Source organism: Gavia stellata, chromosome 2, assembly GCF_030936135.1.
Source record: "Gavia stellata isolate bGavSte3 chromosome 2, bGavSte3.hap2, whole genome shotgun sequence".
In the NCBI taxonomy this organism is placed as follows: domain Eukaryota; kingdom Metazoa; phylum Chordata; class Aves; order Gaviiformes; family Gaviidae; genus Gavia; species Gavia stellata.
The window spans coordinates 32067597-32176989 of NC_082595.1; the positions used below are offsets into that span (position 1 = coordinate 32067597).

Here is a 109393-nt window from a genome sequence, read left to right on the forward strand (position 1 = left end):
TGCAAATCAGGTTTTTAATAAGTGCAACATAATTACTTTCTTTCTAAATCATCACTGGGATTAGATCACTTCTGTAGCAATACAATTAGGGAATTCAGACAGGGAGGCAGCAACCAGATTATTGAAGTGATTGCAGCTTGACACTTTCTCTTTTTGCTTTTTTTTAGTTTGTTTGTTTTTAAACACACTATGAAGGCCCCTCTTTTCAACAAATATCTGAGGGCCTGTTGAAAGCAGAAGAAAGCTGAAGGAAGAAAAAGCCAGGAGTTAAAAAGAAAAAAGTACAAAAAAGACTCTAACGCTACCATCGCAACTATTCCACCTGTATCAAGACCAACAAATTTTTAGATGTGCATGCGTCAATTTTAAGCATCAGCAATAACACTTATTTTAGTTAATAACATGAATTAGAAATAGATTCCAACTTATTCCCATGCTGCTCTGTGCATTCAATGTGTTAGCTGAGGTGGCAGACTGAAATTGTATTTTCTGCCCACTATCAAATTCATTTAAAAATCCCCAAAAAACAAAAAAACCCACACCAAAACCAGAAAGTTCTGAGTTCAGGAAGAGTTGCAGAGAAATCTTCTTTCCAAACCCAGGCATGATGCTTGTTTTCCATTTATATCTTGGAGTCTGGGCTGAGTTTCACTGAATTTTTACTTCAAACAAACCAAGAAACCTCAAAGGCTAAACTCAGCCAAAATGTCAGCTTTCATCTCACTTAAACCTGAAGCCATAAATAGAATGCCCTAAATTCATAAACCTGGCCTTAGCTCCAGTTAAAAATGTAACCCACATTTCAAGACGTGTTATGTTCATGAGGGCTCCACCCATGAACCAAATCACTCCCTCCAATTCAGTCTCTAGTTTTAAAATGTCAGCTTATTTGCAGTGCCATGAGAACTCGTTGCCTCCCAAGTAGTTTGCCTTATGACAAGTGCTACAGTTTTCTACTAAAAATATTAGTATTTTAAACGCTAAGAGCTAACTCATCAATTTACATTGTATTTCTGCTTTGTTTGCCTTGAGGGTTTAAAAAACAGAGGTAAGACAAGAACTTCAAATACACATCAAACAGCTAAAAATGGTGGAGATATTCATGCAACTGTTTACTGTGATACAAACGACTTAAGCCATATCTCACATTTGTGTTTAAAATGAGAACACAGAAAGTTTACTTTTGACAGAAGTGAAGTTATCAAGCCCTTCCACAATGTTCTGCCCAAAATGACAGCAATTTTACACTGTTCTCTGGGTAAGTTTGACAGCCATGGAATTAGGAAATCCATTGCACTAGCTACTGTGACAGAAATTTGTCCATACCTAATCAACTGGAATCATCATTGGAATCACTATAACAGCTGAAAGAGGCTCCAACTTGCCCTCCCCTCTTCTCTACTCTTCTCACTACCCTCTCTTTTCCTATAGTTACAGACAAATACTGATTTTGCAGCTTTATTTTTCTTAGTCTCAATGTTAAAAAAAAAAAAAAGCCTATTGATTTTACTGATTTACATATCTACTTTCTCCTTCTCTGCAAAAGCAGAAAGTGAACACCACATTCCCTTCCCTGGGTAAGCCAGAGCATTCATGCAAAGCTGCAGAAGAGCGAAGGAATTTTGTCATCATGGCAATAACATGCAAAGAAACAAACCAAACCAAAACCTCTGCATTAAAGGGAGATCAGTGAAAAGAATATTATGGAAAGAATAACCCATCATGGGGTAGAGCTCATGGAATGGAAAGAGCCTGACAGCCTGCAGGAACAGTGGGAACAGATCTGGCTCACGAGACGCCGAACGTGCATTACAACATGTCAACCTTATTAAACAGCTCATTCAAGTTTCTTCGCTGTTTCCCCATGCTGGACCAACTGGGAAAGGATACTTTTTCCTCATCTGGTACCTCATGGAGAAATTGCCTTCCAATATTATCTTATTAAAGTCCTGGTTAGGGAAGAGATCAAAGAGTAAGCATGAAGCAAGATCTCCACCTTTAGAAATGGAAGACTCAGCAGTTGAAGGATTTTGCTGAAAGACTGACGCAATATGAGGCACTGGGGAAAAACCAAAAGGAAGAACCCACACAAACCAACCAACACACACCCTGTAAAGCAGGACAAAATGGATTCTGTAGAGTTTTCCTAAAGGAAAAGGTCATCCAACTTTTCCAACCTACAGCTGAGGCACAGCTTTTATCTCTGGTCAGCAAGGAGGGGGGGGGAAAGAGAGAAGCAGAGCTTGCCTAGCTGAGACAATTATTTCTAAAGCAACCTCCTCCCCACCTCACTTTTCTACAGCAGTCACACGAGTGTTCCCATATCATTCTGCAATCCTCCATCCATTACAGAAAAGCATGAAACTAGAGCATCTACCCATTGCGGTCCCTCATTTTGAGACACCAGGAGGATAGTAAAAATAATCTTAATCAGCAAGGGATAAACCACAGGCTGGGTTGAAAAACACTTTTAGATATACAAGCATTTAAAAGAAAAGACAACTATCAATTAAAGAGAAAATCCATTTGAGTGCAGATGCACCTCATCATGGATCACTAGTCAGTGCATTACACGAAGCACTATCTCCAGGAAGTTCAAGTATTCAGAACTTACAAAATCCTATCAAGACAAAGCTTAGAAATACGATTACAGCTGCCACATTCCCAAAACTGAGTTTTAGGGTTTGCACCAAAAAGTAGGGGAGAGACAACACCACTGTCTCCAACGTACGATTTATTTCACCTTATTGTCAATGAGGTCCACACTCTCCTCACTACTTTTCTTTTCTTGACAGCTTCACCCAAGTACACCCATGCTAAAAGCCTCTTTAGTATTATACTAAAAGCCAGTGGCTGCTTCTTCTAAGGGTCCTGAAAGACAGAAGGGCTTGCCTGAGCTACCAGGCTTCCACTGCAGGAAATCCTCCCCTGGCTCCTGAACCACCACAGCTCATAAGGAAGTTTTAAGAAAAGTGAAGACTGGCAATGGTTTCTCTTAAACTGCAGCACTGTAGGCTGCAGGGACCCAGGAATCACATCAAGTTATAGGTTAATCAGCATCTGCAAAGCACAGATGGAGTGCTAGCTACAGGCAGTGACCTTGAGCAGGGAAGGCTGACAACAAGTCTAGGGTCAAGCGGCTTAATTTAGTATTCACTGGCACTTCCAAATAATTACTCTGCATTAGGCTAAGATTATATTCATAAGCTCATACATGATTATCTACATAGTCCAAGGGCAAAAAATGGAAGAAACAGGGGAGAAGCAGCTTTCTCTGGCAGATAAAGCCAGAAAACACAAATTCTGAAACGTGTGATTAAATTAACATGCCCACCATACCCAGCTGAGAAATGCAATGAGCTGTGTTTTGCTCCCAGATTTTCTTCGACAAGAAGAATTAAAGTTGCTTTCCCACCACAAATATGGTGCAACTATATTTCCTCACACTGCAGGTTGCAGAAAGATGGAGAACTCTGGCTCTGTGTTAGCCTTATAAGAATCCCATAGTAAATAACACTTTAACAAAATACCAGAGGTAAAGCGAGGAAAAAAAACCCCAAACCCAAACCCAACCCACCACAGAAAAATAACATTATTTTTTGAAGGAGCTGCCTTTTGGAGAGGAAATAACACAATGCCTCTAGCATAGCCCCAGGTTAACAAGTTTCATTACATTCTAGTACATAACAAAAAGATGAAGCGTAATACAGGCTTTAAGAAAGAATCCAATGAAATTACTGTACCTTTCTCACACCATTTCCTAGCTACTTTACTCCTGACTTCAAAAGTGAAACGCTGTTACGTTTATACAATATCTGAGACACTGATCTTGCTAAACATGGAAAGTTGTTTCAGAAGTTTGCTAAACACAGACAGTTGTTTAAAAAGTTTACAATGAAAAAAATCAAATAATTTCTAATGAATCAGTTTTACACCTGCATTTGGAGCCAGAACATTAGTTCATGAAGTACATTTTGTGTTTCTGCTGATGTAAATCAAAGCACACCAGTCCCATTTCATTTGCAGGATGATCACTTTACACAGCTCTCATAGAATAAAGGTGACATTAGTCTATCAAGTCGCAAAATGAAGACAATATAAATGCACAAGGAACAGTATAAATGACAAACCAACATTAAAAATAAAATTGCTGCATATTTACCTTCGTTTCCCAGGAGAACGGAGCCGAGTGTTCATCTTGCCAAGTTATATCCTGAAATAAAATTCAAGAATGACTGAAAATCAGAAGAGCAGCTTTACCTGCTCAGGAGCATTATACAGATAACATTACATTGTACTGCTGAAGCATAACTACCACTAGCACAGAACTTGCTAAAAAGCTAGAGCACTGCTTAGAGATGGCACTGATTACACTTTAAGACTGACTGAAAGCAAGTTCTCTGAGGGGAAGACTATCAACTAGTATGCCAATTTAACCTACAAAATACATGAAGGTTTAACCTGGTCTAAACGTCTTGAAATGGTTTCTCTACATACAGCTTTAGAACATATCATATTTCCAGTTTTCTACTAGGCATTTTCTTTGGTAGCCACTAGCAACACACAGGGACAGAAATGACAAGAGGACCAGGGGCTTTAGGGAAATAAAGTCCCATTTCCTCCCCTCCACGGACCAAAGAGCATGTGTGCAACCAAGCAGTCACGTGGCAGTGAAACAGCTGCGCATTTATCAGGCCAAGCCACAGCTGGATCCAGCCCTGACAAGACACATCATTACACCACTTCAGTGATGATCTGTCTGAAATAAATATTCAGTGCTGTTGAAAGAACCACACAATGTCCAGAGTAAAATCCCAATCTAAAATAGCTTCTTTTGAGAAGCTATTTTTCTGAAAATAATCCCAATTTGAGAAATGTAAATAATCTCTTCATACATGGCATGCCCTCCAGCAATACATGCAACCCACATAGAAAAAAGAAGGGGTGGAAAATAAATAAATAAATAAATGTTGTTCACATTTGTTCAAGACTTGCAACAAAATGATCACACTTCTATTCCTAGTCGTGGATGAGACCCATTTGTACGCTGGATGTTCACGCTGGTAGAGGTAATGAGTTGCACCCTCTGTACTGAGTATACCACTGCCTGGCCACCCCAGCACATTATGGGGGGAACCGGAGTCGGAACAGCGGATGGAAGGAGAAAGGCCAGGAGTAGCCATGCAGAGGGAAGGAGAGGACAGGACAAGACCAGACCTGGAGTGCTTGTTTCACACTCCTGCTGTTCAAAGAATAACAGAACTAGACCATGTTTTAAGCTAACACAGGAACCCCACATCTTACCATGACTTCCCTTTTCTTCTTATTTCTGACCTCTGCCTTTACAGAAATACATTTCTCAGACATCTGATAGCATTCTCCTGATCTGCCATCTCTTATCTCACCCTAGGCAGATTTTGCTGGCCAAGGGCTATGAAATCACAATTAGAAGTGTCTGAAACCATCTCCTACACACAAAAACGTCTCATTCTCCAATTATTACCCATCTGTAAAACACAGGCTTTCTGGCAGCAAAGTATTTGTGGTATATATGAGGGTGATCCCATGCTCTTAAAAAGAACGGGGCTGATAGAGACCATCTAAAAGGAAAGGCCTGGGCTCTGCTGTACCACACATTCTGGCCAAAAAGGAAATTCGGTACAGGAAATTTTTGCCAAGAACACAAGTGTAATACCAGGTTCTCTCATTCCAGGAAATGGATACTCGTATTTATTAACATTTAAGGGAAATAAAGGGAGTAAAAGTCTGCTTTTTAGTATCTGTTCTAACTTCTATCAGTATTTGTACTGTGGAGTGCTGCTGACCACATGGGAACGCCACACCACTTAGGTGCGATGCCTCGCATAATGTCAAATTATTTCAAAATCATTTTAGGACTGTATCCTTTGCGTCTGAAACTGGTGGAGCTGGCATTTCATTTCTGAAGCACGCACGAGAGGAAGCATGGTCCAGGAGGGAAGAGAGATGGAAGAGCCCAGCCACTGGATTGAGTCTCACACACAAGTTAGGATTGTAACCCTTCTGTCCCCATGGGGTCTGGACAAAGCAGTACTCGACTTCAACCACAGCAGTAAAGGACAGAAATTAAGTCCAGAAAAGAGTGTAACACTCCTACAGGCTGCCACAGCACCTTAAAGCTCCAGACATGTAGGCATAGCTGTCAGTGAGTTTTACCTAAGGAGTTTAAAGGAAGCTCTGACTTCTTGACAGTTACAAGACATGCAAACCAGCCGTGGACCACTTTTAAATTTGGGAGCAAGCTGAGGCCATCCTCATCCTGGATCTGAGACAGCCAGTTCTTTATTTTCCTGTATTTGAGGCAAGTATAGACAGCACTGGGAGGGACACCTCTTCACCAAATGCCCCCTGCACATCCTCAACTCAGCAATGACACCGCTGCTATGAGCGAACCCTGCTGACAAAAGGCTGGCCACAGACGGATAGAAAAGCAGCACAGGGAAGGCAGAGTGAAGGCATAAGGCTGTCGTGCACCAGGATACACAATTCCCTATGGGACGGAGCAAGTCAGTGTCCCACTTCATAGAATCATAGAATCATTTAGGGTGGAAAAGACCTTTAAGATCATCAAGTCCAACCATTAACTTAACCCTGCTAAGTCCACCTCTAAACCACGTCCCTAGCGCCTCATCCACACGTCTTTTAAAGACCTCCAGGGATGGTGACTCAACCACCTCCCTGGGCAGCCTGTTCCAATGCCTGACAACCCTTTCAGTGAAGAAATTTTTCCTAATATCCAGCCTAAACCTCCTCTGACGCAACTTGAGGCCATTTTCTCTCGTCCTATCACTCATCTTTTGGGAGAAGAGACCAGCACCCACCTCACCACAACCCCCTTTCAGGTAGTTGTAGAGAGCGATAAGGTCTCCCCTCAGCCTCCTCTTCTCCAGACTGAACAACCCCAGCTCCCTCAGCCGCTCCTCATAAGACTTGTGCTCCAGACCCCTCACCAGCTTTGTTGCCCTTCTCTGGACGCGCTCCAGCACCTCAACATCTTTCTTTTAGCGAAGAGCCCCAAACTGAACACAGTATTCGAGGTGCGGCCTCACCAGCGCCGAGTACAGGGGCACGATCACCTCCCTAGTCCTGCTGGCCACACTATTTCTGATACAGGCCAGGATGCCGTTGGCCTTCTTGGCCACCTGGGCACACTGCTGGCTCATATTCAGCCAGCTGTCAGTCAACACCCCCAGGTCCTTTTCTGTGGGGCAGCTTTCCAGCCACTCGTCCCCAAGCCTGTAGCGTTGCATGGGGTTGTTGTGACCCAAGTGCAGGACCCGGCACTTGGCCTTGCTGAACCTCATACAATTGGCCTCGGCCCATTGATCCAGCCTGTCCAGATCCCTCTGAAGAACCTTTCTACCTTCAAGCAGATCAACACACGTGCCCAACTTGGTGTCGTCTGCAAACTTAACAGAGGGTGCACTTGAACGCCTCATCCAGATGATTGACAAAGATACTAAACAAAACCGGACTCAATACTGAGCCCTGGGGAACACCACCTGTGACATGCATAGAATCTGATGTCTTCTCAACCGCCACTGCACTTGTTTGAACCTCAACTTGTAACCTCAACCTCCAGCTTAGGCAGACAAAAAGCTCCTGAAATGAATTAATGGCATTTTGGTACTGGTTGTTAAAAATTTCTTGTCAGAGACAAAAAACTAAGACTTTCATAGATTATTTCAAAAGACAGAAGTAGTAGACACTTCTTAGGCAGGAGCAGTTCCCTAAAAGAAAAGGACCATCGATTTTTCTTCTTAAAAGGATGACTCATTGTATCTCAGGCTGCACAGCCCTGCACACCTCAGAGCCTCAGAGTAAGTCTGAGGAGCTTTGCCCACAATCAGGAGATCTTCCATGGGATCTAGCAAAGGATAAAATATGATAAGACATGTTTTGAGGATATAAAGCTTCAAGGAGCTGATGTCTGTGGTTATTTGAAGCGTACTTGAAGCTAGGATGGAGGAGACAGTTGTCAGGTTCTGTCCATTGTCAGGGAAGGGACGGAAGTTTGTGGCCTCCATCTCTTGCGTCCTCACACAGAGGACATGCAGAGGACCAAGTGAGAAGCAGGAGAACAACACAGTTCAACCGCTTCCTGTCTGATGTGCCCGATTCATGTTTATCACCAACAAAATCTGAGAACTAACTTTGCTTTCTGTAGAATAAACAAGTTCTCGCACCCTTGAAGAAAACGGGAGCAAAAGCATCAACTATTTCAATATTCCCAAAAGTAAATTACAAGTAGAAATTCTAGAGAAAAAGGTTTCAAGGCTATTTATCATCAACACAGATTAGAAGAGATCCATATCTGATCAGCTTTTGTTTCCAGCATACAACAAAGCCTTCTTCTAAAAAGAAGGCAAATAAATAAACTTTTGTTCACTAGTGTTAAAGAACCTATTTGTAAGAAACAGGGCCTCATGCAACATATTTCATAGCTGAAAAAAGAGAAAGAGAGGCAAAAATCCGGTCATACACTTGACTTCAACAACCAGCTGCAGAATATATAAAAAAGAATCACAAACTACGTTTACTATATGTAGGCAGCTTGTTGCAAAACAGCATCTGAATTTCAAAATGGAGGACACTGGTAGGAATGTGCCAGAGTATCTGACATGAGCATTGCTCAGAGCAGCTGACAGTAACCAGGCAGTCACAAACCCACCAACAAAGGCATCTTAGAAGTGTTATCAGAGCAGGACTTGCTGGTTATTGGGGTTTAACTGCACTCAAAAGCTGCCCTGCGTTTTTAGTTTTTTAAAAAACACAAATCCATAACAGGCCCAACATAAAACTTATTGATATATTGAATATTTGTTGCTTTAAAGCATTTTTAAGTAGGACATAAAAGGGTTTATCATTTGGCTTGGTGCCGAAGTTCTTAAGGCTAAGCAAAACAAACGCCGTATCTGCCTTCAGGTAGGTAAGTCAAGCTTCCCTATTAAAAGATGATGAATGAAGCTAACTGAACTCTCTTACCTGTCTTTCCTCCAAATAAAATGTTTACCTTCCTAAAGCACATGGTATCTCCTTCAATGAAACGTTTAGTTATTTCAAGTCCAATTCTTTGAGTTGCTAAGTACCACTCAAATACTCAATATCCCTTTAAAAAAAAAAACTAAAAAAAAAGAAACATCAGAGCTTAAATCCATGTGTGTGTCACACACTTGTGGATAAAGAGGGACAGCATTAAGAGAAGAGTGAGAACTTGTTGTAAATCAAATATCTAAACTATCTTTCACTGAACTAAACAGGGAGGATCCAGTGGCATCAACTATCATCAAATCAGATGCTTAACACAAGCTGACCACTACAGCGGTCAAAGGGTGGTAGCCTCTCACACACTGCTGTTTTTCCACCTACTCCTCTCACGATGGCTCGTAATCTATGGCGTATTTAAAAAATAGCCCATTTATATTACATTTATATTCAATCCTGGATTCTATTTCCAGATTTTCCTTTGCTCAGTTAACCTTATTTTCTACCACTACAAACATTAGATATAAATGGAGAAATGCCAGCGACTGGAGGCTTGTTGGGAAAGAAGCTCTGCTTGAACGTTGCACCCTCCAAAAGCCCTCAGCCAGAAGGCCTAGGCTGTCTAGACACAGAAAATGATGGTGAAGCAACAAATAGCCTCCTGGTGCTGGGCCCTTGTGCGATGCTAGTGAGTCAATCTTCAGCAAACAGGACAAAACTTCTTTCATGGGGGTGTTAAATGACCCTATTAGCCTGGAAGAGACAAAAAATATATGCATGACCTAGACCACATGACTCTATAAAACAGAACAAGATAGAGAGGCAAAAGATGCTGGGTTTTGGTAGGAGGAGGTGTTGGAAAATACCAAGGTCTGCAACCCCATCAAGGTTATTGAGCTGGTGTATTCCGGGGTCTGTTTCAACAAAGAAGTCTTAACTTGACACCGTGAGGCCGACAGTGGACATGTAATGGCTGGTGTTAGCAGTTGCGTGCACCCTCACCATGACAGTGTGGTGCACACAGGTAGATGCCAAGTGAAGTGGGTGCCACCCAACCCAACTCCATACTTGAGAGAAAAACGCTGTTTGGGGCATCAGGGAGCCCAATTCCTGTACTTGCACTTCTTTCATCAAGCTTTTTGATACTTTTTAAAATACCTTCAGTTCTGTGACAGCAAGCTGGGAGATTTAAAAAGCAGCTCTAGTATCCTGGCACTGATCCTCTTCAGGAACTGCATTCACAGTGCATGTACAACTTAAGTTATCAACTCCATGACTGGCAATGCCGCAATGAGGATAAGATAATGGAAGAGAAGGAGCAGTGGCACTCAGCTGACTCTACAGGCATTTGCTAAGAGTCACACATGGTGCTGCAGGGCTCTAGCACTACGAAATGACTGCATCATGGCGACAGCACGCCACGGTCCTGTTACTGCACATCTATTTTCTGTCACAGCCTTCCCACATAGCCAACATACTGAAAGGTGTTTTGAAAATGTAAGAGATGCTTATACTTTGACAACTTATAGTCCTGGGCTATAAGTTCAGGAGATGAGTTTGGTGTTAGAAAAGATATACGGGAAACGGTGGGGGTGAGAAAGAGGGAACCAATTGTCCAGACATACGAGACCACTACATATATCCTCTGGACCACCTTATCAAAGTGGTCACATGCATGAAAGTGGGATTGAAATGGTGAGAATCCTGGATGGGTAAACCAGTATCTTCAAGATTCATCCTTGTTTTGCTTTCTCCCAAGTCCTCCAAAGAACACAAGGTGAAAGAGATCAACTTTCCATGCTTAAGCAAGCACAGGTAGATCACTACAGATTTCAACATCAGTTAACAGGGAAGATGAGCTGTGGCTGGAAACACGAAGCTTTTGGAGCAGGTGTCAGCAAGAACATCATCAGACCAAAACACTCACACTGAAAGCACTGCAACATCAACAAGTGATTCTGAGGTATGCAGACTACTCTCTGTTTCCTTGCCGCAGGATACCATACACCCTGAGACAGGGACAGCAGCCAGGACCTACCTAATTGCCCTGAGCGAAGGCTGGGTGACCATGGTACGTGCAGCAGTTATCTCTTACAAAGATGGCAGTAGTATAGCTCAGTAAGCTGTCAGACCAGAAGACAGTAAGGTAATAAAGTTCTGTAGGCAAAGCATTTGCAAGCCTGGGAAGTTGAACCAAAATGGCAAGAGACTGGCCGCGGTGGCTCTGTAACAGCAGGACAAGGAGGAACAATTAGTGAGCCAGGGCAAATGTCCAAGAATCAGGTTGAATGCCAGCAAGGGAGCGGGGGGGAAAGGAAACTATCAGATGAGGAGCCAGGAAAGGCTCCAAGGCTCAATAGTGCAGTTGGAAGAACTAAAATGGAAAAGGAGGATGCCAAAAACGAGTGGAATCTCTTTTCTTCAGAAATACGATTTATATTAACTTCAGCTTGGAAGTCAAGGAGGAAGTCAGCTGAGGCAGATGCTTCCAAAATTAAACACTGTGCATCAAGTATACTGACGAACCATGCTTTCTTTGGTTAATGGCTACACAAATGCTAACAACAACATTATTTGTATTGTAGCTGTATTTCTGGGGAAGAGGGGAAAGAAAACAACTTGCCAAACTTCAGGTGGACTCTCTAGCTGTTCTGTCAAGCAGGAAATTATTATTTCCGTACAGTGCAGCACAACAACCTACAACATGCTTGCTTTCCTTCCGGATCCACATAATTCAAAGCAGAAAGCACAGCAGAGCTGTCTGAGGCTGGGAAAGCTGAACATATGTACATTCCACAGTCATTAACCTAAATCCTTTTGCAACTAGCTTCAGGTTTAGGTTTCCTTTCAAAGACTGCTTGCATAACTAAATTTGCTGTCTTGCATCCTTCTATACCTCTTTTTCACCAGGAGTTATGGTCTATTACTAGCAAATATTTGCCCAGAATTTCTGGTATCACCAACTAAACAAAACTGAACTTGATCATATGTTCTCTAACTCTAGATACGATGTGTGCATGGCACACACCTTCCTGACAGGTAGAACACAGGCAGCAATCTTCCAGCACAAAGCTGGTCAGGAACCATGATGCCAAGTATCTGCGTGCTTCAAACGCTTCTTACAAATCCCATCGCAAGGGATATCGGTCAGGAGACTAAAAGCAGCACTGTTCTCTTTAAATTGGATCGATGATTACAAATGCAGAAACAGATTAATTTTTTTCTGGTAGAAGCCACATAAGTTAATTAACAATAGGTCACTTTAAGATGTTATATGAACATAGTGAAAGACACCAGCTCTGTAATCACACCAAGATGTACAAGAAAACAAAACAAAGGAAATCTCACATGCAGAAGAGAGACACAGTATCTGAAGAGCACCATCAGGTCTTTGCAAGCAGTTAGACCTTCCTCTTCAAGGGATCACACTTGGTGACATGACCCACTGCGCTGGACCAGGTACCCTTATACCTTTGGATTTCTAGAACGGCTGCCACGCTTCGCCATTAGATAGATGGCTCTCAGAAACTTCAAAATCCATACTTTTTGCCATCTATCTTTCCACACCCTTGTTTTTCCTGGCATGTGACACGGAACAGGCTGCGTTTTTTAAGGTGTCAAAAATACCAAGAGCTGGAATGTTGTCAGTGCTGTATTTTTAACTGTGTCTAAAATTAGAAACAAAAAGGAAGAGATTTAATTCAGCGTAAACATTCCCTACAGCCCAACTTCAGCAAGGGGCTATTTCCAGAGCCAGCCACGGCCGTGCCCCGCCTTCGGGGGGAGCTGGTACCAGCCTCTTCTCCGAGTCTCCCTTTTGCAGAATCCACTCCAGAGTTACTTCTGCCTATCTCAGACGAACTCCGATTTGGTGCCTTTCGTGCTCTTACGGTCTGACCAAGTCCCCTCGCTTACGGTGCAACATCCCGCCCTCCTACATCGTCACGGAGGAGGGAAAGAAAGAAATCCCATCACCAGGGCAACTCCCCCCGTTGCCAACGGCTAGAAACGCCCGCTCCTCTCCGCAGCCGAGCGCCGGCTCGGCGGCGGCACACGCGAGCAGAAGCAGCCCCCACGCCGGGGCAAGGCTACGGCCACCCCACCCGCCCCGCCCGCGCGGCGGCGCCGGGGCTGCGGAGCGCCCCTCGGCCCCAGGCCCCGCCGCGGCGGAGCCCCCTCAGACAGCCCAGCCGCCGCGCCCAGGCACTGCCAACGGCCCCCGCCCCGGCGCCGAGGCGAGAGGGGCGGGCCCCGCCGGCGCCCCCCTCCCGCCCGCCCCCCGCCGGCGCGGCGGTACCTCGTCGCCGAAGTGCACCACCTTCTGGCCCGTGTTGAGGCGGAGGCTGGGGTAGGAGGCGGGCGGCGCGGCGGGCCGGGCGGCGCCGCGGTGCGCGGCGTAGCGGGCCTGGACGTGCGGCTCCACCAGGCACTTGTCGATGATCTCGTCCTGCTGGCGGGGCGGCAGCCGCTCCCATTCGGGCCCATAGCGCTCGCGGATCCGCTCCTTCTCCGCCATGATCTTGCGCGCCATGGGGCTCAGCGAGGAGAAGTAGCTGAACCGCTTGCGCTCCCGCTCGTCCAGCGGCCGGTTGCCGTTCATCACCGCCGTGCGGGAGGCGGCGATCGCCGCCGCCATGGAGGCCATGGCCACCCCGCCGCCGCCAGTCCCGCACGCACCGAGCCGGGCGCTCTCGCACGGCGGGAATGGGAACGGGAACCGCCTCCTCCGCCTTCCTCCTCCCTTCCCTTCCCTTCCCCGCTCCGCTCCCCTCCTGCAAACACCGCCTCCCCTCGCTCCCTATAAAGGCCGGCCGCCGTCCCGCACACCCCGCCTCCCGCACGCCCAGCGCCAGCGGCAGCCCTGCTGGTCTCCCCCGCGGCGCCGGCCGCCCGGCGCTCGCAGGAGGGGGGAGGCGGCAGGCGGCTTTCTCCCTCCTCCTCGCAGCTGGCGAGGGAGGCAGGCCGCCTCCCGAGCTTGCTTCGGTATCGTTACCGTCGACGGCGGGGGCTGAGCGGCTCGGAGGCAGCCCCAGGCGTGCCGAGGCGGAGCCGAGACCCGGGCTGCGATCGCCATGCCCGCCCGGGCCCCGCGGCCCTCCCTGCCCCTGCCCGTAGCGCTCGTCTCCCACAGCCCTTCCCCTCCTCTCCAGAGGAGACGAACAGTAGTATTCGCACGCTGCCGGGGCCAGGAGCATCAGGAAACAACTTCGGCTGGCAGAGCAGTGCCGGAGCCAAGAACCTGCCTTTCCCAACTCCTACGTAAGGCAAAACTTGGTTCTTGACATGACAGAAGGTCCGGCAGCTCCTGGCAGAAGAGCCATCACACCTGGGATGGGCTATTTCATCCAACTCAACAGGTTCAGGAACAAGTCGGTCCAAAGCCTCTGTATTATTTTGGTAAAATTAAAGCTGCAGCACAAGTGTAACAAGTCCATGCAGTAGGCATTAGTTACATCAGTGAAATAGATTTCCTATAGGCTGAAATAATTATTTTTTTCTTCTTAGGTGTGCTGCAGGAAGAAGAATGCTTTCTTCCAAATGGTCAATGAATTATGAGAATGGGGGGTAGAAGGTAGAAAGTAGTTGGTGATGAATAATTGCAGCACAACACCAACATCTTAAAATAATGTTTCATTGCCAAACTGTTCTAAGTTTCTGAAATCAAGTTGCCAGCGTTATGACCAACTTGTGTCAAGAGTAGGTTTCTGTTTAGCCTTAACTCTTTTCTCTATTTTTCCGACTAATGCACTTACAGGGAGATCCTGTGTTAAATCAACCTTCGCTCCAGCACCCTGCTTGTTCTACTGGCCCTTCTCCATGCTTGGTGGTGCCTGAAGTCATCTTTATTGTCCACGGGTGGTCAGAGTTGCCTGCCAGAACTCCCCAATACACCAGTATTGCAGAGGACAGCCCATCAGTGCTAATGTCTTTAAAAAAATTCTCGACTAAGAGTATCTTTCTTGGCATATACGAGGGTTTCCATATGTCTCTTCCACAGGCACCTGAGCGTAGCAAAGTATATTAGCTGCAACTTTTATTACCCCAACTTGGAACTCAGTATTTGGAAATTACAAAATACTTGGAATGAAATTGTATTCAATAAAATCATTTCAGATACTTTCAGATGTTCAGTTCTCCCTACTTGCGATTCTGTGCATCATTTTATTAACACACCCAAACCTTCCATAACCTGCAAATTTCATTGGCATACCGCACTACTAACCTTAGCTTGCCTGGCAGCCCACCACCTTGTTTCTCTCTTTCAGGTAGCTCCTAATTCACTGTAAAAACGCTCTCTTTTCCTGCATCAAATCTTAACTTTGTGTGTGGTGCCTCAGCAAATGCTTTGCCAACCTTCCAAAAGACTCCCAAAGTATCCTGGAAGGGGGAAGCATAGTTCCTTTCCACAAAAACAAAGCAAGCTTACCAAAGACAGATAAATATGTCACAAGATTTACCTGAGACTAAATCCGTTTTGCCTGTTGTCCTAGGTAGTTGCATGGGAATTTTTATCATCTACAAAATATATTACAAAGTCACACAAATATTGCGGTTCAGATTAATGGGTTTTCATTGCTATTTTTTTCCCCTCATTCTGTGCTTTCTTTAATATTATTCTTACTAGATAAATGGTTGGGGCTGCAATATATTAATGTTCCCATTTAAGAGTTCAAATGATATCACTAGACCAGCTAAGATGACACAGAAGAGGATGGAAAATGATAATTAGATTTCTTCACATATCTGGTTCTTAGGAGGTAATTACAGTTCTCCAAGTCATCGCATACCAGCCCAGTTATATAATCCTGTTTTGTTTGTTAAACTTGTTTGAGAGCATTTGACTTGAGCTTGCTTTCTTAGTCATCTGTATCATGCCCAGAGAAACAAGCCTTTGAAACACATATACACACACTCACAGAGGTGTAATACGTGTTACACCTACCTTCCCCTGATCTCCCATTAGTATCATCTTTTTGTCTGTCAGCAGGGGGATGGGTTATGAAAACAGTCACAGGAGCAAGAGAAATGAGAAGGAAACCCAGACAGCTGTACAGGGAATTTTCTTCTTCCCCACCACCCCTTCTCCACTCTCTCTGGTCTAATTCCTAAAACAAGAAACCTGTTATTTTATAGTTCCAAGAACTGCCTGGTCAGTGCCAACGTAGATTTCCCCTTTCTCAATGAATAACACAAGGTATAAGAAAAAACTTTCAGGCTTAAAGGAAAGATCATACTATTAGAATACAATCAACACATAAAGTTAGGCATCTCTTCCTGGTTACTGTACCTGTTTCTCTATTATGTAGGCAGAAAAATAACAATTCCTTTCCTCCATAATGCAATCTAACAGAGGTTTCTGAAACTTCTAGACCTTTAAATAGAAGACACCATAGAAGCAAATAGTACTTATTTATAATGGGGGAGGGGAAGATACTGAAGCAAAAGAATGGTGGGAAAATACCTTTGTCACAATTGGACAGCAACTCAACTCTTCCCAAGAGAACTCACAAGCCTCCTTTATCCTTACTTGGAAAGAAATACCTACTTTCATCCTTTACATAAATTCTGATCAAGAAAGTTTAAAATGCATGTTCATTAGTACCAGCCAGACAGGTAGTCAAGTTTGCCTTTATTATGGGTTGGTTAATGAATCTTAGGTCTGCATATGAAATTCTGCCTTTTTTTTTTTTTTTCTGATGAGTTTTACTTACTCAAAATTATACCTAGTCTCGCAAATGCTTAGCAAATTAAAGTGTATTAGTGCTCACTAACGGCTACTAAAACTTGGATTCCAAACATGTTTCCCCAGTTTTCTAGACTTTCTTGCATTTTGGGCACTCATCTGTTACGCATCCCCTGATCAGATATATGTACCTGAACTTACTTAATAATTTCCCCTGCAAACAAGCAGGAGAAGAGAAAAATAGGCTTTAGGAAAAATGGGCTCAGACATCAGCACAGCATTTATTTTGCAAATATCAGAAAGCAAACGTTGATTTCTACAGTTCAAGATACTGCACATTAGATCATTCCTCCCTTGGCTGGGAGTTGGATCACTATTTTTTAATCAAATCTAACTATGTTATCACTGTAGCTCTAGTACAGTCCATGCAAATTTTGAAATATATTCTAGACCTACTCTCAGACATACTAGAATCAGGATTAAAAACATCTAACAAAAAGTCTGCTTCCTTATTCCTTCCCCTGCCTTCATACAACATTACTTCTGCTGTGCTTACAAGTCTGGTAACAGTATCCTAAGTTAAGAAGTGAATACTGTAACAACGCTTGTTCTTAAAGAGGAAGAGTTACTACACAGAGAGTAGTATTTGTTTCAGCAATAGATGGTAAAAGGTGTTAAGTGGAAGGAAAACACATTCTTTCCCTACCCTTGTATTCTCAATGTACAATCTTGGAATATAAGAGTTCATGAAAAAAAGTTCCCACGGGTATATATGCACCACTGGTTTAATTTGAATCAGGAGCACATTTTTGAAGCGAGTCTCCTCATTTTCTCCACTTGCCACGTTTTGGTACACAGTGCAGAGAGGTTTCAGAACACATGCTGTTTCATCCAAAAGACATCCAAACTGGAAGATGCACTGCTAACATGCATTGCAAATGCAATGAGCAGCCAGTTCATAAACTAGACAAGCCGACAAAAGTAAAACTTCTGAAATGCATATACTGTGGGAAGTGAGCTACTCATACTAGGTGGGATGCACTGCTTGCTAATGTAGACATAGGATGCATCCGCTTTCCAGGATTCCTTTTGTATCTCTATGAAAATCCTTCATACATGTAAACACTCAGGTGTCTAGCTACCCACAGCTGTCCTATTCTACCCATGATCAAGGTAACAAATAGGGAAATCTAACTTAAAATCAACAGGGCTATTCTTATAATGGATGTCAGTATTCACAGCAGCTTCTAACTTACCTTGTGGCACTTCCCCCCCACATACCCGCACCCAAACTTAAACACACACACACACATATAGAGTACACTTTCAGTCCGACAAATACTTGTGTGGAATAATCAAGAAAATCACAGAATCACTAAGGTTGGAAAAGACCTATAAGATCATCAAGTCCAACCATCAACTAACACCACCATGCCCATTAAACCATGTCCCACAATGCCACGTCCACACGTTCCTTGAACACCTCCAGGGAGCTGACTCCACCACTTCCCTGGGCAGCCTGTTCCAGTGTTTCACCATTCTCTCAGTAAAGAAATTTTTCCTAATATCCAGCCTAAACCTCCCCTGCCACAACTTGAGGCCATTTCCTCTTGTCCTGTCACTAGTCACTTGGGAGAAGAGACCAACACCCACCTCTCTGCAACCCCCTTTCAGGTAGTTGTAGAGAGTGATAAGGTACTCCCCTCAGCCTCCTCTTCTCCAGACTGAACAACCCCAGTTCCCTCAGCCGCTCCTCATCAGACTTGTGCTCCAGACCCCTCACCAGCTTCGTTGCCCTTCTGTGGACACGCTCCAGCACCTCAATGTCCTTCTTGTAGTGAGCGGCCCAAAACTGAACACAGGATTCGAGGTGCGGCCTCACACCAGTGCCAAGTACAGGGACACGATCACCTCCCTACTCCTGTTGGCCACACTGTTTCTGATACAGGCCAGGATGCTGTTGGCCTTCTTGGCCACCTGGGCACACTGCTGGCTCATATTCAGCCGGCTGTCAATCAACACCCCCAGGTCCTTTTCTGCTGCGCAGCTTTCCAGCCACGACCCTCCATTCAGTAAATCCACTTATAGTCCCACTGTATCAACATTCTTGATGCTTTGTTGCATTTCTTTCTTCATTAAACAGGGGATTGAGATCGCCCTGTGCTGTAGCCAGAGAAAAGCAACCACATCACTGCTATTGGTACCCTTGGGTTATGTGGGATGTTTTCCCCTCTTCCTTGGTAAATACCTTATTCTTTAGTGTATCTCATAGTACATGGTTAGGACAGATATCTGCAATTGCCCAACAAAGCCCTAACCTCTGGAAAATTGGAAGCAAGTAAAGTAAAGAATAGAGTATTTGTGTAAAAGATGACAGCTACAGAATCACAGTTAGGACCATCAATACTAAACAAGGTGAAAGCTATATCTAAAACAGAACAGTTTTGTACATTTTCTGAAATGCTGAATATTCAGGCAGGAAACAAAAGTTGATCAAAGCCAATGAGGAAACCAGAGATTAACCCCACCCTTGCTGTTTACCAACACCGTTGCTGTTTCTGAAATCACTTATCCCGATAAAGAGCTCTAAAGTCACAGAGCTCAAGATAAAATGAGGATAATTCAAGTTAGGACTCACCAGAAACAGTGTTATCACTATTACAATCAGAAATTGGTTCATGGTACTGTCCATGTAGTTTGAACTGAACTAGTCCTGCCCTACAGGAAGCCTGCCTTTCCAGAATGCTGCCAGGCCCTTCCAACAAAAACAGCTCAAGGAGCCCTAGGTAGCTCTCCCAATATACTGCCAATCCGTTGATATCGTTTGCCAACCACCACCACCAATGGGTACTTGGAAAGGGAGACTGATGTACAGTTGCTGTATTTCTGACATTTACTCACCAAGAGCCTAACTCCAAATATGTCATTTGTTTGTTTTTGTTTCCAGATGATGTTTTCCTGAAACCCATTCTTTTAAGCTGACATCTGTTCCTTCACTGGATTGCATTACATGAAATGCCTGTGTATTCACCAATTACTCACACATGTACAGCTCATGGAGTTTTCCATGCAGAAGACAGAGGCTTTGAAAAAAAAAAAAGAACAAATGGGAAGTAGTATAGCGGTATTTCCAGTGCAGATTACTTTTCTCTTTTTTTTCTTTTTTAAAATAAATTTTCACCTGCAGGATGTTCAGATCATAACTGGGATAGAAGTTTCTTATTGCTCTTCCATTTGGACCCTGAACAACCGTATTTCCTGTTAGGGTATGTCTCAATACAAGAAATCATCTGTTCTACCTCCTTTTTCCTTTTTAATGTTATTGGTCACGGAAAGATTCCTTTTATTCTAGTGATTAACTAGTCAAGTAAGTTTACTCTATTAAAAAAACCATTTGACCATAATTTCTCCTTCAAAATAATTTATGAAGCAGTACCTCTTAGCCTTTTATTTGTATAAATTATACAACAACTATAGTTTTTTTTAGACAACGAGATGAGTCTGTATTTAGTACTTCAATCATCGTTCTCAGGGTTGGAAAAGTCTCTGATACTGATGGTAGGCTCTTGTAAGAAGGTGAAATACTGAAAGAGGAGAGAAAAAGAGAAAATTATGTATCTTTTGTGAGTTTTATGATTACCTGGAAGTTAACACATTAGCTTATATTTCTTTTCATCCCCTTCTCCAACAAGTTTGGGACTTGAAGTCAAGAATCTGTTGCCCACAACCAGCTCTTGCTTCTCATGACTCCTCACTCACTATACAGAATGAAAATAATGACTACATAAAAAGAGCCTTCGGAAGTGGCAGAAGTTAAAGCCAAATTTTATTGCTTTAAGTCTTCAAGCCTTACTTACCTTACCCATTGTTGTTCTCCTACCACAGACAAATTAGCCACTCAGGTTAATTAACTTTGTATTATTACTTCAAGTCCTTTGGGCTGTGGTTCTACAGATATTTTTCTCAGCATCAAGCAAAGCCAGCTTTAGCATTTTCTCCACTCTGGCTCATTCTTCACCCAGTACACATCTCTCATTTGAGCCAGCAATACTATCAGTGGGACTATGCTACGAAATGGTCTCAGTTAAAAATACGTTTTGGTTTTAGCAAGGTAATTTTTAAACACAAATCAGTCCCTTAATCTGGTTTGCTATTTCAAACAAATTTCAACAGTGCAACTGAGAGGGCTGGAAACACATAGGTAGGGTTGAAATGGCTTAATCTGACTCCACTCCCAAGAGAGAAGTTACCCTTTGGTAAAGATGTCTTTAAAAAAAGAAAAGACAAGACATGAACAGAGGATTAAGAAATAACTTGAGTACATAAATTGGGAAATTCATAGTAAAAAATTGTGGGACCATAAATATTTTATATTTCCAAGACAACCAAGTCATAATATTTGTGAAGACTACTTTTAATAAAAACTGCAATTTGCTACACTGTAGTTTAAAAATGTCACTCCGTAATAAATGCTGAATTCAACTGCATTTACATGTAGATTTTTAGCCTGAGTCTGACAAAGATGTCCTTCAGTCTTCTTAATAGCCTTCTTCACTGAGGAAGAGATTTTAGTCCAGTGAAATTCACCAGGCTGAGAACCACTGATAATGAAGTTAAACAACACTAATCAGTATGAGATATTCGGCACTAACAGCAGCTGCAGAGTTCCTCAGGCTCTCGGAATAACTCAGGTTGGACCAGACCTCAGGAGGTCTGTGATCTAACATCCTGCTCAAAGCAAGGTCAACCACAAAGTCAGAACAGGGTGTCAGGGCTTTATCCTGTCAGGTCTTGAAAGTCTCCAGGGATGAAGACTTCACAGCCTCTCTGGGCAGCCTGCTCTGCTGCTTGACTACCCTCAGGGTGAAAAGATTATGCTCAGTCTGAACCTCGTTTCAACTCATGCATGTTGCCTTTTGTCCTCCCATCAAGCACTGCTCAGCTCCATTTTCTCAATACTCACGGGTACTGCAAAGCTGCTGTTAGGTCAAAGCCTTCTGTTCTCCAGGCTGAACAAGCCCAATTCATTCCTGTTAAGGCATGTGTTGCAGGCTCCTGACCACCTTGGTGGCTCTCTACTGATCTGCTCCAGTTTATCATAATCTTTATTGCAGCTGCCCCCAAGCTGGATGCAGTATTCTAGGTGTGGTCTAAAGTGCTGGGTACACCCTAAATCTGATCATCCAAACAGCTTTTTACCCATCTAGCTGTCCATTCGTCCAGACAATAATGTGCTATCTTGTTATAGGAGTATTGTGGGAGTCCTTGCTGAAGTAAAAATAACATCAACTGCTCTCTTCTCATCCCCAAATCTAGTTGTTTTATCACAGAAAGCAATCATATTGGGTCACATAATGCTTGGTAAACCCATGTTGACTGTCCCTTGTCACCTTCTCCTTCATATACCCTGAAATGCTTTCCTAGAGGACTCACTTCGTGGCTTTCCCAGTGACCAAAGTGAGGCTAACCAGCCTACAGTTTTCCCTGGGTAGTCCTTCTCAAACATGGATGCAAGATTTCCTTTCCTGCAGTCACCAAGAATGTCCCCTTATGTGCACAACCTTTGAGAGATTATTGATGGCCTTTTAAGGACATCAGCCAGTTCTCTCAGCACTCTTTAAGTGTCTTGACCCTGACTTGAAGGATACTAAAACTGGATTTGTCTCTGGCCTAATTCTTAGATTTTGTATGCAGAACAAGCACTAAGGGACAAATTAAATGCACCAGATTCGTAATACTGACAAGGAATTAATCTGTTCAGTATTCAAAAATCAATTCATATGAAAATAAAGATTTTAAAGCATTATACAAAAATCACGCAGTTATACTACGTAACGTAATTCTGTATATTCAAAACTTCCATCTACTTTGAAAATACTTTTCTCCAAATTAAAATAGCACTGAAGGATACATAGTTTGAAGAGATCCATAAGAATGGAAAAAAAAGTTAAAAACTTTCCTCTCCTTTCTTCACTCAATCACCAGATTTACTAATGATAAAGAAGTAATAATAAAAAGGCAAATTTGACCACTGGACAAAATGAAGAAAATATTAACCCAAATAATTTTCTCAGAGGATAACACTCACATAAGTTAATGTCCAAACTACTAACTGCTCTGTTAGACTAGAAATAAACTACTGTGTGTGTAAATTCAAATACTGTCTTATGAATTCCTAAGCAGCATTAAAAAATACACTGAATCATTTTCTAAACTCATAATTTCTGAGTAACATTTTTTTAGTATAGGTTTAAATTTTACATATGAAGTCTTCCATATTTTATTTCCTCACCCTCCATCTGAACAAAAAGATTTACCTTTTTAGATTCATCCAGCTCCTTGCTATTTTGCTAAAAGCTTCAGACCCTGGTGCTGTCATTGCTTCAAAATCAACCAGCTGAAAATGCAACAAAATAAAAAAGTTCTTAAGAAATTAGAGAAGTTTTAAGTTCTATAATTTCAGGAAGTCAATCCTCAAATATTAACATATAAATTCAACTTTAAAAACATATCCTTCCTTTTGTGACAAAATCGTTTGTTTTTTTTTTTATCTCTTAACAAGGTATTTATACTAATCAGTCAGTGCCAGAAAATATTGACTGTCTTCAGCCCTTTATTAGAGTGTCCAAATAAAATGGGGATATTTCTCATTTCTACACACTGTATTCTGCAAAATATTGTATCACATGACTGGTAGATTTATATTGGACTTTCCAAGCATTCTGTATTACTTCTTTCCACAGTGGGTTTTCAGACAAGTTTGACTACATATAGCCAAGAACTCTGTGCAACTTCGTATCTACAGCTGAAAATAAGTTTTCAGCAAAACAATGTTCAGTCAAAAACGTTGGTTCACTAGTACTGAAACATTTAAGCTGACACATTTGTGGTTCAGTGAACTTTGGCTGAATTCAAGGAAGGGTTCTGAGAGCATGCTACCAATATTCTCAGTAAGACAGGAATAAGCTTACTAACTAGTCTGCACACAGACTACTTTGTCCCTCATCACCGGTTTGGAAGTCAGCACACAGGCCAGGCACTAAAATTCTCTGTGAGTTTGCACACCCCACCACAACCAATACTGGAAGCTACACTGACTGTGGCTACTGACTGACCTGCCAGGCAATAACAGGACGTTTGAATACTGGGCATCTTTGTCTTCAGAGCAGTCTGATAATGCATGCTGTCATAAGCTTGGGACCAGAAATACCCTTCTAAGGAATCTGGCAAAAAAAAAAAAAAAATAATCCCAGTTTCATTCAACTGGGAAAAACAATTTCTTCCAGCTGGTGAAAACTTTTCTAAAAAATGGTTTTGTTCCAATTCAGGCACTCTGTTTCAGGAAAAACACTCAAATGTAAAAATGTCTCCAAAGCTTCCTGTAAAGCAGAAATCCTCCTTTTTTAGTAATCCTGAAACTCTGCTTACCTGCATAAAAGCAGTCAGCAAAATGCACTACCCTATTAAGTCCTAACAAGATGCATAAGAAAACCCACATAAGTCTTTTACCTTAGTTTGAACTCCCACAGAATGGTGAAGATAACCAGCTTAACGGCATACTGAAAAGGAAGCTTTCTTGCTGCTAAGCAAGTGCAGTTTGCTCTTAAAAGCTACTAGGAGTTCATTGTACTGAAAGGACAAACATCATTGTTTTCAGGGCTTTCTAGAACAAAAGGGAAAGTAGCTCTTTCTTCAGTTATCTACACAGGGTATTTTCTTCAACAGCTTTGATTCTCACTGGAATGTCACTGATTCTTTTGACAATACATTAAAGAGACAGAGGTGCTCTCACTCCTTTCATGCTGAAAAGGTAACGCAGCTAATAGACCAATAGTTGAATAAATAAAGAGAAACCCTTTATTCAGCAAAGTGGTATAATATTCAAACATAATCACTTAAAAAATAGGACTTTTTTAAAAATTAAGCAGAATACAGAGGGGAAGTAGAAATCAAAAGAAGTTGCAAATACATTTCTACCTAAAAATGCCCTAAATGCTCTGGAATACATCGAGAGCAAAGACAGAAAATTTCTGCTGTGTGCCACAAGAGTCACTAATTCTGCCCAATTATTCTCAGAACCCTTCTCAAAGGCAGCTAGAAAGAGCAGATCAGCACACTAGAAATGCTTCAGTTACACATATGGGATTACTGTGGGGCACAAACTGCTACAATTTGACTAACTAAAATTATTGCAAATACTATCTCTAAACCTCACCTGCTGTCAGAACAGCAATGAAATTTTCAAAACACTCTCAGGCTGCAAGACACTATAGCATGCAGCTAACCCATGTCCAGTAAAGAAGTGTGCAACTTCTGTTCATTCTTACAGCTCCTTCCTCACATTTACAAGTTATTCCTTCATCCACCAAGGCTGAACCAGTATATTTTGAAACTTGCCTTTCCTTTAGGGATTTTTCCTGATACTTCTTTTCCACTTGCCATTAGTGCTCCCATGATCACTGAATAAGCTATCACACTAAAAAGAAAAGATCAAAACCAACAAAGTACAGTAAAAGTCTTTCGATAATGCTATTTTAGACTACAACACAAATAGAATATAGTACTGTTTCACAGAAGGGTAGTAAAGATTACTGTGCTAGTTACTTTGTAAGTAAAAACAAGCACGAAACTTAGGAAGTGAAATCACGGTTACTTTCCAACACCACTGGAATGAAATTATGATCCCATGGAGTTTAACTACTGAAGACCACTGTTTCTACAGTAGTCAGAATCATAATTGCAGACTTATGAGTTCTTAAGACTCCACAGAGCTGAAAACAAAGCAAACTCCTGTTCCCAAGAAGCTTAGCTGTAGCCGGGAAGAGTTTATGAACTCTAATGCAACAGAGCTAGAGGCACTGTAAAGCTGTTCACTTGCTTAACTTGTTTTTAATTTAACTTTTTTTTTAAATTGTGAAACTCAGACAGAATTTCTGTTTGTTTTTACATTCTGTAAGACAAAGGAAAAGTCTGATTATAAAGTCTCAGGATTTTTTAAATTTTATTTTCTACTTAACTGTGTTTAGTAGTAAGTTTAAAGATATTAAGTGCTTTGTGGAACAGAGATTCATAAAAATCTTAGATGTAGCCAGGTTTGAATGAAACTAGAATTTAAGTTAAAGAGATCTTTGACATATAGGACTTCATTCTAGGGTTTCATTTGGTGACCCTAACAGTTGCTATAAACTACTAAAATAATATTTTAGTGTATTTTATTAAAATCAGTTATCTCAAAGTCTATTAAATCTTAAATCATGTTTTGGTAAAGCTTCTTGAGTGAAATTACAGTGGTATAACATAATATGGATTAGGAATCCAAGCATTGCAATTTAAAAATGACACTTTTCAATCTGTAAACTGAAGTCTATAAATACAGACTACTCATTTTAAATATACATGCAGCTATGAATAGTTACCATCAGCAATTAAAAACTAGCTTTTAAAACAGTACTAAGTCCGTACCCATCGTCATGGTAGCACAAAATGACAGACTGTGCAGGACACACAGCTCAACCCTCAAAACCCTCAAAAGCTTTAGCTTTTTTTGTATTAAAAAATATATTAAGATATTGCAACACATTGATGTTTCACAGCATGCATCCAAGATAACAGACATGATAAAGACAATCACTAACCTAGATCCTCTTGAAAGTGGCATTAAATTGTAGAAGTAATAAACTAATGACAGGATCAAGTTGCAAACAGCATCTACTTCCTAAGCAAGAGAATAAAGAAGTGAATTAAAGATAATTTAATAGCCAAGTAATACCATATAAAAGGAACACACATTGGAAAGTCTTACAGTACTGTGAGTATTTTATTTTTTTAAGAACCATTTCAAATGTGAAAAATGTCAAGCTGAAAAGTTGAAGTTTGATTAACAGATGTTTACACAAATTATTTTGTTATATCTTTAAAATTTAGGTGAAAGACAGTTCATCTACACTGTGTTAAAGGATGAAAAATGGAAAGCACAAGCTCAAATGTAGTCAGATTCTCACCGCAATACAAATCAACACAAACACAATTCCAGTGCTTTTCATGAATTTGTGTTACTTCTCATCTTATATGTAGCCACCACGAGCCAAATCCTAAGCAGTACTTACAAGGATGATGAAAGAGTGAACACAGACCCATGAGAAAAATAAAGAAAATGAGGAAGAAAAAACCCCCCCAAAATGGAACACACTGTGATATTGAGACTTTGTCTGGGCTCTCTCTATTACTTTAAAATTTGCTATGCTTTGCTGCAGTAACAGATACAGTTATGGCAACTTCTTATGGTATTTGTCATAATTGGGTTTAACCAAGCAGTCAATTTTATTACTTAATATCTCTGTCAAAAATTATTAGAACAGTGACTGTTAAACAGAATGTATAAAAACATAATAGAATTTTATCAAGGAACTCATAATTTCCATTAAAACAAGACTTACCCCCAGCTCTGCAGACAGAATTAGAATTTTTCCTTTAGCTGTTAGATCCTTATATAGTGCATCTATTTCTGCATGATACAGCTGTGTTCTCTCTTCTGTTGTCTGAGTTTCTACTGAAAACAGTATGTTCCCCACTCTATCAAGTAGATTGAACAAAAAAGGAGGTAAGAATTTTTTTGAACAGAACTTTATGCATAATCTAACATCCAGGGTAAGTTACAAATATACTACAGTTAAATACCACATCATAACCTTTTTCCTATAATTTTTCCTTAAGCAGGAAATTATGTGCATTGCCCCCCTTTTAGTTAAAAAACATTAAAAAAATCACTGAATTAAAAACCTTTTGTCACATTGTAAGTTTGTCTGAAAGAATACATAAAGATTGCTGTCTAATCACAGATGAAGTATTTCCATTGAAGAATACCTGACAAGCATTGATGTTTCACTTAAAGTGTAGGTAAAAAATAAGAAATATGAAATTTTAAAATATCTTCATGGGCTTGAGATTTTTGTACAGAATGTAAAGCGTACTTTTGTCAACTTTTAAACTACCAAAATGGAATTGTTTTGGTATAAAAGCATAGTTGCAAACTATGGATCAAAACAGACTGGCTGATACAGAACAAAGTTTGTGCAGAACAAAGTTAGATCATTTTAATGACATCAAAATATTTTCCCCCCAAAAGTGAGGCCATATATTTAATGTCATTTCACTGTATGTAGGCATATGATTTAGAATGTTAAAATGGAAAACCAGTATGTTAACATTTTAGAAGAGAAGTTTGGCTTGCATGCCACTCATTGGAAGCACACAAGTTTTGGGAAAAATTCCAATGCATAGAACTTTAAATCCCATAAGCCAAAGTTTTTAGTTAGTAATAGGACAGAGCTTCTGAGCTTCAGATTAATGCTCATTCTTCAGAATGACAAGGAGCTAGTATCCATAATGTAAGAAATTTACTATCTCATCCAAAGAGTGACTCAAGGCCTCCTGATTGTATCTTCATAAATTCACGTACTATCTAAATTGGCATTTGCAGATAGAAGGTCTGCAAACATCTCAAAAACAAACATAAAAAAAGGCCAAAAATCCAAATAGAAGAGTCTCTTCCATTCTTACATCACAGAAATTTCCATTCCATTCAGGATTTTTCAGTCACCATAACAGACAAGGCCTCACAACAAGAAATGTATTTTGATATGGATAAAGACCGAGATTTTTTTCCCCTTTAGGCATTTTATAGTTTAGGATGAGTAACAAGGTCTCTCTTGACTTTTGTGCTGTATGTTAGAGAATCATCTCAACTGAGCCTACTCCATCAACGTTATCCATATTCCGTCTTTGCTAGGGAACACAACAGGAATCAGAAGTCCTCAAATGAACGAATTTTTTAGTTAAAATGCCACTAGTGAAAAACAAACCCCACTTTATGCAAGTAGAAATGGCATTTGAAAAGATTAATTGCTAATACTTCATCGTTAATTAAATGTACCTGAACCCCTAAAAATAGCAAACATACTTATCTCCTGTTATTGTAATTGTGAATCCATCATATTCTTTCCCTTGATCCTTGAGGCTGGGGACTTTTGTGTTCACAGTAAACCCATCTCTCGTTTTACTGTTAAACTGCTTTCAAAAGAAAAAAAAAGTAATAGAGTGAACAGAGACAGACTGCCTAGCTATTGTTTTGAAACACCTAAAATACACGGAGCAGAAATGAAAATGGACGAACTGAGGGAACAAGACAAAAGTTACTGTCAACTACATTATTTCATCTATCCTTTATTTCCTACTGAATGGAAATCATAAATACTGAATGAGACATATTGATATTCAGCTTTATAACCAGATAGCGAATATAAAGCAGCACTGTTTATGAAAAGCAACTGTACAACACAGTTTGAGTTGTGCAGATTTCTACCCAAGTTGCATGTCAGTAGTAACCTTTTGGTGTAACGATGTAAATGCAAAAGCAGGAATTTGAGAGCCTGTTTTATGTTTACACTAAGAAGTAGCTGCATTAGTCTAAGTGGGGATTCCAGAATACAGCTCACCGCAGCCATTTCTTAACCGTGATCCAGTTTCAATTGATGTTTATCCCCATCAGAAGGAAAAATATCACAAAGTTTAAGAATTTTACAAAGCTACATAATGTAAGTGTAATACTGTAGCCAAAGAGATGTATAAACCAGGCAAAACTGTATTAAAGTAAAGCCAAAAGCCCAGCTTTTGACATACAACATTCCCCAGCTACCCAAATAACCAAACTACATCAATATTAGCAGACATTCATTTTATACAGGCACTATTAATGACTATTATGCAAAAGTGTCAAAATAAATAATTGTCTGAGTAATTCATTCAAGATAGAACTTGTGATCCAGGATGTTTTGTTTAAACAGAATCTGCATTTATTTTAAAGAAACAAATCTAAAAGCTTCTAATGAGAAACAGCATTCCACTTCAATACAATTCAGAATGGGATACAAGAGATTCAAACCAGAGCAAAATGTACAGGTTATGAAAACCAGGAAGAATATTTGCTGCCAGTTGAGACATTTATTTTGAAATAAGTCATGCATAGTCCACTATGTTTATATATTTTCATCATCCTCTTGGAATAACCTGTATTTTTAACTCCACTAACAGCAATTTTTCTGGCCTACAATTGAAGAGGAGCCATATTAGGTGCTCTAGAGTGCCCTACTTGCACATTTGTCTGTCAGTAGGGAACACTTAATTGTCTATGCACCCCAACATCTACTACCTCTCCATCACAAGTTTTTGTTTAGGTTCAGTTAGTATCCACTTGGCTTCATCTTTGAAGGCCAAGAATAAGACAGTAATATAAAAAGGACCTCCAAAATGATGGTATGTTCTTTGAAGACACTTATATTAGTAATACATAGTAAAAAACCCATGTAGCTTCTGTAAAGATATCTGTAGTGCACAAGTGAGTGAGCACTACTACCGTGAACAAATCCAAACCCAGACAGTCTACCAGTAGTAGAAGCAATATATCTTCAGAAAGCCCTGTTCTATGGCAATCTGGTAGCTTTGCTTAGATATGAAATTGCAATGTGGACACACCCGATAAGAAAGCAGTGAGTTTGTCTCTATTTAGAATGACTGTTTCTTCCTAAATTTTATTCTAGTCTAAATAAAATCCTGTCCAATACTTTAAAAAGAAATAATTTGTAACAGTGTTTCCCCAAACCCAAATACTTACACACTGCTCATCCTAGATCAGTTTGGGGGAGTGGGGGAACACTTTTTACTTAAATCCAGCTCTTATTACTTAAGTTGAGATAAGAGTGTAAATCATTTTGCAAGTCATATATCCAAAGCCTTTCTATGAAGGCCACCATCAGCAAGAAGAAAACCTGCAGGTTTCCCCACTCCTTTTCTGACAGTCTTCCAAAGCACAAGAATGTAAACCAAGATTTCACTTCAGATTAGCTATCAGTCACTAAGGGCCACTATTCCCCCATTTCCCCCTGCCAGCCCCACCACGTACTGATCTGCATCAATCAACCTCAGGTAAAAAGAGCTTCCATGTTCCTAATCTTTCAGACACCCATCTTCCATTTTTTCCTTCATACTGTACAGGCATACTGTGAGACCATTACAGTGGATCTGACCACAAACCCTCCTGGCTGATCAGGCTGGCTTCAGAGAATTACATTCAACATTTCTTTTGCCATCATTTCTTTACCAATTCATAGTTAGGCCGACCCTTTCAAATATACATCACACATCTGTATATATCAAAAGGAAGGTCATACCCTACGTATGCAGATTTGAAATAACCTGAGTTAGTGTTTCCAGTTATTCATTTTAAGCTTATACACAATGGTTATATTCTGAGGAACTGGATATCTCCCAGAATACATTTTATTATTTTTATCATATTTTGAAGTTTTTCTTTAATTTACCTTCATTATGGGAAGAAGATCTTCTACTTTATGGACCTTTTCCAAAGCTTCTCGAACCTCTAATAGTCCTTTTGGATTATTAGCACTGGAAAAAAATTAAATATGGAATCACAATGGTTGAACACATGTAGCATTTCTGGTAATCCATCTAGCTTCAACCTAATTAGCCATCGTGGAATAAGTTATTGAAAGTTATTTATTTCTTTTCTGAAAATTAGTTCCTTCGTACTTGGCCACATGCTCTCCTGTTCTTCAAAAAGTAATTTCCTCCTGTATCAGTTCACTTTATTTTTGTCAAGCTTCAAACCTCAACTTCAAACTTCAGGTTTATCTTATTCATTTGCTGTTGGCCACTCTAACACATTAACAGTGTTTGTATGAGTGTGTGTGGGCAGGGGGTTGCTGATGAGGAAAGATGGAAGAACAGAGTTAATGTTAGAAATATTCTTCTCAAAATATATGCATCTGTGTAGCCTCAAATGTATGTAAATACTACAGACACAGGCACAGCTGGACCGTGAAGAAACCTATTGAACTAGTGCTCTGATATTTATTAATTATTGTACACCCAGATTTTAAGAACAGAATTATTTTAAAAATCACAGCACAAATTGCTCTGATTTAAGGTCAAATGCTGCTCGCTCACCCTCAACAAACTTTCTCCCAACAGAGGATAGACTTCCCAGTTACTACAGAACTTACGTATCTTCAGCAACTATCATAAATTTTCTAAAACTGAATGTTTTCAAGTGTTATAAGGATTTTCTTCACTTTCCATTTTTGTTATTTAAGTAGCATAATGAGACTGAAAAACAGAACACCATATTTAATAAAAGTTACCAGGCCAAAGAAAACTTAGAGGGTTTAAAGCTAAAAGAGTTTCTTAATTTTTACCATTATCAGAACATTGTTGCCACAAATGAGCCACAGGTGGGGAAGACGTTTTATTCAAAAAAACTGATCAAAGTTTGAAATAGATGTGAACATCAATTTTCAGATTACCTTTAGTCATATTCTTTCATTCAAGATTCTACAACTGTCTTCTGTTCCAGGACAGAATCTACCAACCCATCTACAGATGGTAAAGATTCTCTGCTCCTTTAAAACTACTTGTCAAACACCAGTTTCAATTAAAATTATCTTCCCTGTCTTCTTTTCTCTTTTTTCCTCACTCCTATCTCAATATTCAGAGAAACTGTACTCTATTCTACCAGCAGGAAACCCAACATCTTTAATAAATCATATTTTTAGAAAGAAGTGAGACCCACTCATGCCAGAAGTGTAGTACAAATTCAACACCATTATTAGTTTTTAAGTATGCTGTAATTCACAATGTTTTTTCTTACCAGTTTAAGTTTCTTTACGTGGCAATGAATAGGATTTTGCATTTCTAATAGGAAATAATACAACTATAGATACTAACTAGAACTTCCTAAAATTAAGAAAATATCCCTCAGACTTTCTGAAATTAATATTATGCAAATTTCAAATCAATATTACCAGGGGAGTGAAACAGGGGAAAAAAATATATCAGTAATTTACCCATGATAAACAAGGATCCTATCTTTGATAAAATGAAGAATTTTCTCAAAATATTCCAGGTACCGCATGTTAATGACCTGTCCCCTACAAAGAAAATAAAAGTTTTTTAAAGTCTTGTTTTTCAACTCAACATTCCAGGGCTAAGACACAAATATTACTCATTAATATTTGACAGAATTTTATCCAGAGACGCTTTGTAAATTAAAGGAATGAACTAGAGGTTTGTCTGAAGTGGTGAGTTGCCCATCCCCCATTTTGAATATAGATTCCATAGTGAACTTCCAAAAGCTCATGTATGATTACAGAATCACAGAATCACTAAGGTTGGAAAAGACCTGTAAGATCATCAAGTCCAACCATCAACCCAACACCACCATGCCCATTAAACCATGTACCACAATGCCACGTTCACACGTTCCTTGAACACCTCCAGGGAGCGTGTCTCCACCACTTCCCTGGGCAGCCTGTTCCAGTGTTTCGCCATTCTCTCAGTAAAGAAATTTTTCCTAATATCCAGCCTGAACCTCCCCCGGTGCAACTTGAGGTCATTTCCTCTCGTCCTGTCGCTAGTCACTTGGGAGAAGAGACCAACACCCACCTCTCTGCATCCCCCTTTCAGGTAGTTGTAGAGAGTGGTAAGGTCTCCCCTCAGCCTCCTCTTCTCCAGACTCAACAACCCCAGCTCCCTTAGCCCCTCCTCATAAGACTTGTGCTCCAGACCCCTCACCAGCTTCGTCACCCTCCTCCAGACACACTCCAGCACCTCAACGTCTTTCTTGTAGCGCGGGGCCCAAAACTGAACACAGTATTCGAGGTGCGGCCTCACCAGCACCGAGTACAGGGGCACGATCACCTCCCTACTCCTGCTGGCCACACTGTTTCTGATACAAGCCAGGATGCCGTTGGCCTTCTTGGCCACCTGGGCACACTGCTGGCTCATATTCAGCCGGCTGTCAACCAACACCCCCAGGTCCTTTTCCACCGGGCAGCTTTCCAGGCACTTGTCCCCAAGCCTGTAGCATTGCATGGGGTTCTTGTGACCGAAGTGCAGGACCCGGCACTTGGCCTTGTTGAACCTCATCCAATTGGCCTCTGCCCATTGATCCAGCCTGTCCAGATCCCTCTGCAGAGATTTCCTACCTTCAAGCAGACCAACACTCCCACCCAACTTGGTGTCGTCTGCAAACTTGCTGAGGGAGCACTCTATCCCCTCATCTAGATCATCGTTGAATATATTAAACAAAAACAAGACCGGCCACAAAACTGAGCCCTGGGGGACTCCGCTTGTGACCGGCCACCAACTGGATTTCGCTCCATTCACCACGACAATCTGGGCTTGGCCGTCCAGCCAGTTTTTTACCCAGCGAAGAGTGCACCTGTCTAAGCCACGAGCCGCCAGCTTCTCCAGGAGAATACTATGGGAGACAGTGTCAAAGGCTTTACTAAAGTCCCGGTAGTGTTGTTGTTCTCTGACAAACTACATTTCACGCATGTTTCCTCATTTTTGGTGTGCCCACGTCCAGTAAATCTTATCTATATGATAATTATCAATTTGTACAAGGACATAATCTTTGTTAGATGGTTATTTACACTTGTAGATATTGTAGAACTAGGACAGAATTCTCAATCTGCACATTGATTTACCTTGCGAACCAATACTCTCCAGTTTACATATTTGCCAATACATATGCTGATCTGCTCTGACAGTCCATGCACATTTTTCTTTATTCACCTACGTCCCTCTATATTGAAGTAATTTTACTTTGACTCCTAACAGTTACAAAGCAGTAACTCTTGAACAAAAACATCAAAAAGGTGTTGTTTTTTCCCCCCTCGGACTACTAAGGAAAAAAATATACATTAAAAACTTGGTAGAAACCTGCTAGGATTAAAACCACTCTGAGAGGAAAAATTACATACCATTATAGCATTTGTAGGAGTCCTTCCTCTTCTCCCAGTCTACAAAACAAGATTTTATAAAGCAAAAGTTATTGCTCTCTGAGGAAGCAAAACCACTGTCAATCACAGGAAGGTGTGTACACCTAGCTTCTTTCCCACTCTAAGTGATTTTTGGCAACTTAAGTCCCTGTCTAATGTCTCAAGCAACAGTCTCACACTTTAGTAGGCCTAGTCTCAGAATAACGGCAGAATCAGTCTTTAAAAACTGAGCAGAATTAGAACACATACATATCTGCACATAGGAAAGGGAGGTAGGGAAAGCAGAAGGATGAAGACAAATCTATATACATAATTTGCCCTTGTTGTACGTCCCATCATTTTCCATCTGTATTAAAAAATATCTGTACAACAGGCAGAAGCGTGTCAGTATAAGGAACTGGATTTTCCTTTAGTGGCATCTTGGAAAATACACCCAAAGCAGACCTATCATTCTGTAAGGCCATCTAGCAGCAGTAGTACCAAGAAAAGACTTTTGGTGGGTGGTCAGAAGTGATTTGTGCTTATTCCCACTCTTTCTCCTTGTTTAATAAACACTACCAGCATGAATTCAAAAGTAGCAGTGTTCCAGAGAGCATCTTCATTTTTTTTATAAGAATATTGAATATATCATTAATGTTTAGCTGATCCCAAATCCTTGGTTTGCCTATGAAAATAACTTAAGCTTTCAAAAACATTTTCTCTACTTTAAATGAAACTTGATCATTTAAGCCAGAAAGCAGATAAGCCAAAGTCGCACTTGTCTATAGACCCATGAAGAAGTACTGACAGCCGATATACTTGCATCTTGAGAATGTTAAGATCTGGAAGCCTAGCAAACATTGTGAAGTGCAAGATGTTTCTTACACACCTTTAACAAGAGGTCCCCAAACTGACTCAAAACAAACAAAGTTTTTGTTTTCTGACACTCTCCAAACATTTTGCCACTCTGGAAAAGAATCTTTAATTCAGCAGTCACTGAATGCTAGTGCCTCCATGCCAAGACTCATTTGACAGGAATCACTGAACAGTAACGGCCTTTAAATGCAAAGAATTCTGAGTAAAGAAAAAGGTTATGTTAACAGATATCTAATCCAAATATTTTTGCACGCAGAAATTACTAGTGTACAATTTAGACCAAACAAAACCTAGAGAAAGCTTGAGCTCAGCATGACTAGATCTGTTACAAATACTAAAAGAACACCCAACTGCTATTGTTACGCTTATTTGACTGAACAGCTTGTATCTTTGTATATGTAATAACCATAAAGGCTGCCATTTGTCAACCTAAATAATCTACTGTTACACCTGGTTTTCAGGTAGTCATGCTATAGAGACTTCAGCCTTAGTCATACAGTTATGAGAATAACTTTCAAATTATAAGGCAAATATAAAGCAATATACATCTTCCTGAAATAGTCAAATGACCATAAAGTTATCTCAATTATCAACAAAAAGGTCTTAGCTCTGTAGCCTATTAATATCTTCAATCAGCAGCCATTTTACAGTTCAGTAATGCAAAAAGGAGATTAAACAGATCTGTATAATCCATTAAGACTAAATTGTCATTTAGAAATCACAATGGACTAGAACATGCTTCAAAAGTAAAACAAAATAAATTTAAAAAAAAACCTACTACCACTTCATATATTAATTTCTTTTATCCCTCACCTCTTGTGAAATCATCAGGAGGGAATCCAAAAGCAGAAACAAATCACTACGGAAAGCTGCCCAATGAAAGCAGCTATTACTTGGGATGCAGAATGATCAAGCAAGTGCGGGTTTCCAGAATCAAAACGGATGCAATCACCATCCAGTACTAAAGTATGATCAATTCTTAAGGCAGCGGTATTTAGGCAGCTTCAAATCTTTTGTTCCTTCCAAAAAAGTGCCAAATCAGTAATTTTCAGAGAACCGCTACCTAGCTATTAAAAAAGCACAACCAAAATGCAGATGAGATCCCCAAAAGTCAAGGCTAAGCCAAAACCAAAAGGTTAGAATTAGATTCACTGTGGGCCTACCATTCTGAATGTTCATGAAGCTTATTTCCGATTTCTATGAAATCGCCAAAACAGTTAGAACAGTAAATCATGAGTTTTGCTAGCATTCTCTGATGAGAGGAAAACAAGTACTTTGGCCAGTGAAAAACAGAGTTGCTGACACAGAGATCCTGTACAGGGACACATTTCCCCAGATTAACTGTTCAATGTTATTTTCAGCATGGTAATCAAGTGTTGTCACATGAATGCCCTTCTGCCAGCACAGACCACCTAGAAATTATGCTTTTACTCTCCCATTTAAAATACAAACAGGAAGAAACAGATGAAGCACGAAACGCATCCTTGTCTCAAAGTACAGATGGTTGTGGTTTCTGCTGCATCATACATGTGATAAGAGAGACATACAGCAAAGATGGACAGAGCTTGGAGCCCAAATGTAACATTTGGCTTGAGGGAAGACAGAAGCCTGAGCATAAGACTGTTCAAGAAGCAGCACGTCCTCCAAGGCAACTACTGATCCACACTGGAGTTTAACGCTACATTGTACCCACTCCCCAAAGTAAAGCAGAGGCTGCTAGGATTCATTCCACAGAGTGGAAGGAAAAGCATGGACAAATTCTCATTAGCCTCTGTATGTGAACATTAGACTATCACTGTTTCTTTCTGCCTGAAATAATTCTTGAGAAGGTTTTGCTTCCCTCATCCTCCTTTTTCCACACAGCTTCTCAAAAAAGAAAGAAAGAGATATAAAAGCAGAATGACAGATCAAAGATTCAATACTTCCCATGGCGGGGGAGGGAAATAAGATGAAACCTGGCTACACATTTACTTACACAAACACACTCTGCTCCTGTGATTGACAGTGATGTTGCCACATTGAGTCTCTCACACTTACACCACTTCATGGGAGGTAGCACTGTCATGACTACAATACCGAGTCTTGCAGCATGGGAGAAGATGGAACGTACAACAGTGGTTGGATCTTTCAAATTTTACCTTTGTTTTAAAGTGCAACTGTTACTTTTCACAGGTTACTTATTTTGCCATTTTTGCTTTACTTTGGCCTGCTTTGAAAACAACTGGAAGAACTATGTTTTTCCCTCTCTATTGTAAACTGGTGTTAAAGCTAATAGAACAGCATTGTTTTATTACTGCTGCCACTATCTTTGAGAAGCAACATTTGCTAAAATTACAACTGTGATGAACTTAATTTAATTTTTACATTTAAAGTAATTTGGGAATTAAAAACAGCATGTGAAAATATGCATCTTCTGGATCCTAGTTAGATCTTACTATAACTCAGTTGTACAACTGAAATTCAGGACAAAGAGGAAATGCCATGAGGGAAAATTTGAGGTGCACAAACCCCAAAAGTTCCATTAGAAAATACAAACAAAAATATTAAAGCAAAACAATAAACACATATACATTCAACAATGTAATATGCTGTTTCACGAACAGCTGGTAAGTTTTGGTACAAACCCTTAGTGTGTGTGGCAAGTCTGTTTGGTAAAACTCTCATACCTGATTAAGTTAATGTGATTATTGAAACCTCTACTAAGGCTTCGGGCAGGCATTTGGTCCAACCAAAGCACAGGCTGGTCAGGGTCTGCTATCCTACAAAGACAAAAGACATTAACATCGGCACACATTTCACTCCATGTAGTATTTTTAAATTGAGCTTTGTTCACACACACAATAATTTTAGGCAAAAACTAGAATTCAGAGATCACAAAAAAGACCTCTTTATTGAAAAGCATGTACGATTTTCGTAAGAAAAAAACACAACTCAAGCGTTTTATGTTGCCAGAGTTTGAAACTGTTAGTTTTTGTCAGCCTAAGCTGCAATGTATCCTACGGTCTTACACAGCTTTGCCTCAACCAGAAAATGCTATTCCCAATCCTTTCCCTCTTTTTTAAAAGAAGAAAAATGGAGCATTTTCAGAAGTGCACTCCTTGTACCTAAACCATCCTTCTCCTTTATCAGAAGACTTTCTAGTTACAGAGTGGTGGAAAGTGTTCATTTTCTCCTCTGTGACTTCAGTCCTTTGGTTAACCAAGGCATGCATCATTATTACAACCAACGTAAGTCTTGTTCTCTCTCTTCTTTTACCATTACCTTCGCCACTTCACAGCAATATCAAACATATCTCTCCACTGCATGAGTCTGGTTTTCCCATTCATCCGAACTTTTGAGTTTGCCCAAGTCCGCTGCACAGCTTGCATTACCTCTAGAGTCGCCAATCCCATTGCTGGGTGTGGGTGAGGAGGAGAGACGGACAAACAACAAAAGAAACAGAAAACCAGTTAGACCCAAACACTGTTTTTTTGTACAGATAAGAAAATTGAAGCAGGAAAGAGATGTATTCACAGGAAAAGAATTGCCAACATCAATAAAAGGCAGATCATGATTTCCAGTCCCCAATTAGGTCAAGAAATTGCTGACATAATGATTATTTTGATTTCAAACTTTTTATCCGATTTGAAAGGAGCTAAATAAAACTAATTCGCAGACAGCAAAGGTATAGCATTAAATTATCACCACATTGATTTTTTTTTTTCCTACTCAAATTTACAAAGCATTTTCAAGATACCTCTATGTATTCTTTTATTTGGAAGAAATCCTGGCGTCTCATACTGCATCATGGAACCCAGATGATCAGCTACACATATGAGTTCTTGCACATCAGGCTTATAGCTTTCAAAATTCTGAAATAACACATCTCTTACAGAGGAGAAAAAACAAGCATCAGACATAACTTAGCAACAAAAGTCCTGAAAGTTATAAAACACAGATTTGTTTGTCTAATAATCAATACCATTTGTGTGAGAAATACTTAAAGCTGTATAAACACTCATCCCTCCTCCCACCCCACTGAACATACATAGTACATGGCAGTTACACTCAATATCTCAAATTAAATCCTGGTCTTACTGAATTCAGTGGCAGATCTTATTACAGTCACAACCAGTATTTTACCTTCAAACTTGCCCATAATAAGTGATGCTAAGTAAAGTTTACAGATAATACATTATCCTTTAATGTTACACTCACCCTGAGGAACTTTAACACTAAGTAAGAAAAGAATATGTACAGAAACTTCTCCCTTAATTCTGTAAAAGCTTCTTCTGCTAAAAACGTGGATTCTATTCTATATACACAAACCCATAAATTTAACTCAGCATTTTTTTTACATAAAGTGAATACATGGGAATGTATCTAGAAACTAGCTTACATCAGGAGAAATTGCTATCTTTCCTTTAGCTATATAATTTTGAAGCCTGTTCTAATGAATCCCCTACTTTGTTGAATGAAATCATCCTCCTCCTAAAATACCAGTTATCTAAATTACTCCAGAGAATATTTTTTCCCAGTGAAACCCAGCTGCCATTAAAAATCTATTAAGTATCTAGGAAATCACACCTATAACAAAAAAAACTTAACACACAACAAGAAACTGTAATAAGGGTGCTACTTAACGCCACACTGAGCATCTAAAACTTATCAACTCCTTAATTGCAAGAAAAAAAGAAATAGAATAGTTAATCAGTAAGGCCATAGAATATGAAACCACATTATGTGAATATTATTGATTTTGCGAAGACAGAAGTGAAGAAAATCATCCTAAGTTTCATCCTTCCTCTTTTATGAGCTAAACCAACTCCAATCCCTATGATTTTGAAAAGGATTTACGGACTCAGTGGAATTCCACTTTCATATAGTATTAAAACATTTATGCTGTTACAATGCCTCTGAATAGCAGTTTAAAAAGTCAAACTGAAAAAAACATTTGGAGTAGGCTTAAAAAAAAAATTACTCACTTTATATGTGGCTGTAACCCTGGCTGTTCTTCATAATTTTCTATAAGAAAAGGAAGACTTTTGGCCCAGTGGTCCTTGAAATTTCCAGGAAGATCTGTGTCAATATTATACTCTGTAAGAGGGGTATCCAAATGTGCATGCAAGTATCTAGAATACTCTGGAAGAAAGAAATAAAATTAAATACCGTTTGCATAATCAGCCTACTTATGTAATTACATAAAAACAAAAACCGGATTATATGTTTGTCAGTTATCCAACATGAATGTAGTAAGTCATTACTCTTAGTTTAACTTTGCTACCAGCTAATTTCCAAGACAAAATAAGTCTATTTCAACTAAGTACCACAACACCCTTTACTATTGAACAGAAATGTATATTTCATTTGTGGTTCTAGTTTTTAACTGTATGAACAAATAAGAATCAGTGTACAATCAGTGTACTTTTTTTTTTTTTAAACAGACATATTCAGCAGCGCTCATGAGAATGTATGATGGTTTCTTTAAAATGGTCATAACTACAAACATGCTTGCATTTTTAGGGTTCTCGAAGGATTTAAGAAAATTTTAAAAAAGGAAAAACAATTCCACCTTACCTCGGAGGTATTTCACTTTCAGATATTCTGGGCTGGCCTTCTGACCTGGTAGTGGATCATTTAACATAACTTTAGTCTGAGCTTTTATGCCTTCATAAAACTGTCCCATTGCAACATGGCTAAGACCTTTCATGTACTGGCATACTTCGTTATATGGTTCCAGCTGTAGACACCTCTAGGAGATTAAAGGAATAAAACACCCATAAATCAAGAAAGACAATGAGTATCTTCAAATAAACTAACGTGTTTGGTCAGAAGACCTGCATAAAAAGACTTACTGATTATTAAGATACATTTCCATGACAATTTTCTTTCAAATGATGCTGAGCACTTAGATTGCTACCAAATGTAAGTAAAAATATTTTCAGCCTCATTAATGGGGAAAAAAAAGGAACTGCCAGTGCAAATATGCTTTTGATCACACTTTAATTGTTAGGAAAATAGATCATGTTTGCTCTAATGATATTAGGACTACAGAAGTTTCAACATTAGCTGAATGAATTTAGACAAAACATACTCCTGACAATATTAGTAAAAAGTCATTTTTGGCTAGTTCAACATACATATCGTGCCATTTCTTCCATCCCTATCTTTGCTAGTTCATGCATTAGTACACTTCATTATGTTAGTCGACTACTTACTATATGTTAAACATATAGCAAATTCATATTTATCATTCAAAAATTAATGCTCTGATTCTTCTAGCAATTACGTGTCTATAGAAGAGCAACTCCATCTTAAAAGTTGAAGTATCTTTTCAATTACACCAGTATCTACAAATTGTGTAACAGAAGGTGAATATGTAATAATGCACATAAAGTGTTCTCTGTGGGATAAGCACACACTCATTCAGAAAGGGAAGTAATCATTTCCACATCTTATTTCATTCCTTGTTTTAAGGATATGGACATATGATTAACATATGCCTTTACTGTTCTGCCTACAAAATGAAGCTGTTATTTAATGCCAGCAGAGGGAGGCAAGATTTTGTTTACCTATGGAAACACGCACATTTTCACAAGCTCAGTGAATCGCAACATATTGTGAGTTTTTCAAAACAAAGAAAATACCTCAAAAAATCAGATAAATATTAGGACTTTGTATGCTTATTTTAAGCTTAAAATTACAAAGAAGACTATATTTCTTCTTCCGTTAGATATGAAAAAAACTTTAGGTTTCAACCCAAACTGAAATATTAGCAAGAACACAATAATCAGACAAAAAAAAAAAACACACAGGTAAAACATTTCAATCAGAGCTTGGTTTTAGAAATTCATAAAACAGTTAGAGGAAGTGTCTTAGTTTTAGCAAAATTCCATTTTTAATTAAAAACTGTAAGATTTTATACATCTTTTAAGACAGACTTCACAAAAAAATAATTTTCATTCAAATGCACATACACATTCAGAATGAAAAACTTTGTAATTTGTCCACTTGTTGAATACTAGTCCTTGTTAAAACATTTTAATTTTGTATTTACTTAGGGCCTGCTTACCTTAAAATTCTTTAGTGCTTCATCTAAGCTACCATGATGATAAAGCATCATTCCTTTGAGCTGCAACGTCTGAACATGGTTTTGATTTAGCAGCAAAGCCTTCTGGAAACTCTCTGTAGCAGCATCGAAGTTGCCAAGTTCTCTAGGCGATTCCATAAAGTGAAGAATATAGAAGGCAACAGTGACAACAAAATTACTTGTTGAAAGTTGTCTTAAGGCATCCAAAGGGGATATCATTAAAGAGGGACACTACTAATGGAAAATTTCTTTAACAAACACAGTAATTCTGCAACTGTTTTTCAGTGGTAGGAACAGAACAACTGTGCAGAGTTTTTCACTCCCAGAAATGTGTACTCCAAAATAAAACCCCACAAGACCACAATCTTCACAATCCTCCTCAGTGGACATAAACCACAAAACACACATACCTATGCTATTTCTTCAGAAACTAAAAGAAACAAAACTTCCACCAAAAGCATTCTTGGAAAACACTGTCTATGACAGGTCTTTTTAACTTCTAAATAGAAACACATTTTTAAAAATATACTAACTACTTAAATGCTAAATAAGAAGAAAGCATACAGTGTTTGAAAGCTGAAACTAACTAAAAACATATTGACTGGAATTACTCCATGTGCAGGACAGCTTTTAGTAAAAATAGCCACAGAGAAACTGTCATGAAAAAAATTAAAATAGAAATAGTACACAACTTAATTTTTCTTCAGTTTTTTTATCCAGTACACTGATTTTTTTTAAGATCAGGAAATTCTTTCCACATCAAATTATGTTAGATGAAATTAACCCAAGCAAGAGCAACACTGGAAAAAAAAATTAATTAGTTTTAAATACATTTGCCAAAAAGAATTTTTAGACAGAACAGTGATTAACCACAGCTCTTTGGTGTTCTGCATTTATTTGAAACTAAAGTCACTAGATTTGAAGCAGGAATTAATAAGTAAAATGTTATAACTCACGTTGTACAGAAGGACAAAGCAGACTAAGAATTGTCTACGTTCCACTATAAAAAGAATTCTTTAAAAGTTATTTTTAAGCATTGTATTTGAAATGTATTTGATGCAGAAGAAAGACAGCGTGAACTTAAAATACAAGATTTTTAGAAAGAAAGAATTTGACAGATAAAGTTAACAGTGCCCTGGAGAAATGAGATTATTATTTCTGCCTGTTTTAAGACCTGAGTGTTCATGGGAAAGTAATTCAGACTTATAGTTGGTCACTAGTTACAGTGTCCTCAGTTATTAAACAATATTCTATTCAGCTTCTGGACTTCTCTAACTGCTGAGCATTTAGAAGAGTCAACAGTAATTGTGCTTTGTACATTAAGTTCTTAAAAAAAAAAAAGGAAGACAGATTTCTTTACATTCCTTCCCCTATTATTTCCTGAGGATCAGAGAACTTTTGGAAGCAGGGGACAGTGAGACGGAATAAAAGCGACAAATTTAAGCTGATTAGGAATACTCTGTTTAAGTGACTTTTGCTTTGTAAAACAACAATGCAGTGCAAAATGAAACATTTTAAGGCTTGCTTTTTTCTCTCCTTCAAAATAAAACTTCTTCAGATTAAGGTTTCTTGGGCACAGGGTAAAACAGCTGATCAACTGGACAGTCAGTCCCACATCCAAATACAAAACAAAAAAATGAAAGCATTAATTGGAAATGTAAGGCAGTAACTGCCCATCTTCCAGGCTAAATTACTGACTATTATTTATTTAGCACCTTGAAAATACTTACACACTACAATAACCAGTACCACAGAAAAACCCATGCAGAAGTTACGGATTCTTACATTAAGTTCAGAATTAAGATACTGTGGTAAATAAGGTACAAGTCCACAAAGCAAAAAATAACAGAAAAAATATTTAATTGACACAGCCTTCAGTGACTGTTGCATGTTCTGTATGCTGAAGGAAGCATAAAGCCTGAAGAAAAAGAACACATGATCATGTAATGCTTGCACACCAACCCTACCCAACTTAACCCTTGCTACACAAAAGCCCTTTATGTTGCAGCAGCATCTATGCTGTAGATCAGTGCTTTCCAAAACTAAAAATGTAAAACAGGAAATAAAAAGCTGACAAGACACAGCAGGTTGGGAAAAGAACTACAATGGGCAGAGATATTCAGTTGCTGACTATGTTATGTTCTTGTCTTGTTGTATACAAGCTGTATGTACTTTTCTTCTTAGCAATTATCTGCAGACCACCTTTAAGGTAATACATTTTATTCAACTATAAATTATTTTTTCCTTAATGTAAATTAAAAAAAGAAAAAAGTGACTAGTTACCTTACTAAATAGAGATTGCTTTTTTTTTCCATTTATTTGATTAATAGGTAAGAAACTACATGTGTATATTAAAAATATCCTAAATAGGAAATTAGCTAAATTCTCAGAACTGTAAATCTCTTTGATGAGAGATTAATTGATATAGGATCTAGCAGTTCTATAAAACGACACACACTATGCAAGGAGTTTTTCATAAATTTAAGTAGCACAATAATCTCAGATGGCAACTAATGAGCATATTAATCAACAGTTCGTATTAAACATTTCTATCATTTTAAAAATCATTTAGCATACCTAAAACACATCTTATTAAAACCCACCATTTACCTAACCTCTGAGTCCAGGAGACTCAAAGAGCTACAGAAGACTGAATTAAAAATACAAAGCAAACCTAGAAATTATTTATATTGAACATATCCTGACATAGCCATACTGACTGTAGGAGCTACCAAATACACATATGATTCTGCACAGTTTTGTAACAAATGAGTAAAACTTAAAGAGTGTATTTTAAAGAACACAATCAGATAGAAAACTGACTTTAAAACTATTTCTGAATGCAATTACCTGTAGGCTTGTCCCAGACTTTTATATGCATCTATGAAGTCTGCTTTCTGCTTCAGAGCTTCTTTGAACGATTCAATGGCTTCCTACAGAAAGACACCAACAGAAAAATTTGTCACTTACTGCATTCATTTAATTTTAGCATCTTCAGTTGTTACTAGCCACGGATTTACAGTTATTCGTCAAAACCTTTGGAAGGAACAAACAAGGCATGAATTTATTACAAAATTTATAGAGTAATTATCATCATATAACAAATGAAATATTGAAACATTCTTTCCAGTAATGACAGATTTAGCTGGAATTCCTTTGTCTAATATGCTACGGGAATGAGTGATTCTTTTAGCATTTTAATAGAATTCAGAGATGAAATCACTTCAAACTCTGAAGAGTTTGCTTTCAAAGCTCAGTCTGGTCCCTAAGGCAAAGCAGTCTCTCCTTACAGTCTTCATTCACAATACACCTCTTAATTTTTGCAGTCCAAAACGCTCCTTTAAATCCGTAGTCTGGCCTTTCATTGGTGTATCGCGTTCTGTGTTAGTTGCACAGTTTGCAAACACTCTCTTGAGGGATTACAGAGTAAGTGATTATCTTCGCCAACAGCACATACCGCTGCTGTGAGGAATACAATATAAATTGGCAAATGCAGTACTGAGACTTAGAATTAAGGATGCAACAATGAACTACTTTATGTTACGAAGGAATGCCTGAAAAGTATCTTGAAGTCTACAGTGCAAGAAATTAAATGCTCTAAGGAAAGAATCATTAGTATCTTCAGTAAATTTAGAGACTCTTATTCAGAAAAAACTATCGAATATATTCTGAGCACTACAACATGCACAAAAATATATATTGAAAAAAATATAAGACAATCACCTACTATTACTGATAGGCTCATATCCTTTAGGTAAGTTTTAAATCCAAGAAGATTACTCCCAAAAGCAATGATCCAAAAGTCACAATCTCTTCTCACTCAAAAATGAATACTTTGCCACCCTCACCCCAGATCTGTTTTCAGCAAGCGTAGTAAAACCTAACAGATGACATGTAAGCCTTCCTTTAAGAGGCAGTCTGAACCTGACTGGAAGCTAAGGTATACCTGGGGATGAAAAGTCACTCAGTCACAGTCTCTCAGAACTTGAATATTAGAGAGGGAAGACTCTTCTTTGGGAAAAGAAATTTGGGGGAAGGAGGTGGTGGCACAGAAGAAAGAACAAAACATTGCTTGTATTTTGCAAGTTGAGATATTATCTATACTTGTCAGTTAGATTTCCACCATCACTTTCTGGGCTCTCTGCTGCCTACACCAAAAATCAGAAATTCAATCAGACTATTACTTACAAGTAACTCATTTGACTGTAATAAGATACAGACAGTAAGTTCAATGACAGCCTGAAGTTCTCACAACATACACTGAGAGTGTGGAAAAAATACCAGCTTGGGTACTAAGAAAATGGAGAAGTAGCGTGTTTGCTAAAAAAAAAAAAAACAAAAACCAAAAATGTGCAGTGATTACCTATGAAAGGTAATGGGCTGAAACTAAGAAGTCCTGGGTTGTCTCCAGGTTCTGTCAGGATTTTTTCATACAACCCTTAATGAATCCCAAGCTGTTAGCAGAGGTTAAAAAAAAAGCTTCCACTCTGTTGGAATTTAGAAATCACATAGTTGTATCCTCACTTCTCAAACTGAGGATTTCAGACAACTCGTCTAATTACACACCCCTCAGAAAAATTGCAGCAATATCTCTAAATACTTTACAAGCAGGAAACAGGTGCAATATAACTAAAACACAGAAATTTTGAGTCAGAAGATAGTGAAACATTAAAAAAAGCATGGGAAGAACTTACTTCCCTGCTGATTTTAGAATCTAAGGGAGGAACAAGTTCCCTCAATTTAGATACAAGCGTCTCAGAATCAACATATAACTGAAAAACACGGGCACAGATGCAGGGCTCTACCAGCAGTTTCCTTGATTACCTTCCAGCCCATTCGAGGAAGAACATACAAAAGGAAGTACATACAAAACCTAGCGAGTCTCCATTTCATGAAAAGACATTTTAAATATAACCACAGAGATGTTAGCAGAGGTGCCAAATACAAAAATCTTTCAAAGCACTCCATAAACACGTCAGTTATCACTGATTTACCAAGATCCAGCAAGACCAGCAGTATTTACATGTCATACAGTGAAGTATTACAGTCAGCAATAGCAGCTTTCCATTTTGCTTGCACTCTTTTGCCTTAAAGCACCTTCCTTATGTGAGAGAAAATATGTATATCAACTCCTATGATATTTCTACTATTTTATAGAAATAACTTCAAATAGAGTGTATTGTTCTACACGAACTATTATTTAACATAACTTTACCTTCAAAAGTCCTCTGTGAAAAAAGGTTAAGCCTTTGTAAAGCATAGCTATAGGCTGATTTTTGTTCAGTTCCAGTGAGCGCTGAAAGTCTTCATGGGCTGTTGCATAATCCTGTGATAAAGTAGATTTTAGATGACAGAGGGAACACCATACAAATAAAGAAGAATACATACTTTTATTTTCATAAAAGTAAACTACAGAATTTTGTTTAATATATGAAAGCAGTCTCAGGGCTAAGCAGCAACTATTGTCAACTGCCAGTCAATATCAAAGAATAAGGAATGCATAATACACTTCCAACTTTTACAGCAAGTGCTATATAAAAGCACTTGTAGTAGTACTTCTACACTTAAAAGTAGTAAAGTAAATGGAAAAATAGCTGGAATCAGAGTGAAATCAGAAGAATAAAGTGGGAAATCAGCTATTTAGTATTCACACAATCTTTGAAGATAAAGTTACTTGTCTTACATTAAAGCGTAAGAACACACAGAGATTACATTACAAAAATGCTAACATCCTGTTTTGCTGATTTGTTTGTTTGTTGTGGTGTGGGGGTTTTCTTTACATATATAGGACAGTTACTGCCTTGGCCATAACTGTTTTCCTTTTTAGACTGGCATTTAACAATACTATTTAAATGCAGCTGTAGGTTATAAATCAAGCCAAATTCTTTATCCATATCCTACGCCTCAAACACTCAAAACAATCCGAGATGTGCATGCAAGACCCTTGCCCTCTGATTCTCTGCATTAAATAGATATGCAGATGAAATACTTGAAGAATACCTCTGAGCTGTCAGAAAGTCAACTGCAGGAAAATCAGGGCTTTTGTTGTTATTTTGTTTTTTAATTTAAATATGAAAGAAGCTCTTGAACGAAAGTAATAACTGACACAAACAACAAAATAATCAACAACATCCACACAAACAAAACCAAACAGGATCCCCAAAATCCACTAACCTCAGATATGAAGTAAAGGGTACCTCTATGCCTGTAGAGCCGCGCTGATGGTTGTAGCTGAATAGCTTTGGTGAGATCAGATAACGCTTCACTGATTCGTCCTAGTGGGGACAATATCTAAGAGTATAAAACAAAAACATAGTTTAAAGCAAACAGGCTGAGTAGATTTGTTTTAGAAATATGAAGATTATTCTTTTTCATGTTCAGCTGTAACAGAGTAACTGTATTTGCTAGAACAGGCTGGAAAGTTCTACTATAAATTTCAGTACTTACTGCTTTTAAACCGCTATCAAAGGGAAAATCTGAAAGCATTTTTCTCCAAAAAAAAAAAATCAGTGTACATGAACATCACCAATAACATTTGCAGAAACCTAGTATTCCAAATAAAAACAAGTCAGCCAAAGCAAAATACTCTATTTCAAGTTATTTCAACACATTCAACTGAAAATATAATTGAAGTACTCTCATAAACCTTTTTATTTTGACAAAATATTCCCCCCAACGGAAAATCGTCTATTTTCCAATTCTTTGAATGCCCTTCACATTTTTAGATTAAGATTATTAACAAATGTGTTAACAAGTCATTAAAAACATGAAAATTGTGAATTACAATTTCATATTATGGTAGTTATCATTATACAGTATGCTGACTTTAATAAATATTTATGCTTTTGATTTGTCTACAAAGCTGCTTCTTGAAATCTATTTTCTGTAATTTAATTGGCAAAACAAAACATGATTTTCAAAATGAAAAGTATCTGTGTATTTGAATGATATTTAACTTACACACATGAATATAAACCCAAAACATTTGATTAAAAACTCATTCTTCACAAGTTTGGCATTTTACCAACTAGTTCTAACAATAAATTTACTTAAGGTGACACTAAGTGCAACCAGTAAGGTTCAAGTGATACTTTGATTCATTATGTGAAAAAAACCAACACATATGATCTTGCTATATTATATATCAAAAACTAAACACTTGGACATAATATATGCTATTCTATTGACTGTAGCAATTCCATATGGTATACATTTCATTTTAAAAATAAACATTCCACAAATTACACTGTTTTGAGATCAAGTATGTGTATTTTAAAAGAAAGGAGGAATGTTCACAGAAAAACACAGATAAGAGCTTTAGTCATTAAATCAGTGAAGAAATACTTGAAAACACTGTATAATTGCAACTTCTCCAAAAATCTGAAGAGAGACAAAAAATGCTCACTTCTGCTCGCTGTTCAAATACTTCAGGATGATCTGGTTCTAGACTAATCACCCTACTGAGCTCAAACAGAGCAAGTTCAGCATTTTTCATATCCTGAAAAGGAAAAAAATAAACAAGGTAAACAACTGTGCACAGAGTAATATACTCTGAAGACTGAAGGACAACTAGATTGGCTATGTTTCTGAAAGTGTATCAGTTTACATTAAAAGCCCTTCACACTTTTGCTAATAACATTAAGACGCAGTATTCTACAAACAGCTGAAAAACACCCCACCTATCTGTTATAAACCAGAAAAATAAACTTTGCTTGTATATATCATCTTTGTGCTGTACCTCTAATAACTTCTTATATAACTCTGTGGATAAACATTAGGTTTAAGGCTCCATAGGTACCTTTCTTGGCAGCAAAGCTGGCTCAAGCTCATGTGAGCTCCAACCCACACACATACTCTCACCCACCAGTGTTTTCACTGTAACTTTCACTATAACTTAATCCAAGTAGTACTGCTGATGGGTTGACGCCATCAGCATCTTGCCTATCTAAATTTTTATATTGACCACAATAAATTGTAGGATGGAAGCAGTTACTTAATTGGTAAAAAAAAGTCCAAAATGGTTATATAGCAAGTTCTGTATTAGATTTCACTGATCCTTTTCTTCTTTTTCAAGGCAAAGAAATTTTGCATGTGCTTAACATCATCTTTGTGTCTTGAAAGTGTCGCCCACAGAAACTTTTATGAAGTGAAGCTGTCTCAACATCTAGCCAAACTGAGAAAACAAACTCATGCTGGTGTTAAAAACATGCAAATATGAGGAACCTCAAGCTCCTGTCAGCACCACTAAAGAATTAAATATTCTGCACAAAGGAAATTTTCAAGGGGTTATTCAACTATTCTTTATTCTAGAATTCCAGCAACCATTCAGTCACGATTCAACAGGCCACAAACTCAAACTACAACGACCATAGCCTACTTTTAAACTTATTTTTGCTCAGGAAATTGTTTGAGCAGTCAGCTGTTAACTGTAAGTAATTTAACTTTGAATTTTTTTGAACAAATTCAAGCTGGTATATGTATCGAGGCATAGGCAATCAAGAAGCAATATAAAGCCTACTGGATTGCAAGAGTTGACGATGTTTCCAAGTTGCAATAAAAGACTTTTTCGTTTCCAAATACAGACTAGATGTGGAGACAAATTCCCTGGAACTTCATAAACCTGTCTCTCAGAGGCAAGATACTGCCTGTTATCTTATTAGATAACTCTTTCAAGTGGCTGTGGCTCCCAGCCTTACTATCCACCACTCACAATTGCACCTATATTCTCCTTCGGCACCCTTGCTTCGTGGTGCTTTACTTCCACAGTCCCACAAAGCAAATGTACCCATGGCTTGAGCAGTATGATCCACTAGATCCCTCTATGTTATGGAGCACCTACCAAGGGATGGACACGTAATTATAGTAGGACAGCACAAAGACTTTGGGATGTACCTATCCAGTTCTCATCAGCCTAGCGCCTCCTGTTACAGGCCTTCTTACAGTCTGGATTCAAATAACTCAGTCAGATATTAATTTAAATAATTATCTACTCACATGTAGTCCTTTTTTTCCATATGCTATCCCTCGTCCATAAATTGCACTAACCAGCTCTGGTTCTTCCTGTTAAGATTAAAAATGAATAATCAGTTGTGGGTTTTTTTTTAAAAAGGTATCTATATATTTAAGTCTTGCTGATCTTAAGTAGTAAGCAATGAACAATCACAGTTGTCAAGCAAAGAAACTGATTGTATTACTGTCCATACTTTCATATGCTCACAGCTTCCAATTCAGTTTACTGGAATTGTTCTGGATTATTTGTCTGGAAAATGAGCTAAACAGAGTGCAGTTACAGTGTCAGTGACCACCTATCAGAAGCTATGTACACATTAGTATAGTCTGTTGCCCAAACTTCATTACCTGTAACCTTACTGGTAATTATATGACTTCTTTTGTCTAATGTCACTGAAGTGATAATAAACAAATACAATTCAGCCATTCAAAGCTTGTTTTGTTTGTAATTTAAATTTAAGATTTAAAATTAGGAAGCAGGAAATTGTGACATCCTGATGAAATTTGTATTCAGGCAGCAACTAAAAGTAGAAGTATTCTGCCAAAATAGTTCTGCAAAATTAAATCTAACCCAAGGAAGGTTTGTTTGAAGTCCCAGGCTTTCCAACTCAGGCACTTAGGGGCATGCATCTTACATTGTGAATCTAATTCTTGTTTAATGCTATTTACTCCAACCATTGTTTCCCATCCAATTTTGAAGAACTGCAACAGTAAAACTGGTTTTCTTGGCACAATGCCTATGCAGTCAGTTTCCCTGAAAACCAGTCAGGAATCACACCATCTTCACACCTGCAACCAACACAGCTGTGCTACAGAAGTTTGTAGCATAGGCCCGGTCTCATTTAACTGGGACAACTGCCAAGAAACAAATTCTTTCACTGACAAAACAACAGATACATGGCACACCAATGCTGGCAGCTTGCCAGACTTGAGCTGATTCCAAGTGTACACTTGCCAACGTCAACTGCAGGTAACTTCCCTACATTTAATACAGCGGCTAAGCAAGGCTGTTTTGTTCTGTTAAATGTTTTAACACTTACTTTATATGTATTTAAAATTGCCTTATGGAAGTCAGAGTGAATAATCGTAACCACTTTGCAGCCTTTCAGGCATACAATAAGCATGATACTCATTTCAACTGAGATGTGTGCATTGCAAAGATACTCTATTATATACACACTTCTTACAATATCTTTCCACAGTCGCTGTATCTTGCTTATCTTCACTTATATTAAGTTTCCTTCTTAATAAAGAGAAGGCAGGAAACATTATGTAAGTCCAGTGGTTTTTGAAGCAGGATTTCTCATTAGGGTAAAAAAAAAATAATCCCTCACATGAAAAACAAATCAGAGATCACTAAACACCTAAAACAAACAAACAAAAACCCAACAAAAAACATTCTAGTCCTCTGATAAATTCCTTGGAATAATTCTATTACATTGCCACACTTTCACTCAATTTAAGTACAAGCCATATGACCTTTGAGTTAAAAAAAAAAAAATATATATGCTAGTATTTGCAGTATTGCTTTCAGCTTGCATTTGTGTACTACAAGTAGTTTAGATCAAAAAGCAGGCCCATGCTTCTGGTAGTCCCAGGTTCTAAGCCATAAAACTACAGTATTTTGAAATCAGCTTTAGTTGAAGCTTTTAGACTGTTGGATTGGTTTTGTTTTAAAAGCGGCTACCTTCTACTTCATAGAAGAAGATTCTGAATTCTTTACCGTGGCCAGAAAAGAAAAAATATGTTGAAGTATTAGTTACGTTTTACTTATGCATTAAACTCATCAAATGCTTACCACTGAACACAAAGGATAAACCCAGCATACAAACTCATTTATCATCGTGACAGCAATGCAGTACTTGCCACTAGCAATAACTGACCTCTATCAGATTTTTTTTCTGATGTTATTGGCAACATGCTAATTGTCGCCCAAAAAAATCCACATTAAAATATCTCAGCCTACACATTAAGAGGGCTTCAGGTTTCTGACAAAAAAAAAAAAGCATCTTCAAAGTGCCCTAAAAAGTTTATTCCTACAGATGAGAAAAAATGCTCACCAAATAACCAAGATACTGAATCACCTGATTTTAAGAGTATGCTTATGTTTAGATGGAAAAAAAATGAACAAATAATAATTACTCTCATAGAATAATTACTATCATTTTAAAATCCTAATTGAATCTTTGTTTTAGTAAAAGCCATATGTTGTAATGGATAATTTCATAAAGTGGTTTTTTTAGGGGTCCAAACAGAAAACTTACCTGCAGCAATGTTGAAAAATGTTGTATGGCTTCATCATACAGGCTGTTGCCAATCAACACGTAAGCAATTGCTAACAAAAAATTACAAATATAAATAAAACAGCAAAAAAAATCTGATTTTTTTTTAATACATTTTACAATTTGGTTGTATTTAATATAAGTTCCTACACTGGACTGAAGATTTAAGTAGTCAAATGATTTCTGAACTGCCACCGAAATGACTTCCCTCAACCACTACCTAGCATTCGTTACTTCCACAATTCATACCGTGCTCATCAGAATTGGTTTTGGGGTTTGTGGTTTGTTTGGGGTTTTTTCTCTCCTTTTTACAAGTTGTTCAGGAAGGAAAGGGTCCATGTTTGCTTCTAAAGTACTCAGGACCAGGAAATGTATCATGATCCCATTTAGTAGCCCTAGATGCTTTCTCAATTATAAGTGAGCCTGGCTAACACGGGCTAACTTTTTTTGATAAATCCATTAGAGAACATCTGATTGTATTTGTTTGTACACATTTTGCTAAACTTTACTAGCTCACAGTAAGTTTTTCCTTCATTTGAATTATCTAGAAAAACCTCAACTAAAGTGATTCCATTACTTATAAAAATGAGATTGAAAAACTACAGAATCTTTACCCATGTTAAAATTACAAAAAGCTTTAAAGTTCTTGCATATCCTCCTGCTTTGGAGTAGGAGCCAAGTGTTTGAAAAAGAAACAGACCACTGTTTTAGAAACACCTTCCTGTAATCTCCACAAGATATAAAAATACAGTAAAGTCACAAGACTGGAAAGCTGTACTTGTGCTTGCATGACTGAAGTTCAGTTCTGTCAGCTGAATATCTCAAGATTGTTTCATTTCACATGTCTTAATCTCTCACAGTTCTTAACTCTGGACTACTCTGTCTACACTGCCCACAAAAACCAAGTATCTTGCAGACCAGAGCTATGAAAGTTAAAATACAACTTTTCCCCAGGCAGTTCACATGAACAGCTGACAGTGGAATTAAGAGCAGGAATTCACCTTTCCCCATACTTCTAATGAGTTTTAGCAGTCATCCAAACAGAATGGAAGAGGCACCTATCAGCTTAATTATTTACTCAAATATGAGAAGAGACAAATAAGCCAGTTAGAACAAAGGTATTTTTAATAGGACACAGGCACTTATCTTTCATGCAGGCAGAGCCACATTGTGTTGGCAGTGTTGCTAAGCACTGTTCATTAAAGCGAGGAAAAAAGTTAAATGAAAGAGAAATAAGAAATGTATTTAATCCAGAGCTTGCCTCATTCTTGGAGCATTTCTATTATGCAGAAGGAAGTATTTGTGTGCAATATAAGCTTTTTCCTCAACACATAAAAAGCTTCACTTGGTACAGATACATAGCATTGCCAAAAAAGGAAAAAAAATTGGCAGAGTGAAGGACAGGTTGAAGAGCTCTTGAGTTTTCCTTATTTTATTCTCCTCCAAGACTACACAGTTCTTAATATAATCTTTACGGTTCCAACGCCAGAACACAGAACAGTTGGCACGTAAAATAAAATCAACTGAACCATGCCAGTATTAAGAAAAAAGTGGAGGAAGCAAGATAATGAAGACTCATTGTCTTACTGATAATGAGCTTATTTTGTTTATCCAAGACTCTTGGCAAAATGCAGGAGGTCATAGACTATATCTGTAGAACTGTGGCAAGTGATTGGCAGCTAGTAGCTGATACAGTATCAGTTTCTTTTTAAGTTTTCTCTCTTTGATTAATCTTTTAATCTTTAATTAAATACTACAAAAATGTACTTTATTATAAAAAAAATATCTAAGTGTTAACAATGGTCCATTGGACCAAGTGTTTGCATAAGAACATTGCTTCAGAATGCCCCATACATTTCACCCTACTTTTCCTCAGAACAGTTACAAGTAACACATACAAACAAGAAGGATCCAGGTTCCGCACACCATGACATAACTGAAATAAAGTGGGTAAGTAGGTGCCAGCCTACAGGCCAAACGTCAGGATCGGGACCTTCTGGCATAGTCTTCCAAGTCTACAGAGCAGATACTAAAAGCATCAAATATTTTCTGCTGGATGGAAGTTCAGTATTCCCTGCAGGATTCTATGAACATAATTAGGTAAGCTAGGAATATGAAAGCAGAGTAAGCACCCAAATTTTCCTGGATAAATCTGTGAAGGCAGAAATTATGTCAACGAAAAACTACTCAATTGTCTTAATTTCGTTAGACAACTTATGAGTAAAGTCACCCTTTGCTCTTACATAAAAGAGTCTACTGCCTTCCTTGACATACATCCTCAACAATCTCTTTGCTGCCTCATGACACGTCTGCTTCCTATAGAGGATACCAGTTTGGAGAAGCAGTGCAAGTAACTCCTTCCTTAAGTCCTTTGAAAAAAGTATTTCCTGTTGCTTTATTTGAAATGTCTTCATTTTCTGAACTGAGTGTGCTTTGAAAAAACATCAAGTAGCAGCCTGTATAAGGAAATAATTCAGAAAGCCTTCCTGCTGCCTGTAAGCGTTGATGGGAAGTGTGTGTGGAGAGGGGAAGACAGATGGAAGATGTATGCTTGACAAAAAGTATATTCCATTGGTAAAATTTTCTGGATGTTTGAATAGTTGTAGTCATGAACAATGACAGAAAAAGGGAAGCAGGAAGTAGCTGAGACTGTTTAACAGGATTTAATCAAAATGCTTTTTGAGCACCTGCTTAAGCAGACATGGCGAAGAATTCTAGTGAGCAAAGCAGAAAAGATTTTGAGGAAGAGATATACATGTTTTCTTTGTATGACCATAGAAAACTCACTATATTTTCAGGCTTATTAGGATCACTTTAAAATTAATGCATCACTAAGGAATCATCAGTTTAGTTGCAAAACATTCAGTGCTAATAATTAGCACGTAATTCACCTGCACAAACCTTATATAAGGCATCTTACCCAATTCTTCATTTGTGTTGTCATTATCAGTAGCAAATGGAAATCGTTTTTGCTCTGCAAGCAACTTCGCTTGACTCTGTAAAACATCATGTTTTTTAAGCGTTCAGCAAACAACAGTAAAGAATTTAATAGAAAACCCATGCCTTAAATCCTTAAGAGAATGCCTTGAATCAAAAAAGTGAAAACTAATACAATTGCTTTAAGGTAACGGAAAACAAATTTATTCCTAGTCTTCCACAGGGAGAAAAATTGTTCTTCAATCAGGTGCTGCTGTTATCCTCTCTAACGTAAAGGCTAACTAACTAAACCTTTCAGATGAAAGGAAATTGTCAGCATTTTACCAGTGGTTGATGTTTCTATATTACATCTGCTTAACATGAAGTTTTGGAAGTCTTTCTAAGACACATGCTACTTCATAGGGAAGTTTATACTCTTTACTCCATTAATTATTCCCTTGTCTCCTGCTAAGGGAAGGGTAATACAGAAGAGTAAAACACTGAAAATTAAACACTGAAAAGAATATTGCTCCAGCAATACAGACAAGTTTAACTTAACAGTGCCATACTAAAGTAAAAAGGCTGTCCTTTTAAGAATAACTTTCTATCAGTTAAAGACTTTGTTCAGCCAATCGTAGCCTTGTCTAAGATTTCTGTTCTCCAAATAATGCGCCTACAGAAAACAATACTGCCAAAGACAGCCCCTCAGAAATACAGAAATCCTCTACTCTTCATTCTCACAAAGATTTCCCATAGACAGCTGTAAGCCTACCAGAGCAGTTTATGTTAGAAAAATACAAAATACTCATTTAATTAATAGGCCTTCCAAACTGTTTTAGGAAGCAAGAAGGGGAAAAATAACTTCTCTCCCTGCTCAGTTCTCTTCTTTTACTTCAGCTAAACAGCACATGCACATCTTTAACTTCAGAGAAGACAGTTAAACACCTTAAACTTCAGAGAACATATTCAACTCATCACTTCTTTTAGTGAGAGGACTGCACTTTGTCCTCCTCCCTTCCAATTTTTTTGGCTTGTTCAATCAAAAGTAGCCTTGTTACTTGTGCCCGTGACACAGACATCTCAATGATCTACAAAGCGCAAAAGTAACTGGCCAAATCCCACTGCAGTTTCTGCCCTGTTCATCTAATAATCTTAGGAATTGGAAGAAGGTTTGGTCTGCTCTAAAAACTTGAGTATTTTGGAGGGTATGAACGATTAGCAAATCAGATTTTACAAACCCTGTTTTTACCGAAATTAGAGATCATGCATGAGCTCTACATTACACTATAATGTTCCGAGAATTATTACTCCACCTACTGCTGCACCTACAGTAACAGAATGGAAAAGTTCCTTTCCTCATAGAAAAAAGTCATTAAAAACCAGCACAAGAATGAGCAAGGTTCAACAGGTATACCAATTAGAAAACTAAATTTACATTGCATAATATATATATTTACAAATCACACACCTCCAAACACAATCTTTTTATATCATCAATGGCCTTCAGGTGATTTCCAGAAAACCTACTTCAGAAAGTGATCTTCAATATGTAACTCTGCAAAACTTTATTCTTCTATAATTGTCTTAACCTTAGAAAAAAAATCATTTTTTCTGAAGTCTAACCTCTTCCTTGGTGGATTTACAAAAAAGGCCTACACTCCTTGGTGGATTTACAAAAAAGGCCTACACTCCTTGGTGGATTTACAAAAAAGGCCTACACTCCTTGGTGGATTTACAAAAAAGGCCTACACTTCTTTGTCTGCGGACAAAAGGTAAGATATAGCAAGATTCCATGCTGGGTATCAGAAAATAAGCTACAACCAAAAGAATCTGGCATTACATTAATATCCTATGAATCACAGAGCTGCATGTGACACTCAGCAAGAGAAGTACCACACAGTTTCCCCCACCGTCATCTACCTTGTCTGTTTTGTTATCACAGAATAACAGAATAGTGTTTTGTTCTTGGGATAGGGGAGGAAAGGGATTCATACTTCTTCAACAAATTCTGAATCCAGTTATAGGTTAGACATCCTGCAGCTCTACATGCAAAAATCGTGAGTCGTTCTGCCTTCTAGAAATGAGAGAAGGATTTTCATCACCGCACCAGCTCCTGATAGGTTGAATTGTTGCTCTCTTCAAAACAATTTTATTTTTTTGGAACAGGGAGATTTCTAACAAACTAATATACATCTCTCTGCCTTAGAAAGAATTGCTGGCACCACTAGACTAGACTAGACAGAAGATCTGACCAATATCTGATGAACGTCTAAGGAGAATATTCAAGTTAAATAATTGGCTTGGTGGATTTGCAGTAGAGTAGTTTTATTTCCAAATACCACCTATGGAGAAGTTGCTTCAAATTAGAATATTGTTTCCACGCTCCTCCATAGCCAATAATTTCTACAAATTTGCCAAGGCTTCTTTGTATATTCACATGGGAATTATTTGAAGATTTTCAATATCTGTGACTCTACTGGACTGAAGAAATAATATCAAACCTGTGTTCTGATGTAGACTGAAGATTATATTTGTTCAAGATCAATAAGGTAACAGTAGTGTTGCAAGAAAACCCAAATTCCAAAATAATCCTCTTGAAGTCCCTCTACCAAGAGATACTCTTCTTTTGTTAGAATATTCTCCACATACCATGTCTGTATTACATTTAGTGAAATATGGTCTGAAGCCTCTATCATCTGTGCACAATGTTATTTCTGTGGCGATTGCAGGTTACCGCTCCTACTCTTACATGTATTTTGTGGTAAATCTTCTCAGGCAGTTAATCCAGGTAAAACCTAATGCACCTTTCCCCTTTTCAGCCATAGCCCCTGCACTCCTAAAAATAAAAAATTAACTGATAGACTAATCCAGGTGAAGGTTAGCCTTCAGTGGAAACATCAGCTTCAATTAGTTAAAACCGCTGACAGCCCTAGAGACTCATGATGGAGTACTATGAAATCATACTTTCATAAGCAACTTGAGTTCATTCATACTTAAGCCTTTTGGGGACCTATGTCTACTGATTGATAGATTCTATTTATAGTTATTTGCCTGAACTTCATTCTAACTGTTTATGCAGCTAAAGTGATCTGCGACTTCAACTATCTATTAAAAATTGTTTTGTACATTATATTCTTGATAGCATACCAGAATTTTTTCTGTGTTGAGAGAAAGCACAGGTTCACAAGATGAAGACCCTCCTAGGTCACAATCTGATTCGTGGAAGTGCAAAAATGATGAATCTGGGGGGGGGGAAAGAGAGAAAATACCTTTAGGAACTCAAAGAGTTACATGTATGTTCTATTATCACATCTCGCATTTCCTCATGTTCATCTGAACCGCTTCCCCATTGGGAACTCCACAGAGCAGAACTTCATGAAGTGCTTTCTGCACACAGCACTACATCCACACAGCCAGGGAAGCAATAGTTGATGTGACTGCTTTTATATAATTAGTTTTATCACTACTTCTGCTTATGCTTTTGGCTAAAAAGACATGAAAAAAAACCAAAAATGAAGGTGCTAAAAAAAAAAAGGGGGAGGTGAAAAGGGAGGAAGCTAGAAGCAAGTAAGAAGAGTTTGGGGTGGACATGTCCCCATTTGGCATTATGATTCCATTCTCTGGCCAAAGAAATTACAGACAAAATTATCATTCCCGTCCCAGAGAGGAAAATACATGGAATGAACCATACAGAGGTAGGGAAAGAGCTGCTGCTGGAAGTCCAGGAAACAGAGGTATAAAGACTGTAAAATGCAGACATAATAGTAAACCGTAATTGACTGAACATATACAAAGGTCCTCACCGGTATATTACTAAAAAGGCCATTACAAAAAGTGTAAGTTGATTCAAACCTATGAAAAGTCAAATACAGCTTGTTAGCATAGCAGAGAAAAAGTCTAACAAAAGGAAACAAATAAACAAGTAACAACAATTATCAACAAAACCCCCTGACTGATAGACTACAGAAGTCAGTACTTCACCTACACGGTGCTTTAACTGAATTGTTAGCTTTTCAATCTTCAGATCTTAAAGCTTTTATGAACTTGAAATATTCCAAGAGTAAACAAGCAAAAGCAAATAAACAGTATTATCTCTTTGATTCCATGTCACAAACACCAAATTTTATCACCTCCCCTAAAGTTTGTAAAGATAAGCTTGATGCTAAGTTTGAAAGGCTGGGGGACAGGGTGTATTTCTAGTTCACTTTTACAGGCAATGCTATTCTTATATTTTGATTACATAAGGGTTGCAGTTAGTTAACTCCCCATTTCTCACAAGTACAGTGCCAAAAGAGAAAAAGAAACAATCTTCTTATAAAGAGAAGTCAAAATAGCATCTAAAATCATTCCCTGTAAATAGAAACTTGGAACTAAGTTGAGCCATAAACGATAACTGGTGGGAGAAGTTCAGGGGAAAAAAAAAGCAGAAGGTCAAAGTTTAAAGTCAGAAAGTCCTGTAAGAACAGTGGCTCACCACCCACAGTTTCCAGAAAAAGTGCTGGCAGTAAGAGGTTTCAACACCACCCTTTGTTCTTCATGTTGACCAAACCCTTCTGGGCTATGGCAGCATTATTAACACATTACTTGTTCTGTGTCGGTGCTCGTAAATCAGCAACAGTTAAGAGCAAGGAGTGAACTGGTATACAGGTATTTCAGGGTAAGTATGCTGTTCTGTAACTAAGGGCTATCTTATTATCAGTGTATGCAAAGTACCTGAAGTACCTGATGATTTAAGCAGAATTCCTTATATCAATCCCAATTACACTGGTCTCTTTAAAAGAACATCCACCATTAAATCAAAATCTAATCTTCCTAACACACCTCTGAAAGAGTATCCTGAGTCAATCATTCATGTCTTAGTAACAGAAGAGATGTAATCAAATGCTTTGCCACTTCTTAACTTGTATGGTATACAGATTTTACCTCAACACTGGGTGAAAGTCTTTTTGGTTTTATGCTTAAGCTTGAATGATTTGGAGCAATAGCCACCTGAGATAAACACTAAATCAGATTGTTAAAGTTATGTATTATGGCTCTCAGCCACTGTAGCACCCCCCCCCCAAAAAAAAAAGCAGCTGTTGTAAAATACCTACTTAACACAGATGTTCTAGATAAAAACTAACCAAAGAACTTTAAACTGTGATGACAAAAGCACACATACGGAAGGAAAAAAAAAGCAGATGTAGGAAACTCATAACAAGGTATTTCTAGAAAGTTTGTAATTTTGAGTGGATTACACTAGCTGTATATTGCCCTCAGGGACCACAGCAATTGTTGTTATGAGCACAGACTTTATGAAGTAAGGGGGGAAAAAACCCAAACCCTGCAGACAGCTAGGCAGTCATGACACATGACTGGTTATTCTCATGTAAGTAATTGAGCGTCTATATTGCACTGAATTGATAAAATCTTTTTCTTCATCTGTATTACATGTACGTTGTGCTCCAGACTGACATTCTTCTATAGCATATTCACACTACGTTCATGACCAAAAATCGTAACATAAGTCACATGATCCTAATGCAACAGATATTTAAGCACATGAAAACAGTTTTAACTGTGCCTGTATTACAAGCCATCAATTAACTTGAAAAAGACTAGAAGATCTGCTACCTGAACTTGACACTTCTAAAGAAATGCATCCAGTTGACCAGCAAAATACATGTAACTGTAGCTGAAAATGAATCAAGCCATATTCAACTCAATAATATGAGCACAAGGGGTCGGCATGTCTCTGTACGACTGAGTTCAGGGATTAAAAAGCACGCCGAGTCCAGCAGCTAGGCTTAGCAGGTTGGTGAGTGGGACAACAGGAATCCTCCCGGGTGATACTATAGGCCCTACGGTTTACCCATTGTAGGGCCGAGAGCTTGTCGCCCGCTCAGTGCCGCAGCCGCAGTCTCTGCTCCGCACTACACAACGGCACAACGCTACTCGGGGGTGCAGTTTACACAGAAGATACCTCGGTGTGAGTCAGCTGAACAGCAGCAACACGTACAACCCAGCCGCTCGTCCTCCCGCCGCCGGGACCCCGCATCGCCCCGGGCCGGCGTCCCCTCGGCCAACCGCGGCGCCTCAGCGTGAGGCGAGGCCCGGCCGCGCTTTCCTGTTCTGCTCCCGCCGCCCCCTGCAGGGGCAAGAGGGGGCGCCCACCCCGGCGCCCTCTCCACTACCCCCGGCCTCAGGGCTCCGCAGGGCCGGCCGGGCTCCGCGGTGCCGGCGGGCTCGGCGCCGCCGGCCGCTAGACTAACGGCCTCCTCGCCCTCGCCCCGGGGCTGGGGGCGGTCACCACTGCAACGCCTCCCGACTCACCGCACTCGGCCGAGTACTGCTCTGCCCACTCCCCCGCCGAGGCACAGCCCCCCGCCGGGCCCTGGCGCTGCCGGTGCAGCTCCTGCTTTAGCAGGGACAAGGCCGGGTACTGCTCGGTCAAGGCCAGCGCGGCCCGGACCAGGGCCAGCACGGCCAGCGGCACCCACAGCCCCCTCACGGCCCCGCAGCCACCGGCAGGTGCCATCTTCCCACAGCGCATGCGCACCACTCCCCCCTCGGGAGGGGCAGAGGGCGCCCCCACCGCCTCGCCTACGGGACGGGCAGGGAGGAGGGCGCCGCCGCGCTGCCCCCTGGGACATGGAGTTCCGCGCCGGCGCGTCCTGACCGGCGGCGGCAGCAGCAAACCACAACTCCCAGAACGCACTGCGGCGCGGGACACGGCGGGCTCCACCCCAAGCGCGGAAGCGAGGGCGTTTGAAGCGCTGACAGGCCGGGGCGAGTTCTCGCGTGCCATGGCGGCGCTTGGCGCCTACCGCTGCATCGAGTGCAACAGGGAGGCGGCGGAGCTGTACAGGGACTACCAGCGCGGGGTCCTCCGTATCTCCATCTGCGTGAGTCGGGGCGGCGGCCTGCGAGCGTGGCGGGGGCGGGGCGGCCGGGCAGCGGGCGAGGGAGACCGGAGGGGAGTGGCAGTGGGGGGAGGGGTGCAAGCAGGAGGCTTCGACGTCACAGCAGGCGGTGGCGCGCGCGGCACGTGGTGGCGTTCCCGCCTGGCCGCGCCCCTTCGCGCCCCACGCGCGGCGGAAGCGCCCCCTGCTGCCGGGCTCGGGCGCTGGCGCGTTGCTTCGCGGGTGCGACGCCCGCGGCTTGGCCGTTTCCCTGGGCGCGGGAGGGGGTTTCCGGTTTGCCGTGCTGCCCGCCGCCATTTCCTCCGGTTCCCGGAGGGCACCCGCGCGGCGGCGCTGTCCCGGTTGGCCGGAGCGCTGCGGTACCGGGCTCTGGGTAGGCCTGTCACCGTGCTCGCTGTCTTCCGCTGGCTGAAAGGCAGCTCCGAGCGCGGCTCCGCGGTCGGACGGCTTCCGTGAAGCTGGCGCGCAGCTGGACGTAAATGTCGGGGTTTGACCGATGACTCCTGGGCGTCGGCGCAAGGACTTCGGTGTTACGTACCCGGCTACGGCGGGTACCGGCATGCCCAAGGCTGCGCGTGGCTCTCCCTTCCCGCTCTGCCTCCCAGAGTTCGGTTTCTCCCTATAGTGTTTTCGTGAAGGTAAAATAACTTTCGTCTCTCTCAGTGTCTGTCACCTTTTCTTGGAGACTTTGCAGCCGCAGCAAAAAAGCATTTACCTTTTCAAGCAGTGTTTTCAACTATTCCTAAATTACTGTTTTCAAATTTTGATAGGGTTTATGTAGGCTTGCTTCCAGTGGTTAGTTTTGACTGTTTGGGGTTTTTTTTGGTAGCCTGTAAAAGATTGCGTCACTCTGCACCCTATGTTTTAGTGTGGGGGGAAAAAAATAAGAATTTTGGAATGGCGGCATCTGCAAATACATCTTGACTAAGCTGTTGGTTTTATCTGTGACTGTGTTTCACAGCGTCCTGTCTGCTCCTTATAAAATTGGGAAACCATGATTTTTGGACAAATTGTTGAATATTTTGTGTTTCGTAAGGAATTAGTTGTGTATCATTCAAACTTCCTTTGTGGTTGTTTCCCCCTGTTTTGTAGCCTTTGGCATTTTGAGAATGCTGCTAGAAGATGGGTTGATTTACTAAGCGTGAAGCTATAAACATAACAGGTGACCAGATCATAGAGGTCTACGGCCAGTTTATATTTGGGGAGGTAGTGGTTAGCTTAAGCTGAAAGACGTACATGTTAGATCTCAGCTTCTGTTATCAACAAGATGCTTTGAAAACAAGATATGTACAAATTACTGATGATAGTAGAAAGAGTTGATTCACATCCTTCTCTTTTTCCAGCCTAGCAGTCAGTTAAAATGGCTTGTTGTTGTAGAGCATAAATCAGCTGAAAATGTACACAAAAATCTCTGCAGACTTTCAAAAACTGGAGATATCAGCAGTTTTCTTAGGTAAAAGACAAACAAAGTAATAGAGATTGATTTCTACTGGCTTTAGGCATGCACACTGCAAGGAAAAATTCATTTTTAGTTGCTGCTTCGTGTTGGTATAATGTGTCATGTTTAGTAGTGGAGATGAACTACATCAAATCACTGGTAGTCAAATCATGTAGTCAAAATTTATCATTGGTACATGATAGAAATGTGAATGGTTTTCTTTGGAGCTCTTTCATGTGGAGCTTCAAACTCGTCTTTGAAATCAAGGTCAAGTTGGATACAAAAGGATGAGTATAAAGCTTATGCCTGCAGCCATATCACATAAGATTTAGCACATCTTTGAAACCCAGATCATCAATTATGCTTATTAATTTGGCTATGATAATCTCTAAGGGAAACTGGGAGCCAGTAGACGGCACCCGTTCCTGTTAGTATTTAACCATTTGAGGGCTGAAGATCCTCGTCTTCCGGAGTTGTGGCATCCAATGTAGAATCAAAGAATTAAGTCCCAGTTGCCATGTTCATCACGAACACCAAACTCTTACAAACAGATTAAAGAACAGAGTAAAAGAAAGAGTAAAGTATCTCATTTTCCGAGCAACTTGGAATTCTGTACGCCCATCTTCATGCAGGTCTAGATCAGCACCATTTTTCATTTAGTCCTACCAGTTTGTTTCCTCTGTGTTGTGGGTTATCACGGTTCAGTTTCAGTCTTAGTCCTAGTTGCTTTTATGTGGTGCCGTGTCATATAATCTCTAACCCTTTCTCTCCATTTCTGGCCACTCAGGAAGTGCTGAGAGTAGGAGCGGTCCACATGAAAAACATGCAATATGAAGCGTGTTAGTAAGAAACACGTTGGTTCATGGTTTACAAAGTGAAGATGAGCATGTTAGAAGATTGCCAAGATCAAAAGTTTCGTTCAGTTGAACTGATCTGAATTCAGCTTTATCTGCATATTGCAGGAAAGCACTCCTGTCGTCTCCAGCTACCAAGAGCTCATGGTTTCTAATAGGGCAATTCTTATTTTACTTTTTCCTTTTAATCTGGAAGAATAGTTTTGTCACTGCACTAACCCTCTGCAGACATTCTACTCCATGCAGGCAATGCTGTGCTCTGGCTAGAGACCTAAAAAGTTGGTCAACATCACGCTACTGACAACAAAAAGTAGTCAAGAACAGAATGTGATTTGATACCCGTCACAAACTTCCATGAGCAGTGTTATAATGAGTTTGTCAGTGTTATGAATCAACTTAACCTGAAAATAATGATAGCTTAGAAGCTTTCTCCACTTTAGAAAATACGAAGATCCCACTTACCAGTGTGAAGCATAATTTATAAAACTTAGAGTGCAGGCCTCTAAAAACTTATGAAAAGCTGAAGTTGTTTAAGAAAAATTTGAGGTCTGAGGTGAGATTAGAAGGTGTGACCACTGAGCCTGAGAACAGTTTTCATCTGTCTCTATGGAATTACAGCATCAAGTACTTATGCTCATTGTAGCATAAGGGAGAAAAAGTGAAAAGTACATAGAAAGATTGTATAGTGATACTCAAAGTGAGGCCAGTGGACATCTTCTAGATAATTTTTTTGTTAAAAAGCTTTGGGATACTTGTGTTTTAATCCTATTTTCAAGTAGTACATGAAAATACTGACACATTAAGGAAAAAAAACCCACCCACTCAAGATGTGTTCCATATGATATGTAACATAAAGGGTTTCTTCTCTTGTTTTGGCCCCAGAAAATTAGGAACAAACAGAACATTGCCAAGATCATCACTAATTTATACTGACCTACAGACTTGCCCCATGCCAGTTTAAAGTTATCCTTGATAAATTAATAAAGCTGCATCTAAAAGGTCTTTGCCGTTCTCAGTATGTTCCTGACATTCAATACCTTTTGGAACACCATCTTGAGGTTGAAGAAGCTTAAGTTCTCCCAAATGCATCTTCTGTCTAGTCCTATATTTGTTTTTAGGATGTGTTTAACCTGATCTGGGCCTGATTTTCAGGTGGAAGATTTAAATTTGAATGCATAAGCAAAATACCATGATTTTGTATTCTCTTATTAGTCTGTTGAAGAGAAGAATGGATTTTTTCCAGAGGCAAAGACTAAAAGTTTCCATTAGGGAACATCTGTTTCCAACCCACAATATTAGAGTACAATTTTGGAAATTCAGCCTCATATTCATGGTGCTGCTTCAGTTTAGTTCCTGCAGTATTTCTTGCTGCTCTTAAGATAATTAAAAGTTTCTTCGAAGTCCATATTGTAATTTTAATGCGGGCAAGCATTAAAGATCTCACAAGTGTTAATAGTGCAATAGATAACTGAAAAACTTAAAGAAACCTTCTATCAAACATGAAGTCCACTCAGCACCATGAAACTCAGGATGGAAAGGTCATGTCTTCTCTTAAGAGCTCTGCAAAGTGGCTAACTGCTGCAAATTCTTCAAGTTCTATAACTTTTTTTTAATCTGTTCTGTTTAATCAAGGCCAGTTTCAGCAGATGCCTAGCCCAGACCTCTGGTATTGCGCATTCCTTCTTGCTTGAGGTTTGCATTTGGTGAATGAACCTTTTTCTCATCCTGCATGTGTTTTGCTCTGGAAATGCCATTACAAGAGACAGGTGGACTATTGCTCCTTAAAAAGAACTTAAAGGTACTTAAAAATGGATAGTAAAATTCTGAGGAAATTCACCTCCTCAGGGAGAGTTGTTCATATTGAACAACTTTTTTTTCTTCAGTGTGATAAGTGGGGGGTGGTGGGTTGTGTGTGGGGAGGGTGTGCAGGCATGTGAGGGTTGCCTCCAACAAACGTGAATTCCTGCAGTCTGGTTCTAGTCCTGTGCTGTGAACGTGCTGACGTTTTCCCTATTCTGAACCAGAAGCGATGGTAAAAGTAAGCCTAGGTGGCTCTTTATAGAAGAGATGATGTTAATCATTTTAAGATTCTTAAAACTTAAATGATCTGTCAGTAAGACAGCGAATCTTCACTGAATATATTATGAACCAACCATTAACAACGGTAACAAAAAATACTGTTCAGATAACATTCCCACTACAGTATTAATGCTGCAGGGGGAAAAAACCCACATTCGGCTAACCTGGAATAAATTCTGCAGTCCAAGTGCAATGAACATAAAAGGAAATTAGCAAACTTGACTCATTCAAAAATAGAAGGAAAAACATGCGATTTTTTTAAAATTTGGTTTTAAATTACATATATGGTGTTGTGTTTAAATATAAAGTTTAAAAAATGTTAATTGTTCCAGACCTGAACAAAGGGAAATAATTTATTCATTGCAATATGTAGAGCTCAGTCAGGATTCCCCCTGTGTTTTGTAATAAGAAAGCCAAATTGCGTGAGCAGTGCACACTTCATTTAGCTTTTCTGCAATTAAAAAATAATTAAAAAGCTCTTTTATTGCAGCAAGGCAGAGAGACTGTAAATGCTTTGAATGCAAAGCATTTATGTGGTAAGGTAAAGAATCTGTCAAGAGTACAGAGATCATCCTGGAAAATAAAGCATGTTATTTTTCTTACTTACATAACTCAATCTACAGACCAACTCACTACTGGAAACTGTATCATATAGCAAAAATCACAAAACAGTATTTTTAATTTCAGTTTTCTGAAATTGAACGCATCTGAAACTGGGCTGTTTTGGTTTTCAGCTTATCATGACACTTAGCCACATCCCTAATAAAGAACCCATTCCTGAAAGCAGCACAGCTAATTACATTTTATTGCTTAAGGGTGCAGCTGGGTTTAAGGGCGCTCTCACAAGATGATGCATCCGTGTTAGTTTGCCCTGTGAACCTATGTAAATGGACCTATGTTCATGTTGAAGCTATGTAAATGTTGTTAAAATTTGCTGTATAAGTAGTCCAGCAACAAATTGTAGCTTAATTTTGCCAAACCCCAGTCCCTGGAGAAAAGAATGCTAAAATGGGACTGTTTCACTGGTGTTTCTAATAGCCAGAGATTTGCAGATGTATTCTTGGTGTGGTTTTCATGTTATTTATACTTCAGGATGAAACCTGGTTATTCAATGTATATTTCTATTTTCTGTAGTGTCTTATGGCTTCCTCTTCAAGAACATTTTTCCCTTCCACCACCTCCATCCCAAAATTCGTTTTCTTAAAAATTCAGTTATGTTTTAATGTTGGAGAGAGTAGTCTAAAAAAATCACGTTCATATACTTTAGGGACTTTGCCCTTCAGTCATAGTAGGTATTTCCTCACATATTTGTACACTGTGTTGTATTTGGCATACGTTTGTGAACTGTGTTCAGAACAAAGAAGAGGTATGTCTTTTGAGTAATGTTTTATAAAAGGCTGATAAACATACAGTCAGAGTTAACATTTCGGAGCTTCTTTGTTTTGTTTAGTACAACTGAGATGTTAAAACATGTGTTACTTTCCTTAACTGTTTTGGATTGCTTTGATCAGAAAGAATCTGATACACTACACTATGAAGAACTTAGTTGTACTAGCTTTTGAAGATTTCTTTTTTCCTTAAAGCTGCCTTTGCTCATTTTTTAAAATACTTTTTTTTTTTAAGATAACTAAGCAAATTTTGAAGTTATAAAAATGGAAGCTTTTTTTTTTTTTGGCAACAACAGGCAATATTTGACTAGTCAAACAATTCCTAAACTAATATCCATTCAAAGTCATTAGAATATTGAAATACATTCAACACCCTTTTTTAGGGTATATTCTTAGGATTTTTTACAGTATTTATTGGACTTCTGTGGGTCAGTATCAAACATTCATAATTTTCATTAAATTTACCAATTTAGAAGAAGATGCTTGAATAGAATTTATGGTGTCAAGCTTGACCTTTCTCTTCTGCAACATAATCTGAAAGTACCTTTTAATCAAAGTAATGTCTATTTTTTCAGGGAAAGATACCAGTTACTTCCTGTTTCTGATGTTAGTTATGTATTTAAGGAAGAAATTAAAAAGTGGTTAAAAACATAGAGAAATCCAGTTACTTCTATCATTTTAGAACTGGTTATGATAACTGAGGCATTTCTTCGCAAAAGCCCAAAGAAGACTGAAAAGGCTTGGTTTTGTTAAAGATGTGCCTTCTTCAGTCATACTGAACAGGCCGTTGACTACAGCTGTGCAGAACTGCAATTGGGAATGAGACATGAGGACCAGTATTGTACTTCACTCTAAACTGCCTGACTAAAACCTTAAAAGTAAGCATCCAAGCAGTTCTCCATAGCTGAGCTGCTCATACTGATCTTCTCTGAAAGTGTTAGTGATTATCGATGTTTGTAAAGTTAGATGACTTTAACTAGATAAAGCTATCTAGTTAAACCTACGTGTACTTAAACTGCACTAACCCTTGCTTGCATTGATTTTGCTGAAGTCAGGCTCTAGTCACAACTTTTTCCTAGGCATTTAAGGTTAGTGTCAGATGTTTTAGTAGTACAGCTGGAAAAAATAACAAAAAAGCCAGGTGTGGAGAAGATTTCATCCCAGAGGGTCTATTAATTCTGTAATGTTCTCATGGTATAGCAAGTGTCATCTTCATTTTGTCCAGGTAGTCTACGGCAGTGCACATGCAAGTCTTTGGCAGTAAGGTGGTTTGTAGGTCTCACAAGTCCCTGAGTGAACTCACACTGGCTAGGTCACTGGCTGGATAAGCACAAAGGACGACTTCTTCATACAGTTGAGATTCAAATAGAAATATAAAGTGTATTAAGAATAGGGCTCTCATCTAGCTCTGTAAGACAGGCAGATGTGAATGTGTGTGTGAGTCTGTGTGTGAAAACTCCTTGAAGATAGCTGCTCTTATGTGATATGGCAGATTTTCTTTTCCTGTTGAAGTAACACAAGAGAAATAGGATTCATAAGTGTTCGGTGGTGGTATGCTGAAATACTGAATTAAACATCATTCTCACAGCTGCAGAAGATTTGATTGTGGCTGCCAGAAGCTGTGGAGCAGAAGACCCATTCTTATGGGTAACACCACTATTTGTGTATTCATTTGTAGCAGTCTCCTTATTTATCTGCAATAGAATTTCTGTATCATTGGTTTTGCCTGGAGGGTTGGTCTGATTATTTTAATTGTCTAAAATTCATGTCAGCCATCTGTGGAAATTTTTCAGTACCTCTTAACTGCAAGTTTTTTGACTGGTGTTTTGTTGGGACCCTTCGCTTGAAAAGATCATTCTTTACTCTTCTCAGAAAGATTTTTGACCCTGGTCAAAAAATGTTCAGTTGTAGGAAAATTTGAGAGCATAATAAATCCTGGGGTATGTTGGATATCCTTCCTCTAACCTTTATGACAGCCATTGTATTCAAGAATAATCTTTTGTTTGTGCTTGTGCAGTGCTTGTGTGAATAAGCCTATAAAAAAATGGCAGTTTTCCTGTGCTACATCAACCCAGAGATTTGACATACGTAAATTACTACCTCTGAGAATTCTGTTCATGATTTCCCTGTAGAAAGAGCTGAAGCAAGACACTGCCTTTAATTATAGTTGCAATTTCTTTTTCACCCTATTAAATGCTGTAGCTGTGGTCTTCTGTTAATTATGTCCTTTCTTCCATCTCTCTCACTTTAAATTTAGACCTATCAAACTGTTGGGTAATTGAGTCAGTTTTTTAATTCATTACCTATAACTTGTCTACTGTCACAGTATTACCTTTTCTAATCCAAATGAGTTTGTTGGGTTTTTTTCCTTGAGCTGGACCAAGAAACACTGATTAGTGGTAGGAACATTCCTTAGACTCTCTGTTCAACTTATGCATTTGTTTGGATGTTTTTCTCGATATGGATATTGGACTTTTGAGTCAGTTTGCTAGTGAAATTTTGCTTCTCGAATTCTCCAATAATAAATCTGGTAAGTAGCAAGGCAAAGTTAACTTTGGACACAAGAAATCCCTATAAAATTGAAAAAAAGTTTTTGTTCTTTCCTGGGAGTTTGTCTGTAGGTGTGTGTTGTCTAATGCTGCATTTTTGACTGGTACAGAATTTCAGAAAGCTGTGTGCATAGGTTTCTCTTCTGGCAGTGCACAGCTGTGCACTCATTAAAATGGAAATAGCGATCACTCCTATGACTGTTGTACTCTGAGCATGGCAGCTAATGCAAAGGCCCTGGGGAGCGGGATTAGCTGAGGACAGGTTGGAGGAAACAAGTAGCTGAGCTGGAGGATCAGCAGCAAGAGAAAGCTGACCTGCCGGCGAGCACCCTTCTGCAAGTGCGCTTGCTTGAACTGAAGGGTTGCTGTGATCAACTGCTGCTGCTCCTCAGCTCTCTGTTAGAAGTTATTTCCCCCTCAGGTCTGCTAGGTGGGCCTTTTATAAGACTGTTACTTAACTGTCCTGTTCACAGTTAGTATAATAGCCTGTTGTTAGCCCTTCTCATTTAACTCAAGTCAAGGAGTGACCACCTGAGCAGGTAGGTCAATAAATTTGAAGGGGGTTGATGACAAGCAGTTCCCAGTGGTCCAGGTGAAGTAACCTCCCTAGTAGGCACAGCAGGAACCAGCAGACGTATTGGAGAAGTAATGGTCTAGTGTCTTACCACTGTTCAGTAGCAACTTCCAACTCTGGCTATATCTGCATGTGAAACCTACATTATCAGTATTCTAAATGTATTGGTGTTTGTTCAATAATCAAAAATTAATTGAAACATCTGGACTACTTACCAGTATGGAAGACCAATGCAACAGGAAAAAACATTTAATTTTTTCTTGAAAGGAGGAATAAGGTAGGATAGAAGGATAAAGCATCTCTTTTAAAAGAAAGAAGTGATGAAAGAAATTCATTTTCTTTCCAAAAAATACTAAAAAAAAAAAAAAATCCCAAAGTACCCAGTAGATGGACCAAGATCAGGTAACTTTTAACAAGATACTGGTGCATTTCTTAAATGTTGGGAAGGCAGTTTGTGTTTTTTTGCATCTGCAGGACACAAAATGGTAACTAAGGTAATAAAGTATGCAAGGATGTACTGTGTTAATCTGAAGCCTGTAAAAATTGATAATGTATCTTTATGTTTTGTAAGGAAAATCCTTGTGTCAACTGTAGTGTCAAGAGAGGGAAGCAGTTTTTCTGGATGGATTAAGAACCTGTTGAAAATGAAGATTACATTAAGGGAAGACTAATAAGAATTGAGTAGCTACTTTGGATTTATGCAATTGAGCTGAGTGTAGAGGAACATTTAATAAACGCTTGCTTTCTTTTTCTTTTTTTTCTTCTATTTCTTGTTATTTTGTGACTTTCAGAAATCCTGCCAGAAACCTGTGGACAAATACATTGAGTATGATCCTGTTATCATCTTGGTTAATGCTGTATTATGTAAAGCACAAGCATACAGGCACATTCTTTTCAATACAAAGATAAATGTAAGTTGCTATGCCCCTACCCTGTGATTATTATTTTTTGTTTGTTTTGTTTTGTTTAAAGATATATTTAGGTTTGGTAAGTAATGGTTGTAAAATTTTAGGAACTGTTCTTCTGCCCTTCCACAAGTTCCATCAAGCTGGATCAGTTTTTTTCTCGAACGGGTTAAGTGTCTAGTATCATGAATAGAACACATGAAATCTCAAACTCCAGATGTTACGAAGAAAGTTACTGTCTCCCCAGCAGCAATACCACGATACCAGTAAATACAGCAGTCATCCTACATGTTAAAGAGAGTCCTAATTGGACTCACTGGAAGAGAAAGGTCTAATTTCAAGTTAATTTCCAACTTAAATTTCTGTTGGAAACAGTTCTTTTTGAAACGAGCTATAGTAGTATAATATACCATGTTAACAATACTCTGCCAATTAAACCTCCTGTACTAATTTCTCACGAGTTTCCTCCTGAGTGATTAACCATGTCCTCAAAACTATAGCAAAAGATAGTGGCTTTCACATGAAGCGTTCTTGCTGCAGAGTTACATAGTCAGCTTAGTTGTGCTTGGCCTGGCTGGAGTGTATAGGTGTAGCTTTTCTGACAGAATTGCATATTTCTACTTTAAGGAATGGTTTCCCAGGAAAGGGAAGCTAATCTAGAGCAAACTATCCAAGCAGAAGTGTATGCTGTGTTCTTGTTGATACTTCTTGGCCAGTCCAGTGTTAAGCAATGTAGATAGATACATTCACCTCGTCTTTGAAGCATAAATCTGACTAAAGGTTTTTAATGAATTCAGTGTTTCTGGAGACTGGTGGTGATGTTTTCCATGAGGCTTCTGGAAGAACTATTCCATCTGTGGAAATTTTGTCTATTCAAATAAATTGAGTAGAATTTTAAACTGGCTTAGCCTGTGCGTGTGTGTGCTATTGGCGTAACTAGTCTCTAATGGTAAAAGTAGAATCTACACACAGAAATTGCATTGGTTTATTTAAATCTGTATAAAATAAGAATTCACCCCACATACACACTGGCTTACAGACTGTTTAATGTGGAAACATGCTAACTGTGGACCCTCACAACATCATTTTTGTAGTCACTTCAGAGGATACTTTTAAGTTTTGTTTAGTTACATTGTTCCGTTTATTTTTGGTTCTTCACCCTTATCTGAATTAAGAAATGTTTTTGGTGTAACTACGCTACCAGTTTCTTCTAACGGAGATTGTCCCAGGGAAAAACAGAAACAAGGCTATTTAAACCAGTTCACTGAAGGGAGTAGTTGGCCTGAAACTAAAATTTTTGATGGTATAGTTCTGCTAGCTATGGCACAATTTTGGTTTTATATTCCTAACTGAAACACCCTTCCCAATTAAAAAAAAAATATAAAACAGGCTTTACAAACTACAATTACAAGCATTCTTCTGTATGGAACTGTTCATGCAGTTTTCTGCCTTCTCTAATTGTCTTATCATGTTAATTTATGTTAAAAGGATGATGTGCTAAACTAGTGGCTTAACAGAAGTAATTTGCTTATTGTTTTCTAAACAAAAATAATAAACCTACAGAACTTGTTTGTGTGGAGATGTAGAAATGTATTTTAAATACCAATTTAATACTAATACTTTAATTTATGCTGATTTAATACTAATGCTTTTATTATTTTTTCATTTACCAGATTCATGGGAAGCTCTGCATATTTTGTTTGCTCTGTGAGGCTTATCTCAGGTGGTTGCAACTACAGGATTCAAGCCAAAATACAGATCCTGATGACTTAATAAGATATGCCAAGGAATGGGATTTTTATAGAATGTTTGGTATAGCTTCTCTAGGTAAGATCGATGATTAGTTCATGTAACTATTTACTCTTTAAGCACTGAATAACTTCACGAGTCTTTCATCAAGCCTGTATTGCAAAAATTAATACAGACTGGATGTCATGTCCTACCCAGTATGGTTAAACGATTATACACATACTCTCTCATTTGCCTTCATTTAATGCAAATGCGTATTTCGATCCTGATTACAGTTCAGACTGATGTAATAAGCTTTAGATACCAAAGCACTGAAAAGTAGCAATATTCAGAAATCTTCATCTGAATCCATCTACATAGTTTTGAAGACCAATGTAGAGTTCAGCCTTATTCCATATTTCATGTTGACTCCAAGGTTTATTTTTCATTAAGGTGATGCAACGTTAAGGATGATTCGTATAGAAGTAAACGATAATCGGGAAAAGCTGTATCTGCTTTTTTTGGTTTTTTACATGAATACACAAAGATACAGAGCAGTGTCATCACTGGTAAAGAGTAAATAGTTGGGTGCTGCAAGACTAAATTTGAAGGCAGGGGAGGGTTTTTGTTTTATTTTGGTTAATACTTTTATTCTCATGTTTTTTCTGATGATGGAGTTTAAATCAAGCCCACAGACTAAAACTAGTATTTCCCTTAGACATTCAGATTTTAACTTCAGTCATTTATTGTCTAGTGTTGCTCTAATTAGGCTTTCATAACTGGTCAGTAAAAATGTTGGAAATTATTTTTCAGTAGTAATTCATCTGTTAGTTGTCGAGAGAGTTGCTTTGACATCTGCATTAATACCAGTGTTACGCAGGGATGTGGTGTGAAAAAAAGTCTAATAGCTCAATGATATTTTCGCCTTAGTGTTCTTTCTCATGCTGGATGGAAAGGGTTCATTGCTGGTGACCTTTTCAAAAAAGTCAAGTATTGATTTTGTTTTACAGCTAACAGACAGTTGAAAAAAACCCTCTCCTTTTGTTAAAAAGGAAAAGTAAAGGAAGTTCGTATGCTAAACTTCCTATGTTGTACGATGTCAGAAATCGCATGTATGACAATCCTACAGACAGAATTCTGTGACAGAATTATTTTGAATGTCATGAATGAACACAGGAGATGGAGGACATGTTCATGTTTGCATATGTCCTTTAAATAGCAGTGGCTCAGTTGCATCATTTCACTGAAATTCATTGAAAAAAGGACTTGATTTTGGCACTTCATTCTCTCTTTCCAACTCCTCTTATTTCCCCTTAGAACAAACTTCATTTTTGCTTGGCATTTTTATTTCTTTATGGTGGATGAGACCTGAGATGCTGAAAACAAAGTCTGACTTCATTTTACTTCTCAAAGCACTACTGTTGTCAAGCTATGGAAAGCTTTTGCTAATTCCAGCTGTTATTTGGGAACATGACTACACGCCTTTGTGCCTTGCGTTTATTAAAGTGTTTGTCTTGATATCAAACTCTCAGGCAATTAGAGGTATGTTTCTGCTTTTTTATTACTACGTTATTTGTATAGAATGTGTGCGAGAGAATGCAGCTGTTATAGAAGCCATTATTATTCTGTTAAATTTTTTTAATCAGTATCAGATATGTGACTGAAATAGCCCTAGCTTAAAACTTTTATTTAGACTTTAATAGAAAGTGAATGAAACAAAACATTTTATTAAAAAAAGAAAAAGTACCTCTCATCTCACCATCATCTCTTTGTATATGCTGTATTATATCTGTCAGATCCATCAGTTAGAATTTGAGAAAACTCATCGTGGATCATGAAACATAAAGTAGAATTCTTTGTGTGTCTGGAAGATGAAAATTTCATGTTAATTTTATGCATGGCTTTGGAATGCAGACTTTAACAGATTTGTGTGATTTCTTACACAAATTAGTAAGAATTCTCACATGGTTTCTATGATCTTCTTAAATGGTGATACATTTGTTCTGTTTTCTTTTGCAGTTACATTGAACTTGAACCGAATGCTCCCTTGGTTGGCCATCATCTTTGGATTAGTTTTGGAAAATGGTGTGGTCTACTTGTTCCAGAAAATGGGATGGGATTTTTGAAACATCAGTCCAGATCTGAAGAAATATCAACAACATGATGATCATTTTCTAAGAATGATCTCTGCCAGCAAGATCCAAAGACATTATTTTCATAATGATAAAGAAGGTGACAGAAAACAAAAACTTGCATTAGTAGTGAGTGTAGACAGTTTTAGGATGAGTTAAAATGAGAAACTTCAGAAGTTTGGCTATTTAATGTGGTGAGCCATAAAACCTCTGCCTTAGCTTGTTTATTTTCCCATTAAAAATATGATTGTGTCACTATCCTAATAGCTTTATAAATCTGGCTGCATAGCTATGGCTGTAACAAAAAAGGTACACTAAAATAAAATTCATCACTGTTACCAATCACTGCATTTTGGCAGAAAGAGGAGGATGAATTGTTCCCTGAAGAGGAAAGAAGAGAGTCAGTGGAAAAATGTAAAAGCCAAAATTGATATTTTCACAAAAACAGATTTTCAAAGAGAGAAGTGAACATGTGCAAACAGATTATTAGAGAAAAGGCAAGTATTGTGGAGTAAAACTACAGTGGGAAAACTAAGGTGCCTTCTCTGGAATGTTTATGTAACAATCTAAAATAATAAAATATCTAGTTCCAGAGTCATCTCTGGAACTGTAGTTTTAACTGGCTTGAAATTTTATGTGATCTCATAAACACTGCTGCTTTGTTCTGAAAGCTGAAAAGAGAGCAAAAGGACTCTGATCCCCAGCATACACGGTTGTTTGGGATACCGCTGCTTCTGCATTTAATGTTAAGCCACTTCCTCCACACCCAGCCTTCATCTGGCAGCAGGTTTAGTGGAAGCAAAAGTGAAGTATGAGGCTGCTCTGCAATAGAATAGTACTTGTTAAAAAAAACAAAACAAAAACATGTTTAGGCCTAAATTAGTGAAGAAACAGTTATAGAAGTTCTGCACCTTTTTCCCCAGCAGGCAAAGAGGGCTAGATGACCCATAAAGGAACTGGCAGAATAGGTTTCCTCAAGACTGTAATTAGGACACAAACCTACTTCTTTTGGGCAGACCGGTTTCCATGATGTTCTATCCAATGTTTAATTCTCCTGCTTCAGTTCTGGAAGGATGTACTATCTACAGGTATTACTTCCATTCTTCATTTTCCTCAGATGCAGGATCCTATCTGTGGTTTGCAAAATGCATCAAATAACATTTTGCAACATCTTCAAGTTAATTCCAAACAGGTTTAGAGTAAGTCTAGATTATGACCACAGAAGACATCAGACATGTTTTCTGATGCAACTGCCCGTGCTACAGTAAGTTTTTTTGGTCAGAAAAGCAAATGGTTGCTGATTCTGTTTTAATAGGTCAGAGGCAGACACCACTCAGGCACCATTTGTGTTACAGTTGACATCTTTCTGACCATGTGATGGTATGGCTAGAGAAGGCAAAAAAAACCCCAAATTGCAACCTCTTTTAAGTACATGAGACAGTTTAACACTGCAACTGCCCCAGCAAGCACATAGTTGTGAAGGTGTATGAGGGATCCACCTTGCTACTGGTGTGAATCAGTGGCCAGACAATTGCGTGTAGGTGTGCAGTTGCTCATTGGCTGAGCAACAGCTTTGGCAACAAGGTACTTAGAACATGCTTTGCTTTACATAATTAGATGTGGGGAGATAGTCCACTCCCAAAAGCTTTTTTAAAAACAGTATGTTGCCAAATGTGCTTTGAGTAGTGCTCATCTTCCTCCCGCACCACCAGCACATAGTGTTGCAACAGAGGCTGCAAGTTGAGAGGGTACAAAGGGAAAGAGCAGTAGATCTTTTAGAAAAGCTTCAGGGATGCTGGTCTGGCCTGTTTTCATTTTCCTCCTTCACCTTCTGCCTTGAGTTTAAGAGGGAATGAAGTTGTACTGCAGCAGAGAGGATGACAGAAGAATATGCAATAGGAAAATGCTGGTGCCTGCAGAGCCAAACCCTGTTTTGTTATTGTGGCTGTCATCTGGCTTTTACTCAGCTCTCTGTTCATCTTAGTACAACCTTAGCATGGCAACTGATAAAGTTTCTCACCACTCTGTATGTCCCTCTTCAAGAAATGTACATTCTTTCTACTGCCAATTTTGTGTTTCTAATGATGTAGCAACAGTGCTTTGGTTTGTTCGTCTTAGGTTAAATTATTTTTTTTTTTAATTAATGTTGTGTGTCATGATTACACACAAAAGATTTCTTTTTCAGAAGTTTCTTCCTTGACTGCTCTGGCACTGGTTTCAGTCTTAAATGTGCTCCACTCAGCCTTTAGTGTGACTAATGCAAGGGGAAGATTTTGCATTACATGTAATGTAAATATTGTCTACTCAGCAGCAAAATTGTAAATACACTGTATATAAATTTTGTTTAGGAACAGTTTTCTTAAACTTTATTTTGAATTAAAAATAATTATTTCAGCACATTTTTTGAGTTTTATTCAGAAGATGTAAAATGGACATGAACGCATTCCAAAAGAAGTGCTTATCTATTGTGTCACATATGCCAATAACATATCAGTTATGCACGCTGTACTGCTATCAGGAGCCACCACTGTCCGTATGCAACTTTGAGGATGGAGAAGAAAATTAAGAGCTACAGAGCTGTGGAGCGAAAGCAGGTGTTGTACAGGTTTTCAGTCTTCAGAGGCTTCATTACTAGCGATGCAGGACATTCTGCCTTGTGTGGTTTTATGGCTACTCATTTACCAGAACTAACATGACAAATACACTAATATTTCATAAATCTAGGGAGAACTTGAGGATGCCCTCTGTGTGTGTGGGCAGGTGTGTGTGCATTTTTGATGCCTTTGGAAAATTATTCCGTATCTCAAATGCTTGAGAGAACCTAGCCTATTTTAAGGTCCTGCCTATTTCAGACAGTCATCTCTCTCACTTTTACTCTTTTTTGTCTTTTGAGCTCCTCTTCTTTCATAAACTCTTTGTAATGAAACAGTCATCTGTGCTGGAAGATATATGACAAATAGCCTCCCCTTTCTATGTATCTTCAATTGCTTCCTTAACTTACAGGAAAGGACTTGCTTGGGTTGAAAATGTAACAGCCTGCAAATGAACCCATGTAAACTCTTTGAGTTTTGCTTAGAATCAAAAGGGTTGTCGTGGACTATGGGAAACTAATCGGCCTGTGGAGCAAATTCTGGAATTCTGTCGGATGAAATGCACAGAAGAACCAGTGATGTTATTCAGACTTGGGTTGAGCAACGGTTTAGGGATTGTGCGGTGGGACCTGGGAACTTTAACTGGGTCTGTAGGTCAGGTAACAAGTATTTAGAAATTACTCTACACAAAATTGGAGAATTAGAGTATAAGCTAGGAAGGGTTAAAAGAATATAGATGTCAGGCAGACTTCTACAAAATTAAACAGTTGAGAAGACTATAAGAACTAAGGAGATAGAATCTCAAGAAAAATTAATATGTAAGAAAAGATGCAGTATAGATGAGTGTATGATTAAGCAAATATATGGAAGTCCTACCTCTAAATTTTCAAAGGACGAACATGAAGGAAGAATATGATTTATTGTAGACATTCTTGTAATAGTCTAAATGATAACATGGAACGGCAAAGGATGTCTCCCAAACAGTACAGTCTATGGGTTTCCCTAGAAAAGTTACTGATAACCTCATTACTTCAGTGATTTGCACTCCATCCTTGAAAATGCACTTTTATGAACAGAATTACCAGTTGTACGGAGATAGATAGAATTAATCACTGTGAATAGGAAGGTCTGTGCAACTGTAGACCTTCTCCCTTCATTGTGCAATAGTGTGTGTTGCGTTAGGTTTTGCTGGTGGAGGCAAGGGCTACTACCCTCATGACCTTGTGCAAGTACAGACAAGCGAATCCTTTCTGCCATGAGAAGTCGTATCTCAGGCATATAAACTGCCATTTGTTAGCCCAGTCTTCACTGAACTGAAAATAAAATAGGACATCTGCACTGGAAAACTATTAGCAGCTGATTTCTCATAAAACAAGAAAGCCATTGTTTTTCAGGAGCTTGCGTGCTTTTGCATGCAATTGGGTAGTGTTAAGCACCACAGTGCCATCTGGAGTTGAAAAGTAAGGCACCATTGTTTCCAAAACTGGAAGGAACATAAAAGCACTATGAATGTGTATTCTTCTAATTAATTTTTGTTTTGTAAAATCACAAATTCAGGCTTTGACAATTAACATTCATTTTCAGTTTGGAGAAATGTTAGAGTGAAGTTAGTGATGAAAAACATGTCACAAAATACTTGTTTTGGTGACTTGGTATCGAGGTCAATTCAATATATGTACCATGAAAGCTATAAAATGCAAATTATTTAGCACGGCATCTCTTTGTTTAAGACACAAACAGTCCGGCAAGCTGGGATTATTCTGAGTAGCCTTGCTGAGCTCAGAGAAAATCCATATGGCAAAAGATATAGTAAATGCAGTCCTCCAATGCTAAAAATCAATAGAAATTTTGTTGCTGAATTAATTTGAAACCCAGGTTGCTGCAGTTAGAATTCACAGGAAGGTGTATATAACAAGATTCCCATTTTCTCCCTGCCTCTTACAATGCTGTTCTGACCTTCTTAAGTCTTTTCTATAATGCTTACTATATTACTGAGGTGGCTAGAAAGAAGATCTGAACATGAGGAGCTTTGTAAAATCTTTTTCCTAAACATGATCTGCTGTCCTAAATTTGTAAAGCTCTTTTGAGCCCTGTATAAATAAATGGGAGGTCTGTAAAGCAGCTAGGAAATACTGCCAATGATGTTTTAATATTGGGGGTTTTTTTTCCTGGGTAACAATGTGGTTTAAATTCTTCTACATAGTAGCGTAAGAGTGTAAACTCACACAGTTTGTACATGTGCTGGCTGCTGCAGAAATAAATCCAGATGGCCCCCATAATTTGTTATAATCTCTAAGTAATTCTGAGTACATTTTTAGGCAAAAGAACTGTTGTCCATAAACTGCACAGAAGTGCCTGCCATAGCTATCAGACCAGAGGAGTGGGGACCTGAATTGAGACCTGAATCCTAATCCTGGCTATAGACCGACTACTGCTGCGACCTTGAGCAAGTCATATATGTGGCTCCATAAAATGATTATACCTCCCACCATCACAGGATTTGGGGGAGGATTAATTTGTTCTTGTCTGCTTAAAAAGATGAAAAGCATTAAGTCCTTTCAGCTGCAGGTTGTTGGGAGTCAATCAACACTATGAATGTCAGATACTGAAACAGACATGCCAGGAGCCAGGGAATGGGAATTTGAAGGTGGCATGTTTAAAGACATCATCTCCTTTGTTATGTTAAGGGAAGCTTTAACTTTGACCCTTGCTGGCATACAGTTCTATAATATACGTATCTGAAGACTTTTAGGGGTATATACAGCAAATCATTAATCCCTTATTGTGAATTTAAAGTTACTGCCGCTGCTATGTGCCAAAATAAATCTGAACTTAGTTAAAAAACGTGGAGGGAAGGGAACTGCACATTAACTGATCTTACTTTCAGCTATCTGAAAGGAAAATTAAGGTATCCTATGTGACAGTTGGAGACTTTGAGGTAGAAAGCACAGGCAGGTCTTGAGTAAAGTTACTTTTTTAAAAAATGCTACAAACCATTGGTATATTTTCAGTAAATGAATCCAGTAACATTGCACAAATTTAAACAAGAAAACAAAATCTCAGCCACACAGACACGCTTCTACTCACCTCACATTCTCTTCTCAGAACTGCTAATACACTCTGTAAGCATCTGTGGGTGTTACCTTTATAGTGATTCCCTGCCACACATGCTGTAGCCCATCCAATGCTGTCATACATGCATCACTCCTAAACTTTGATCCCTTCTTTTGTCGCTCACTTCACTTCCAGTATAAAGCTTTGGTTCTAACCTTCAAAGCCACTGATGTATCATGTCTTGGCTACAGCAGAGATAGCATCTCTTTCTCTCAGTAGGACTACAGCGTTCTTTTGATCACTAGAAATCAAAAGCCAACAAAAGGGTAATAATAACTAGGAAGAAAATATTCTTCATTGAGCGCATCATAAAGTGCCACATACCAGCACCAGGAAAAACAGCTTGGATTTTGCAGGATAGGGAGCAAAAGTGAATGTATCACTTTGAGCATAAGCCTTATCGGTGTTTTCAACAACAGGAATCTCGCTTTCTCTATAAGGACATTTTTCCTACTTCGTAGCCTGGAAATGGCAGGTGGGTTGCACAGCCAGGAAAACACAATCCATGTCTTACTCATTCTGTCTTGGAAGAGAGCAAAATGAAAATAAGACTGTTCATTAGTGAAGAATTTTTTCAATAAGGTTGGACAGATTATTTAAAACCTTTCCTTTGGAAAAGCAAATTAACTTTGCTGTGGATGAACACTGGTAGGTATACATTTCTTCTAGTAACCACATGACAAGACTTGGTTTATGTTAAAACTCGCATCTTTCAAACTATATTTTATACTTCTTTCATTTTAAAAGTGGATTTTTCCCTCAAAACTTTCCTGCTCAATTGAATTGTGCAATTTATCTAAATGGGGTATGTAAATGGAGAGAGAGAGAAGGTCAATCCTATTCTTACAGCCTGTGTGTTTTCTGCCTTATCTACGTGTGAAATTGTGCAGCTTCTGACCATGTAAAGGTCCTACACTGAAAGAAAAGGCCACCTGGAGAAAGGCACCTTATCTTCACAATAGTTTGACTATTGTCCAACAGGACAGATTGTATCAGTTAAAAAAAAAAAAGTCACGTCCCTGATAAAACAGCATCAGAAACATGTACAGATCATGTCTCCCTTCCCTCATTGTTACTCATCTGCTTTCATTTTAAACAATGCCAGCATGGTGATGCTAATGTAATTCAGCTGCAGGAGCACTTTGACAGAAAGTTCAGAGGGGTGTTTCTAACCCGCTACAGTAAGTCCTGATAGAGGACGGCAAAACAGGAAGCCCTCGCCTGCGGATCCTTCCTCCCTATAATGGCAGGGTGGAAGATGCCGCCTGTAATTTCATGCCATTATACCAAAAAGTGCTGGCTCCTCTAAACTCCTCGCAGCAGCTGCTCCTGAAGGCTCAGCTCTTTGTCCTGAGCTGGCAGCTGCCTCTGCCACCACTGATGGGAACAGTTTTGTTTTCACAGAGTTGGATGGGGCTAGAAGTGAACTCAGAGGTCATCTGGATGGGCACTCTCGACAGATGTTCTCACTGGCAGCCAGAGATCCTGGCTCTGAGAGACCAAAGCTAAGCCGCCTTTCCTAAATTAGGGGGCCTCTCAGCTTTTACTGTGTGCAGCAGCAGTTTGATGCCCACTTGTTTTTCGGCTTTTCAACTATGACCATTTATTCAAGCAATATGAATTTGTGAAAATACAAGATTTTACTTGAGGAGTCCATTGTGAAGATGGTGGCTTGATCTTTTAGTAAGTTTGTGTCCTCTATTTTTATTCTCCAGGTTGCGCGCGTCAGATTCTTTGCTACCCCCTGCAACAGCCTTGCTAAGCCAGCAACATGAAAATCCATCAGTCGGATTCCTTGGCTGTAGGACTGCAAAGCATTTAGGACTTCTAAATAAATAAGGCAGCCTGTACCTCTTCAAATCTACTACAGGCTTCTTGTAAGGACTTACACATTGGGTTACACACAGTTAAGTGGAAACAAAAATATGATCACTGCCTACAAACTAAAGCATTTAATTCAGAATGGAATGAGAGAATGGGCATGGTGAATTGAGATCTCTGTTCCTGGAGAATAAACACATCTGTACAAACTCCCTTCTAATTTGCAAAAGAAATTGTAGAGTAAGTTTTCATAGTCGGCACACTTTTAAGCAGATGCTCTTACAAATTAATGTCTGCAGTAAGAGTGAGATATGCTTGGCTTCTCTAATACTGATTGACGTATTCTGTCCGTACACACCTGCATTTGAAGGCAGAGAAAAGAGTTTTATTCTCTGTGAGAAGTGACATTGAAAGCCTAGAATAGAAAGGACTTTTTGAATGACTGGCTGGTGATAAGTAGCGCAGGGGAAAAAAGTCCTATTGTGTAACCACATAAAGCACTGGAGACAAGACAAATCTATTTACATATGAAAACTCAGACCTTAAGCAAATCTTACAGAAAAGGACATGAGACAGGATGAAAGAAATGCATAAAACAGAATTCCTTCTTCCACGCAGAGATTACAGCAAATTTCTACCTCTCATTTATCATTAAATTTTAATCCTTTATGCAAGCGCAATGATGGTCCCCAAAATACACTAGAGCTTTGTTCATAGATGTCTTTCCTTTTCTAAAAATGCACACGAAGAAAGGTATAAATTATATAGTGAAGAGGTGCTATATATTCCATTTCTCTCTACAGGTTATATTATATGATGCAATGTATTTAAGGAAATGCTTCTCCAATTTGAGCAACATGACTAAGTATCAGTCAGAAGGAGCAAGGGTAATTCAAAGATACAAGCCAAGATTCTGTATGATTTGTACAATATTACATAGGAGAAAAAATGAATATCGAGACTCTTAGAATATAGACATGCTGTGTTCAGACTGGATGAAAACCAAATGGTAACAGGACTTTGATATTCTAGTGCTACGAGAAACTAATTTTCACCCTGATTTGATGTATTATTTTTCTTTCAGCTGGTTCTGATAAAATGGCCTTCCCCTATACCAATTATTTTTTCAGTAGTTTACCTTTTGTGTAATGTAGCATATAAAAAATAATTTTATTCCATTATATGAACAGCCTATGATGTTATTTAATAGTAATAGAACAAGTTAGAAATGTAGTCCTGTTTAAGCTTGTACTTTACCTGTTCAAAACTTCGCATCGCTCCTTGTTGATTTGCCTCTGCATGCCCTGCTTGAACTTCCCAATATCTTAAGCAACCCTAACAAAATTGTAGGCCGTGAGGGCTTTCAATACAAATAATGAGTGCTACCGGTTTTTGTTAAATTCAGTTAAACCGAAGACACTGCAAAGGGTTGAGTCGAGAAGAAAAATATCAAAATGTGCTGTCCCTATCATCCAGGTGCTTTTGTAACTGAAGTAACGACCTTATTATGTTCCCTTTTTGTAAATTATTTAAAAGGTTCTGCTGTTTGACAAGTCAGAAGAGTTTAAGCAAGAGCTGGTAGGGCTCAGACAGGCAACTTTATTGTTTGTGACAGCGCCTGGTACCCTGAGCCAAAACGAGCTTCAAAACTCTTACTCATGTGTCTAGCCAGATAATCACAGGGACGTTTCTGACCCATAGGAGAAATGCTTCTGATTTCTGAGAGTAGTTAGCACTGCGACGAGGATTGAACTGTTTCTGCTAACATGAATTTAAGGCAGTCGTTTGACACAGGATTGAACTCTCTGTGCACTAATAGTTCTAAACAGTCTGCTTCCGTCACATTTTTTAAAAATTCTAATAATCTATGATTTGCATGGGATTTCTCCTCTCATTTTAAATTGAGGAATTCTCAAAGATTACATTCTCTTAAACACATTATCTGAACAATGTCTTAGCATGAATACGTTTAAGTGAATGCATTTAAAACCTCAGCAAAAAAAGTTCAGTGAAGAGTTGACATAGCCACAAGCCTGTGTATTTCAATAGCAAATGGGTTTGTCTCTTTAAATTGCATACCAACCTTATCTGAAAAATGTAAATTCTACTGCTAAAAGCACATTCCTCTGAAATCAGATGTGGGCTTCATTACTCAGGGCTGGCTGTTTCCACATTCATCTAATGAATTTTCCTGACTAGAAAGGATGAAAGGGAGCCAAAACAGTAAGGGAAACAGACTTCTGCAGTGAATACTCGTCCCCTCCAAAGTTCCTCGGTCATTGAAAAACAAATGGCCAAACTCACTGCTGGTCGTCTGAAGGGAGAATTCCTTGCTAATCCTGCTGCTTCCTTGCAAGGCATAATTGTCCCACAAGCTGGAGGCACCAGTCTAGCACACATCGAGCTTCACCTACGGTTTAATCCATCACATCTGCCCTGGAGCACATCTGGGTTCTGTGGGGCCACCTCCACTCTTCCAGACAACCTCAGCTGGGGAGAGTTTGTCATCACGCACAGACCACTACGCACAGATCCCCCAAGTTCTTTAAGCCATGGCAGAAACCAGTCCTTGCAGCAGACCTTGGATGTTTGCAAAGCTAATTGCATAGTTAGGGTCACCAGGATCATAGAACAGCCAGTTAGGAAGCTTTAGCACTTATGTTAGGGAGCTTTGAAATTCCCAGAAAATGTTAAAATCAATATAAGATGACTTTGCAAATAAGACAGAGCTTTTAACTAGTTTGCTAAGAAAACAAATTAGTTTTTTCCTTCAGTCATACAGCGCTGCCTAGAGTTAAATTTAGTAGCTTCAAATAAACCAAAGATAACAATGGATGGAAAAATGTACACCTGAGGAGTCGTTTTCTGAGAATATGCATGTAGTATATGAAAAGTAATATGAACTTCAGACTACTGCGGCAATGTAACCTCTATGGGCAGGCATCACAAAAACAGGAGTAAATTCTGTCGAAGTGGCTGAAGGACACAAAGCTGCATGTTGGAGAAGAAAAGACCTGTTGATAGGGTTCCTTTTGGCACGTACCCGATTAATCCTCCCATTTCACATTCCTCCCCAGCAGTCAGCTGAACGACAGAGAGGAGGATTTAGTTCCCCCTGCCCTCAGATCGACCTAATTTCTCAAGCAAAATTAGTGGCTTTAGCTAGGCAGCAAGGCAAATAAAATGCGTTCTTTCCAGTTAAGCAAAACTATGTACCTGCAACAAATGATTGTAACGTTAAAAATACATGACAAGTAGCATATACCCAGCCTTTAAAACAGGTAGAAAAAGGACATGAAAAATCCCCCAAGCCATGAACAGCAGAACTAATGAAACATGGGATCTTGAACAACTTGTGGCCCAGGACCTCAGCATCTCCTCCCAAACTGCGTGAAGCTCCATCCTCCAAAAACTGTGACATCCCTCGCCCCAACACTCACCCCCTTCCAACATCCCATTTAGTCCTGAAGGTAACACACCTGGCGTCTTCCCTGGGCCCCTTGCTGTAACCCCAGTTTTCATCCTCACTTGCTGAAAGATGTGGTGAAGACTCTCACCTCCTTCCCACGCCACCCAGCACCATGGAAGAAGACACAGCACGTGCTCTGGCTGCTGCAGAGCTGCCAGCAGCCAGGTGGCCAAACAGAAATCAAAAGGTGCATTTTACCTGAGATCCTGTCTGTGGAAGCAGCAGTAAGTCTCTCTCCTCCCCCAGCTGCTAATTTTCACACAGTTTATAAAAACAGATTCCAACGTCTATCCTATCAGATGTGGTTTATAGCAAACAGACCGACAGAAAATGCACAGAGAGAGTCATTGCATAAACTTTGTTTCCTTAGGAACTAGGCTAAGTATGAGGCAAAACCTTAGGTTTGTAAATAGATACTAAGTGGATCAACTTTTTTATACAGATACCGGGGGCTTTGCTACTCTCCGTTGCATTTAAAATTTTGCAAACCATATTATTGACAAGAAAATGTAAACATAATTTTTAAAAAATCAACTTATTTTAGAAGGTCTTGCAAAATGATTTGCTTACCTATGATTAGGAACTAAATTAATTACAAATTTTATAATAGTAATAATTTTGGCATAATCCTTCTCCCCGTCTTCCAATTTCACATGACTACACTAAATTTTGTATTAAAAACTCAACTCCAGCAAGCATCCAAGTCCATGCTACCCATAAACAGTGTAATTTTGACCCACCTTTATTGGAAAACTCTTTCTCTGAAGCAACACCGGTCTTTTTTACAAGTTACTCAAAAGATCGCCTACTGCATTTCACTGCATTACAAAGTAGTACCTTTGAAAACATTTGTAGTGTGTTTTTGAATGCCTCTTATATCTTAGTATAGATACCATACAGCTCTTCCATGGTCTTGGAAATAAAGAGACCAAGCAGCAGTTCTGATTTCAGGAAAAAGATCCCTGCTTTGTAGTCCATCCCCACTAAAATCAATAGGGCTGACAGTGAATTCACCAGGAGCTGAAGCTGAACCTAAATGCTTATCTGTTGTAGGTGCCAGGGCATCAGCCACCAATTTTTTATGACACCCACTTTCTCCAGAGTGGAGCACTTCTTCCAGACTCTTCTCTTTTTGTAGAATAAGAACATTTCCAAGGGACTAGACTGTAATGTAATTATGACTGTATGACTCTGCAGTTGTCATAGCAATAAAATTAGGGTGGTATGTTGTTAAAAAAAAATAATCTTCAAACATAGCTAGCACAGACCTAATAATTCCTTATTTCTAACCGCTTTACCACATTTGTAGGCCCTTTAGAGAAAGGCCAGTGAAGAGTTACCCATGGTAGATTGCCTTGTGAACTACTGTACTCACAGTTTTCCATCTCTGAGCAGGAGGAGCCTGACTGTCCTTGTTTCCTTGAAAACGTGTCCTCCTGCACCTGCTCAGCACTGTCTAAGCTGGCTGTGCCGTGTGGGACTGAAAGAGTTGTGTGGTATTCACTGGATGGGGAAGTTTTCAAGAGTTTCTTCCGTTATACCCTTAAAAGGTATCCTTAAAAGGTTATGTGTAATTCCAATTGGAGTTACAGAGTATAAATGGGAAAGGGATTGTTGTTGGTATGTGGTTTGGTCCAAGGGTAGCAAGCTTTTGTAGTAACACAGCTTGTTCTGTCATGCATATAACCAAACGCGGACTTTAAGCTGCATGTAACAATTACTCAGTATCGAAGCTATACTTCCCACCAAGCACTTCTCTTGCAAAACAATCTCCCTACTTCATGCTGTTATAATGTGGTGAAGAGATACAGCTCACAACTGAAACACTAGGAACAGAAATCTGCCTCTGGAACAACTGCTTATTGACTTAGTAACAAATTTACTGTTTTTAAAACCTTTGTCTAGCCAGCCAGCCTTCACAGCGTTTGAATTTGCCTTAGGAATATAGACTATCACTTCTCATCCATGCAAGAAGGTGTTACTAAAAGGGACAAGGTGCTGAGAACTTAGCAAGTCCTAGTACGCCATCCTTTTTCCAGTGCAGATGATGTTGTGGACTGATGCCTCGATACTTTTATGCTTCTTTTGGTACAGAGAACACAGCCAAACATTCCACGTTCCTCAACTCACAAGCATACTGCATTAAAATTAGAAACATAAATCATTTTGCTTTTTAAGTTTCATTTATATAAGACAAAGTACTGTGAATTTTCCTCAAGTCCATTCTCACCAGTGGGACTATTAATGAATGGCACCGTGTAAGGATTTGTAAAACAGACTCTCTAATTCTAGTAGAGACAGGATTTTCTCTGTTGAGTTCAAAAATAAGTAAAATCCAATTAAGACAGAGAAGTAGGAAATTTCCATTCTAAGTATCGGCAGGTAGAACCTTTTCCACTGTAATTTAAAAATTGCTTCCAGGGGTGATGTCCTAGGTTTTTTAGGGGGAGGTTGGGAAGGGCAGGGGGGGTGGGTGTTGAATTCACTGAAATGGTAAATTAAGATACACACAACATTAAAAAGTTATGCTAAACGTCATGCTTTTTATTTTTTTTTTGAAAGAACAAGAAAATAGCAGTACTTCAACAGACTAGAAAAAGCCTCATCTAAATACCAAAAGCACAGCAAATTATATTCCAAGCTGATACATTCTTAAGTCAAAGCATAAAGTTGTATGTACATATGCATGTATATATACTAAACATATATACACATACGCACAACTTTTTAAATATAGATGTAGCCATTTGCATTATCTGTGTTTGCCTTATCATTCATTTTAGTTTTGGGTGAGTGAAGTAATTAGACCAGAATTAACATTAAAAACAATCCAACCATTGCCACAGACTAGATTAAGAACTTCTACACATACACAATTACAGCACAGTCTTTACTCTTGTGGCCTTTAAATTCCACTAAAATAATCCAATTTTAGAGGGAATGCACAAAAACTCCACCCTGGAAGTCTCTTGGCTTTTATCACTGCAACATCCTAGCCTTTCTAAAAACTAAGAGAGGAGCTACCCCAGAATGTGATCTCCAATTCTTTCTGTAAACTGTATGCATGCCAGACATGAACCATGCAAAAACCCTTTGAGATTTAAGCCCTTAGTTATTAGCTTGTGTCAAGAGTCAGGCACTATGCTTTGCAGCAATCTTTAGAATTCAAGTTAAGAAATGAAAATTGCATTGGGAGCTGATTTTACTTAAAATAGAGAAGGGTGAAGACTCTATGATAGTTGGCAACTCTCATTTTCCAAGCTGATTAAGCATTACGTGTACACACTATGAAATAATAGAAACTTAACTGAGTGCTTTAGTAAGTTCTGAAAACAAAAATAAGTTACACTTCAAAGAACAAGTTAGTATAAAAAGTTTTAACATATGCAAAGTATGTGCTCAAAATACTTATTTTGCATTTTTAAAAAGAGCTGTAGTCTACCTTACAGAAACAAAGTTCACCCAGTATAAAATATTGCAATTTGTCCCATTTTGTCATATGAGAGGTTTCCTTATTCTTCATATGATCGAGAACACTTGCACAAGAGTTCACGTTATTCCAAGCCACATAGTGGCAGACAGACTATGTTTGAATCTGTGCTTTTACTATGCAGTGCAGTAAAAGCTAAGCAAACCATTTCAGAACAGAGTTTAGCAGGTCAAAGAGCTATGTTGATGCGAGAAATCCAGACCATAGTATAAAAGTTAATGCCAAGTGGCAGTACCAAGAAAGTGAATTAGATCAACAGAAAAAAAACCTGCTGATAACATTCACTATCACATGTACAGCTTGTAAGTTAGGAATACGGAAAAGTCAAAATTAGCTTAAGAAGGAAAAAAAAATTTAAACTGTGTAAACAATCCACCCAGTACAAAACTGGATGCAGCTGATAAGAGCAGAACTAGCTTAGTAGAGCTGAGGATGTGCGTGCATCCAGATGCCTGTTCAAAATGCATTTATCAATACTGTTGACCAAAAAAAAAAAATAATCACCTATAGCTATTTACACCACAGCGGAGGCTTCCCTCCCCCCTTATGAAGTTATTACAACTCAGGAAGTCGCTGCTGTCTTCTACGATTAAAATTCCAGTTATAAGCTACCAACATTTGTAAGTTAAAAACACCCACCTTGCAAATTAAATTGAAAACTCTTGTCAAGCGTGTTTGAGGACTCTTCAAAAGTTAGAGTACAGCACTTTCCTCAAGTGGTATTTGCATGAGTAACTTGTACTGACAGCCTGTTAAAATAAGTGAATTTAATACAAGTCGGGGTAGCTGGGTGTTCCTCCTCAGGAAGGGAGATGCATACAGATTCCAGTCGTTCTTGCTGAGGTGTGTGACAGGGAGAGGACAAAAGAACCTCAGTCAGCCTGGAGGTGAATCTTCCTGCTTCTAGAAGTATTCCTCCTCTTCATCAAAAAAACCATTTTCCAGAGCGTACGTGCAGTCTGCGTTAGAGTCAGCTTGGCAGGCACCTTTATATTCTTGAATCGATTCATACAGGGAGTACAGCTGACACAGTAATGACATATCTAGCTGCCGAAGGCCAACCTGAGGGGGGAAGAATTCAAACAAACAGTATTACAATTGTGATTTTACTGGCAGTATAATGCTATATATCCTTCATTGCTAAACAAGAGGATCAAGCTTCTTTCTAGCTTGAACAGTTACGAAATACGGAAGTATAATTCATTTTCTAAGGTGACACACTCCCCATGGGATAAACTGGAAAAAAGAACAAAGAGCAACATGATGTGATACAGCAGAGTATGAGCAAAGTGTTCTTCAAGATTTTATCGTATTACAACGCCCTGCTTAACTTCCAATAAGCAGTTCACTCCTATCTGAAGCATTACAGATAAATTAATAAACTCTTATTCCTCATTATGCAAGAGGCATACTTTTTGAGTAACACTGTGTCTTTCACACATCTTTCTCACACAGTATCATAGGCTTTCTGTTTTTGTTTAAAACGGCCTGGATTAAAAGTTGCAAATGGACCTCTGGCTGGTTTTCCACTTCACGGCTAAGTATCTTCTACTATAATTTTCTCTTCTGTATCGACATAAATAGCCATCATACAAGGCTAGGTATGTCTAGCACAATACAGCATGCTACTTGAAGGCAGCAAAACTAAAGCAGAAGTGAGATAAGGACGTACATTGTAGCCTGCAAATATTCAGAATATTTTCACGTGCTATTCAAGCATAGGCTTGATTTATAATTAAGCGCCTAATATTTTGGTCCCCAAATTTCTAAAATATTAGTTCCAGAGCTAATTAAAGATTTGGAGCAACATTAGAAAAAGGTTACCTTGTAGCCTGCATCTTTATCTCAGGTACAAAACCAGTACGTTCCACCACAAAGCAAAATAAAGCTAGTCATTTAACTCAAAGCAGTTTCCCTCTCTGGCAACAAAATGGAGAGTTCATTTGATATTGTCACCTATACAAGTCAGTTCAAATTAAATCTAGCTTTTGTCTTGCAGTAAATTAAAACCACTACCCAATTTAACATTTTCAAGAAGCAGCCATTTCTGCCGAAATTTTCAAGTAAGTGTTAAGCTGACAGGCTGTTCCTAGTGAGCCTCAGTTTCATAAAACAAAAGTTTTTGCTACAGCTCACGTTCAGAGGAAAAAAGTAGTAATAATAATAATAGTAGCCTTTACCACAGCCTGAACGCCAGGCTACATTTTACCCAGAATGAGAACTCTTACCTCAAAAATCTCTCCTTACATTTCTAAATTCTAAGGACAGATACACTCAGCACACGAGAAAACCCCAAGAGGCTCACATGAAGATCTTCCTTTGGCATTGCTGAACTACCCTACCAGATCCTTTTTCTGATGGAAGGAAGGAAAAAAAAAAAAAGATGGAAGGAAGGAAAAAATAAAAGGATCACACACCACAATGCTGTTCCAACTCAGAAAACAGGATATGCATCTTTCAGGACCAACACAAATTACGTGGTGAGGTCATGAAGCTGAGACATGATGGCCCGTACAGACTGAACATGAGGACTTTAGGACAAGACATGGAACAAGTCATGGAATGCTATGCTAGCTGCTGGGAGGTTACAGACAAGCCCTTCCACCACCTCGGGTCTATGCAGCTTTTCTTACCCATCTCAATCTTCCTCTGTAACGAACATGACAACTTTCTCTCCCGTTGTTGTTTAAGCATGCACTCCGCAGGAAGCATACGCTACTCTTCCTTGCTCTCTATTCTGTAAGAGGAAACCAGCACTTGTGCAAATCTCCTTCTGCAAAAGTTTGTAAAACAAAAACCAACCAACCAACCAAGACTGCAGGAGGTAATATAAAAGGGAGGTATTTGTACCATATCCAGACCCCTCCATCTAGCCCTGCTGAAGTAATTTCTTCAGACTTTTTGAGCTAATGACTGTTTACCTGCCCAAGAATAAAGTCTGAACATCAACCTTTGGAGGTGGCAGTTGATGAAGTCTGGCTTGCCCCACCTAAACAAACTGCTCGCCTCAGTTAAGAAAGCATGCTGCGAAGCTGAACTTAACACTATGACATGCGAACATGAAACCCACCAGGCAGACTTGCATCAGAGCTAAAAGTTTGAAGGACAAGACTGCAGTAAAGAACTGTTCAAAGAGCGATTAGCAGTGAGTTGAGCGAGAAAACTCAACCTGGAGACAGACGACCAGTTCTTTGTCTCCCGAGGAATGCGGGAGCATTTTCACCAGCAGCTGTCCCATTTCAGGTCGGCAAAGCACTTCAGCGATTTCTCTGAAGATCAGTTCTACGCCAAGCGCAATCTCCAAGGTAGAAATTGCTCAGCAGAATTAACTTAGCAGACCTTAACACCAAATAGTTACGTTTAGCATCTTATTTCTCTGAAGCTACCACTAGTGACAAACAATCAAACAAGAACAGTAAGTCTATTGAGAAAAATGCAGCCTCTAGCTCGTCACAAGTTTCAAGTATGATCCCCGAGGTAGCAAAAGCCTGAAGAAATGTCCAAAGCTGCTAGCACAAGCATAAAGTTTTTAATCTCAGCCAATCTGCATTTTTTTTGCATAGTTTTATCATAGCACCTACAAGACAACCTATAATGCACAGTCCCATGCAATTGACTCAAGATCACAGTCCCTAAGTGACCTCTTCTTTTATCCCTCCCCCTCTGAAGCATCTAAATCCATCACTTTCCCATCTTTAAGAACTTATATACACAGTACCTTGCTCGATCATGCAGGAAAAGATACTGCTATGCATTTCTTCCCCATTCACTATTGAAAATGTAAAGCAAGCTCGTTACTCAATAGAAATGCTATCTTTGACTGCTGGAAGAAAGAGTGTTCAATATAAATATTAAAGTGCTATTCCCTACTTGATGAAAGGCAGCCTATTCGTACGCGAGAGTCTCTCTAATTTGTACAGGCCACAAAAAAGTACAGCTGGAACCGAGGAGACTGTTGCTTGAAAGTCTTTGATGTGTTCAGAGGTTAAATATTTTTTTCTTCAGAAGTGCTTTATCAAATTATCATGAAGGATAACACAGTATCAAAGGGGAAGTCTAGCTGTCAAACGACTTTAACAAACATCTCATCTGATTTTCCATTAGGAAAAATAGATTAGACTTTTATAACGAGTTATCTTTGCTTTTCTGGAAAGGATTAAGACGACTAAGATCGTATCCTTGTTTCCCCTTAGAGCACTGTAGAAAAAGCCCTTGCGATCGACAGACACTTGCGCTTCCTGCGCTTCAGTGCAAACTGGCAATTCTAATGCACAGTTTTACGAATATCTCGAACCGTATTTGAGCCACTTGTTGAAACGCGGGTGGCAGACTAAGATTTCAGCGCACTACATTGTCCTTCTGAATCCACAGAAAGGTCTTTTAACAGAGTTTCTTGTGCTCAAACACCTTTGTACCATGAGAAAAACGGCCTTGAAACAAGCAGATTTTTCAGCAATATCGTATTTTGTGTGTTTCAGAATACTAAGTGCACAATGCTTAGGTTATTATTAGGCATTACAACTGCAGCTGGCACCAGCAAAGCACCAACACCCAAATTAGTGTTTAATCAAAAGGTGCGCCAGGTCGCCTGGAGGAATTTCACCAAAAACGCCGCGCCACAGAATCAAAACAAAGTCCTGAAGAAAACGACGTTTAATTGCACTTCACTTGAACTGAATGAATCAGTGCTGATACTTTTCTTTTTTTTTTTTAACGACAGCCTTTTAAAATGGGTGTCAGGTTCAAACGGATGCCCCTGAACGAGGCGCTCGTTAAACGGCCCTCAATCCGCAGACGGCGAAGCCCCACCACTGCAGACGCAGGCTGGCGGCGCCGGCGGTCCTGACGCTCCCACGATGCCGTTACCGGTGCGTTTCACGGTACCTGCACCCCGCAGCAGCCGGGCCGGGTTACGCGGGGCTGCATCACCGCGGGGCTGCGCCAGCCCGGGCCTGCGCCCCCCCGGGCCGTCCGCTCCGCCGCCGCCGGGAGCGGGGCGCCCTTCCGGCCCCGGGGAGGCCGTTGGGCGGCGGCGGCGGCAGCGCCCCCCGCCGCCGCTCGCCACGTCTGCCGCCCCCCCTGAGGCCCGGCCTGCCCCGCCCCGCTCACCATCTCCTTGCGGAGCAGGGCCAGCGCCGCGTCAAGGTTGGGAGGCTTGGGCGGCCGCGGCGAGCCCCGGCCGCCGCCGCTCAGCTCGTCCTGGATGCGGGACTTCTGCGCGTAGAGCCGCTCCAGGTCCCGCCAGCGCCCGCCCTGGCCGCCGCCGCCGGAGGAGGAGGAGTTCAGCAGCCCGCTCAGGCTCTTGGGCAGCGGCGGCAGCCCCGCGCCGCCACCGGGCCCCAGCAGCCCCGGCCCGCTCATGCTGCGGCGGCGGCGACCGACGGAAAGAGCCGCCTCGGCCCCGCTGCGGGAGGTGCCGCCCGGAGCCCGCCCCGCCTACGGGCCGGGGCGGGGGGGAGAGGCCCGGCGGGCGGGGCGGAGGCGGAGGAGCCCGCGCGGGGGCTGGCGGAGGGAGGCAGGGAGGGGGCGCTCGGCGGCGGGGAGGCCGTGCCGCAGGTGCCCGGGGGTGCGGGACGCGCCGGGGGCGGGCCCGGCGGCCGCTCCGCACCGCGGCGGCTTTGTCTGAGGCGAGGCGAGGCGAGGTGCGGCGCCGTGGCCCGCGTCCCCGTGGGCAAGGCCCGGCTGCCTGCGGACTGCCTCCCGCCTCAGCCGCGGGGCTCGGGCCGGGGCCGGCAGGGCCGGCGGGCCTGCGCTCCGCAGAAACTCCCCCGCGGCAGCCGCCTGCCCTGGGGCTGGGAGAGGCGGAAGGCCGCTGCAGGGCCGGGGCTGAGCCTCCGGGCTCGGTCCAGGGGTGCCGGCACGAGGTTGGGGGGAGGTGGTGAATGCAGTGAAGGCGAGCATGAAAGCTGATTAAATGATACAGGCGGAGGGTCGCCAGTTCTTCCGTGGCGATGGTGTTACTCCAGTCACCTGATAACACGAAAGTGCTCTCCCCTTCCCATCAAGCTGTTTCCCTTCACATCCTCACAGCCAAGCTTTGTATCAAAAGTCTTTATCTCCAAGCATTGCAATTAAACAAACTTCGGTGTATCTGCTCTGGGAATCAAATCTCTCAATGTGAGAAAGCGCGCTCTGTTTTTATTCCGGGTTTACACGCAGAGTGGTTTATTGCTCTGGCTTACAGAAATACCCACGCGCTCTCGTGAGAGGGTGATGGAAAGGGTGCCATGCTGCAGGATGGTGTGGTTTTGGGCAGAGGGGATGTGGCACGGGAATCCCTGAAACCGCCAGTGCGGCCACAATTCCGGTATCAGAGGAACACAACCTCACTGTGCCAACTCTAGGTGCATTTCTGCGCCTTTTATTTTTCCCCCCTTTTCCTTGACATGTTTGTATCTCTGGAGTCTCTTGAATAAACTATGGCAATTTTGGATCATTCAAAATCCAAACCAAAGCACGGTATAAAATTGGAGTCCTGGGAATATGCTGCCATTGCAAAGCCAGATTGTTTAAAGGTGCAGTCCTATTGCCACAACCCTGCTTTGTTTGTGGGGTTTTCTCTTCAAGAAATAACCAGATATAGTGATTTTGAATTAAGCTTCTACGTTATTTTCAGTTTTGTTCCTGGACTTGTATGGCTTTTTCATGGTTTAAATCTCATCAGACTGTTACAATTGTTTTAAAACCACTTACAGTGGAGGAAGCTTTTGCCAATCTTTATTCATGTTTACACGCTACTTTAGGGATTGATTTTTCAGATGATCTGATGTGCTTTTTAATGGTTTGTACATTGGTCTCAAGAAGATGGGTTTTTTCCCCTGTTTGTCATGACGCCACTTCTCCCGAGGTTGATTGTGAAAAATAAAGTAGTGCTGATAGCTTTTATGAAACTAAAAGCATTTAAAACCATCCCTATTGTAGATTAAAAGCATCAATAAACCCCTCGTCCTTCCAGGCTGAGGGTGCCTGACAGCAAAAATATTGATTCGGTTTGCTAAGGATGTAGGCACTGTATTATCTTCCTGCTTATTAGCAAATGCATTTATTTGTTCTCCTTCCAACCCACCCCCCCTTTTTTTTTTCCAGATGACAGCTGTTTGGAAAAGCTTGTGAATATTCTTATTTTATCTAGACCAGCTTATCTTAATTATTTTTTTCAGTTTGCCTGATCTCACATTTTCTGCATTTTCTTCACACTGGGATCCTTCAGGCACCTTGTTGCTGTATCTTTACTGTTGCAAAAATCTTTATGCTGGCTTAGTGCTCAACTGTGTTACCTGAAAAATAAAAAAATTTGCTTTTTGGGTTCTCAGTGTCCCTTCTCTCAGTTGGCAACCTTATCTAGCCTTCATATTAAATTCATAACTATCCTTTAAAATCTAAATCTACTGTTTTATTTAGTCTGACCTAGTTATAACGTGGTGATAATGGAAGCTGGAGTCTTTTGCAGTTACATCCTTTGGTTACAGAGTAACCTTTCGTTAGCTGTGTAAACCTCAGTCTTTGTTGGTTCCTAGAATTGAACTACAGAAATGTGTTACTCGTCTAAACTGTCCTTTGCTAAGGATGTTACCTAAAAAACCCCGCATTAAGAATACATGTAGCTTATGTCATAAAGAATTAGGAAATGCCAGAAGAAAGGTGTCCCATACCATTTCCTTATGCAAATGCATTATGATATGTTTTTAATTTACATATTCATATGTGATGTTTTTTCCTTTCCTCATTCATTAGGAGGATACACAATGCCTGTGTATCATTTGTACATCATTTATTATCATTCCTCTTTCCAAATGTGGTGATCTATATGCATTATAGTGTATCTTGAATTGGTATATTAAGACTGTTTCCTACAGCCTTTTCTATTACGCTTTCCCCTCTAATAACTGACTTACCTACAAATGTTAATGAATTCTTCTTTATGACAACCCTGTGACAGAAGGTGGTATTGTTATCCACACTGGAACCAGGACACGGGGAGCTAAAGGTAGGTCATGGTAAAAAAGTCTACTAATTTTAAGTGCCTGGTTTGTGATTCCTAGGGATAATTTTCCGCCTGACAGAACTGACAGAAGGACATGTACCTCCGCTTCAAGCTACCCTGCGCAGAGCAGCACCTTTGCTTGAAGCCACCTCCATTAGAGATTTAAAGTAAGACTCCAGAGTTTGCAGTGATGGGGCTAATGTCAAATTTTGTCTTCTGGGCAGCAGGGATGTCTTAAAACTTGCCAAACAAGATGCACCAGAGCTCATCTGTCAGTGCCATCGGCCTTTTTAAGTCCTTTTTGTGTTTGCAAGATGTCTCTCATTGGGTTAACTTGCCGTCAGGATTGCTTGTCAAGGACAGGTGAGGACCCAGATATCACAAACTGGGCATGTGCAAGACAAATTAATAATTAGTTACACATGCTTTACTCTTCCATTTGCTCCTGTAGTCAGTGTGCCTGAACATACTCTGTTTCTCATGAGGCCTATGGTTTTTATCACTGATGGGGAGATCACGCTGTTCTCTGGTGCTCTGGGAATGACTTGAAATTCGGTCCTTTGGCTATGGAGAATTTAGAAGATGCTGGGTATAATTGGCATCTGATACACGACGCCACGTAGTGGCATATCCAAACAGAAATTACATTTCCAGCTAAAGATCATTCAATCCTTAGGCATCATTTTTCATCAGAGAAGTGGTTTTAAATATAAATGGTTGAGTCCTAATTTTGACACTTTTTTTTCCGGGTATATTTCCATATCTTTGCCTAAAAGATGAAAACCCAAGTATATTCTAACGCACAGAATATCACAATGGCTTCCAGCTAGGTCCCTAGCAAAGCGGTATCCTTAGATCTAGAGCAGATATCCTCCTATTTAAGCTACCTGAGTAAACAGGAGCAATAGTGGGCTGTTAACTTTTTTTATAGGTCTGCCACCACATAGATACCCAAGAAGGATACCTCAGCCTTTGCCTGCAGGGTTCGGAACTAACTGCTAGACACACAGAAACGTGGAGATTTGGGGATCCAGGCTTCAGTTTAAAGATCTTGATGAAATGCATTCTTGTGGTTATAAACCCTTGTGCATGCTGCTTGCTCTCACAGCCTGTTCCTCTTGCCCTTGCTGTTTTTTCACCAGTCCCTGTCCTTGTCCTTGCTTGGACCCTATTCCAAAGCAATGTCCCTTAGCTATGGTCTCTGATGCCTTAGTTCCTATCCCTGCCTTTTCCTTCTGGCCCTCTTGCTTTAGCTGCCACGTGCGCACTGTCACTGCTGCCTTCCTCAGCTTCTTTTCAATACCTAATGCTGCCCTTTAGCCCTCTGCAGTGAAGCCAGACTGCTAATTCTTCCTTTTTCATGGAGAACCAAAAAAAGTAAAATTTTGACAACGGGAGAGAAAGAATGTGTCTAGGGCATAGGGGTAGGTATGACGGAAAGGTGATTAGGACTGGGCAGGGCAAGCTCAATAGATTCAGAAGGAAGCAGGAATCAGAGGTTACACAGAGGGACTGGTCTGTAGAGATCTGTAAGTGTGTGTGAGTAACAGTTTCATCACTGAAGGCATCTTCCAGCCAGCAATAATGTGCATGTGGGGTTATTTTTTTTCCCTTTTTGTTTGCAAGTGGCGGCTACGCAAAGCAGAGCTCTCTTTCCTCTCTCCTTTTCACAGTGAGGATGGTATGGATTTTTGAACTAATTTGTGCCCAGGGTTAAGCAGTGAGAAGCGGTATGGAAATCCCAAGAGCGTGTGCATGTGGTAAATAGGCAGTTACATTTTTGCAATGACGAGGGGTCTAATTCCTCTCTCTCGCTGTTTTTTTTTTTTTTTTTTACATTGCAATCAGTTACCAAGTGCTGCTGGTATGTGTTGTGAAGGGGGAAAAGAAAGAATCAAAGTCTGGTTCAGGATTATAGGGAGGATCATGCTCAGGAGAAATAAGGACTTGATCTGATAGTAAAGTTGATGGGACTTACAGTTAAGGTAACCAACCATTTATTTTCCTGATGATGCCAAAATCTGGCTTGTTCAAATCTCTGTTTAACCTTCGATCAAACTATAAATCTTCTCCACAGTACATCACTCAGTGCTCTGCAACACTGATTTTAAAATCTCCTCACTCAGTCCTCTTACTTTATTAAATTAGATGTAGCAGTATCAGTCTTTTTTTCCTACCTCTCCAGTCTCATAGATTCTTCCCCATGATGTGAACTCTAGCAGAAAAAAGAGTTGTCGTTTAGACCACACCAAGTTCATATTCCTGCAATGTGTCCTTCTCTTCAGGATTTCTGTTGTAATTAAGAAAACAAGCCATTTTAGAATTTCATATCAGCTGGTAAAAGTAAATCCCCCAAAATGAAACAAGAAACAATGGTAGGCTATAGGAATTACTAATTTCAGTATTGTGTGAAAATTCATAGCTATGAAAGAACCCAGCAGAGTTTTGTGAGATAATTATCTAATAAACTAGCCTCATGCCCACAGCTCTTAAGGGCTCTGAACATCTTCCTTTTGTCTCCTTTTGCTGTGTCAAAAAATACAAAAGAAAAGAAGGACTTCAAAGTGCCTTTTGATATTTTCCCCCCTTTCCTATGAGTTCAATATAGTTCTGATAAGCATTTGCCTCTTCAAAAAGATGGCTTGAGGGGGCATTTATTACTGCTGCTCTGCCGTTACTTCAGTTTGTTAGCCTCACCGCACCGCGCTGCTTACTCTTAACAGTACCGACTTGACTTACAGTAACAGCTTTCCAGAATCTGATTACTGAAAGCAGATAGCCAGAGGATCAGAGCTACAGGCTTTAAGGGTATTTGTCTTATTATCCTAGTGACACTGAGCAGACCCTTTCCTTTAGTGAGATCTGCATCGGGGTCAAACCTGGAGGATGCTGTCTAAGCTGGGCCGAGGTCGTTTGAGGTAAAAATGACGGGAGTTCTAAATCCGCAGGCAGAACTGCTCGGCAGAAGGAAAGTGTTGCTGAACAGGGATGGCTGCGGGTGTGCAGAAGAAGTAAGAAGGGTTTGTGCTTGCGAAGTGGAGAGTACTGCAGATTCTCTAGCAATTTGATATCTGCCTTGAAGCATTTTTGAGTGAGGAGTAGCAGTCAATCATTTTTAAAAAAGAATTACTTATTTCTCTGCAAAATGGTCAGTTGTAAGCAAGCATGGGAGTTTCTATATAATAGTATGTTCAGCTAATGTAAATAAGGAGATCATATTTCTTGCTTCTTTCTTCTGCGTTCTCCCTTAGTAAATGTATATATGAGATTTTTTTCCAGGCTGAATATGGAAATCTGTTAGATAACATATTTCCACAAGATAGATGCAGATTACACTACTCAGGAGATAAACACTTCTCTTCAGCTGTGAATGGCTATAATGCTTGCTGGGGAGGGGGGCATAATTTTATATTCAGATGTACCTGTGTTCTTGGAAAATGCCCTTCCTCTCCCACAATGCAAGTAGACAGATCTGTGCCTGAACTGAATTGCTGAATAATCAAATGCAAAACTGAGCCCATAAAAAACCCAATTCACTCCCTTCAGTTCAGCTGGGCCAAATACCATTATCCCCCACTGCCCTCCGCCTGCGCTGGAGTACTACCTGGTGGTGCAAACACCAGGTAGTACTGGTTGTGCTCCTGTGCAAGCTCTCAGAAGGGGAGAGTGATGAGCAGATTTCAGTAGGGCCTCATCCTTCCAGCAGCTGGGGTTGCACAGGATGGATGAGGCTACAGCGATGCCTGAGAGCACAGCATCCTGAAGCCGAATCGAGGCTGGGCCAAAGCTTGTGTGGAGCATCCTGGAATGGACCTGGATCTCTTTGACTTGTGCTGAAATTGAGCTGCCTCTGAGGTGGGACAAGGGTAATAATTTAACAGTGCATAACATTATTTCTAAACAGTTTAGAGGAGAAGAGTACTCTCTGTAATTGAAAGTTCATTTAGGTAGAGAGAATGTAATTACCTGGCACAGTTAGAGGAGCAAAGCTATTGTGAGTCTCTGATGAAAGCTGTCATCAGTTATTTAATGCCCAACAAGTGATTAGAATTTTTTGTTTCATATTTCATACAAAACCAGCACATTCAGCAGCCCAGTGACCCCTAAATTCAATGCAGGGGCACTCGGTAATTACTGACTCAGAGGCAGGTGTTCTACTAGCTGAACTATAATCATTGCTTCTTGCAGCATTTTAGTGTGTGGCACCCAAACAGCAACAAAACTGAGCCTTATTTAGTATGGGCAATCAACTTTTATAATGGTGTAGGCAAATGAATAACTTTAAAATACTGTCAGTATTTAAAAATAAAATATATTCCATGCAGCAAACATAACACTTGAAAATAACTTCTTGGTGTAAGTACTTAAGGTAGATTTTTACCTGACATGAACATGTCAGAGAAATACTATTAAAGCAGTTAATATTTCAAATAGCGCAAAACCAATCCACCCCTCTTCTTTTCCCTCCTTTTCGATGAGAAATGCCCCTCTCAGGCCCTGCAAACTGCATGGTTGCTTCTCCGACTCCTACCCAAGAACTGTAGCTGTGCCTGCCAAGAGGGAGGATGCTCCCTCTCATCATGTGTTGAGCTCTTGCGTGCTTCACAACACAATCACCCTCCTCAATTTATTGCAGCCAGACAATATTGTCCCAGACAGACACGTAGACTGAGAGAAACACATCCAGAGCACTGGGGGATCCAAAGGTTCGGTTCACTTTCCCTCCTTGAAGTCCCTCCAGCTTTTCAGACTTCTCCTTCCTTGGCAGAGCTGTTGGGGATGAGCTGTAACGCCAACAGCTGTCGTTGCCGGGTGGGAATTGTGCTGGAGTGCAATGATTCCTGCACGCACATTAGGCACCTGTTGTATCATTGGAGACAACTCACACATGTGGCAGGATCAAACCATATGATAATCCAGTCATTTCTTTGCCTTTTTACAACTTGGTGCTGTCTGGAGCGTGGCACAGATGGAGCCTAGACCAAAAAGCAATCTGCAGTATCTGTTAAGGTTGCAAAAGCAAACAAAAGACTAAAGTTAAACAAAACAAAAGACTAAAACCCTTGCAGGGGGAAATGCGACAACAAATATCCGCAAAGAGGGGAAGCTGCAAAAAACAAACATCTGTGCTGGAAATGAGATCAGATCAAGCCGATCACTGCAGCCATAATCAGTCGCTGACAGGAACAAACAGGTATACAAACGAATTAGAAGGAAAGAACAGGGATTTCTGAAGTATTTTTGGCAAGTCTGGAAAAATAGGAGTCATTGTGCCTGGGCAAATGCAAACTAAAGGATTCTTTGTCTTTCTTTGCCAAGGAAGATGGAAGCCTACAGAGCCTACAGAGACTGCCTGAATAGGAGCCATCAGAAATACGATTGCTAGCAAGTCCAACGCTTGCTGTGAAAATGAACTTTTGATAACGTGATGTTGCACAAGCTTATTTTTTCATAGACTCCTGTTTCTTTATTTGTGTATCCTTAGTGCATCAGGAACTAGCAACTTTGTACTGATGTGGGTAATAGTAAAAAATACATCCTAAAAGTCAGTTTTTAAGGCCCATCAATAACTTGAGTTCCACTTGCATCCCTGAGGAGTGCTAATGAGACAAAAGTGCTGGAGATCTTTTGCAGCTCTTGAGTTTACAGGTCTGACAGGTAAAAGGAACTTGTTCCTTCTCACTCTCCTTACTTTCTCAGCTTCTTTTTTAGAAACTGTGACAGAGTAAACCAAATTTATACAAAGCCACAAACCCCTACAGTGTGAGAAATAAGATTTGGAGTGCAAGGTATACATGCTTTGAGTTCAACACCATTTTTACATGGTCACTTTTCGGAGTGCAATTGCTTTTTAATTACTTACGAATTTTCAGAACTTTTTGGAATATCAGTGACCTGAAATAACTAAGATATCTCACAATTCTTGTCAATTTTCAGCTCTAAGCAAAAAATAACAAGAACCAGCTCTTTTATGTTTCAATGATTATGAAAATTTTTAGAATAGAATCGACATAATTCTGTCAGTGCTCTGAAAACAGGTTAAAGAGTGTGCTGTGGCACTCGCTCTTTTGATGAAGCCATTTATATTTACCAACTTTATTCTTGTTGAGCCATTCTTTGCTCTGATACTGCTTTGAGGAGGAAAGAGAGAGAGGTAAGATGATAATTTTATATCACTTTGGTGAACTGTCATAGATCAGAAGGTAAACAAGTAATAACTTATAAATACCGTGATTTTTTATTCATTTCAGAACTTAAATACTTTGCTGTCTCTGCTCTAGATTTGATTCTGAAAATGGATTACTTTTAATTCTCATTCATTTAATGAAATATCAGCAAAACCTTGGCTAGTTAAAACTGCAAGAAGCCAGAGTTTTAACTCTGGCATTCCTAAGACAAGCCACACGAAGCCTGATCCAAATGTCCTGGAATTCAGTGACAGTCTGTCCATGGACTTCAGCTGTAGAGGGAATTGGGTTAGGTCCTAGGACTGAAATAAGCTCTGTATCAAAGGCCTGTGCATGTCCTGCTCATTGAGCAAGTGATACTCAATCTCAAAGACAAGCTTATGTCAACGTTCAGTGGAAGTAGCAACCTGGTTGTCGAATGCATCCCAGCAGCAGCGATGACTCTTACAGCTGTTTGTAATACATAAACACAGTACAGCATAGAGCCAAATCAATGCATATGGGGGATTTTTGAAGCCAGCACCAGATGCAACTGTATTGTCAAGGGAGGTATGGCCTCTTTAGCTTTACATCCTGTATGTCCACACCTTCCTGAACTACAACTTGGACTGTTCTTGGGGAAAATGGGCTTTTTGGGTCTAGCACAAACCTGTGACATAACAGCCTGAGATAGGTTCATGTAGCCCTGCTGAATCAGTGCAGTGATGGTGTATGGGGTGTCTTGTTCACCTCTGGAAGAAACAAGGGTAGATTGAGCTGGAAATGGTTGGTCACACAGATCATTGTGACCAACCACTTCACCTTGCTCTTAAAAAGCGACTGGATGTCTGTGGTGTCTGAATGTTGAGTGTTTCAGAGAAGAGCTGACAAACAAACTTGCTGTGACCCTTTTACCCAGGGGAGCTAGGTCCTTATAGCAAGGCTGATTTACCAAATAATAGAGCTGGGAGGTGCGTAATAGTCACATAAACAAGGATCGAGAAAGATGGTGTCATTTGTAATGCTAGCCTGTGTAAAGGACACCATCAGATAGCTTTATAACAGAAAATTTAGGGAATTTGAAGGATTTCATTAAATTAAATATTAACAGGAATGTTTTATCACATTTCACAAATAGCCACTAAAATGTTGTGGGTTTTTTTTAGCTGAGGGCAAGCACTTAACATCTGTGATTTACAAATGCTACTTCCCATACTGGCAGTGATATGAGACGATCTGAAGGACTGCAGGTGACCGTGCCCTGGATTGTTGGTGTATGATAACATCACTGTTTTACTGCCAAACGCCCAAGCTATGCGTGTAATGTGTCTTTAGTCTTGTCCTGATTGGTTTTCATGCTATTACTCCTTCTTGCTGATACAACTGAGTGTACTTCAGCCTTTCTCATTTTTAATCTTCATCTTCCCTCAGTTATTTTCTCTTCTGTTGTTGGTTGGTTTTTGTGTGTTTTTTTTATAGCCATATAGCAATACCTTTACCATTGCAGACTGAAAAGCCTGGTTTGATATAATCACTCCTTTTCCTCAAAACTTCTCCTAGAAGTGGTAAGCGTGCTGCCACATCCATTTGAACCTCAGCATAGCAGGACTACAGCAGAGCAATTAGGTTGCATAATGCACTTCTCTAAATCAACTTGAGCAGATGGGAAGGAAAACAGCTTCAGCTAGCAAAGCGCAGCTCCCCTTGGGCACTTCTCAGATGGCAGTGGAAGTGCAGCCTGGCAATGCCCTACTGTCTTAACTTTGTCCTCTCCAATGACAGAGGCAGCCTAGCCTGAACAAAGGGTTATTCCCCTCTGCCTCTTCCTCTCCTCCCAGTTTACAGAACTGTTCAACTACACACTTTTAAACATTGCCTGTATGGTAATTTTTCCTCAGTCATCATGCATTACTTCATTTCTACTGGTGTTTAGGCAAAAAATAAAATAATGCATAAATAAAAAATTAAACACTCCAGTGAAATATACACAAGAACAACATAGGTTAAAAGGTGACTAAACATATAGTAGTATTAGCAAGTCTTGTTCTATGCTCATCAGGTAGGGAGCCCACTGCTGTAAGAAGAAATTAGACCTTGTCAGTTTATTAAAAACCCATTATCACAACTGGTTAACTTATCAAAAACAGAAGGAAGGGAACACTACCAAGCGAGGCTAAACATGTCACTTAATTCAACTCCACTGAAGTCATTAAAGTCATACTGGCATAAATTTGTGTTTAGCTGGCATCATCTGTTCTCTGGTGTAGAAGCAAATGGTTATATAAAAACAGTGGAAAAATCAAGTTAAAGCTGACTGTTGCAATGGTCCTTTAGAGAAAACAAGCTATATTTTAAGACAGTTGAAACAAGCTCATTGGTTTTGAGCAAAAGCTTCACCTGCAGAATTTGTTAATGCAAAATGAATTGCATACATGAATGCCAGTGGTGGTGTCCTGGGTTTTGAAGTCCCGGGTCAGCTAGTCAGTGAAGGAGGAACACATCCATGATCTGGCTGGAGGTGCTCCTTGTTCAGGCTGTCTCATGCTAAAAGGAGGAAGAGCTCAAGTCTGTTTAGCACCCTTGCCCCAGAGCAAGCCATGGCTGTACCCAAGAACCTGTCCGAAGGGCCATGAGAAGATCACAGACTTTTCTCCTGTCCTTGCTCTGATAAGACAGCAGCAGTGCCTGCCCTCTTTTTCTTCTTGTACTTCATCCAAAGATTCAGTTCATTTCCAACCCGCTTTCCTCATATAATTTATTGATGTCAGTGGTTGGGAAATTGCTAACTACTTTAAGCTTTTATGATTTTCAGAAACACTACAGCCCTGTGTGCAAGGATATTCCCTTATGTGTGTCCTCTGCAACTTGAATTGTGCTAGACCTAGTTTAGGATGACGGCAATATGGGCCAAAGAACTGATAAAGCTACAGAGGGTTTAGGGTGTCAAATACTTCATAGTCTAGGGACAAACATTGACTATTAGAGAGCCTGGGGCAGCAAGGTGCTGAGACAGATTTAAGCCTTTCTAAGCCAACTTGGTCCTGATTGCCTACATATGCAACAGTTGGGTTAACTTAACTTAGAATTTCCAGGCTTTAATTCCTCCCAGTCTCCTTTTTTTCCTATGTAATCTCCTCAGTTTTATACCACTCTGCTCTGTATCACCCTTGCGTCTTAGCCCAGCACTGTGTATTTCTTCCACATTTCTGAAACTCCTTTAAATGAGTCATTCTGCAACATTTTGCTGCGCTTCCTTGTCTCGCAAAGGTTGAATATATTTATCCCTACCTTTTTGAAGCTTCAGTGTAATGTGAAGCACCAGGGGAGCCCTTCCGGCTTTTATTTTCTCTGCGGGAGTCCGTGCTTAGTTTATCGTCTTTGCAGGATACCATGTGAACAGCAGAGTTCATGATTGACATGGGAGGCTCGAAAGGGCTATCGCTATCAGTGCAGGTAGAGCTGATGCATATTTCATCGCTTTGGCAGGGGTTTCTATTGGTCTTGTGATCTTTGC

The 109393-nt window shown here is 39.6% G+C and overlaps 4 protein-coding genes across 4 annotated transcripts in view; 1 reads left to right on the forward strand and 3 right to left on the reverse strand.

Annotated features, from left to right (window-relative positions):
* The window catches only part of C2H1orf198 (chromosome 2 C1orf198 homolog), a 24404-nt gene extending 10735 nt beyond the window's left edge, over positions 1-13669 (reverse strand). The window contains exons 1-2 of the mRNA XM_059831263.1: positions 13322-13669; positions 4163-4213 (exon numbers count right to left, since the gene is read on the reverse strand). Of these exons, the coding sequence (XP_059687246.1) occupies positions 4163-4213; positions 13322-13669 (399 nt within the window). The remainder of the gene's footprint in view (positions 1-4162; positions 4214-13321) is intronic.
* A 6478-nt stretch (positions 13670-20147) lies between these two features.
* Positions 20148-63226, reverse strand: TTC13 (tetratricopeptide repeat domain 13). Its single transcript, XM_059832745.1, has 23 exons — positions 63007-63226; positions 59842-59936; positions 56699-56774; positions 53761-53831; positions 51482-51547; positions 49893-49985; positions 48662-48778; positions 47703-47813; positions 45338-45420; positions 42470-42611; positions 40975-41149; positions 40383-40539; positions 39155-39285; positions 38680-38812; positions 38085-38177; positions 32626-32709; positions 31084-31168; positions 28668-28777; positions 27145-27280; positions 26344-26423; positions 25106-25184; positions 23026-23105; positions 20148-20292 (listed from the first exon to the last, which is right to left on the reverse strand). The coding sequence occupies exons 1-23, from the start codon at positions 63224-63226 to the stop codon at positions 20169-20171; spliced, it is 2541 nt and encodes an 846-aa protein (XP_059688728.1). The 3' UTR covers positions 20148-20168.
* A 253-nt stretch (positions 63227-63479) lies between these two features.
* ARV1 (ARV1 homolog, fatty acid homeostasis modulator) lies at positions 63480-77644 on the forward strand. Its single transcript, XM_059835575.1, has 5 exons — positions 63480-63578; positions 73270-73389; positions 75057-75210; positions 76429-76653; positions 77131-77644. Exons 1-5 carry the CDS (start codon positions 63480-63482, stop codon positions 77235-77237), a joined length of 705 nt encoding a protein of 234 aa, XP_059691558.1. The 3' UTR covers positions 77238-77644.
* A 13158-nt stretch (positions 77645-90802) lies between these two features.
* Positions 90803-97089, reverse strand: FAM89A (family with sequence similarity 89 member A). The gene is made up of 2 exons (XM_059835574.1): positions 96838-97089; positions 90803-92790 (listed from the first exon to the last, which is right to left on the reverse strand). The coding sequence occupies exons 1-2, from the start codon at positions 97087-97089 to the stop codon at positions 92632-92634; spliced, it is 411 nt and encodes a 136-aa protein (XP_059691557.1). The 3' UTR covers positions 90803-92631.
* Between the last annotated feature and the right edge of the window lie 12304 nt (positions 97090-109393).

Excerpts from the sequence above, each read along its gene's own strand:
- ARV1 (XM_059835575.1), top strand. The coding sequence starts at position 63,480 with ATGGCGGCGCTTGGCGCCTACCGCTGCATCGAGTGCAACAGGGAGGCG. Across the intron at positions 73,390-75,056 it reads TTTTCAATACAAAGATAAAT|ATTCATGGGAAGCTCTGCAT; the intron begins GTAAGTTGCTAT and ends TTCATTTACCAG. Across the intron at positions 75,211-76,428 it reads GTTTGGTATAGCTTCTCTAG|AACAAACTTCATTTTTGCTT; the intron begins GTAAGATCGATG and ends ATTTCCCCTTAG.
- FAM89A (XM_059835574.1), bottom strand. The coding sequence starts at position 97,089 with ATGAGCGGGCCGGGGCTGCTGGGGCCCGGTGGCGGCGCGGGGCTGCCG. Across the intron at positions 92,791-96,837 it reads CCCTGCTCCGCAAGGAGATG|GTTGGCCTTCGGCAGCTAGA; the intron begins GTGAGCGGGGCG and ends TTCCCCCCTCAG.
- TTC13 (XM_059832745.1), bottom strand. The coding sequence starts at position 63,226 with ATGCGCTGTGGGAAGATGGCACCTGCCGGTGGCTGCGGGGCCGTGAGG. Across the intron at positions 48,779-49,892 it reads TATTTGAACAGCGAGCAGAA|ATATTGTCCCCACTAGGACG; the intron begins GTGAGCATTTTT and ends TTATACTCTTAG. Across the intron at positions 26,424-27,144 it reads TTCTGTCTGCAGAGCTGGGG|GAAGTAGATGCTGTTTGCAA; the intron begins GTAAGTCTTGTT and ends TCTCTTGCTTAG.